The sequence below is a fragment of the Diplotaxodon limnothrissa genome, linkage group LG3 (genome assembly GCF_057381915.1).
Source record: "Diplotaxodon limnothrissa isolate DT_005_m linkage group LG3, D_limnothrissa_male_GT1.1, whole genome shotgun sequence".
NCBI lineage: Eukaryota > Metazoa > Chordata > Actinopteri > Cichliformes > Cichlidae > Diplotaxodon > Diplotaxodon limnothrissa.
In genome coordinates this window covers 54,289,880-54,412,036 of record NC_140598.1, presented here as the reverse complement: position 1 = coordinate 54,412,036, position 122,157 = coordinate 54,289,880, and the positions used below count along the sequence as shown (strand labels likewise).

Genomic DNA, 122,157 nt, shown 5'->3' with positions numbered 1-122,157 from the left:
ATGATAATTTAAAAATCTAGAAAGTAAAGCTTGACTTTTGTTTTACGTGTCCTGATTAGAAAGTAGGACCACATGCTAGGAGAGGACTCTTAGATATTTGACTATTTCTTGTTCATATTGTCTTCCTGTGTTGTACAGATGACACATAACAGTACCTCTATCGTCTGTACTTTCTGCTTCTGTGGTTGTGAGGTTGTCCTAATTGTTGAACAATTAAAAGGCTTCGATGGCTCTACTTTCAACCAACTGTGTGTCTTTGCTTTTGTGCTTTCATCGTGTAAACGAGGGGGGAATACTTCAAATGTTTCTTTGTTGTTGTATCTAATGCAAAGTCTTCATTTCATACTTGGTATATTTGACCAGCTCGATGTGTTTGCTAAGTTAGTTAGAGCTGTCAATAATTAACAACGTAGTCTTCAGGGCTGAACGGTTTCCCATCTGGAAAGTCCACCTTCACTTGCTACTTATGTGCTATTTAGAGGCCCAGCCTCCTCTTTGTATTTTTAGCCCAACATCTGGAGGAAGATTATTACAGCTGGTGAAAATTAGAGGTTGGATTGCATGACTGGGGACTTTGACTTGATACAGCATGTCACTGCTGGAATGCTGACAAGATATGAAACTCTTACTTAGTTGACTTCCATGCTTTACCTGATTTCAGAGGTATTTTCTTTAAGGAGTTCTTCTTAGGAACAACAATTCCTTTGAGGTCCCAAATTATCTTCCCGATGAGACATTTCCTTATCTTGAGATGTTATTGAGCATAACACCTGTGAAAGACACTACTTTTCATAGTCACACACACTTATTTCACTTGTATTTTGCAACCTTCAACTCCAGATTTAGAAAACTCATTGTGTACATTTCAGGACAGAAACCTTCTAGATGACAGATTACCTGAAGAGAACTGCAAACTGAATGAAGGGAGTGCTGACAGGAACAATAATGCTTGAAAATGCACATTAAAGGTAAATGCGCCTTACTTCTTTGTCCTTGTATCCCCTTGTATCCCCAAGGCTTGCTGAAGTTTAATCTGAGTATCAGAATGAAGAAGAAAATTGATTTAAGGACTTTCATGGTTGTTGATGTCAGATGAGTGGAGCTGAGTATTTCAGAAACGGCCGATGTGTTCCTGCACTCGCTATGGTTCATAGAGAACGGTCTGAAAAGAGAAAATATTTGTAAGTGACGGGTCTCTGGGTGGAAATGTCTGGAGAATAGCCAGACTGGTCCAGGTGGATACTAACCACTCATTACAACCAAGGTATGCAGAAGAGCATCTTCAACAACACTTCCAGCCTTGAAGCAGATGGCCTATAGCAGCAGAAGACCGCACTGTCAACTAAGGAACTGCCAACAGGAAAGTGATACTGCAAACAATATCTCACCACAACTATTGGGACAACAGAAGATTGGAAACATGTTGTCTCGTCTGATGAGTCTCCGTTTCTGCTGCGACATTCAGTTGGTAGGATCCGTATCTGGCGTAAACATGAAATCAATCCCGAATTGTATCAGCGGTACAGACTGCACCGCTTAGTGAGCACCATTGAGACACCACAGCCTACCTGAGTATTGTTGCTCTCTATGACCACAGTATGCCCATCTTCTATTGGCTGATAATGTGTCGTGTCACAAAGTTCAGATCATCTCAAACTGTTTTTTTAAACATGACGATGAGTTCACTAACTCAAATGGCCTCCACAGTCATCAGATCTCAATCCAATAGTGCATCTTTGTTCTCTATTGTGGTAGCACGGAAGATTGGCATCGCGGATGTGCAACCGAAAACCTGCAGGTACCGTGTGATGCTGTCATATCTCGCGTCGATATGAAGCAAAATCTCTGTTAAGTACAGAAACGACGCACACCTACACCACAGGTGAAAGAAAAGCTAAAATTGGGCGACTTTAGGAGAAAGCAGTGTTAAACCTAAAAGGGGTAAGGATTGAGCGGTATTACCTCTCTGCCTGCCTCTGCCTCAAGAAACTTCTTGTTTCTTTCGTGAGTCGATAAGTCGTAATGATAAACCGTGGGCGAGCGCAGAGGGGGAGCTGGGGGAACACCAGCCGGGATACAGGATGCCTCAGCGTCAGACAAGCCTAATGACGCAACGGGTTTACTCAATACAGCTTCAACTTGTGAGGGACAGGATAATACTTGCAGGATTTCCCACGTTTCCTATGACCAAAAACGGACTGAGGACTCTGACACTGACAGATATTACGTGACAGGCACACGGGAAATAAGCTTCTCGGGACACCAGGGAAACATCAGATGCAAACTTTCGCGATGGCACACGCCGTGATGCTTTTTCTCTCGTGCGTTTTCGCAGGAGTGGTAAGTTTTAGCCACACTTCTCTACTCAAGTGAGTCTGTGCTTATTGTTATTGCGTGTTTTTGAGAGCGTGAAAGGAGTGAAATAATGTCTCTCCCTTGATTTCAGCACACATTAGCACCTACATATGAAGCAGAGGCGGTGAGGGAGAGCCATACAGGCGAGTTTCTTTTTGTTATTGTTTGTTTGTTTGTTTTTACTCTGGTCTTAAAATCATTTTTCCTATATTATTATTATTATTATTATTATTATTATTATTATTATTATTATTATTATTATTTTATTTTACTTAGTTGGTGGTGCTGCACTCTTAAGTCCTGAGTGAGCTGATGTTTGCATAGGTGTTACCTGTAGGGGAGGGGGTGTAGCTTGCTTATGGATTTTTGTACATTCATTTGAAGTGAAAGGGGTCTTTGTGTGTGGAAACCAGCGAGAGAGTGGGTGGGTCGGGGTTTCCAAGACAGTTTCTGCTGCTAATGTTTTGTGTTTTCCCCTTTACGTCCTCTGCAGTTGTTACCACCACGGGCAAAGAATGTAAATTCCCTTTTCGTCAGGGTGGAAGGATTCATCATCACTGCATCACTGTCCTCTCCTCAAGACCATGGTGAGTCCTTATTAGCCAGCCTGTCTGTCTGGATCTACTGTTTTGGTTGCACAAACAGTCTGTAATGTGTGTGTAGTCAAGTCAAAACACACTTCTGACAGAAGTGTCAGTCCTCTGACACACACTGACAGATCTCTCTCTTCTCTCTCTCTCTCTCTCTCTCTCTCGCTCTTACACACACACACACACACACACACACACACACACACGCACACACACGTTGTTTGATACGCATGATTTGAAACTTTTATTCCACAAAATGTAAAAAAATCATCTTTGGATAATTTACAGATTATTTGATTGCATGGTTTGTATTGAACTTATTTTCTTAATACATCTTTTATTTTTTTGCTGTCTTGATGATGCGTGTTTATCATTGCCTTTGTTACTTCCCACTTAGTGTTGTCACTGTATATTTTATTCTACCACAGCGACTTGAAAGCAGCTCCCGCTGCTTTTAAATGTGCTAATTAAATAAAAGCAACTAGCCTTGACTTGACAATACCCTTAGCACGGTCAAGGCACATGTAGCAGAATAGCATCGTGACTGATGGAGCGGAGTCAGGCTGTGTGTTTTGATTGCTTGATAGTTAAGAAACAATGAGCCATAATCTTCCCTTTTCAATCTCAAACTTACTGTATACACACAGGTCAGACAGTTAGCTACACATTCATGATGCAAATCTCTGTGGTGCTTAAATGATTCTCATTTAGTACTAAAGGACCCAAAGAAAATATCCGGTCACAACATTACACCGCCACCACCATCAGCCTGAATCATGGACTCGAGGCACAGATTCATGCATTCATGTTTTCTACACCAAATTCTGAGCCTACTCATTAGACCAGACAGCATTTATCTTCTGTTGGCAGGCATTTGTAAATTGTAGCCCAAGTTCCCTGTTTTTAGCTGACAGGATCATGTGTTTTTTTTCTCTTGTTGTTTTCCATCTGCTTCAAGGTTTGACGTGTTATGCGTTCAAAGCAGTCTGGCCATTCTCCTCTGATCTCTGTTATCAACAACACATTTTCACACAGAGAACTGCCACTCAGTGGATATTTTCTGTTTTTCAGGCCATTCTTTGTAATCCCCAGAGATTGTTGTGCTGGGATATTCCCAGTAGATCAGCAGTTTCTGAAATACTCGAGCCAGCTGGTCTGGCATCAATACCATGCCACATTCAAAGTCACTTAAATCACCTTCTCCCGATGCTCGGTTTGAACATGTTTAAATGCATTGAGCTGCTACCATGTGAGGTGGGGCAAAATATCGATATTTTCATATATCGTATACCGTTTTCTTGTAGTACATTTATTGATGTACTGGTTTCAGATATCAATATATGTATTCATTATAGCAGACACTACTTCAGTCTTTGTGGTGGCAGTTATCAACTGAAGAGCTTAAAATGAGCTTAATGAGCTGACACTGAAGAAGAACAAACTCTTTACTTCTTTAAGTATAGTTCTTCTTGTTAAGTCACACAGATACGGTGTCATAGATGACTGTATCACTGGAATATATATATACAGAATATGTCTGTGTAAAAAATAAAAGGCAATATATTTATATCAGACTTTTGAATTTTATAACTTTAAAAGAAAGCACTGGAAACAGTCAACCTTTGTGGGGCTGGAAGATACAAAGTGCAGCTTTCTTCTCAAGGGAGAAATGTCGAGTTAGTGTTCTTATTTCTAATTGGTTGATAGTTCCTGGCTTTTTGCATGCCCTTAAAAGAACAAACACACTGGTGTTTTCCATCACTGCTGTAATAGCAATGATTTGTACACTGATGCAGTGTGTTTGGGGTGTGTAGTCACACCTAATTACAGCTCGCGGGGATGAGGGATTTATGCGACAGTGCCATCTGATCACAAATTTTAATGAGGTAATGAGCGAAAAAGCTTTAATAAAATGCTTATTGCTCAATTGCTGCTGGGGCCTGTGATGATTTTTATCATAATACAGTGTTATCATTAATAACTGTGAAGATAAAATGCAGAGGTACTCTGTGAAACTGCAACTATAGCTGAAGTTTAGCCGTTTCACAGCGTTTATCCCGAGGGTGCATAAACAGCTGCCTCAGTAAAACCATCATGGTGTAATTTGGTTTTTTTAAATCGCTCATCTTTTTATGATATTGGAAAAAAAACCCAAAACAACAGGAGAGACGCTGGCAGGGTTTCAGTCTTCACTACTTGGAAATGATGCAGAAAGGGTGGATGCCAGTAAGGTGGAGCAACGTTTATGCAATTATACATGGGCCAATATTTTCTGGTCCACCTACATGTAAAGTTGCGGCGGTTTGACCCTGCTTGTTTTTGTGATGTGCTCATCAGCTCACCGTCAGAATGGGTTTGTCATTGAGTGTTGTAGTTACAGTGAGTGGAGAAGAGGTATGTTAATGTTACGCAGGTTAGATTAGTGGATGATTGACAGAGTTAGTTAGTGTGTGTTGGCAGAAGATGCAGCGTTCTGGAGCAGGGTGTCAGTACTTGTGGGTTTGATTAAGGGTTGGGTAAAATCCTCTGCACATGGTTTACGCAATTTTATGTCACAATATCTATATGCCCAACTCCAACAGTATAGCATGACTAACCGTCAGCGGGCACGCTAACTTACACGCTTAGTCAGGATATGCTTACTAAGGTTGTAATCAGGGTGTGATTTGTGAAAAAGACGTTTGATGATTTATTTATTATTTATTTATTTATTTTTACATGAAAAAAAAGAGTGGTCCTATATACTCCTTTATACAAATTCAGAACAAAAACATCCAACCATACTTAAAGAAATTACAGAAACTTGCTTAAGAGAGTTCAGGTTATGTTGAAGAATAAAGGTGATCATACCAAATATTAACTTTCAAGCTTGTTAGAATTGTGCAGACTCTGTTTTTGGCATATTTGCTGCATTTGCTGACTTGCAGGTGACTCTCTTCCTGTTTCCTTTGTCCCAGGTGCTCTCTTACACACAATTTTGATCGGGACAGGAAGTGGGGTTTCTGCGCACCAGAGAGAAGCCATCCAAATGGTTAGCTCACCAAACCAGCTGCAGATTGAATTTCCACTGCTGTTTAATTAGAAACTACAGTGTTGCGGTTGTTCTCCTGCTGATTATGTTTTGATGTTTTGATTTCAGTTTTTGTCCACACTTCACGCAGAATCACAGATCCGTGTCAGGCGAACCCGTGTCAGAATGGAGGCGTCTGCACAGCGATCCCACACAGACGCACATTCGAATGCTCCTGCCCTGAGAGCTTCTCTGGGAGAATATGTGAACAAAGTAGGCACCTTTATTAATATTCTATGAATTAAAGGTATAGTGCTTGTCATCCATTCATATTTGGTTTTGTCAGACTGTCTTTTTTTTGTCTGTTCCCTGAACATATTCACATCAAAGTGCACATTAGGCAGCCCATTGTCATTCATCTGTTGTCCACAGATGTAAACCAAAATCAAAAGCATGCCAGCTAAAAACTCTGTAATCAAATTCATGCTTAGTGAAGGCAGTTGAGTGTGAAGAGTTAACTCCTTCTTCTCTGGGGACCAGTGAGCCACATAGAGAGGCTATATTTGTTAAAAATGCTCAACTGTTGACTTTTCAGAAAGGTTGCAGATTGTGGCTCATTATGCAAAGAGGCCACTCATCATACAATGACTAAATTGGTGTGGCATTTGACGTGCTTCATTTCTGCTACATCTGCTACATTCAATAACGTTGTAGTTTACTGGCTCACTGGTAAGTGCTGTTATTTACACTGATTTACAGCTTTGATTAGGAGGAAAATTGCTGTCAGTAATTGTTGGAGGTTTGAAAATTTCACTGGTGACAAGAATAAGGATACTTTTATCCACAGAGCCCAACGCTGTTCTTTGTGAGCTTACCTTTTCCCAGCTGTGAACAACTAAATTTGGAGATTTTTCATAGATAGAAAATTTACATTATAATCTGGACTCGCTGTGCTTGCACAAGGTTTTCTATGGGAGTCAAAGAACATGCTAGGTTATAAGGCTGCCTGTATGGTCCCAAAATACACTCGCAAAAGAGACTTTTGATCTTAATTTCCTGCATAAATAAAGGTTGATTAAAAAAAGGAAACAAACCGTGAAGACAAACAAAAGCATGACAGTCTAAGTTCACTCTTGATTATCACAGTAGTTAAGAGTCTGCGTGGCTTTCAACCCCACCTCATGTAACCCTGTTCTGCCGCTGCCAGTAGCACCACCCCATCTGTTAGTTCCAGAGATTTACACATTTACAATAAAAAAAGATTGTGGCCGATGCCAAAAAGCTGCCACTAGCAAAGCACCACAAAGTTGCCGTGCCCAAAGGTGGAATCACTGATGTCTGATGCAATAAATTCTCCAATGACTGGCAAGCTGTGATTATCAATTTTTGTAATTATTGGTTCCCAAACTTATCTGGGCAGGAGCTTCATATCCTGAAGGAGTTAAGGCAGAACTGGTTACAGACCAGCAGTGACACAGTGATTTCGCTCTTTTTTAGCAGCAAATGTAGTTTGTTTAATTGACTTTAAACTGGTTTAGCTGCATTCAGCTATAGCCTCACACGCCACTGACAGACGTGACCTGATGCTATTAAGATGACAACTGAGCAATCTCTATTTGCTGATATAGACACTGAGATGTGATTGAAAGATCTGAGTGGCAGTCTTATGTTCGCCACAGTCCTATAAATGCGGCATACGCTTCACAATAACGTGACGTGTATAACATTGAAATGACATGCCAGTTTCATTTAATCTGTGTTTTCCGTTAAAATGCTGCTGAAATTTCGCGTGCTTGCCTTCAGGCCAAAATAATGGCAAATCAGTTATGAGTTACCTGTAAACAGGTTTCACTTTTCAGCTGAAAGCAAAGCAGTGAAAGAAGATGGAAAAACACAGAAAAATGGATCCGTCGCAGCAGCTCAGCCATCGGAGATTTGCTCCGTACGCTCCATTGAGCTCTTCAATCTGCTCTCCCATTTCAGCCCCGACGCCTTTCATGTGTTGTGTCGGCTTTTTCAGAGAAGTGCTACGAAACCGTACACCTGCGCTATTATGACATCGGAGAGTCTTGGGGACGAATTCACCTCCGTAATGTGGAACAGTGCACATGTGTGGCAGGGGAAATCAAGTGTGAGAGAGTCCACTACACGAGTAAGACATGCTTTCTGCTTTTGTTGTTCTGCTCTGAATGTGTCCAGTTTTTTTTTTCTTGGCCATTTTTTGCTATTTTTGGGGTGATGAGAGCAAAACTCAATAGGCTGCAATGACTTCAGCGCTATTTGCTTTGACAGCTGCTTGAATTGATGCTCAAATCGGCGAATGACAAACGAAATATTGCTACATGTTGGAATGTTTTGGGGTTTGTTTGTTTTTACATTAAATAAACATAAAGATAAAAACCTAGCAACCTTAGCAACTCATATAATTTTAAAAAAATAGTATACAACTTGATCTCAGGCCTCCAAAAAAGTATCAGATCTCCTCCTAGCCTGAAGAAATGTTTTTTTTTTCACTCTCATAAGAGGGGGTTTGAAAGACGTGCCCTACCCTTTCTTTGATCACAGCTCCATAGTTACAAGAGTAACTTTGCATTGAAGAAAAGGCAGATTATATGACTCACTGTGACTCAGGAATGGTGTTTTAGGACACACCCCATGGGTCCATAGGGTGCTTTCATCTCAATGTTCACGGGCGTTTAGCAGATTCCCCTGGCATAAAGGAGATACAATCAGAGAGGTATTTTCATGCTTCTTCAGCTGAAACTGCTTTTGTCATGATGATAGGGGCTCAGCTTACAGGAGTCGCAAAACTAAAAAAAAAAAAAGTTTTCTAGCTTGAACCTGACCCTTAATGTGCTTTACATTGTTTTTCTTCAAAGCACATCAGGACTGCTCACTTTCAGTAAAACCCAATAAACTCATGGCATCTCTGATCCCCAGCATATTTTCTGTATGTTATATTATTTCACAAGAGGCTGCTCAGACCCAGATATATTACATGTACATAAGAACACAGATGCATGGGTGAGAGCGAACCAAAGCCAAAAAAATGAGACCGGAAGATGTTAGTAAGTCCACCTGAGCGGAACTGTAGAGTCAGGTTAAAATACTCAGAGGTTTCTTTTGCAGTTTTCTTTTGGTAATCTAAAAATATTAAAAATTACATTTAAAACCTGCGTGGGAAAAACCATGATGGTGTAGCAATGCTAATTATTGTTGAATTATTGTCTGTTATAAATGTACTATTACAGTGATTTCCAATGATTGATGCCACAATACAGAAGTTTTAAATAGCGAGGTCAGTGTATGTCAGACTAATCCCTGTGAGCCAAAAGCTCAGGCTTCATACTGCTGTAAATGCTCAGTTTCACACAGTTTTTCTTTTCAGACGTGGTCATGCATGATTTAATACATATAGTACATACATAATACATATATATTATATACATATATAATTCATACCTCATACACAAAACAGCAGCAACCACCTAAGTGCTGTTTAAGCTTTCTCGTTATGAGGGGCAGCCAATCAGCATAAAGTTCCCTTAACGCCCCAGTCGCACACGTCTTCAAAGTAAAAGTTGTACAACTTACGTTCTCTGTTTTACTAACACTTCGCAACTAGCTGGTGAGTGTTTGCAGATGAGTCTGTGGCTACCACACAAATTACTTGTGACAACAGCAAATTGCTAGTGTCCAAAAAGAATCACAAGGAAGCTTTAATGCATCAACAGCAAGCAACAGGTCAGTCAGGCAATACACTTTTTACCTTAGCAACTGGTGGTTTCCTTGGTTTAGTTCAGACCGGTTGTTCCAAAGTGTAAAAATTGCAAATGTCTGGCCATTTGCTACAATTTTGTTGGCATCTATAGGAATTCTACTTCAGGACTCTACATTAACTGCTTACATTCAGAATTCAGAATCTCATAGATTTGAAACAGAAATTCCTCCAAAGACAGTAATGTAGGAATGGCAATTTTAATAGTTGCAATTTCCCAGCAAAATGACCTAGGTGCTCGGCAACCATTTTATTTTATAGAAATATAACCAGAATACAATACTTTTAAACTGTGCATAGCGACTATCATAATGGGTCCGTTAAACAAGCTAAATGTTAATAAAGTTTTGCTGAAAAACAAGCATTTTAAAGAGAATGGCATTAGGATGTGACAGTGTGTGTCTTGATGTGTCCAGTGTGCCGTACAAACCCATGTCAGAACGACGGAACGTGTCGACTGATCGTATCCACCGGAAAGGAAGTGTGTAACTGCAGGCATGGCTACAGTGGACCTCACTGTAGTCTCGGTAAGTCATACGCTGAGTGCTACGTTCCCGTTTTCCTCATTCAAATGGAAATGCAAAATTTGCTCTGAGCAGAAAGCACAGTTGACATGAAATGATGTTTGTATTGGGCTAAAAATAGCAGAGGGCAGAATTTCTAGTCACTGCAGTCTGCATAGAGCCAGAGTCTTTGTCATATGCGAGAGCAGATGTATGGAATCCTCATTGTGTCACGTATGCACAGACGCATGCTCGTGCATGTGTGGATGACAATAGTTTGATTAATGGTCACAGGTGAGGGCGTGCTGGTGAGCTTGTAGCCAGCTGTCATTGACGCGTTCAGAGAGAGGTTTTAAAACGTGTTCTAACTCATTCTGAAGAGAAAAGAGCTGTCATCGCACACACATATCTGCTGCATCGGGAGTTTGTGTGATCGCTTTCATATTGTTTACATACCTGTGTTTTACTGTGGTCACGGCTGGGATTATTTCCATGTCTCTCTCTCTCTCTCTCTCTCTCTCTCTCTCTCTCTCTCTCTTTCTCTCTCTCTCTCTCTCTGTGGCTTGTGTGAGCAGAGCCAGAGACAGAGTGCTATAGCAGCAGGGGCACAGGTTACAGAGGCCTGGTGGGCACCACCGTGTCCGGCGCCCAGTGTCTGCCGTGGAACTCAGACCTGCTGTTTGATGAGCTCCATGTGGGCACAGTGATTGCATCACCTGTTAAAGGCCTTGGGGAGCATGCCTACTGCAGGTGTGTGTGCTAAATCAGCCTGCCTTAATAGCAGCTATGGTAGATTTTCTAGTAGTTGTTTCTCCAACAGTTAATCAAAATGAGATATTAAAGCCTTTGTCGCTTGCTGTGCTGCAAACAGTCTTATCTGGGAGGCCACATTTCTATACAGTTTGCACATAATTTCTGTTTTAAAGCTGCAGTATCCAACTTTTTTTTTACCCTGAGCTAGCAAAAGCCATATGCTCCTTATCTGTCAATTCCATGTGTCAACTCTTGTCATTCGTGTGACTTACGAGCACATAGCTACTGAGGGGGAAACCCTGAAACTAGGGCTGGGTATCGTCACTGATTTCTAGAATCGATTCAATTCCGATTCACAAGGTCCCAAATCGATTCGATCCACGATTCGATTTAATTTGATTCGATTCGATTTAAATCTGGGAAATTTTGAAAGTCAGAAGTATAATTCAGATCAGAACATTTACATATTTTTGTATCTATAAAAAGGAAGCTGACACTCGCAAGACTTTATCCAAGGTGTGAGCATCACAGCAGATGCCTTTGTGTCAAAGTAGCTGAAGATAAAACACAGAAAAACATGAAGGTTTTCCTGGCCTGGGATTTTATAAAAATATTCTGCAGTACATCAAAAACGAAAGAAAACCATTAATTAATGAACATTACCTCTGACGTTACAGCGGTTTTATTAGAGACATGGCTAAGCATTTTGCATTTTGAATAATATTAAAAAGTTTAAATTTGTTCAGTATTGAACAGCAGAAATGAGGTTTTCTTTTCGGAAGAATGTAAAAGGGAAAAAAACAGCGGCCGACAGCGCTGTAAGCAACAGTAGACTTGTGCATAACAAGCAAGCGAATAATGAAGAAAGCGAAACTGTTCGAGAGAGGGGGGGAGGGAGAGAGGGAGAGAGAGAGAGCTGCGCATGGCAATGGAAGCAAAACAGTAAAAGAATTCATGACGATGTTTATGTGAAGCGTTTGGATCTTCTTTTGCTGCTGGTTCGGTCAATATTGTTTGGAGAGAGATCAAACTAACAGCTTTAGAATCAGCGCATAAAGGGCGTGAACACAAAGCGCGGACCCGGATCAGCGAGCTGTCGGCTTTCAGCCCCGACTGTGAGAAAGGCTACATCTAACTGATTCTGATCCGCGGGTTGCGCTGTGTGTTTAAGTCTATGTGCAGAATCCCTGTACCTGCTCTCATTTACTGTTTGGTGGTTCTTGAAATTTTGTGAGATGTCACCAGAGATTCTGGCATTTCGGACAAAATAAATTTATATTAAAAAATCGATTCAGGATTTTAATGAATCGATTTTACGTTATCCAAGCCAGAATCGATTTTAATCGATGAATCGATGATAAAAACCCACCCCTACCTGAAACCATCATGCCAAAAGGCTTATCTCTGGCACATTCACCCTTCCTGCCTTCTTCCATCAGCTGATTTCTTACTATGACTTCTCATGAGCAGGAAGACATACTGACAGCAAATGGCACGTTTCCCAAATTTTCCCAGGCCAAAGCAAACAATGGGACTTAGACTTACACCCAGGCTCGGATAGATCATTAATTATTGGTAAGATTGCATATTGCAGCTTTAAAACTAAAACCTGAATCCTGGTTGTTAAAACGTGAAACGAATGTAGAAAGAAAGCGAATTATCTGCGTGTGAGTGTGTGGATTTGAATGGCAATGGAGCCCCTGTGAGACATTCAGCTAATGAAGCAATATATAAAGATAGGAAGCAGCGAGGCTACACGCACAGAAGCACGCACACACTCTGTCCGTTGTGTATCTCTGTGTGTAGGAACCCAGACGAGGACAAGAAGCCTTGGTGTTACACAATAAAAGACAACGCCATCTCCTGGGAGTACTGTGACGTCCCCTCCTGTGTGATGGCTGCGTGTGAGTAAGCAGGACGCAGGGAAGGAGTTTGTGTGCAGAATGTAATTATGTTGTAATTGAGGCGTTATATTGGAGTGTGGATATGCTTTAGCATAAGATTAAGGCATGCATCTGTTAGCTTGACCAGACACCTGAGCTGTTCTGCCGTTTAAATCTATATATGTACATATTCTAATACCCCTCGTTTGTAATAATGTTCATATCCAACTCTTGGCTTAATTTTGTTTCCTCGTTAAGAGTATCAGATTTATTTAGCTGCCACTCTCTGAACATTCATTCCATCATTACAACATGCAATAAGTAATGATCTTACACAAAGGTCACGCAGTGCAGCAGCGTCTTCTCTCTCTCTCGGCCTCGTTCATATGACATTGACACTGACGCTCCGTATTCGAGAAACATTTCTCGAATGTGGAGGCTTATTAAATGCCTTCACATTTAATTAAAATCCAGTTTTAGATTTAAAAACAAAAAAAAAGTGCAGAGAAGGCAGCTAATCTGTGCCGCTGAGTCACGCTGCTCTCGAAAGTTAAATTCAGCCAAGCTGACTGGTTTAGTGAAAGAGCTTTTTTTTTTTTAAAGGAAAAACATTGGCTAGGTTAGATATGGGGGAAATAATAAGACATTACTCACCCTGAATCAACACGTCACGTCAGGTGGAGCCAAATGTTGATGTGGTGAGTGGGGTTTGCAACAGCTGTCTATCTGTCTGTCATGATGCCAGGGGTATGCACCGAATTCATAATCCTCTTCCTGATCATCCTCAACACATGATTTGCAGCCAGAGGAAGCTTTGCCACACTGAACATCATCACCTTATAGAAATTACTATTTTTGTTTTTTGTGCTTCTTGCAGGGGGAAATCAACCAGCAGTAGATTCAAAATTATTCAGAAGAGGTATTTAGGAAGCTAGTTTAAAAAAAAAAGTCTAAATCTAAGCTAGTTGATTGATTTGTAGTTTCTTATCTGTTAGCGTCTTTTAGCTCTTTTTAGAAAGTGGCATTTTGCTGTGTCCAAGTTAAGCTGAAAATAATCCTCTGTTTGAACTTTTCTCAGCTTCTTCTCTGAGGTTTACTCCATTCAACGTCCTGCCCACCATTGAAAAACCCAAACCCTCCAAGCCGGCCAAAAAACCCTTATGCGGGAAAAAGCACAAGAAGAGGTTATCGACAGCCAGAGGGAGGATAATGGGTGGAACTTCGTCTCTGGAAGGTAGTCATCCATGGATGGCAGCCATTTACATCGGACAGTCAGACTTCTGCGGTGGCACTCTCATCTCCTCTTGCTGGGTCGTGTCTGCGGCCCACTGCTTCTTCAGCAAGTATGTATTGAATTCTACCGCTGCAGAGGATGTTACACACATTAGTGGAAAAAAGGCAACACTATGAGTTTTTCCAGCCATTTTTTCCCCTCTACACAGTGTTATCTCTTAACCTTGGAAAGTGTGAGTCTTTTAAGAAATCGTATCCCCTTTTGAGTCAGTCTATGAAAGACTATAGGAAGCTTGACAAAAAAAGTCACATTTCTTGAATTTTAAACAGTAATATATTCTCTCTGTATTATATAACAAACGTGTCTAAATATGCATGTTGTAATGTTTACATGCAAATGTTAGCACCTTCCTCTGATGTCAGTAAAACAGTAGGGGTGCAACGATATTCGTATCGATATTGAACCGTTCGATACAGTGCTTTCGGTTCGGTACGCATATGTATCGAACAATACAATTTTTTTCAAATTTTTTTTTTTTCAAATTTTTTTTTTTTTTTTTTTTGTGTCCCGTTTGGATCTATAGCCATCAGAATTGTTGTCTTGAGGCCAAGAAAGATGCCAAGAGGATTTATTTTAAGTGGATCATCATATTGGTCCATTTGATTGACCTTTATTATAATTATGAATTTATTTTATTTTCAGTTGCAAACGGGACAGACATGACTGTGGGATAGGACAGGGGGAAAGAATGAAAGAAAGAGGGGGAGAGAAAGAAAGAAAACCAAAGGGGAGAAAAAAAAAGAACAATACAAAATTTGTAATTTATTTTATCAACTTTCCTTCTGACGATGCTGTCTGTGTTGAGCGCTCAGTGAATCTGCATTTGACTACTCCGCCTAGGCTCGAGAGTGCAGCCTAGGCGGAGTAGTCGAACGCAGATTCACTGAGCACTCAACACAGACAGCATGGTCAGAAGGAAGAGCGCAGGGCAAGCTAGCGAGACAGAAGTGGACCTCCCCACCCTCATTCAGATCTGGCGTTTGGAATTATTTTGGTTTTCATGTGACATATGACCCTGAAGGTAAGCGAGTCATGGACTAAAGTAAAACAGTATGTTGGATGTGCCATGCAATGCTCAATTACATGGGTGGGAGCTAGTGTGTTAGCGCAGTTAGCTCGTTAACGTGTTGGCCGTCTAGCCCCTCTGTATAGGGTAGCTCGTTAACGGAGATTTGCCGTGTTGTGGCGTTAAGGTTATTTCAACGAGATTAACCTGAAAGCACTAGTGGGAACACAACGAATATGACTGCACATTTACACCGACATCATCCTAGTGCAAAGACAAAAACAAGCATGCATGCTACAAACTTTAGCCGAGTCATTTAGACAGCTGTTAGCACAGGATTCTCCTTATGGAGACCTGATATGTTTAATATGCTGCTGAGAATATAGCCCAGAAGAAACGGATAGTATAGCTTTTATTTTGGAAAGAGACATTTCTCTGTAATAAACTCTCTTTTCCAAAGATGAGTGATTCCTCAATCAGATACAGGGCTCGCAATATCGCTAGCCCGACGTCCCGGGGCTATCTCTCCCTGCCTGTCGGGCTATTGTAGGAAGGAAAAATATATGTCAATGCTTTTGCATTCTTTCAGAAATGTAGCTGGGTAATTATGTCATTGGGTGAGCCACTGTCAATATGTGACATATTGAAATCGTGTTTGAATTTGCGCTTGTTTTTTTGCTTTCACTTTGCAATCGCGCGAACTGTGTATAGAGAGCGACAGCACTGATCTGTGAGTGATGATAATTTGTGCACCAATTCCTCTGACATCGTCTTATTAATTGTTAGCTTACTATGCAAACATGACAAGTGAAATCTCCCGCAGCTTAAACATGTGAGAGGTTGATCGCGCAGAGAATCGCTGAGCTTATGTGAGTGCGGCAGGATATATATTTCACTACGATGACCTGGATGATTGAGAACCTTCACAGACAGATATATATTTTAGTTCTGCTGAGCCAAATAAGACAGGTCAGGGTGAAGAAGTGACAGCCAAAGAAAAGCTTACCACAAAACGGAGAAGTTATGACAAATCAGACTATAAGGCAAAAAGAAAGTGCAGCTTTATGGTTTCATGGACAAAAGAATTTCTGTGGCTGCAATATGACGAGCTAAAAAACAACACGCACAAGGGTTAGGGTTAAATTTAAAAACTGTACTTTTGTGTTAAAATATATATTTATAATTTTAATAAATGACAAATTAAAAAGGCATGAACATTTTTTTTTGTATCGAAAAAATATCGAACCGTGACACCAAAGTATCGAACCGAACCGAACCGTGAATTTTGTGTATTGTTGCACCCCTATAAAACAGATGTCTGTTTACTGACATCCACAAGTTTAAATCTTTAGCTAAAGCAACTGAATGTTGCACTGGACCTACACAGCAGAGTGCATATAGGAAAATACAATATATGGTATCTGCAAGGCTTTCTTTTTAAGCCCCATGTCTACTGCTACAACTGTGTTTTAGTACAGTTGGGGCATGATTGGATTTCTTATTAGAAAGTATTAATTAAAATTCATAATATAAAATAGTTAAACCCCTGCGATGTTGATAATGCTATCTTATAGATAGTTGGTGCTTTAGGAAGGAAAATTACAGAATTAAGTGGATTTTTTTTTACAGCACAAGTGACATTAAAATCATTAGATTTTAATTATTAGACTTTAAAGCAGTGTAATAAAAATTAGACTGATTTTTAGCCCAAGTGACGAAGTGGTAAGAATGCATGCCACATGGCTAAAAGATCGGTCAACCAGTCTGACTCCCTTTGTGTGTCATTGTTCTCTTCCTGTCTATTGTTGCTACTATGGTTCCTACAGGTGTAACAATCATGATAAGAATGGTCTTTTTGCCATCTTGAGTGACCACATTTGGATGGTAGGACGCTGTGCTAAATTATCAGCTAATGATTGGTTGGTAAGCTTGGTTAGCATCCTGTAGCTATTTACCGCTCCTGGAAAAGTAATGGCTAAAGCCCCAGACAAACAGGGCTAGAGACCAGTCACTGAATCCTTAGCAACTGCCAGTCACCAGCATAAAATGTGAATTAATTAGTGAAAACCTCTTTGTTATTACTTTGGTCGTGTTTTCAACTTGTCTGCAAACACTTTCCAACTACTTTGCAAACAGCAGTAAGATTTTACAAAGTGCGATGCCAGAAACGGAGACTGTTTCTGGTTTGCGTTGCACTTTCTCCAAGTTTAAGTACCGCTTTGCTAGCAGTTAGCAATTATACAAAATGCTGTCTTTCATGCAAACTGCAAAGAATCTGCTTGCAGCCAACACGTTTTTTGATACAGCATCGTCTTTGCAACTGAGTTTAGCTAATGAGGGCTAGCAGTCTCCAGCAACCACTCACCAAGTGGTCGCAAAATGGACAGTTTTCCTGAGTGACATGCAGTTATATCACATCCAAAAGGGCAGGCAACTCTCAAGCAATGTAAGCATAATGCCAAGCAAGGGCTGGTTTAAGGCACGTCTGCATTTGCTTCACCTTTTAGACCTGGAAGCTATATTCTCTTTAATAATGCATAACTTTAACTTTTGGTATTGTTTTGTTTGCTAGCAGATTCATGCGTTCGTCCATAGTTTGCACTTAATACTCGAACAAATACTCATCGACTACTTTCCAAATGGCAGGAAAAACACCCGTTTAATTGCAGCATTTGGAAGTTCTGCATTGGCTTCCTTTTTCACCCCCCTTAAAGGCCAAATGTGATTGACTGTGCTGCTAAAAGCTCAAACAAATGTTCTGTGAAGGTATTTTGGGTTCTCTAATTTTCCCACCAGATTTCACGAAAAACAAGGTGAAGTACTCCAGTTACCTCAAGTTTATTTTGACTTGATGAGCTTTGTGAGTGTGGACTTTGGTATACTGGTATACTATAATGAATTAATTAAGAATGTCTTTCTTCAGCCCCCTGAAATCTCAAATCCGTGTGGTCCTGGGCCAGCATAGCTTTAATACCACCAGTCCCAACACGAGGACATTTGGAGTGGAGGACTACATCTTTCCAAGGCACTTCTCAGTGTTTAACCCAACACTGCATGACATTGGTAATTATTTAACGCATACACACACACGCGCACACATATGCCAGTGACTCACATAAACTGGAAGACCTCTTGTCCCTGTTCAGAAACACACAAACCCACTTAAGAACCCAGTCTGTATGCACAGCTGTGCTTCACTGAACAGCTGTGTCCCTCTGCACCCCCGCAATAAAAACACGCACAAACACAGATGCACACATATATGTATATTGACAGTTGGGTGTGGCATTTTCCCAAGGCGAAGTCAGCCACTCGCTTCATACCTTTGCTTCATTTCTTTTCCTGTTTCATAACATTTCATTTCTGTTTGGCAGTTCTAATCAAACTGAAGAAGCAGGACGGGCGATGTGTGAAGAAAACCCCGTTCATCAGGCCCATCTGTCTCCCAGACAAAAGCATGACGTTCCCCGATTACTACTGCTGCACCATTAGTGGCTGGGGACATACACAAGAGAGTGAGTAATGAGGAGGTCATGGCAGAGCTGTGTCATTTCCGTTTTGTCACGATGACAACTATTTACATTCGTGCATTGATCACAGGGAGCACATTTGTCGTGCACCTCCAGTGAATTATTTATTTGTTTACACGCTTAAACCGTGAGGGTGGGGCCAAAATTGTTTGCGCTGCTATGTGTCTTTGAGAAAAGTTTCAGATTTATTTTTAACGCACATAAAAGAAACATTTTGTCACTTTGGAAAATAATAATTTGCTTTCATCTTGAGGGCTAAATCTGTCACAGCCGGGAGACGATTAGCCTAGCTTAGCTTAGCATAAGGACCGGGAAAAAATATGGGGTGACAGCTCGGTGTTACTGGGCTTTTATCTAACACGACTCATTTGTGTTTTATTTGACAGAGGGAATGGGATACTCCACTCTGCAGGAGGCTGGAGTAAGACTGACTCCTCACGATAACTGCAAGAAGCCAGAAGTGTATGGCAACCATGTCACCAGTGACATGATTTGTGCAGGGATTAACGGCTGCGTTGATGCGTGCCAGGTAGGGAAGCATTTTGAGGACTGTCGTGTTTTGATGTAATTCTGCCAAGGAAGTGCTGATGTCCTAAAACAGAGTCCCATGATAGAAACATCTTTTTTAATTTTAAATTAGCTCCTGGCTCAATGTTCTATTTGCAGTTAAGACACCAGATTCACCAGCACTATAGAGCTCAGCAGTGAGGTCCTGGAAATAAAACTCATAGTCACGTTCTGATTATGAGCCATAATACTAGAACTATACATAGTAGAGCTGCTATGACATTGTGAAATGATGATATGTGTCACAAGAAACCATAGGTCTATATGATAACAACTTTGTTTTTGGGGAAACAAGTTTTATTTACTATGTCATGAAGAAAATGCTGAATTTAAACAGCGGTATCTCTCGTGGTTGGATATGAAGGTTACCATGGACATATCTAAAGGAAGGTTAGAAGGTTAGAAGTCGTTTGCTGTAAATTCGATGAATTGCAAAACATTATGGGTTTTAACTAATCATTTTTTTCTTTTTATTTCCCTTTAATTTTTTTATCTGTATCTTTTCCTTTATAGTCATGATTCACCTCATAGCTGGTTGGCTGGGTTAAAAGCTTAAAACTCTATATAAGGCTTTTCGGAAACATCAGTGGAGTAGGTCCATCCATCCATCCATTCTCTTCCGCTTATCCTTATCAGGGTGGCAAATTCACTTGGGAAAGTGGGCGATTGAGCGCAATAGTGACAATATTATCTCTTATTATCAAGTTATTTATAAAGAATATCAATAGGACTTTAACTTCAGGAACTTTTTTGCGATTTAATCTCTTTTCTGTCATTACATTTTTTTTTTTTTCATTTCAGATTCTGCTTCACTTATTTTACTCTCAGCCAGAACCAAAAAGCTGAGCATACTTTTTACATTTTTTTATTTTATGGTATATTTTTGTTAGTTTTTTTTCTTTAATTATTTAACAGTATTTAAATTAAGAGTTAGATTGTATTAATAGTTCTAACTCACAGTGTTAATGCTCCTGCTCTCAACTACACTCTTACACGCTGCATCAAACAAACTTTGATGCACAGTCATGTGATCCCGCTGCAGGTCATTGCATTTATATGAAGCTGCTGGATGTTGGAGATATGAACTACTTTGCTTCATGAAGATCACATTTTAACCAAAAATCTATTTTACAATGACAGATTTTAGAGTTTAAAAAAAATCAACGTTACCTTTTCAACATCTCATTTAATGCGTGACTACACAAACTTAAATACACGTGAATTTAAGAAAGAAGAAAACAAATGTCTTTATTTCACTGTGGCTGGGACGGTACAGTACTTAACCCGCCGCCTTGGCTCTGTTGGGGATGACATCAGAGGCCAGGCTCGAGGTTTCACAGTAATGGAACAGCACTTAAGATGGCAGGAGGGATTCCCCTGAGTGAAATGTTGGGGGAAGGCAACGAGGGTCTCAGTGATATTCAGAGATGTCTGTGGTGTGACACTACCCCCTCATCCTGCTGTGTAAAATATTTGAACTCCTTCCTGTTAAATGAAATGAGACAACTGACTGTTTAGCTCATAGGTAGAGAGCAATTTTGAGCAATATATTCATTTTTAAGTGTGTGACTCAGCCGTTTGTGTGCCTTCACTGTGATCTGCGTGTATATTCATGTGTACATCCACTTGTGCGTTTCCTCAGGGCGACTCCGGGGGCCCGCTGGCTTGTGGGAGGAATGACGTCAGCTTCTTATACGGGATCGTCAGCTGGGGGGAGGGCTGCGGCCGCTCCAATAAACCCGGAGTTTACACAAAAGTAGTGAATTACATAGACTGGATCGATTCAGTGATCAAACGCAAACCCAAGCCTTCACCAAACGACATTACCTGGAAATAACCTTTCCTGCATGAGATGTTTAGAGATATTATATATGAACTTTTTTACAATTTTTATTATTATTGTAAAGCTTCTGGAAGTTTACAGGTTATTTGTTTAACTGTGAAATATTTTGAGACTGAATAAACCTTCAATGACTTTCAGTGACATCAAACTTTGAGTGTCTTTGTTAAAGAGCTGTGATATGTTGTGAATGTAATTAAAACAAGCCAGTCTCAAGGTTACCATGATGTTTTTCTCCAAGTGGACTTTTCTCTGTTATCATGAGGCTGGATTTTCTGAGATTTGATATGTATTGCTGTTCAGTTCATTCATCAGATATTTCTCTCTTTAGTTTTTTTTTTAAATTAAGTATATAAATGGGCTTTAGAAATAATAGATGGATTAAAAATAGCTCATCTCAAGGTCTTGAGTCCTTTTACTGTACTAGTTAAGCACATTAGCTTTGAAACAGTGAAACATCTCTAAGAAAATAACAGAAACTGGGTAAAAAACAATATATATTTATTGCTGATATATGTACAATTACATAAAAAGACTGTATAGACTTGATGTGGTACTTTTAATATGCACAGTTCAGTTTTAAGGTTGTTTTGTGGATAAACTTTCCAGATACCTAAAACTATGAAGCCAAATATAGAAAGTAGCTCCAAGAACAACTGAATGTAAAGATAATAAAGGGGTATTAAAAGCTTAAAATTACCTTAATAGGTCCAGAGACACTGAGTGTATGTGATTAGCTCCAGGGTCTGGGAGACCTTGGGTGGCACCAAACACACCCCTGAAGTTAGACTGCCCTGCTTTGGTTCTCAAATCAATGAAGTGCATGGATACAAATTACCTCGGGGTGTGGGTGACCTTTTTTCTGGAAATTCTAAATACACCTTCATGGTGTTTAGTTGTTTAATCCGTTTAAATTGAACTTCAGATTGCTTTCCGCCCTTGGTGTGGTTCTTTTGCACAGGTGTGCAGACTAAAACAACTGTACCAAGGCCTTTCAGAGGAGGCGGACCAAACAAACTGCAGAGCAGTTCGCTGGTGAGAATGCGATCTCACCTCGATGCAACCCAGTTACCAGGTATACACTAATCAGCAGAGTGCCACAGAGGTACACTGAACATTATTGGCTGAAATAATAATTAACAGAAAAATATGAATGTTAGGACTGAAGTCTCCATGTTACCACTCGTCCAGAATACACAGCTGTCTTCCTGTTTTTGCTCTTGCTGCTCCCACTGCAGATGTGTGGCCGACAATGAAAATGAAACTTTGCATTTTTGCAAACTCATCAGCTGATAAGTGGGCTAGAGTAAATGAAGTAGGTGTATCAATGAGTACCCCTTCACACGGTGAATCAGTGCCTCCTGCCTCTTTTACTGTGCAAAGGTTTTGTCCATTTTTTGGCCACATCTACTAATGTACATTTACACAGGCTGGTGATATGTCCACAGTTAAAATCCTTATAACTTGTTAATTGTCAAACCTTTTTCCAGTTGTTTTGTGTTTTGTTCTGGTTGCTTTCCATTGACTTAACCTTCAGTCCAGTTTACTTCCATTTGATGCAATTCAGAATCAGATTTATTTATTTAGTGCCAAAACACAGCAACACCTCAAAGTGCTTTATACTGTAAAGGACCTACAGTATTTTGAAGAAAACTCCAACAATCCATCACCACTTTGTGATGGTGGGAAGGAAGAACTCTCTTTTAACAGGAACAAACCTCCAGCAAAGGCAGGCTCAGGAAGGGGCAGCAGTCTGCTACAACCGGTTGGGTGGAATAAAGAAAAAGACAAAAACAGAGCACAGTGAGACAAAAACAGACAAACAAACAAACAAAAAAACAACCCACGAATCCTGGCAACTGCTTAGTTTAACTCGTTAACATTTTGACCCCACATGAACGCAAAAGGGTGGTGCTACATTCAATGGCCACTTTATTAGAAGATTAGTACACATATTGATCCATACTGATATGATAGCATTACACATTTGCTCCACATGCATCTCCACAAAGGTGCACTGCTGGATTGAGATCAGGTGACGGTGGAGGCCATGCCAGTACAGTGAGCCGGCTCATTGACATGGTGATGTTTTCCCGCTGGACCAATTTTTTTCAATCTTCTGTTGTCCAATGTTGGTGAGCCCATGACAATTATATAGCCTCAGTTTCCTGTTTCCTTAGTTCCCTCCCAGTGTGGTCTTCTGCTGCTATAGCCCATTTGCTCCCAGCATCACAATGTTCTTTTATGCTATTCAAGTTACTGTTTCCTTCCTCTAATCTCATCAACAAGGCGACCTCGCTGAGAACTGACGCTCACTGTACATTTCCTCCGTTTCATTCCGTGAATCCTAAAGATGGTTGCTGCCCTGTGATTGGTTGATTAACGAGCTGTTGAAAAGGTGTACCTAATAAAGTGTCCGGCGAGTGTATATGCCTAGTTTGATGTATTAACGTGCTCGGTTTTACTGTTAGAGTGGCGTGTGGCATGTTAAACACGCGGGAGCGTCTCACTGTACCAGCCCAGGTGGCAGCAGCAGCATGGCCGGCAGACGGACACACAGGCAGGCAGACAGACAGACACTGGTCATGCCATTTTCCATGTGCCTTCCTTGCTGGGGGGCGAGTTTGCGCCCCGCTAGAGGAGAGCGCAGCTATTTTGAAAGTGACCCCTCATTCAGGCAGCGACTCTGCAGCTGTCAGGAACCATGACTGAAGATGACGGATTCTGTTGTCGTGGAAGGATACGCCAGACTCAGAGACGGGAAAAAGGTTGCTTTTACTTTGTCTTAATATGCGGATATCTCCTATGCACACTTTGACCAGTGCTTTAAAACCCCCCAAAAAACTTTTCTTTTGTTTCACAGTGGAAAACTAGGTGGCTCGTGCTCCGCAAACCGTCGCCTGTAGCAGGTAAAAAAAAACTTAAAAACTAGCTAATTTTGTTTTTAGCATTTCTCGCTCGCATTGTTGTTTTGAAATTAAATCTGACAGCGGCTACACAAATCTGCCGCGACAAGCTGGAGGAGGACAGTGAGCTGGTGTTGCACTGCTTGTGTTTTCTGTTGCGTGAAAGCTCAACAAGCCTCGACTTCAAAGGGCCTGCGTTTGTGTTCAAATACACAGCTTTGACCCAGGAGGCTATGGCGTCCAAGGAGGGACAAAAAGACCTAAAACTTTTAAAATAAGGCTTGCATGACAAATTCAATACATTTGAATTTCAAAATCAACATGTGTGCAAACCACAGTTGGTATTAAAAGACGTGTGTGTGTGTGTGTGTGTGTGTGTATATGTATATGTGTGGGGTGATACTGCAACTTGTGTTGTAGATCCGATACCAAGTAAATACGGGACCAGTGTTGCCGATACTTTGAAACCTAACCTATAAAGGCACTTTATCTAGGGGAGATTTGGTGAATTGTTGTTAATTTGTAAATTCTGAACACTAAATCAATGATTTTAACTTTTCCCAATAAGTAATTACCAGAGCAAAACACAATTATTAGGTTTTTGTGCAGTTTCGTGCAGATAAACAGTTTTTTTCCCTTTTGCCTGTAATGTAAATGTGCCACTTTGGGGAAACTTCAGTTGTTTAAATGTGTTATGGGCTATAAATAAAATAGACGTGACTGTCAACACAAAAAAGTTCAGACGTAGTGGATTTTTGACATATGTATATTTTTTTTCGTTTCCAAAATAATAATAATTTATTTAATACAGTTCAGCAGGCTACATACTGAACCCAGTGGATAGAAACAAAGTATGGAGCCTATTATTGAGCTAGTATCAATCTGACACCAATACCAGAGATGATATTGATACTATCCACACTTGCCCATCTCTAGTAAAACCTATATTACACAATGGTTCTGAAAAAGAGCTGAAACATTAGCACAAGCTAAAAGAATTTCATTAAACGTTTTTAATGACTCAAACGTTTAACGTGGGATTGTGTTTTTAAAAAATGGGAAAACTGATGCCAAAGGTGCTTTTAATCCACACACTGTCTTTTTCCCCATGCTGTAAACTCACTCTTGAAAGCATTTCTGCACAGTTTACTTTTTCTTTTTACACAATTACATTTATAAATTATTTATTTTTACCACGTGTACTGCTTCTGCTGTACAACAGCAGGCTTTCAGATTATTTCTAAATCACAAGCTTCAAACCTGTGGTTCTTATTTGATCCCATCTTCAAAGCTAATGTGCTAAGGTCTGAGCCAGAGACTCGCTGTATTTTTAGATGTACCATGAATGTGAACAGTCACGCTTACCTGCGAGGCTTTGGCTCTGCGGAAATAAAATCTAGTAGTCATTATATTTGCACACATTTTCAAATATTTTATGGAAAAGTGAGTGGATTTAGCATGAACTTGTATTTGTACCGCATTCAGTTTTACCGCAGAAAGGTTTCTTGGGTATGTTGCGCTGCACAGCTCAACATGCTCCACAGTGAGGCTGAGTGCTGCTGCTCTTCAAATCTTTGATGTCATGTTATCCCAGCTGTCTGTGCTCATGCCTCAGTTATGCGAGTGTGTGTGAAGGAGAGGGATGATACACGGACACACACAGTGTTGTTTTGTCAGTTGACACTGATTGTTTGAAAGGTGGCAACAAACAGAGGACACTACAGTAGCTACTGTGGGTCAAAATACATCCTGTTAGTAACTGTCAGTGTCATTTGGGGATTCCAGTATTGATTTTACTTTTTTTTTGTTACATCTTAAAAAAAAGAGTAGAATTTAATAATGTTTTAATGCAGACTGTGTTCTTCTGTCTTTGTTTCGTCTCCTGCTCATTGTCTGTCCTGCAGACTGCCTCGTGTTGCTGGTTTTTAAAGACAAATCAGAGAAAGTTCACGGCAACAAGGAGAGGGCGAGCATCACCTTGGAGGAGATCTGCGGCTTGGAAGCTGGACAGTGGTATGAGGGTGTGGCTTTTACTCTGACCATCCTCTGCCTGAATCAGGCTGTTTTGCTGGGCTTTGACAGCAGGGAGGCCCTGCAGGCATGGGACGCCCGCCTGCGATATAGCCTAGGAGAAGGTGAGAAGAACCATGAGTGTTTGTTTTACTTGTGTTTAACATCCAGTGTTTCTTTTTCTTTCCCCTCAAAACCTTTCAAGGAATTTAAATGATGATATTTGATGTTCCTATCCAGCTGTTCAAAATTACCCCCGTGCAATCATCTACAAGCTTCTGAATCAATTTCCTAGATAAACAAATGATTTTTGTCTTTAATGAATCTCTGTTATCTACTATCATACTACGTTTGTTGTCTAAAGTGATATTTTAACTTTTTTTTTTTCCATGTCTGATTACTCTTAAGAATGTCATTTAGTCAAGCACTGACTCTCTTTAGTGTGCATATTGTTTACTGTGTGGACTTGTTATATAAGTTACATGCATCATGAAGCAATAGGAGCTATTAATAGCAACGAACTGTTCAGCAGGTGGCAGCTGAATTTTACATTTTACATTAATGACAGTGCTGGGGGACCTGATTGTGTGGAAGAGGCTTAAGACAAATTGCATTGCAGTTGTTCCTTCCAGTTTGTCGTCTGTTTTGTGTTAAAGTATACGTGTGCATGCTTGGACAGATGCACTTGTGTCTGTTCAGGCTTGCATTGAGAGTTAGATAAGTGTGTGTGTGTGTGTCCTAATGTCACTGAGTGGAGTGCATCCAAGCTGGCAGAAATGTCACCTGCCAGCTGCTGGGCTGAGGGCCACCATGCACAGAGCTTTTGTTGTCTTACGTGAGACTGTATGAATCCTTTTTAACCTGAGCGATGATGTGCCGCACCTGGCCAACATGCCCTCGTCGCCGCCTCCGTTAATCAATCTCCCTGGCCAAGTTTGTTCAAATCCACGAAAGTTTTTAGTTTAGTGTTGTTGAGGAAGATCCACAAGATCCACACTTGCTGTGTGTGAAATTTAGCAAAGTCAAAGGCAGAAACGCCAGTGAAGTGTTGTGATTCGCTCTAATTTTATACCCGACTTTCCCCTTTTTCTTATTGTCGAGACTCAGACTCATAAAACACAGATGTCTGTGACACGCTTTGATTGATTGCGCTGGGCTTTAGATCTGAGCCCGTTGTGCTCGGCTTGCTGATTTCATTCTGTCTGCAGCTGTTTCCCCTTTTTATTTGTGAATGAAATCAAATCCATGCTGAAGTAATCATCGTGTGAGGACACTGTGTTTTCTGCCCCTTGTGAAGCTTTTCTCCTGTTTTTGTCAGTATGCAAAATTACATTGACCATTGTCTTTCCATTACTCATTAGTTCTGCAATCCTGCTCACTTTAATCCCAGTGAATCCCAGTAGACTGTTTGGTGGTTTCTTTGATGGTTCATTAGGACATAGTTGTAGAGCCCTCAAAAAATCCCTATAGAGATAAAGTGCAGCCATTGACTGTATGTAAAAGATGGATGCAGCCAATGTTGCACCCTGTTTGTGAGCTTGCAAACGGAAGATTTAGCTAGCAGCCATCTTGTATTTTTTTTAACAGAAGTAAATATTTTGATAAGGATTTTGAGCCTGAAGTTATCATTTAATGCAAGGTTAGCAACTACATCCATAAACTGTATATACGGATGCATGTGCTCATTAGTCATAAGTAACAGATTAATAAAATAATGTGATTTCACTCACAAAAACAGGAGTACTGTCTTGACTTTTAAGTACAGTTAACCATCACAACAGTGTGTGTTATTTGTTAGATAATTGCAAAAAACATCCTACAAAGAAACAAAACCACTAACGAGGTTCAGTACAATGGTTTTAATCAGCCCAAATACTATTACTGACCTAGCTGCAACATTATGCTCCAAAACACAGCATCAAACATGGGCGTAGGTTCTAGGTTGGAAAAATAAAGCTAATATAAAAGTGTCTCAAACCTGCATTGTGTCTTAAAGACACCAGATGGTCAGCTTTAGTTTAGTTTACTGGTGTAATTGATTAATTAATTTAGTTAATTCCTTTTTAAATCTTTGTCTTACGTTCTGTATGCTCATTGGCTGATGACTTATGATTGACCAGTTGTTAGCCAATGAGCAAGTAGATTTTAAAAAGCAGGATGCATGTGGATGGGCAGATATGACTGTGAAACTTTTTTTTTTTTTTTTTTTTTTTTTTTTTTTTTTGTCAAATATTTTTATTGAAAAAAGAAAACAACACAGTACTTGCAGTTACCGAAATACAATTAACCTTTCTTCATTTTCCTAAGTAAATATATATATATATATATATATATATATATATATATATATATATATATATATATATATATATATATATATATATATATATATATATATATATATATATATATATATATATATATATTAGGGGTGCAACGATACACAAAATTCACGGTTCGGTTCGGTTCGATACTTTGGTGTCACGGTTCGATATTTTTTCGATACCAAAAAAATGTTCATGCCTTTTTAATTTGTCATTTATTAAAATTATAAATATATATTTTAACTCAAAAGTACAGTTTTTAAATTTAACCCTAACTCTTGTGCGTGTTTTTTATTTTGACAGCGAATACGCACCTGCGGACCACTTATGTGCAGCCCTGGTTATTTAGCTCGTCATATTGCAGCCACAAAAATTATTTTGTCCATGAAACCATAAAGCTGCACTTTCTTTTTGCCTTATAGTCTGATTTGTCATAACTTCTCCGTTTTGTGGTAAGCTTTTCTTTGGCTGTCACTTCTTCACCCTGACCTGTCTTATTTGGCTCAGCAGAACTAAAATATATATCCTGCTGCTTTTACACACGCACTCACATAAGCTCAGCGATTCTCTGCGCGATCAACCTCTCACATGTTTAAGCTTGCTGCGGGAGATTTCACTTGTCATGTTTGCATAGTAAGCTAACGATTAATAAGACGATGTCAGAGGAATTGGTGCGCAAATTATCATCACTCACAGATCAGTGCTGTCGCTCTCTATACACAGTTCGCGCGATTGCAAAGTGAAAGCAAAAAAACAAGCGCAAATTCAAACGCGATTTCAATATGTCACATATTGACAGTGGCTCACCCAATGACATAATTACCCAGCTACATTTCTGAAAGAATGCAAAAGCATTGACATATATTTTTCCTTCCTACAATAGCCCGACGGGCAGGGCAGAGATAGATTTTGGTACCCCGACTGAAAAAATCGCTAGCCCCAGGACGTCGGGCTAGCGATATTGCAAGCCCTGTATCTGATTGAGGAATCACTCATCTTTGGAAAAGAGTTTATTACAGAGGAATGTCTCTTTCCAAAATAAAAGCTATACTATCCGCTTCTTCTGGGCTATATTCTCAGCAGCATATTAAACAGCTGTCTAAATGACTCGGCTAAAGTTAGTAGCATGCTTGTTGTTTTTGTCTTTGCACTAGGATGATGTCGGCGTAAATGTGCAGTCATATTCGTTGTGTTCCCACTAGTGCTTTCAGGTTAATCTCGTTGAAATGACCTTAACGCCACAACACGGCAAATCTCCGTTAACGAGCTACCGCCGATCGGGGCGTCCATGGGGCTAGACGGCCAACACGTTAACGAGCTAACTGCGCTAACACACTAGTTCCCACTCATGTAATTGAGCATTGCATGGCACATCCAACATACTGTTTTACTTTAGTCCATGACTGCTTACCTTCAGGGTCATACGTCACATGAAAACCAAAATAATTCCAAACGCCAGATCTGAATGAGGGTGGGGGAGGTCCATGTTGCAAGGAGAGCTTAACTTCTGTCTCGCTAGCTTGCCCTGCGCTCTTCCTTCTGACGATGCTGTCTGTGTTGAGCGCTCAGTGAATCTGCATTCGACTACTCCGCCTAGGCTGCACTGTCGAGCCTAGGCGGAGTAGTCGAACGCAGATTCACTGAGCGCTCAACACAGACAGCATCGTCAGAAGGAAAGTTGATAAAATAAATTACAAATTTTGTATTGTTCGATACATATGCGTACCGAACCGAAAGCACTGTATCGAACGGTTCAATATCGATACGAATATCGTTGCACCCCTAATAAATAAATAAATAAATATATATATATATATATATATATATATATACATACATACATACATACATACATACATACATACATACATACATACATACATACATACTGGTAGGATTTCTGGATATCAGCCACCTCCTCTATCTGCCCCCTGCACGGTATGTACCACCGGCAGATAGAGGAGGTGGCTGATATCCAGAAATCCTACCAGTGGCTGGACAAAGCTGGACTGAAAGACAGCACAGAGGCACTAATCATGGCAGCACAAGAACAAGCTCTGAGCACAAGATCCATAGAGGCTGGGGTCTATCACACCAGGCAAGACCCCAGGTGCAGGCTGTGTAAAGATGCCCCAGAGACAATCCAGCACATAACAGCAGGGTGCAAGATGCTAGCAGGCAAGGCATACATGGAACGCCATAACCAAGTGGCCGGCATAGTGTACAGGAACATCTGTGCCGAGTATAACCTGGAAGTCCCGAGGTCAAAATGGGAGATGCCCCCAAGGGTGGTGGAGAATGACCGAGCTAAGATCCTGTGGGACTTCCAGATACAGACGGACAAAATGGTGGTGGCTAACCAACCGGACATAGTGGTGGTAGACAAACAGAAGAAGACGGCCGTAGTGATCGATGTAGCGGTTCCGAATGACAGCAATATCAGGAAGAAGGAACACGAGAAGCTGGAGAAATACCAAGGGCTCAGAGAAGAGCTCGAGAGGATGTGGAGGGTGAAGGTAACGGTGGTCCCCGTGGTAATCGGAGCACTAGGTGCGGTGACTCCCAAGCTAGGCGAGTGGCTCCAGCAGATCCCGGGAACAACATCGGAGATCTCTGTCCAGAAGAGCGCAGTCCTGGGAACAGCTAAGATACTGCGCAGGACCCTCAAGCTCCCAGGCCTCTGGTAGAGGACCCGAGCTTGAAGGATAAACCGCCCGCAGGGGCGTGCTGGGTGTTTTTTTTTTTTTTTTTTTTTTTTTATATATATATATATATATGCCCACACTCTAAAACAAAGACCCCCCCCCCCCCAAGTCCCACACAGATCAACACAGCCATCAAACATATTACAGCGATATAACAATAACAGAAGTACATTTAAACAGGCAATACCTCTAGACTCGTAAAATAAGAGATAAAGGGTTGCCACTTGTGGAAAAATGTGGCTGTGCAACCTCTCAACGTATATTTAATTTTTTCAAGTTCTAAAAAAACATGACATCTTTAGGCCACCGGGAAGTAGTAGGATACTTAATAGACTTCCAATGTAACAATATTAGACGTCTCGCTAACAGGGATGTGAAGGCTATAATATCCTTTTGTGTGGTATCAAGTGTAAGTGAGCGATCAGGAATCCCGAATACAGCAATCAGAGGACAAGGATGAAGAGTTACCCCAAGAACAGTTGACATAATACCAAAATACCCTGTTCAGAAACCTTCCAGCTCAGGACACAGAAAAAACATGTAGCTAAGGTGACAAGGAGAGCCATGGCATTTATCACATTTATTTTTCACTTCTGGATACAATTCAGAAAGTCTAGACTTAGAGAAATGCGCCCTGTGTATGACCTTAAATTGACGAGCACAGGAGGTGGAAGATCGTACCCTCGCTATTAGGGATGGGTATTGATAAGATTTTAACGATTCCGATTCCATTTTCGATTCTGTTTAACGATTCGATTCCTTATCGATTCTCTTATCGATTCTTTTTTTTTTTTAAAAAGGAGAACACTAAAGTCGATTAGCTTAGAACTGTGTTTTATATCTTCTCTTTGAACAAGATAGAAATTTAGGAGTAACATGACCTTACAAACCCAACAGTGAGATCTTAAGAGAGCCACAGCCTACGGCTCTTCAATGGGGTGTCACAGGGTCCCCAGGAAAAAAAATGTATATGTAAAATAATAAAATAAATATTCTCCTGTAGCAATAACAAAGTTTAACATAAATTATTCTGTAGCAATTACACAAGAATATCCAGTAATGTCCTGCCTACAATTAAACACATTCACTTACCAAAGTGAAATCGGGGGCATCTGCTGTGGCAAATGGGTGCAAGCCTTTGACCACAAACTTAGACACTGCTGGGTGACATTCGTCTATCCTGGCCTGAAAGGAGACGCTACCGGTAGACTGCAGCGAGAACTGCCAGCATCTGAGCCAGCCAGACTCTGTCTCTCTCATCATGGTTATCTAAATGCAACGCACAGTAATAGCAGGTTTTGTAATAAGGTAAATCGCGCTAACATAATATGCAATGCTAATTGATTAGTTACCTGCAGTATTAACGGGAGAGGACGTGGAAACGCTACCGCTGCTGCTGGGTTGAGCTTCGCTAGTCCGGAGCGGATCAAAAACACGACATTCGTTGAAAGCAATCGCGTGTTTTTTGAGCAAATGCTTTTGCATATTCGTAGTGTTTCCTCCCTTTGATGAAATCTCTACTTTGCAAGTATTGCACGTTGCCCTGTTGTCATCCTTTCTCATAAAGTGTAACCAAACTTTTGAGCGTTTGTGCCGCTCAGGCGCCGTGTTTCCTACTGGGTAAAAGACGCTACTCAACGTGATGACGTCATTCGGGGCGACTGGAATCGATAAGGGAATCGTTTTTAAAAGTGGCAAACGATTCCAAGGAATTGAAACAGTGGGAACCGGTTCTCAACAAGAACCGGTTTTCGATACCCATCCCTACTCGCTATAGCCTGTTCCCAAGACTCCTCATGTATTTGAATTCCTAGTTCTCCTTAAGCTTAACAATAGAGTGGTTACTAAAAGACAGGATAGTATCATAGAGTTTCGAAATGGTTGACTGTGAAACTCTTACTCATTGGCTAAAAACATCATAGTCATAGTTTGTTAGTTTGTTTTCCGTGAAACCGGTGTGCATTTTCACGGAAAAACTCCATGAAATTTAAATTTTTATTCATTATGACACAAAACGAATGACTGAGCCCATAAACCCATCAGAAAGCTTTTAAAGAGGTCAAGTCAGAAAGCCATTTTCCCGTAGACTTTTTGTTTGTTTGTTTCTTTGTTTCTTTACTTGCTTGCTTGCTTGCTTTTTTTAAATACCAAGATAGAGATCGTGAAAATGCTAATCCCTAGCCTTCAGAACAGGACTCTAGAAAACCAGTCAACGATGTTATATTAGCTAAGTTTTATACCATCTATGCCTGCCACTTAAAGTGGCGACACTTTAAACAATGGAAAATAGAATTGGAAAAATATATTCAGGGTATATCAGTTTATGAAAACAATTATCTCTACAGAAAAAGTGTTTATGCAACCTACCTGGCTCTGAACAGTTCTACTCTAAACTTGAATATTTTAACATGGTTGCTGTGTGGATTGAATTACCGTACTTCTGGACCAGCCCCAATGGACACTTAAGGTATTGCAGGGTTTCTGTGTTAGCTTTATTTTTCAGCCTCATACCAAAGTGAGGCTAAAACTCTTACAAAATACCTACACTTCATTATACCAGAGGATCTTTTTTCCAGCTCCCTCTTGCTAATTAGCTGCTAGAAGCTAATGTTAGCGATGTGTTAGCAAGCTACTATATTTAGGTAATGTACTTGCAAACATAATTACTCATAGCTTCCTAAATGGCACATATTTCACTGCAATGCAAGTCGAACGCTGATGCTTCAGATTTACTTACAAAAATATATTCACCCAGAACGGACATTTGGGTATTTGAGAGTGACAAAATAGGAGGTACTTCGCAGCTTATGAAGAAATGTGTTCAGGGTTATTTGCCTCATTTATGTTCCTCTTTACTCTTTCCACTCTTTCTACTTATTGTAAAACTCATTTGGAATATGCGTTAAATTTGAGGATCTGTGTGTTTCTCAGTTCACAGATTCAGTGTTGGAGTCTTACCAGGGACCAAGTTGGAGAGCGGGCCTGCAACTCTCCATTTGTGCAACAATTTGTTGGCTCTTGCTCGGGATGTCCCTCCTGTTATTATTGGCCACTGGAACCTTCCAGACCTGCGTAGATATGGACCTGTACCAAATGGATTCGTGTTTGAAGGAGGAACAAGATGTGGCTACTGTAAGTTTATAGCTGCTTAATTATTGTCTGTTTTGTGCAACATTTGAGTGTGTTAAGTTTATGTAAATGGGTATTAAAATAATATTTTGTGCTTGGCAGAGGGTTTAGGGGATAATTAGCTATTAGGCTGCACAGTGACAAAGAAAATGTAATGCAAAATTTAATCACCGATTGTAAAGTGAGGCATCTGAAACACATAAACAGTAAAAGACATTAAACAAAAATGTAATAATATTAAAATAACACAATTGGAAGAAGAAGAGCATGAATGTTAAACCCCAACAGTGAATTTCAAAGAAAATGTGCTTTTAAGAAAAGACAGAGACTCAAGTATGACTGCGTTAAACATCTCCATCCTTTCATAACATTAATATCTCTCCATCATTAGAGGCTAATGGCTCATTAAATCATGATACGTGCTGTGGTTTGTGTCTCTCTCTCTCTCAAAAACACAAAATAATCACCGGCTGTGATTTGCGGTGATTCATGCTTATCTTTCTGCCCGTGAAAGAGAAGCTCTTTCTCAGTACAATAAATCTGACTCAAAAAATATGCTTTCTAGCCTGAGGAAATATAGCTAGAGGAGGAGAGGAAGTTTGAGTCTTTGTTATTGATGATTAGTTTGTCCTTGCCTTACTTTTGCAAATGTGCCTTGTGCAAAATAGAGTGGACCTAAAACCTTTTTCCTGTGACAGGAACAGTAAATAGTCTGCCGGAATAATATTTTGGTCCAGCAGTCCAGAGAAAATTAATCTTTCAGGCTATGTTCTTTCAGGCTCCGTTGTTAAGCGTAGAACTTCTTGGATGAAAACTCATCCTGCAGCGAAATAATAACTCAACAGTTTTTAATGTTGACCATGCTTCTGTCCGTACGATTGGGCTGATGAATAATTTATCAAACGTGGGCATATGAAGACAGCAACACACAGTATCCTCTGCTGCGTCCTGCAAACAAATTTAACTTTTAGTACTTTGGTTTAGCGCTTTTAAAACCCCGTGGTCATCTGTTAAGCATCCGTGGACCTGATTTGGATTCCTGTGTGATGCTCAAACTTTGAATTTGCATGTTTGCATGGAGAAGATCGCTGTAAACATCAGGATTAGTGGGTTGAGGTCAGTCACTGGGTGTGTTTTTTGCTCTCTGGTGTACATCTGGCATCCCTCGGGCGGGCACGTTGAGGAAGATGCTCAGTGGAGTTTCATGAACCAAAAAAAGAGAGCGCCCTCAGCAACTACATGTGCTGTTATCGTCACGAAAGACTGTATGGTCCTTGTTTTTCTGCTTCCTTTTTGAAAGGCTTCTTATAGAAACTTTTATCAGGCAGCTGATGGTGTGAGTTGGTCATTCGTCTTTAGATGTTTTATTGTAATACAGAATTTTGGTTTTCTTTAGTATATATTTAGATTTTAGGAAGTGTTTTTCTGACTATGATGATTCCTGCCATGATTTCCCAATGTAGGAAGATCCTATAGTGACTGTTTTCAAATGACATCATGTCATTGGAGAAACTGCAAGCAAAGCATTAAGTATAATAAGAGTGTTACTATAGCAATGCAAATGAAACACAGTTCTAAAAACCCTTCCACCAATGGCAAATCCCACCAATCCATCAGTCTCTAAACCATGTTGTGTCAAACAAAAGGCCCAGGGGCCAGAAACGGCCTGGGAAACACAAAGGAGTACATAGATTTTGGAAGCTGTGTTTTCAAAGGTTTTACAGCCTTTCCTACTGATAAAGACTGGCACCATACCAAAGTTATTAAGTAATTTTAAAAGCTATCCACTATAGAAGTTTCAGTTCTTTACAATAGACCCACAGTAAAACAAACAAACAAACAAAAAAATAGAAATGAAATTTTTCTGTGAATTAATGAAATAATTCAGTTTTGTAATTACAGGAGAGTCTGAGCGATGAGCTACCAGAACCTTTTCTGTAATTTTACACATTTATTTATTCATTCTGGCAGATGTCTTCCTTTTCATTATCTTATTAGCAGCTTGTCATTATCGAGTCCTACTGTTAAAACTACACTTCTATTTTGAGGATTAGTTGTGATAGATTTGTAGTTAAGGGTCTTTACAGTGACACAAAAGAGAGTTTTTCTATTTTGGCCAAATTAAGATCAAAGTGTGCTGTATGACATGATGTGAAATGAATTTAACATCTCAGCTCAGTGGCTCTAAACTGACACTGGAAATATGTTTTGATTTGTCCATATAACCTACCAGAAATATTGTTGTCTGGTCATTACTGATGAATCAATATTAGCTATTAGATAGCTAAAAAGCAGCCACTATTGCTTTAACAAATTCATTCCCCTTTCCCTCCCCAATGGGAGCGTTACTGGCCAGTTTGGCTCAGCATTACACAGAACGTTATATATTTAGCACATTTAGCACTGGCGTTCTTGTTATGCACTTTAATCTTGACGGAAGTAGAAGGGATGTGTGTAAAACCATTGCTAAAATGTTTCAGTGGCAGATCTTTTCTGTTTTTTACTAGTTAAAGTGCTCCAGCAGATCGTCTCTGTGGGTCTCAACTGCTCAAAACTGTCAGTTTGTTATTTTTTATTTATTTTTGCAGGGTGCTTTGAATGTTCATGGATTAAAACAGATGATATATTGAAAGGCTAGTGCTGCATTTGTATGGAGTATCTAGTTTCTTGGAACGGTGCTTCACCCTGCAGGACTTCGAAAGCTATGAATCACACAGTTGTGTCATTAAGTAAATCACAGAGCTGTCCACACTTTGCTTTTCCAAACTGTGCTCATAGGAGCATTAAAGCAGCAGATGAGCAGATGTGAATCGTTACTTCTGATCAAAATTTCCAGAGTATAATCAGAGCAACAATATGATGCAGATATTTTAAGTTTTGTCGAAGCGTCTGGCTTTATAGTGACGTAACAAGACACGTACACAATCATCTGATCACACGTGCTTGGTTAAATCTGAGAGGAAATTGGATTTAGATTGTTTCCAAACCCCACAACCTTTTGTTTTTTTTGCCACATAACCCATTTTAACACTACACAGTAAAAAGCATGTGGAGTAACGATGTCACAGCAATGTGTCTGACATGCTAGGTATCAGCTTACCATAAAGACAACACTTGAATCCACACTGCTGTCTGCTCAGCTGTGAAAATGAGAAACTGAGTTGGAGTTGCTCTGCTGGTCAAACTATATATAAGTTGTCTGTTGTTCTCATTATGGTCTGTATGGTACATATGGTACACAGGCAGCTCCTTACCTTTGAGTCTGTCCATTTAGTCTGTAGGTTTAAAGTTAAAAGGGTTTTGTTCTTAAAATTGCAGTTTTATTGAGTGAAATTAGGTTTGACTTTATTATGTCTTAGTCAAGCCCTGCGACAGACTGGCGACCTGTCCAGGGTGTACCCTGCCTAAGGCCCTAAGACAACAAGGATAGGCCCCCACAACCCTGAAAAGGATAAGTGGAAGAGAATGGATGGATGGATGTTTTAGTCGCATGCTAGAAGAGCACATATTCAGAAACTTCAACATGTCACCTTAGAGATGTCGTGTCATACATGTATTTTGGCCTTGTGGTTCTTCTTTTTTTAAATGACCCCCTTCTTTGAAGCATTATGTAATCACCCCACTTGAAAGATGTTCATTCAACTCTTTGACTTTGAACCAAATAAACAAACCACCACAGATGTGACGCAAATGCACGTTTGTTTAAAAGCCGAACATTCTGGCTTCATGAAACATGCCCCAAACAAGTTAATTTAATTATTGATCTGTTTTTCCCAGATTAAGCACAGAGGAGGGAAAATATGGAATCACTTTGTGATTTGGATGTGTAAAACAGACACTTTTTAATATTAAAAATAGTCAGCAGTTAAAAGAGCGTTTGCAGACCTCAGCAAGCTGTTACACCTGATTAAGAGGAAGCAGCTCTCCAAGAAGAGAGGTGTCAGTCAAAAGGATTATACAGCTCCTTGTTTTTCCCCAGTCAGCTGTGTCTAAGAAAAGTGCAAAGTGTTAAGAATAAAAAAGGAAAACTTAAGGGTAGATGGAAGATGTCAAAGAGTCAGAAGAAAATTGAAAATGCTCAAAACTCCCCATAAATTGGCAGAAAGAAGAATCAGTGGTTTTGTGATAAAAGTGTAAAAACTGGGATTGCCAAAGGAAAGCCAGCATTAACGCCTAATGGGAAGAAAACAAGGTTAGAGCGGGCGAACACAATTGTGCGCTGTGGATGATTTGCTAAGAGTCACGTTCAGTGATGAATCTGCATTTGCCAAAGGGGATGATGCTGGGACTTTTTATTTGGTGCCATAAAAAAGATGAAGGCCTTGAGAAATCAAGCAAAAATGGAGCAGGAGAGATGAAAGTCTTTACCTCAACAGTAAATGCACAGGTGTAGACTGCTTTATGCTTTTCTTATTGCACTGAGAGCGTGGTTTTGGTTATGATTAGGATTAGTTTTCGACATCACGATGATGACGATGCGTCTTGTTGTCACAGAAGAAAGGAAATGCAGACAGACTCATTGACACAGTCAGCACATAGTCCAGATCTTAACCCAAACAGAAAATTTACAATGTCTGGAAAAAAATGTGCCATTACACAAAATTATTTAATTAGTTTGAAGTTTGTTTCATGAAGTCAGAGTTGTTCAGATAGTAAACAACAAAAGGAACAAAAAAACAACACTTTATCACATCTGTGGTTTGTTTATTGCTGCAAAGTAAAAGAGTTCAGTGAACATCTTTCAAGTGTGACGACTTCATGTTCTTTGCCAGAGGTTGTAAGTTTTTCCATGTAGTCTAAAATTCATATCCAGTGGCATACACTCCAATAAGGCCACATCGGCTAATAATATTGTATAGCCTTACGTATAGGTCGGGCTCTGAATACTACAGCGTATGATTACAAAGCAGTGATCACAAGAATGGAGACGCTGTGACTCGTGTAATATTTTGTACTTTGTTCAGATGTTCTTCTTGTACTTGCTTTTTCCTTTGAGATGCAAGATTGTTGAAATCCTGCTTTTGATTGCTCGTGCTTCCACAGACGTGTAGTACCAAAGACCCCAGGTAACTCAAAGTACTCTCTGAATGACTCACATTCAAAAGCTTCAACTCGACTCATTTAAAAAAACAACAACAAAAAAACAGGTCATGACGCTCTTTCTAAAGTGTTCCGGTGGCCTTTACTGCTTCATCAGTCTGATTTCTAAGCTTTGATTTTTGCTCTGTGCCTTTTTTCCTGTCCACACACTTTTGATCACGTGTAATATCAGTCAAAATTCAAAGAGTGGGCTTGCTGTGGCTGCTTTGAATTGCTTAGAAGTGTAATGGAGAGCACACAGCATGACAGGCAGCAAACTATGTTTCAGTCGTTCTTGTTTGTTCGTTGCGTTTTATTGACTCGGCAGATGAAGCATTAGAAAAACATCTGTTCAGAACAACAAGAAAGGAAATGATTCAGGCTGTGCATAATCACCCCTGCTGTGCCCAAAACTCAGCAACATGCATCACATCTGGAGTTTTCCTTAAGGTCTGTTTGAACACGTCGGGCCGCGTGCGTCCCTGTGATAAGATAACGTTTGAAAAATTCAACAGATGTGAAACTATTAAAGTGAAGAGGACCGTATGTGAACACCTGGAGGGGACAGACAGACATTGGAGCATTAAAGATACATGATGACCCTCCTGGAAACATGACATTTTATTTTATTTTTTTAAATTTAAGAGCCAATAAGCCTTCAGTAGTCTACTGGCTTATCTTAAAGAAGGTCAAAGCTGCTTTACTTTTATACAGAAAAGGGGAAAAAGTAAGGCTGCATCTCAGTGTTTGTGTGCGGCGAAGGCCGAGCATTCCTGTGACATGTAATCCCTCGGCACAGTTTATCCACAGCACGGCGAGAAGTGATTTAGCTGTGCTGGGTGTCTCACTTTTGGTTAGAGCAGCTGTAGAACTGCAAGCTGCATTTGTCCTGCCTTTTGTCCACGCCACGGGCGAATGGTCATTTAAGTAAAGTGTAGGTGTGCGTGTGAAATGCTTAGCGCTAAAGTGACTGTACACTTTAGCGCACTTTGCTGTACCAAAGTGTTCAGAAAAACGATTTTCTCTAAACGCAGTCAAAATGACCTCTCAGTAATTAGTGCTTTAATAGTTTTGTTACTTTATTTACTTTCTTTATTTGTTCCTGAATTTTATCGTCCTGGAATAGTTAAACTGGATAATGTTTACATGCATTTCTGAAGGTTGCAAACATGGTAGTGAAGGAAATCTGAATTTCACTTTAAAGTAATTAAAGTTTGCTAGACTTTCATCTTGAGCCGTTTGGATGACTCTGCTGCTTTCGAAATAAAAATGCCAACCTTGGCTCTCGGCGCTTGCTCATTTACACTTCCCACTTAACAAAGTTGGATTTTATAAGCTGTGTTACTTTGTATGGATGCTGTGTTTTTATCACCTCTTGGAGCAGAGACCAGAAGGGTCCATTTGAGTTGTTTTCATTCCTGCAGAGATTAATGTGAACTAAAAAGCTTTGCCACCTGTTCTTTGTTTTGTTTTGAATGTTTGTTTTTGGATTTTTTATTTTTTATTTTTTTGGTAATCGTGCATTTAGTAGTGTAACTAAAATGCAGTCACCTATCAAAACCAACGTGTATATAAATTTGTAACGTTGCAAGATGAACGTGTATGAGGTGAGACACCACTTAATCAGCTCCATCGTAAAAGCACAAAGGAGGCAATAAATCTTTAGTTTGAACAGGTTAAAACAGTTGAGCAGACTTTGGTGCTGACCTTTGACCCCTGCTCACAGCCACAGCAGTGTAAGGGCAGCTTTGACATGGGTGGCTTCAGCCGCAGAATGACACAACAACACTTTGTAAAGCGCAGGCCGTTGTGCTGTCAGAGGGAGGTCAAGAGACCTCAGGAGAACGTGACCTCTCTGACCTCTCCACTATATTAAATCCTCCTTTATTACACTCTAAATTGTTGAAATAGACAAACTGGGAACCATAAAGAAGGAACTTTTTTATTATGTAATACTCTATAACTGCAGCTTTGTGAAACGCATCATGCCTCAGTTTCTTTCTGAAAAGGTTCATGTAGTGCTCGTTTACATATACTACACACTATAAATAATCTATCTGTATCTATCTATATCCATCTCTATATATCTCTATCTCTATATCTGTCTACATCTACATCTATCTATTGTAACAAATTCTACTTTTAGGTGGTATTTTATTCAGGAAATTATTTTTATATTGATATGAAAAAAAAATAATTTGATGTCATAAAAAAACAATAACTAACAGATGCTCTTTGATTAATTGTTATTATTAGCAGCTGTGTTTTGTAAAATATCTGAGTGGTCCATGATTTTGGCGAGCTGTTGACTTTCCTTGTAGAACCATCGAGGAAAGTTGTGGCTTGGAGTAAAAACTTTATGTCCCACTTACGTAAAGATTACGGCCGCCATTTTTTTTTTTTTTTTTAACATCAGAATTAAAGCTGTTCTCACTGGTCCCGGGTGAAAATTGTGTTGCTGCAATATTAATTTTCTCATATAGTAAGCTACGAAAACAGAAAGGGTCAAAAACCTCAGCATGTTAGCGTGTTGAATGACTGTCCTGGTTTAAAAGTAAAAGACAAATAGTTTTTAATTTTAAATAGTAACCAAATATATCTCAGTTTAGGACATTTTGATGGTAGTTGAAAAGTAGAAATGTTTTTTGTAAAATTGAAAAGTTTGTCTCGTTTTACTGATTTATAGCAAGAAACAGCCTGTTCTTTTTTTATTATACTGGCATCACCAATGTTGCACTCTTTCTTGTTGATTATTAACCGTAAAATACACTTTCATAAATTAGCTTAAAACTAATGAAGTCTATTTTCAGGGGCTGGTGTTTTTCTGCTCGCATCTGCTGAGAGCGAGCAGATCAGCTTTCTATTCGACTGCATCGTCAGAGGCATCTCCCCCACCCGAGGCCCTTTTGGACTGCGGCCCATTTTGCCAGGTCAGTATCAGAGGTGTTTCATATTGCTTGGCTGAAAAGAACTGAAGTTATACGGAGGGGGAATGTCAAGATGAAGGAGTAATTGTTTTAAAGCCGTGCTTCTTGGGGAAAGCAAACGGCTCGCTGACTTGTTGCACTAAAATGTAACTTTTAGCCTTTTAGCGGAGGCTGGGGGGAGTGACTTCTGAGAATTCCTGCCTCAAAGACAAGACGTGGACTTCTAAGTATAAATACTAAAGTCAACATTTACCATTATAATTTTAGCTAACTCTGCTTGTGTTGCTTATAGAGATTCATCATGGCTGACATGCTCTAGCTTCCTGAAATCCACCCATTTTTGGCAGAATAAAGCCAGAGGATTTCTTTGATGATGGATACGCTTTGATCTGCCTAAATTATGTCTGGCAGCTGTGTTTTGGTTTTTTTGTTTGTTTTTAAATGCAATTACATAAATCCCCATGAACCAATTTATCAACGTCCTAACCCCTGACTTAAGTGATGAATGTAAAGCTTTAGGTCACCTTAAACTTCAGTAAGAGGATGACTATTATACTCACTCTGATTAGGTAACAAATTCAATTGTATTCTATGTATAGTCCAGGGTGAAGTGCTACTGGTGGGCACGTTAGAGGATGGATCTAGTTCCAGATTGTTGTCAGGTTTCAGTTTGTGAAAGATGCCAAGCACCAAAGTGTAAATGGTTCTTCTGTTCCTTTGCAATCTGCTGTGAAAATCTGACACGTGTCAGTTGTCTTCACTAATGGCAGATCTGCCTTTTGTGATATAATATCACTATTTATTTAAAACACTGTAGTGAAAGTAGATGAAAGGAATTCATCAAAAAATGTGAAGTGAAAAAATTCTATTTTTTTTCTGCATAATCCATCATATAAAATTGAATCAAATGGAAAAATCTCTTTATAAAACTTGTTTTATTAGTTTTAATCTTTTAACTTTATGCACATTGAATCAAGCAAGAATTTAATTATATGCAACAGTCTTTGACTTGAAGAAATTTATTTAACATTTAAACCTATTTTCTGCATATTCCAGCATATAAAATAAAATAATTTTTTTGTGTCTACACTCACTCTTTCAAATAAATGCAAATAAATAAAATCATAGATTCAACAGCACTAAGTCCTGTCGCCCTTAAATCTATTTTTACCTGTTTAGCAGGAGTGGGGCCTGTGAAGGTTTGCCCAGTACCGCGGCGTTCATGTCAGTGGGGGGATCTGAGTGTTTCTCTGTGAATTTCACATTCCCACCGCAGCGTGCTCGGTGCTTGCTTAGATTTGAAGTTTAATTTTTCGCTGTAGAAAGAACTTTTATTCCCACGCAGAGTGAACAGCGGACGCTAATGTTTTTGTCACTTTTTACTAAATCAAACGCAAAGTATCGTCACTACTTCTGAGCTTTAAACGCTGCATGGTCGTTCTCTCTCCTGCACTCCATATTATCAACTGTTGATCTAAACACGTCTGTTGCTGCCACGGATGTCGCACACTTGTACGTCATGGTCATGAGACACTCTCACAAACAAAATCAGGGTTTAGTACCGCAGTAACGCAGAGTGCTTACGTTAAGTAACAGTAATCTAATTACTGTTTTTTTTTTTTTTTTTTTTTTTAAATCCCTTACTTTACTCGTTACTTGAAAAAAGTAATCGGATTACGCGTTACTGCCCAGCTCTGTTGATGAGTGACCATTTTTGAGTGGGAGGGTTCTGTGCTAATTTATCTCGCAGTGCTTGCTAGCTTGTTGTAGAAAGGGCATCCATGAATTGCATGGGTGTATCATATAAACACCAATACTTGCTAACAAATTTTGACTGACTGTACAAAGTGGAGCACAGATCTCTTGTCTTTGGTACAGTTACTGTACAGCATAGCATATTATTTGTTTGTCCAAAGTGCGGCCCAGGGCCTCCTGGTGCCCACAAAGGTACTAGAGGTGGTTTGCAGCAAGAACAGAGACTTAGTTTGAAATTACTCATGGTTACAGTTCCATCCATCCAATCTCCCTTACTACTTTGATCTACATTTACTGCTTTTTCTTGAATTTTGAATAGAGTGAAGATTTAAGATTGGGTGGGCCTCGTGGGAATTTTCTGGTTTTTAAGTGGGCTGAAACATTCTCCACGTTGGGAATGGCTGTGTAAGATTATCTCAGTAAACACGCACACCAGGTCTAGTAAGATGGAAAATAAAATAGAAGTTGTAATTTGGTACGGCGTCATGATCCATGTTATATTTGTTCATACATTAGATACAAAACAGAAAAACCCTGTAGCCATTCTTGGATATATTTTGTATTTTACATTTCCCCATATTTGGTCACTTCCTTTAAACACTTTCAAATGTTAGATTACGTGTTACTGAAGTGGTTAAACATTATTTGGTTCCCCGCTGTTTCCAGCAACACTTTTGATTTTCCACACTAGCAGTTACAAAAAAAAAAAAAAAAACATTTCTCACCCAGCCGCCAACTTATTAGGAAATGTTGAGAGAGTAGCTGCAGGGCCTTGTGGATATTTTGGTTTTCACACATCTAACCGCCCAATCGCATGTTGAGCTCATATTCCTATTATTGTGATGCATAGTAGAATAAATAGTAGGGAGGATGTGGGTTGGGGTGGGGGTGGAGGGGTCAAAGTCATGGTAGCAGAGCAGCCAAAGCCTCCTAATCGCTTCGGGCATGTGTGTAACCTCATCCACAGCATTCCACTGCTGCCTCCCCCCATCATTCTTGGTCACAGTGCTCTTGGCTCTCCCCTCCCCTTTTTCCTCATCTTTCACTTTGTCTCATCCCCTTCGCAGTCCTTAACCGCGTCTCTCGTTCTCACTTACCTTTCACCTCTCAGTCCATGTCCGAGTCTGTCTGTGTCACATGATTAAATCTCTGTGCTAGCTGCTATTTTGATTAATTGCTGTTAATGTTCTTGGCTTATTTATCTGTCTTTCGTCCTTGGATGCTCCAGTGTGTCAACCTATAGTTTTCCTGCTTTGTGTTTAGTTCCCAGCATACAAATTGTTCCTGCAGTGCTTCTTTTTTGCATTTAGTCATGAGTACATTCGTGTGTAAATACGAAACATGTAAAAGCAGGTGGACACGTAACCTACATGCATTTTAAGCTGTCAGACAAGGAAAAAACACCTCAATTGATGAAAGATTATGTAAAACGCTGATGGCTGGTTAGATTCACCTTCATAAAGGGCTAAACTAAGATTGACATTTGATCATTTGTACTTATCACTGTAGATTTATTTCATGTAGATTCTTTATTCCACAACCGAAGACATTAGAAAAATGTAGTGAGGACATTTATGAAGCCTGTTTACAGCTCACTGCCATCTTTGCCAACTTCTGGAGCCATAAAATCCATAAGTGGCCAAAGGGGAGTAACCCTGAAGGCCTGAACAGAGCTCAGCCGGGATGTGCAAACCTGAAAAATATTGATGACCTTGATAGATTGGATACCTGTCAGTCAAGGAAGCATGACCTGAGGCTGGGTTACTGCTTGTTAGAAGTGCAAATGATTTTCACTTAGTTTAAATTTATTTATTTCTCTCTCTCTCTCTCTCTCTCTCTCTCTCTCTATATATATATATATATATATATATATATATATATATATATATATATATATATATATATATATATATATATATATATATATATATATATATATATATATATATATATATATATATATATATATAAAAATAAAAATATAAAAAACACCCAGCACGCCCCTGCGGGCGGTTTATCCTTCAAGCTCGGGTCCTCTACCAGAGGCCTGGGAGCTTGAGGGTCCTGCGCAGTATCTTAGCCGTTCCCAGGACTGCGCTCTTCTGGACAGAGATTTCCGATGTTGTTCCCGGGATCTGCTGGAGCCACTCGCCTAGCTTGGGAGTCACCGCACCTAGTGCTCCGATTACCACGGGGACCACCGTTACCTTCACCCTCCACATCCTCTCGAGCTCTTCTCTGAGCCCTTGGTATTTCTCCAGCTTCTCGTGTTCCTTCTTCCTGATATTGCTGTCATTCGGAACCGCTACATCGATCACTACGGCCGCCTTCTTCTGTTTGTCTACCACCACTATGTCCGGTTGGTTAGCCACCACCATTTTGTCCGTCTGTATCTGGAAGTCCCACAGGATCTTAGCTCGGTCATTCTCCACCACCCTTGGGGGCATCTCCCATTTTGACCTCGGGACTTCCAGGTTGTACTCGGCACAGATGTTCCTGTACACTATGCCGGCCACTTGGTTATGGCGTTCCATGTATGCCTTGCCTGCTAGCATCTTTCACCCTGCTGTTATGTGCTGGATTGTCTCTGGGGCATCTTTACACAGCCTGCACCTGGGGTCTTGCCTGGTGTGATAGACCCCAGCCTCTATGGATCTTGTGCTCAGAGCTTGTTCTTGTGCTGCCATGATTAGTGCCTCTGTGCTGTCTTTCAGTCCAGCTTTGTCCAGCCACTGGTAGGATTTCTGGATATCAGCCACCTCCTCTATCTGCCGGTGGTACATACCGTGCAGGGGCCTGTCCTTCCATGATGGTTCCTCGTCTCCCTCCTCTTTCTTGGGTTTCTGCTGCCTGAGGTATTCACTGAGCACTCGGTCAGTTGGGGCCATCTTCCCAATGTATTCTTGGATGTTCCTTGTCTCATCCTGGACTGTGGTGCTGACACTCACCAGTCCCCGGCCCCCTTCCTTCCGCTTAGCGTACAGCCTCAGGGTGCTGGACTTGGGGTGAAACCCTCCATGCATGGTAAGGAGCTTTCTTGTCTTGATGTCAGTGGCTTCTATCTCCTCCTTTGGCCAGCCTATTACCCCAGCAGGGTACCTGATCACGGGCAGGGCGTACGTGTTGATGGCCCGGATCTTGTTCTTACCATTCAGCTGACTCCTCAGGACTTGCCTGACCCTCTGCAGGTACTTGGTGGTTGCAGCTTTTCTAGCGGCCTCTTCATGGTTCCCATTCGCCTGTGGGATCCCCAGGTACTTGTAACTGTCCTCTATGTCTGCAATGTTGCCTTCTGGTAGTTCAATCCCCTCAGTTCTGACTACCTTCCCTCTCTTTGTTACCATCCGACTACACTTCTCCAGTCCGAACGACATTCCAATGTCATTGCTGTATAGCCTGGTAGTGTCATGGTCCTGGGTCGTTGACCCAGCGTTTTGTGTTTTGTGATTATTTCCCTCTGTTCTAGTTATTCTGTGTCCTCCCCCCTTGTGTCCGGTTCGGGTTCTAGATTTCCTGTTTTGTTCTGAAAGTCTGTGTCTGTTGTCATTGTGTTCAGCTTGTGTCCTCCAGTCATCATGTGTATTCAGATCAGCTGTTCTTCCCTCCTGTGTGCGATTACCCGATTACCTTGTGTGTGTGTGTGTATATATAGTGGGTGTCGGTCTGTGTTCGTTGTCGGCTCGTCTGTGTTTCTTGGTATCCTGGTCCTTGGTCTGCGTCTCTCTGCTCCGCTCTCCGTTTTGTAAGATTTCAGGTTTGCTCTTTAGTTTCTCCCAGTTTAGGTTTCCGTTTGTAATTACTCGTGCTTCATTGCCTGTTTTTGCCACTACCACCCTGTAAATAAAACGTCATTCGTATCATCAGTTTGCTGCATTTTGGGTCCTCCTTTTCCTCCACACCACACGGCTCCCTCCCCCAGCCGTGACAGTACGAGCCGACCAAACATGGACCCAGCGGCATCCGCACCTCCCGAGGAGCTTCGGGAGGAACTAATTGACTCTGTTTCCAGGTTGGTTAACCTATGGCTCGAGCATGAGGGGGAAGAGTGTCTCCGCGCTGTAGAAGCCAGGCTACAGCAGCTCATCTCTGCTCACTCCTGGCTGCTGGACTCTCTTCACCCGCTCGCACAGGACTTCATACTCAATGAACTGCACCTTCACCCACCAGCCGCTACCGCTTCCCAACTCAGCCCGGCGGCGAAGATTTTGCCCGGCCCGCCGGAGGTTTTGCCCGGCCCGCCGGAGGTTTTGCCCGGCCCGCCGGAGGTTTTGCCCGGGAGGAAGCGACGATCGCGCCGTCGGCGCATCACCCCACAGCCGAAGACTAGGACTTTGGAACTGCCAGCTGTGGTGAGTGAAAAGGACCCTTTTTCTGTTTTGGACTGTGTGTCTGTTTATTCCGGGGCTGTGTTTTTTGAGTCGGCTGCCCTGCCGGTATCTCAGCTAGCTGCCCAGCAGCCACTAGCTCAGTTAGCCACTCAACCGTCACCCCCATTACAGTCACAGCCAGACCTATTAGACACTTGGTTACAATCCATAGCTCAGTCAATAGCTCAGTTGACAAGAGACTCATCCGCCTTATTATCACCTATTCAGCCATCGTTGTCACCAACTCCTCCTGCACAACAAGTTAAGTCCATCCAACCCGGAAAGAACTATTTTTCACCTGTTCATGTCAAGCAGAGAGACACACCACATAATATTGTAATCAGTCCTCAAAAGCTGGCCAGCCCAGAGACTGTGACACACTCCAGGGCCTCCCCAGAGGCTGGGTCCCAGCCCCCGGCCGACTCTGGACCCCTGGAGATTAAGAAGCCAGCTGAGGACTGTATCCGGCTGTCGCTGCCCGAGCTGGGTCAATGCTCTGTGCAGCTGCAGTCTGCCTTGTGTTTGCCAGAGGCCCGTGTGCCTGCTGGTTCTGACCCGTACCTGCCAGAGGCCCGTGTGCCTGCTGGTTCTGACCCGTGCCTGCCAGAGGCCCGTGCGCCTGCTGGTTCTGAACTGTGCCTGCCAGAGGCCCGTGCGCCTACTGGTTCTGACCTGTGTGTTCCAGGGGCCCCGGTGCCCACTGGTCCAGAGACTGTTTTCGCTGGGGGGCCCGAGGAGCCCGTCCAGCCTCCTGCTTCGCCTGCTGGGGGGCCCGAGGAGCCCGTCCAGCCTCAAGACTCGTCAGCTGGAGGTTCAGGAGAACCTAGCCAGCCTCCTGCCTCGTCAGCTGGAGGGCCCGAGGAGCCCGTCCAGCTGCCAACTGCAGCCTCATCATCCTCGCCAGCTGCAGCTTCATCCACGCCACGGGCAGCAGCAGCTTCTTCCACGCCTGCAGCGCTACAGTCTCCGGCTTCCACGCCGTCGCCTGCTGCAGCCTCATCATCCTCGCCAGCTGCAGCCTCCGAGCCTTCATCCTCGCCCGGTGCAGCATCGTCATCTGCCTCGCCTGGCCCGGCTGCAGCATCGTCATCTGCCTCGCCTGGCCCGGCTGCAGCATCGTCATCTGCCTCGCCTGGTCCGGCCTCTGCTTCAGCCTCGTCATCTGCCTCGCCTGGTCCGGCCTCTGCTTCAGCCTCGTCTGGTCCGGCCTCTGCTTCAGCCTCGTCTGGTCCGGCCTCCGCTTCAGTCTCAGCCGCGCCTGGTCCGGCCTCCGCTTCAGCTTCAGCCGCGCCTGGACCAGCCGCTGCTTCGGTCTCGTCTGGTGCTGCGACGGCCACGCCACCTTCGGGTCCCGAACTGCCGCCTCGACATCGGCGGTCATCTACCAGGCCGCTGGTGGAGCGTCATCGTCAATATGGACGACCTCCTAGACGCCGCCGCTGCCTTCCGCGCGGTCGGCCTCCAGACTTGTGTCATCGTCGCCATTGCTGTCCGCACGGTCGGCCGCCTGAACGGTTTCCTCGTCGCCGCCGTTGCTGTCCGCACGGTCGGCCGCCTGAACGGTTTCCCCGTCGCCGCCGCTGCCGTGTGCACGGTCGGCCCCCTGAACTGCCTCCACTCCGCCACCGCTGCCTTCCGCTCGGTCGGCTTATGGATCTACGTCGCCGACGTGGCCGGCCTCAGAAGATGAACTGTCCTGGACTTCTGAGTTGTCAGCCTCCGGGCCGGCCTCCTGAACTGTGTTTTGTTCTCGTGCTCCAGCATGTGTGTTTTTGTTTTGGACAATTCTCTCGGTTCGCTGGAGCTTGTGTTGGTCCCTCCGTCCTGGGCCCCCGCCGCCCGCCCTGGGTTGGTCGTCTGTTTTTGTTTTGGGCTGTCTGGAGCCAGCCCTTGGAGGGGGGGTACTGTCATGGTCCTGGGTCGTTGACCCAGCGTTTTGTGTTTTGTGATTATTTCCCTCTGTTCTAGTTATTCTGTGTCCTCCCCCCTTGTGTCCGGTTCGGGTTCTAGATTTCCTGTTTTGTTCTGAAAGTCTGTGTCTGTTGTCATTGTGTTCAGCTTGTGTCCTCCAGTCATCATGTGTATTCAGATCAGCTGTTCTTCCCTCCTGTGTGCGATTACCCGATTACCTTGTGTGTGTGTGTATATATAGTGGGTGTCGGTCTGTGTTCGTTGTCGGCTCGTCTGTGTTTCTTGGTATCCTGGTCCTTGGTCTGCGTCTCTCTGCTCCGCTCTCCGTTTTGTAAGATTTCAGGTTTGCTCTTTAGTTTCTCCCAGTTTAGGTTTCCGTTTGTAATTACTCGTGCTTCATTGCCTGTTTTTGCCACTACCACCCTGTAAATAAAACGTCATTCGTATCATCAGTTTGCTGCATTTTGGGTCCTCCTTTTCCTCCACACCACACGGCTCCCTCCCCCAGCCGTGACAGGTAGTGTGGATCAGTGAATCGATGTCTCGTTCACTCTTGGCATACAGCTTGATGTCATCCATGTACAGGAGGTGGCTGACAACTGCTCCGTTCCGTAGTCGGTATCCGTAGCCGGTCTTGTTAATGATCTCACTGAGGGGGTTCAGGCCTATGCAGAACAGCAGTGGGGACAGAGCATCTCCTTGGTAGATCCCGCACTTGATGGTGACTTGTGCTATGGGCTTGGAGTTGGCCTCTAGTGTTGTACGCCACATCCCCATTGAGTTCCTGATGAAGGCTCTTAGGGTCCCATTGATCTTGTACAATTCTAGGCATTCCAGTATCCAGCTGTGGGGCATTGAGTCATAGGCCTTCTTGTAATCAATCCAGGCAGTGCACAGGTTGGTCAGTCTGGTCTTGCAGTCTCGGCTGATTGTTCTGTCTACCAGTAGCTGGTGTTTTGCGCCTCTGGTATTCTTGCCAATTCCTTTCTGTGTCCCGCTCATGTATTGACCCATGTGCCTGTTCATCTTAGCCGATATGATGCCTGACAGGAGCTTCCATGTAGTACTGAGGCAGGTTATTGGTCGGTAGTTGGAGGGGACCGGTCCCTTCTTGGGGTCCTTGGGGATCAGGACCGTCCGGCCTTCAGTTAGCCATTCTGGGTGTCTCTCGTTAACTAGCATCTGGTTCATTTGTGCTGCCAGACGCTCGTGGAGTGCAGTCAGCTTCTTCAGCCAGTAGGCGTGAACCATGTCGGGCCCTGGTGCTGTCCAACTCTTCATACTGGAGACCCTTTCTTGGATATCTGCCACTGTGATGGTTACTGGACCCTGTTCAGGGAGGTCGCTGTGGTCTGCCCTCAGATCACTAGCCACTGAGCATTGCCGTTATGGGTTGCATCCTTCTCCCATATGCTCTTCCAGTATTGCTCCGTCTCCAGCCTTGGTGGTACTGTTCTCTTATTGTTCCCTTGCCACTGAGAGTACACCTTTTCTGGTTCTGTGGAGAACAGCTGGTTTATTCTCCTGCCTTCTATCTCTCTGGTGTACCTCCTCAAGCGGCTGGCCAAGGCTGTGAGTCTTTGCTTGGCAGTTTCCAAGGCCTCAGGTATGGACAGCTTGCTGTATTTCTTAGGCACCTTATTTGTCGCACCTTTCTGCAACTCCCTTAGTTGGCTAACCTCCCTCCGTGCTACTTTGATCTTGCCCTCTAGCCTCCTTCTCCATGGAGGGTACTGCCCCTTGTGGCTGTTCAACTTGTAGCCAAGCATCTCACTGATCACTGCTGCCGTATTGTAGATCAGCTTGTTAGTGTCGGTAATCGTGGTTGTAGGTATTGTCCGTAGTGCTGCATTAACATCATCTAGCAGACCTTCTGAGGGTACTTCACGTAATCTTGGTAACCGGCTACGGGGGATCCAGGTTTCAAGCTTGGCCATGATCCTATTTTTCAGGTCAGTTCCTCTCGCACTCAACGATCCTTCTCCTATCGCACTTGGGGCTATGTACCCAATCTCGGGTGGGGGTGATGATATCGCCCCCCTGACCTGGCGTCCTGACTCCTCCTTGCCGTAGCATTTGTGTTGTACCTCGTCAATCTCTAGCTGTGAGAGCAGTCCCTTCTTTCGAATGTTGGAACACTGAGCTACTAGTTGTTTCGCCGTCATTGTGGATGTTGGGTATCGAAGAATCCATAGGTCCCTCATCCTATTCATGTAGCCCCTTCCGCTGGGGTTACTTGCGTAGTAGCATTCCAACAACGCCCTGTTTTCGTCTCTTGCCCACCGATGCCTTCTTGTTCCAGTAGCCCACTTTTCGTCAGGGTGCCCTGGTTCCTCAACACCTGACGCGGACCTTGTTGATCATGCAACGATACACAAAATTCACGGTTCGGTTCGATACTTTGGTGTCACGGTTCGATATTTTTTCGATACAAAAAAATGTTCATGCCTTTTTAATTTGTCATTTATTAAAATTATAAATATATATTTTAACTCAAAAGTACAGTTTTTAAATTTAACCCTAACCCTTGTGCGTGTTTTTTATTTTGACAGCGAATGCGCACCTGCGGACCACTTATGTGCAGCCCTGGTTATTTAGCTCGTCATATTGCAGCCACAGAAATTCTTTTGTCCATGAAACCATAAAGCTGCACTTTCTTTTTGCCTTATAGTCTGATTTGTCATAACTTCTCCGTTTTGTGGTAAGCTTTTCTTTGGCTGTCACTTCTTCACCCTGACCTGTCTTATTTGGCTCAGCAGAACTAAAATATATATCCTGCTGCTTTTACACACGTACTCACATAAGCTCAGCGATTCTCTGCGCGATCAACCTCTCACATGTTTAAGCTGCGGGAGATTTCACTTGTCATGTTTGCATAGTAAGCTAACGATTAATAAGACGATGTCAGAGGAATTGGTGCACAAATTATCATCACTCACAGATCAGTGCTGTCGCTCTCTATACACAGTTCGCACGATTGCAAAGTGAAAGCAAAAAAACAAGCGCAAATTCAAACGCGATTTCAATATGTCACATATTGACAGTGGCTCACCGATGCCAATGACATAATTACCCAGCTACATTTCTGAAAGAATGCAAAAGCATTGACATATATTTTTCCTTCCTACAATAGCCCGACGGGCAGGGCAGAGATAGATTTTGGTAGCCCGACTGAAAAAGATCGCTAGCCCCAGGACGTCGGGCTAGCGATATTGCAAGCCCTGTATCTGATTGAGGAATCACTCATCTTTGGAAAAGAGAGTTTATTACAGAGAAATGTCTCTTTCCAAAATAAAAGCTATACTATCCGCTTCTTCTGGGCTATATTCTCAGCAGCATATTAAACAGCTGTCTAAATGACTCGGCTAAAGTTAGTAGCATGCTTGCTTTTTTTTGTCTGCTTCCACTTGTCTTTGCACTAGGATGATGTCGGCGTAAATGTGCAGTCATATTCGTTGTGTTCCCACTAGTGCTTTCAGGTTAATCTCGTTGAAATGACCTTAACGCCACAACACGGCAAATCTCCGTTAACGACACACTAGTTCCCACCCATGTAATTGAGCATTGCATGGCACATCCAACATACTGTTTTACTTTAGTCCATGACTCGCTTACCTTCAGGGTCATACGTCACATGAAAACCAAAATAATTCCAAACGCCAGATCTGAATGAGGGTGGGGGAGGTCCATGTTGTAAGGAGAGCTTAACTTCTGTCTCGCTAGCTTGCCCTGCGCTCTTCCTTCTGACGATGCTGTCTGTGTTGAGCGCTCAGTGAATCTGCATTCGACTACTCCGCCTAGGCTGCACTGTCGAGCCTAGGCGGAGTAGTCGAACGCAGATTCACTGAGCGCTCAACACAGACAGCATCGTCAGAAGGAAAGTTGATAAAATAAATTACAAATTTTGTATTGTTCGATACATATGCGTACCGAACCGAAAGCACTGTATCGAACGGTTCAATATCGATACGAATATCGTTGCACCCCTAATAAATAAATATATATATATATATATATATATATATATATATATATATATATATATATATATATATATATATATATATATATATATATATGAGAGAATAAATTGATAAAAATACAAACTCCTCATTTTACACTATTTAACAATCTGAAATACAGCTGTTTCAGTAGCAAAAACCTTACAGCATTAACTTAGTGATCATTTACTGAGTGACTTTATCAGTCTCTCATGTTGTTATGGTTAGGCAGACCCTTTTTCAGTTTCAGCATTTGTGTATGCACAGCTCTCTTGCGGTCCTACCACAGCATTTTAGTCGGGTTGGACAAACACATTCTTTTCCTTTTCAGATATTCTGTTGTAGATTTGCTGCCGTGCTGGGGATCATTGTCCTGTTGCATGATTCAGTTTCAGCCAGGCTTGAGCTTTAGACAGATGGGCTCTAGAAAACTTTGCTACACAGAGGAGTTCATGGTGCCAAGATCCTGAGGTCTGCAAAACGAGCCCAAATCATCACCCCTACACCACTGTCATTGACAGTTGGTATGAGGTGTTTGTGCTGATGTGCTTTGTTTGGCTTTTGGCAGACGTGCACAGCCAAACATCTCCACTTTGGTCTCATCTGTGCAAAGGAAATTGTTCCAGAAGTCTTGTTCACATGCAGCTTTGCAAACCAAACCTCGCTGCCATTCTCCTGCAATCCTTCCAAACACATCACACTTGTTGAGCCCTTTTCTAACTGTACTGTTATGAACTTTGACATTTAACATACTGAGGCCTGTAGATTCTAAGATGTAGTTTTTTTGCAGTTTCTACAGTATTGCTTCAATATTCTGTTATACTGCCACAATAGGGGATGCTTATATTAAACATGGCCAGAATTTCAAGTAATGAGGTTAGTGTATGTGCCAGTAATCTCTGTGAGCCAAAAGCTCAGGCTTCAGACTGCTCTAAACACTGTGATGTCAGAGGATATCTCAAATATGGTCGTATGAGCACTGAAACTCCACCCACCTGCTGTCCAGACCTTCTGTTTCTGAGTGGCAGGCAATCAGAAGAAAGTCGGCTTAAAGGGAGAGGCTATAGCTGCTTGTTTCAGGCAGAGGATGATCTAAGGGGTTACAACAAGACCCTAACTTTGACTCATGCAAAGGTATGTTGTAGTCCAGTAATGTAAGCATGGAGTTCAATCAGAAACAGGAAAAATCCACAAAAATCTACAAAATACTTAAAGGAAAAATAATGGAGGAACCTCAGCCTATATGTATAAATATAAATATATGTATATGAGGAAGCCTGCTTTCTCAAGTGGCACCATTAAAGGAATGTGTGGTCAATATGTGGGGAAAAAAAGACACTTTTTATTTTTAATTTTTTCCCAGTGTGACCTTTTTCAAACACCTTTTTAGACACTCCTGTACACTGGAGGTCAGTACTCATCACCTGGGATTTCAGACTTATGGTATATTTACCACTTTACTGATGCAGGATTCAGATGGATATAAAAAAATATATCAGCCCAGTGTTAGAACTGACCTTGATGGTCCAAGGCACATTAGATTCATGCACTGCCGCCAGCAGCAGAACGCGTACCAGCAGAGCCACGTGGCAGCACTATTAATACACCCCTCAGTGTTGCACAAATACTGCTAGGTGTTCCCCTGTGTGACCCTTTTCTCTGCCTGTCCAACAGCACGCTACACTCAGGGATCAAATAATAGCACACGTCCGCAAAGTTGTTTACTCCTTTTCACTTACACCTTGTGGCTGACACTGTTTGCGCGTTCACAGACAGTTGAGTGAGACCGTTGCAGTTTAGAGTGTCCCCTCTCATGTCTTTAGAGTAGCTGGATGTGTTTTCGCAGCTGTGCCCGTGTCACCGCCGCGGTTCAGCTGCGTCACATTTGATCCCATATCTCATTGACAGTGTCGAGATTCATCACACTTAGCACTTACACTTCATTTTTCTCTGCCCGACTTTTCATGATTGAGATCATGCTGGCTGCTATTTATAATACAGCCCTTTGTTTTTTTTTTACAGATCCTAGTGGCAGCCAGACCACTTCAGAGGAAAAGCTGAACCTCGAGGCCCAGGAGCTAGAGAAACGACTGAGCATGCTCTCTCATGGGAGTGGCACAGGTAGAAAACACGACTAAAGTTTTTGGGTGCGCTGGCAGGTGCTTTGATTTATTGTTCCGTTAAGTGGAAGGAAAAAAAGACCGAGGCAAAGAGAGTGTGTCATGATTCCTTAATGTGCTTTGTTGATGAAAGCAGTGTTTTTGTTGATTAAATTCATTAAAGGTTTAATTATGTTCTGCTCGTCTTGGCAGTCTCTTTGACTTACTGCCCGTCTGCTGGGGGTGACGACCGCAGCATTTCCGGTTCTTCTGACACTTCAGACACCAGCCACTCAGACTGCAGCATTGGCAGCCGGCTGGGAATTTGGACTGAACCGGCTTCCAACCCACCTGAAAACGTCAGCCACACGGGCACTAAAGTGCCACTGCAGATCAGCGAGAAGCTTTCTGCCAACCAGGGAGGTGGACACCGGCCTGCGGCTAAGCCGCCCCGGCAACTTCAGGAAATCGGTCGTCAGAGCTCATCAGACAGTGGCATCGCCACTGGCAGCCATTCCTCGTACACTGGCAGTTTCTCCTCCTACACAGGCAGTCTGGATATGACCCCCGGAGAGGACTTTGGTTCTTTTTTAAGCTTGCCTCCACATTTGGCTCAAGATCTCAGCCCTTGCACTTGTCCTGCTGTTCCTGGACGTGACTACCAGGTGCCAACTTCACTTAGGTATGTCTATGACACTCCCAGGAGTGTTTTACAGGAAGCAGGTGGAGGTGCCAAAGACAATGAAGCCTCCGCCTCAACTAAAGACCCTCCAGCCCTTTTAGGGTTCACAGCAGAGGCAGCAAAACAGGACAAGAGCAGTGCCACAACCCCTGAGGCTCACTCAGAAGCTACTGAAAGTCAGTCAGTCAGTGAACTCTTTCAGGGCCTTTCAGTGACGAATAAGAAAACCAAGGTGGCACCCTCTAGTGACTCTTGTAATACCTGCACCTCCTTCACTTCTGTCTCCAAAACCATCGTGACCATCTGCTCTGTATGCGGTGGAGTTAAGGTAAGTGGAAACACAAGTATTCTGTTTGTTTTCTGGCAAAAGGGAATGTTGATCAGATCTGGGTTAAACAAGCGTAGCTGCTCTCATGAACCATCTGTTTTTCCATCAAACTTCAAAAAACGAAGGAAAAAAAGTCATCAGTCCTGTTCAAATGGTCTCGTGAACACGCTCCATTATATAACCTGCTGTCACGCAGTAGCAGCTTGTGTGCACAGGCTTTATCATCAGTGTATCATCTGTTCTGTAGCCCGCTTGTCAGTGTGACCTTTGTGGTATCGTGCGGGCTGACTGTGATGCCGCGCTGCGTTTGGTGTCAGAACAACTAACAGTCCCACGGCCCATCTGTCCAACACGTTAGTGTTTCTGCACTCGGTTCAGTTTTACACTGTCACTGAATATGGCAGATTCACACCTTGTAAGTTATGAGTGACTTGCAATTTTCTATCCTTATTACACCTCTGCATCTGTATATCTGTGTATGCATATCTAGGTCAAAACACACAATCTTTATTTAATGCCTTTAACGCCCTTCACTTCAAGCTGTTTAACTCCGTGCGTGCTTCACTCGCCTGTGAGCGCCGAACTATTTTGCTGTTTTATTTATTTTTTTTAAATACTCAAGTACAGACTTTGGTGGTATTCTTTGTTTGAGCTTTGGCTGACTTCTTCTGTGGTGTCAGAGTTGGTGTGAATTTTTCTTTTTCAGAGTGTAGTCTTTGTAAGGGGTACAGCTGATAATTATTTATCTTATTAATGAATCTGGGGACTATTTTGACAAAGATTTTGTGCATATTATGTGAATAAAGTACTATTATAATTCATTCAGGGCTAGAATTGGAGACAGTTTTTTGCTTTTTCAGAATTGCATGATACATGATACATGTTCTGATTGGCCAGCGATGGCTTAAGGATTAATCATTTGTTGACTTTTGGAGTAACAGGGAGTTATACACATATACAGTGCATTATCTGATGGCTTGCTGCTTTCAGGTACAAAAGTAGCTGAAGGTTTTTTCTGTTCCTTATTAGTCACTTTTACTCAATACAGAGAGCTCCACCTGCTGGCAGTGCATTTATTTAAGAGTGCAAGCTGCATTTGTTTGATTGGGTAGATTTAAAAAAAAAAAAAAAAAAAAAAAAATCAGCTCTGTATTTTCCGTTGGTCTACAGTGAAGTAGATGAATACTAGTTATTGGCCAGGTGGATCAGACATGAATGCCACGGGAGGGGATCCAACTCCTTCAGCCTGAACAACACCATCTACCCCTGTAGTGTTGACTGGCTCAGTGGAAAAGGGCTAGTTCACAGGACACATTAAACCGTGACTATTATAATTACAATCACATGGATGTAATAAGATTTAAGGAACCTGGTTGGTTTCTCACTTGGGGAGTTTGTGTAATTGTTTTATAAGAAAAAACAAAGCAGCGCTGGCCTGTGATCATGTGATGCCGAAGTCAGACAGCCCCCGATATAACACTCATTCACAGCCATGACGCCTGATTTACACTCAAAATCAGGCGAATCGTAATAATTTGGAAATCATAATCAGTCAAATCAACATAATTTTACTGCATTTCCTCAAATAATACAGTGCAGATGTTTAATGAAATGACTGGGCCTTTTTAAACTCAGTGCATAAATAAAAATATATAATTTTGAGTCATTTTATAGATTTTTGTTCTCAGAGGAAGTAGTGGGCTTGTGAGCCATAGCCAGGCTGTTGAAGCGTGAAGTCCCTGAGTCACTTTTGTTCTTTTTATCAGCTTTGTTGACAAAAAATAAACTAATATGTAGGTCATTGCGAGCCTTTCCCTCATATTTCAATACTAGAGTGGACTGTTAAAATAAAAGTCATTTTTTTCGTCAATATTTCACAGGGGACTCCATACAGCCCTTGTAGTTCTTCAGTGATACCTGCCACACCAGGTAAGGATACTCCTCTGAAGTCTTTCATGCACGCTGCGTGTGGTTTCTCTTGCATGCATAAACGGTTTTAAAGCACGCTGGGCAAAAAACATTGATGTAGCAGCCACAGCTTGCTGTTTTGATTTGGGACAGAAATCAAAGTTGTTGTAGGTTTTTGGTTTTTGTTTTTTTTTTTTAATTTTGCCTCCAGAACATCATATTTTTAATCCAGCAGATCAAAGTGGTGACAAATCACCATGCAGACCCAGTACCAGTGAACACACTGGTGCGGAGATGAAAATTCAGGAGACCTCTCCTGGCTCTGAAATCATCCACAGTGCGGGGATGCCAACTGTGAAGATGAGTGAGGAGTCACGGCTGCCAAAAAAAGGAAGAGAGAAATTAGCCTGTCTTTTAGCTGATCTGCTCAGCTTTCCAGGCACAGATAGCCAGCCAGAGGCAAAGACACACAGATTGAACCTGTATGAGTCAATGAGCCCTGCTTTTGGTAATGAGCTTAATTTGGCACCAGCAGTACCATTACAAGACTCACAGCAAGACAAAAGAGCTGTCATTTATGAAAACTGTTTGAAGTGTCAAGGAGAGCACTGCCAGCCTCCACCACGGGCCGTGCCCGCTCAAAAGTGGCGCAACAGGAACATTTCCCCTTTAAAAAGCTTTCCGACTTGGCTGCACCTGAAGAAAGGCCAAGAACATCCAGCTAATGAGGAGTTACTGTACCAAGCCCTAAACGATTCATCACAGAGCGCGGATGGGCAGTGTTGGTATGAAGAGATAAATGGATCGACAGTGACCAGTGAAGGTAAGAGGCCACCTTCGACAGTTTCCTCTTCAACTGATCGCAAACTTCAGATCCTTGGCTGGTTTCCTCTTTTTCCCCATTCTGTTCCTTTTGAGGATCTTTTTCTGTCCCGTTCCTTGTGTTTCTCTCAGTGAAACCACTCTTTCTTCCTGGCTTATTTTCTCTAATCAGTCACTTGTGTTGCTTTGTAGAGCTGAGCCTTGAGGTGAGCTTTGCCGCAAAGTTGCAAAATCAGGAATGATAGTTTATCCTGTGACTGTCACTGTGTACCAACTCAGTCATTTACAGTCAGTCTTTTACCTGCTAGAGCAGAGAGAGAGAGTCATGTGTCAAATCAAACACAGCAGATTGTGTCCTTTTTGGAAGTTTGCAGTAATTAACTGTGATCGTTAACTGTTGTTGTGGTACTTTTGCATTGAAGATGTTTACGTACAACACTGAACAAAACCACAAAAAGCCTTATGAGCATGTTACGATTGGATAGCAGCTACTGCTGTCAACAACGTCCATAATTTTAGCTTCAGCTTTAGCATTAGTAATACATCCTCTTCTCATGGTGGTCTCTTCACTGCCTCTACCTCTGTAGTTAAGATGGCAAAGGTGCACAGAAACCAACACTAAACACTTTGACCATTACGCTACATTGCCTGGGTATTTATAGTGCCATGCATGTAGTCTCGCAGAAGTGTAATAAAAAATGACACAGCTTTTAGAGGGTTTATACACTCACTGGCCACTTTATTAGGTCCACTTGGTAATACTGGGTTGGAGCCCCTCGTTTGCCTTCAGTGCGGTCTTAATTCTTCATGGCACAGATTCAACAAGGTGCTGGAAACATTCCTCAGAGATTTTGGTTCATGTTGAAATGATAGTATAACGCAGTAGATGCAGATTTGTTGGCTGCACATCCATGATGGGAAACTCCTGTTCCTCCACATCCTGAAGGTGCTCTGTTGGATTAAGCTCTGGTGACTATGGAGGTCATTTGAGTACAATGAACTTATTTTCATGGGAATGTTTGAGATGATTTGAGCTTTGTGACATGGTGTGTTATCCTCCCATCAGTGTACACTGGTCATAAAGGGATGGATATGTTCAGCAGCAACGGTCAGGTAGGCTGTGGTGTTTAGATGATGCTCAGTTTGTACTAAGGGGATCAGAGTGTGCCAAGAACATGTCCTCCATACCATTACACCACCGGCAGCCTGAACTGTTGATACAAGGGAGGACGGATACACGCTTTCATGTTATTTACACCAAAAATCTGACCCTTCAAAACTCTTCAGAGTAGACACCGTTTTTCTAATATTTTAGTATCCAGTTTTAGTGAGCTTGTGTGAAGTGTAGCCATGTCAAACGTCTCTTAAATCATCTTTCTTCCTCATTCTGATGCTCAGTTTGAACTCCAGCAGGTCGTCTTGACCATGTCTGAATGCACTGAGCTGCTGCCGTGTGATTGGCTGATTAGACATTTGCATCACTGATCAGTTGAACATTATACCTAATAAAGTGGCCAGTGGGTGTAAGTGGTCTCTCGTGAATTTAATCCTGTTTACAGAAAGATTAACTAAGACTTTTTAAATGAAATGTCATCTGTAAATTTTTACGTTTTTTGTGAGCACAGAAAGACCACTTTTTAGGAAAGGAGTAACCATTTATTAATCTATTGTCGGAATTATATATGTGTGTTATAAGTAAATTTTAGGATGGGGTCTGTTATTATTTGTTCCACAGATCAAATGATGACAACATGATAATTTTATTTATATCTATAAATATTGACAGTAAATGAAGCCAAAATGACACATCTTAAACATTTTAACAAAATTCAGGGTGCAATTTCTGTCCTTTGCTTGTTATCCATGATTCATACTGAGCAACAAAAGGATCCTATTTAACTATTTGTTCTTTAAAAGAAAAAAGGAAAAAAACTCTTAGTATTGTGTGATGATGAATCAAGCCTTTGTTGTTTGTTCTCACCACTCGATCTGCACGAATTCCTCCATTTGCATGGAGAAAATTGTGTCTGCTTTGGTTCACAAAGTGCATTTAAACAAAAAAAGAAAAGAAAGCAACACAATGTGGTATAATTTTTTTCCGATGAGTTACAATAATAAAATGTGTTTTTGTTTCTTATATGTAAAATGCACAATATCGTCTCTTTCACCAGACAAAAGGCTTAGTAGTAAAGAGGAAAGACGCAGAGCCGATCCTGCTTATGAGATCATGGAGAGTCGGATGCTGGAGAGGAACCCAGAGGTAGACACATCCAAAACACTGTAATCCGCTTTACACTATCAACAACTCACACATTTTTACTTTGCAACTCATTGTGCTCTTAGTTCAGCTAAGCATTTGGGGGAAATGTCTGATATCATGAGAATATTAACTGAATACACAGAATAAAGGGCAACCCATAGAGGTTTGTTATTAAGAGGCTTCAGTAGTAAATCTGAAATTAGACATGGAAAAATATGTCCAATAAGCATTTTGTAGTTTTGAGCCTATTGTCCTGATATTATTAAGCATTTGGATTAGAATAAGCGAGTTTAAGGGTTTGTATTTTCTCTATAATGAACTGAAGTTTTAGCATGAAAACAATGTATTTAATGCACTCGTTCACGTGTGCTTGCTCAGTTTTGTGACAGTATCTTGCATGATTACATCGCTATGTTTACAAATTCTCTCCAGGATATAGATTTTATATACAGTCATGTGCAAGAGAGTTTTTCACAGTTGTGTGAAAAACAAACACAAGAACTAAGAGGGTAAGCAGCAGCCGCAAATACACTTGATTACGTGATCATCATCAAGCATGAACAAAAAGCAGACATTTTGGCAGTTTCTTGGTCTGAGGCATAACACACAGGAAAAGACATCAGCAGTGATCTTAAACAAGCAGTTGTTGCTGCTCATCAGTCGGAGAAGAGTTATGGGGTATTTCAAAACATTTGAAGTCCATCATTCTGCAGCGAGACAGACTATTGACAACCAGAAAATACTCAGGATGGCTGGAATTCTTCCCAGGAGTGTGCTTCCCAGCAAACTCACCCCAAGGTCAGATTGTGCAGTGCTCAGAGAAACTGCAAAAAGCCCAAGAGCTACACCTTAGACCTTAACGGCCTCAGTTAGGATTTTAAATGTTAAAGACATGCAACAGGGCAGTGATCCCAAGCACAGCAGCAAATCTACAACAGTATGACTGAGAAACAAAAGAATCAAGGTGCTGCAATCATCCAGTCAAAGTCAAGACTCCACCCTTAAGGAAAGGGTGTGGTGACCTCAAAAGGACTGTGCATAAATGAATACCAGCAGATCTCAATGAGCTGAAGTGGCTTTGTAAAGAAGTGTGGGCCAGAATTCCTCCACAGCAATGTGAGACACTGATAAAGTCAGACACACACTTACTGCAAGCATATTACATGTTCATGTTTGTCCTGTGCTGTCGTTCTTTTTTATGTGACTGTAAAAGATGGCTACCATTATGTCACCTACTAGTGTCTGGACTCTGTATTTTTAAACTTTAATATTAGCATCTATAGCCCAGAGAGTAAAGTGCTAAATATCATCATCATTGTCATCATCATCATTGTCATCATTGTCGTCGTCTATTTATATAGCACTTTGGTCTGCCTGGTGCCTTTTTAAAGTGCTGAACAATACAAAAACAAAGAAAAGCATATCAGGTAATGTTAGCATTAAATGCTAACAGTTCATCATACAGACATGGGTAAGCTCACTAAAACTGGAGCACAATCTTATTTAATGCTCTGCACTGCAGTGGGCCTAAAGTTCATGGTTATCTGTCTGTAGCGATGCTGCACAGTGTTCGCACATGTAAGACATAGCCCTGAGTTCTGAGTAAATTCCAAATGTCTATAAATACTCCTCATGTGCCCACTGAACAGTCATCGTCACACTTATGTAATAAACTTATGTCACTCAATGCAAGTTATAATCAGCAGTGCTTACTTTAATGTGTGTTGCAGGCACAGGAAAAACACAAGTATGAACTAATGGGCAGCTACGGCCAGCAGAGGTTCCTTCAAGAGACTGAAGGTGAGTGAGACTGACGCCAGGCAATCAACATAACCAGGTTGTTTCAGCGATTTGGTTCATTATTTTTTTCAGCCAAGCTATTCAAACATATGCAGATTTTCAAGTCCGTAGCAGCACAAATGGATTTTTCTTTTTTCTGAATGGACCATTTTAGTTTTTTAAAGTGCTCTGAACACTTTTCAGCTGTGCATTACCCAGGCTTCTTACAATAACCGGGCCCACTTACGGAAAGTGAATTAAATTGAGTCATGCGCCTGAATCAACATCGCTGTAAACCATCACCTGTTGCTTGGTGTGCTTGGACTGAAATGAATAAATAAAACGAGGCTCATTCAGAGTCTGAAAAGCAGACTGGCACTAAGCATAACATCCACAAGGCTGAACATAGGAACATGTTATATCTCGGCGCGCTCGCCATACACCTGCTTGACTTCAGTCAGGGCAGTGAACTGTAATGCTGATGGGGACTTGCCTTCATGAAGTGGCTATTACTACATAGCACATGAAGCGCATTACAGAGACTCTCTGCAAGCACCAGCTGTCAGATTAGTGTAAACAAAGGGGTAATTAGCACTTTATTACATGTAAAATAGTTGTGCCATGCAAACTAGTTTGTATGGAGAAATTTTTTGCTGCTAAATTTTTAAGCCTTTTCATTGCAAATTTGCACTGTAGTAAAAGTCACTGTTTGGAAAAAAGCTGCTTAAGTGTAGCATCAATAGCTAAAATTGCTCAAAACTAAAGGGGAGCTCCTGGTCACTCAAGGAGAGAGGATTCTGGGAAATCTCCATAATAAGAAACACCCCTGGAGAAAGTATTACATTAGAAACAGTCATTCACCTAAACAATGAACTTATTAGAATTCGTTTACTAAATAATATTTTACACGAATACTAATATAATAAAATTATAGAAATGCTATTTTACAGTATGGTGCAAAACTCCCTGCACTTCTTTGCTTTTTGCAAGTAAAATAGGGAATAGGTGCAGCAATCATTTTTTAAATGTGTAAAGATCAATGTCAGTGTTTGGAATGAACACCTTTCTTGTAATTTCTTTAAGTAGTGTTCAGGAATAGTTCTCCAGGCTTCTTGAAGGACATTCAGAGTTCTTCTTTGGACCTTTTGTTCTGTTCTCTGTTATGATGATGCTACAATCGATGACTGATGGTTTCTGATTATGAGTTTTTCTATCCAGGTCTGTCTATCTTTTACTGCATTGGCAGTGTGCTTGAGATCATTGTTATACTAAAAAATGAAGCCTTTCCTGATGCTATTGCATGGATGATAAAAGTCATGAAGAGAGTATCTCATTGATATTAAAATGAATACCACCAAGTCTCAGGTGGGAATTAATACAAATACACCATTTTATGCTAAAGCTTTTAGCTTACAGGCAGGGGCTTCTTTCCAAGTTCAGCGGAAGAGGCATCGTAATCAAAAACCTGCCAACAGCATGACACCAAAGTAAGCAGTTTGAACCCTTGAATTACTTGAATCTTCTTTATAATGTTGCTTTAATTCATTGAGGTTTCCGGGCATTTGTTTAGGCACAGCTCCTTATGTACCTATCACAGTATTTCAGTTAGGTTCAGGTCTGGACTCATTGCTACACCTTGATTCTTTTCCTTTTCAGCCGTGCTGTTGTAGGTTTGTTGCTGTCCTTGGGCTCATTGCCCAGTTGTTGGAGTCAGTTCGAGACATGCTTTGGCTATCAGACAGATTGCTTCACTGGAATACTTTAGTACACAGAAGAGTTCATAATCAGGTCCCATGACTACCAAACAAGCAAAAATCATCATCCCTCCCCCTCCGTGCTTTACGCTTGATACAGCGCAGACATTATCGAAAGAAGATGGTTTTCCACCTGAAACTTTGCAAGGTCTAAACAGTATGTCATCTATAAATCTGTGTATTATTCAAATAATATTCTTTGACATGTTTTCAAGATTACGCAAAAACCCTCCAGCCCTCCAAGGGGCTGATTATAAGTTTTGATTTCTAAAAATCAGCCTTTACTAAAGACCACATAGACTACACTATCATAAATAGGATTTTGGTAGGACCGTCTTTGTGGCTCGTGCACATCTGTGATGTAGTCTTGCTCTCAAAAACTATTTTAATTTCACGCACCCGCCTCTTCAACTTTTTACACAAGTTTATCACATCAAAAAGTGGATGTTGTTGTCCTGGTGAAGGTCTCATTTAAAGCTGAAACTGGAGCGGGAGTGAAATGGTAAGGTGTTCTAGTCAAAGAAAAACAAACACCTACACTAGGGCATTTTGCTTTCCCATTCCCAAAGGTTTCCACATGCATACGTTGCCATAAATTGTACATTGTGGGAGGTTTACAGGTCTTTGTAATCCTTTTTGTGTACATACCACAGCTTAGTGTCCTTCTGCAACAATAATGTGGGAAAGGTGCAAAACCCACTCACCCTGAATACACAGTTATTATCTGAACTGTGTTTTCCATCCGAAAGCACTTGACTTTTTAAGCTGGGGGTCACTAAACTCTGTTAGGTATTGCCTCTAACTTCTCCCCTGGAGGTTTTGCAAAGTGTATTATCGAGACGTCCCCCAGCCTTAGAGCTGTGGGCAAATCCACTGTTGTAATGGAAGCCATTATAAAGCACCACACTCTCCTGCAAGAGCTGGTTGGTGTCTGATCAATTAGGTTAGACTTTGCCAAAGGCTGTACCCACTGAGACTTTGCTGGCGTCTAATGGCTTCTCACTGATTGTAAGAGTGTCCCCTGGGGTTGATGCTTCTGAGCTGCGGGTAATGGCCACTGCCTACTACCATTTAGGAAGAGTCAATAGCAGGTGAAATCTTTTTTCCCAAATGTTGTTCTATACAATCTGTATGCCAATGGTAACGCACTATCTGTGACAGGGTAATTGCAACAAGAGAAATATGAATCCATGTTGGCGCATATATAATCCTGTAGGTATTATATATGCGCCAACATCTATTGTTTTATTTACTATAAGACGGTTATAGACGTTCTACTACAGAGTCCACACTCTGATTAATGTTTCTGTTTGTAGTTGTGAAATGCCTCAACCAAGCTGCTTTGTGTTGCTTTGATTGACAAATAATGACGGAAGATAAAAAAAACAAAAAAAATAAATCTTTTCTGTGATCCAGATCTACTCTTTAATCTTTAAACATCAATGCACACACAGCAACGGACTCAAAGAAAGATAGATAAATGTTCACAGGCTCAGATCAGCAGTGTTTGCATTGTTAGGAACAGTGCGTTGTTTTGCTACGTCTGTAAGGGTCTGGGCTTTTTGAATTCTTTTTGTTTTCTTTTTAGTTAATGATGAAACATTTTTTGTTGACATTATACTTGAAAAAGATAACACAGGCTCTGTTTGTGTATTGTAGCTCAACTATGATCCTTGAGGGTAAATCAGGGAAAAATGTATTTGCATTGGTGCGTTTTTCAACAATTCACTCTTTTTTTGGGGGGTCAGATATTAATATAAAAACAGATATTGTTTTTCCCTAAAATAATTTCAAAGAAATTATATATGATTTACTGTTTGGACTCCACTTTGTACATAATGAATACAAGACTGTGTGTTTTTTCATATTTTTTTTAATAGTGCTGAAAATAAAGTGAAACTATAAAACTATAGTATTAAATAATTAGTTAATCATTTGATCAGTTTTGCATTGCATTTCAAAAATCAGCAGATAAAAAAAGATATTCATGAACAATAGGGATGGGAATTGTAAACTGGTTCCTGTTCCCAGTCTTCCAATTCCTTGGGATTGTTAGTCTGCCTGCCAGTTGATCCCACTTTCTTGCACTCTTGCAACGATGAACTGTTTTCAGTTCTCGTGTCAGAGGAAGGAAATGGCGACACAGTCTAGAACGTGGATATGAACAAAGACGAGATAAATGGTCTTTGTGTGCAACGTCGAAAACTGCATCCAGGACAGAAACAACCACATTATGCTGCTGACTTTTTTCTTTTTGGAAGCAGTAATGAGCCTGCAGGCCCTGTTCCAACTTTCACAAGTTGATGGAATTGCCTTATCATGATCCAACACCACTGGCAGAAATACAGCCTCGAACCATGACACAGTATTCGCCATGTTTTGTAAATGGCTATAGATACTCACTGTTGTCTCTATCTCCTGAACTTCTCCATGCACACGGATGGTTTGAACAAAAACATTTCAGCTTTAGTTTCATCACTCCATAAGGCCCACTCCACTTTCTTCCTGTTTCCCTTCTTTAAGAGTGGCTTCTTGACAGCAACGCTTCCACTTAAACCATTTCTGATGAAGCTTCAGTGAGCAGTCGATGGATAACCTGAAGGCCCAGATGCATCTCTCAGGTCCTGTGTCAGCTCTGTTGGGTTTATTAAAGACTTGAATTGCAGCTACTTGAACTGCACTCTAGTTATGTGGTCACTGCAGGCCATAGTGTACGACTTGCATCACTTGCATGCTCATCAAACATTCAGTGACCCCTCGTGCTCTGTGATTGAGGCTAGATTAGAGTCCTTCCTTCAGTTGGAAAACAGTCTTCGGGTCTCAAAATGTGAATTTTTTTTTTTCCTTTTCTTTTTTTAAATTATGGACCGCTAAAGATGAGAGGCAACATCTGGCTTGCTGTCAGCACGCAGTTAAAAAGCCAGCATCTGTGATGGTATAAAGGGTCATTAATGCACATAGCATGAGTAACATGTTTGGAGGCACCACTAACAATATGTTGAAAAATAGACACAGCTTTTGGAGCAACATATGCTGCCATGCAGATGATTTGATTATCAGGGAAAAGTCTTGCCTGCGATGCCAAACAACATTCTGCATGTTTACCAGAAAACATCAAAGTGAAGGTGTCTGAAAATTGGATGTATCCGAAGTCCAGACCTTTAGATCGGATTTGGTGCATTATGAAACAATGAATTTGACAAAGAAAGCATAGGTGAGTCTGTGAAAATGTTTATATTTCAGCATTATAGTAATTCTTTCCCTTAGTTCCCAGACACCGTGTTGCTAATCATGCCCCTGTCCCAACAAATTCAAATGGGCAAATGTGTTAAAAAGAACAAAAGAGATATTTATACATCGAAACTCTGATAGTGTGTGACTGCCATGGCTCATCTATTTTGTGCTGGTAGACAACTTTTTGTACCTGTCATGTAAGCCCATCAACCGGGTTAGATGATTCCTATGAACAGTACCGCAGTACTTGTTGTAGTAAAACCACAAAGCATGTAGATTCATTTGGCTTTCTTGACTCTCATTTGCACAAAATTAAAGTGACAGCAAACGTTTATATCACCGTTCAGGATAAGTGATTTTCACTGGTCTCTATTCACAGAGCAGTATTCAAGTTATGCTAATTTCAAGATATCCTTGAGCGTACTGTACTCTGGTTTTGAAGGTTGCAGCTATCACTGCATTAATGCATACCCAGGCACCACAAAAAAAATATGTGATGTGTGTCACAGAGCTGAAATATGCACATATTTTATGTAGTGGTTGTTCTGAAGCTGTATCACTGAGATGCTGAACTAATCATTTCTGCAGCCAGCAGAAAACTTGACTGCAAATCTGCCTTTCTCAGCTTTTAGGTTTATGAAGATAAAGCCGTGAGCTGTTTCTTGTGATTTGAAACAATTTTTCTGGCACAATTAATTAGATGTGCAATCCACTGTAGGCAAAAAATCTGGCAATAATGTGTGTTTGACAGGAAAATCAAAGAGGTTTGGGTGTTCCTATTCAAGTTTTAATGAACGTTTGCTAATAGAAAAATGAGATTTTGCTCCATAAACCCTCAGATATTTGATCTGGACACGTTCATACACTATACAGCCGCATGACAAAACAGCTTGATGATGATTAAAAGAACAATTGAGTTTTACTTCCTCAAAGCATTCTGTGCTTCGAGGACGTAATGTGTATCCCATAAATTATCTCTGGGGCATATCAGCTAATTTCACATAATTAGTCTCTGGGGCGGGGAGAGAACCAATTCATCGTGAAACGCTGTGTTCCTGTGCGACTGCCGATCCCATTATAGCTACCGTTGTTTTTACTGCTGGAAACCGTATTGATACTTGTGTTGTGGACGTCTGTATTTGAATATATCTAATTGACACTGGGCTGCAGCCTGGAGAGCTGCTCAGACTGGAGGGTAAGTTTAGCTTTTGATTAAGGTTATAATGACAAAAACAAATCCAGTTTCAAAGAAGTGTCAAAGTGTAAGTCTGGTTCAATTTAATCTTATAATTATTATCAGTTCTGAGAAAGACTTGATTGGTACTGTGTGCCGTCATAGCCCGTTTGAGCTTGTCTCTCTATGCCACGGGAATCCTCACGACAGGAAATCTAAACATGGGCTGTTGCACTCGGGCAGCATTTATCATGTTAAGAAACACAAACTGTCTAGAAAACACAAGTGAATCTAGAAATACGTGTAGTGTGTGTTCATTGTGCTGAACCCAGGTGGCATTGTTCTTTTATGTTTTTAATAGATTTTGGTTGACAGTGAAGGCTTGGAGGTGCAAAAAAAACAGCATATTATCAACAGGACAAATTGCTTGTTATTTTTAGTTTCTGTGGGGGATTTTTGTTAAAAACAAGTGTTCACACGTTAAAAAAAGAAAAAGCATGACAGAAACGAACCTAACACCGTCTGAGCTTAATTTACTCTCGCATTTTCAGGGGCCGTGTTTGTGTTCCCCCCAGAGGCTCCGCTTGCTGAAAGACCTCGCGGTGAAGGTGTGACGTATGTGAATATTCCTGTTAGCCCCACGTCCAAGAAGCAGCTCAACTACATGGAGCTGGAGCTGCAGGATCCTGTGCATGGCACTAAAGCGGCTGCCGCACATCTGCCAGCTCAAAGTAAGGAGGCATGAATATCTTCTGGTTAGTAAAGGAGATAAACGCCAGATAGTTGGTGTCTGAGGAATGAATGTTCTGCTTTCGATTTATACATACCGTATAACTGCAAACGGCAGCTGTGAGGACCAGTCAGGGTGGACACTTGGAAAATTGTCATGTTACAAGATTATAGTTTAAAGGATGTCACCAAGACTGTGTTTTATTTGTCCAATAAGAGCATTAATCTACAGAGAGCTTTTTGATTGGTGGTGCAGAATTGCTTATTGAAAGCAGGTTTAAAGGGAACTGCTCTAAGAAGAGACGGTGGCAATTCACTGCAACCACCACATGATGCTGTAAGCTTAAGTATAGAGCAAAAAAAGTTTGTCTCATTAATAAATCTTTGAATTTTAATAGGCTGGGTATTGAAGTGAGCTGTTGTCTTTTTTGGCACAAGGAAATGTCTTCAAGACCGGCTGTTAAACTGTCAAATATTACAAACTGAAACAAATTCTCAGACTTGTGTAGTTATTTTCAGTCGGTCTGCAGCGCACGTCTTCCATTAACCTTTGAACAAACTACTAAGAAATGTTGTAATCACATTCATGACCCACAGAAGATGAATCCTAATGACTCTGCTAATCCTGAATTTTTATGTCCACCTCAATGCACCTCTTTTTTTGGCTGCATGTTATAGCACCACCAGCCAGTAAGCAGTAACATTTGTCCAATGTTTTCATTTAGCACCAATTTCCTGTAAAACTTTCTTACTAACCTAAGCTATAGTTTGTCTTTAGTGCCTGTTACCACCATGGATTGCTGCCTGTGATAAAGCTTGTCGTGGGACACATTGCTGTGTAGCCACAGACAGAGTCAGAGTGCCAGAGTGCGCAGCACATCCTGCAGTCGATCCATTTTATTTATGCAGAGCAAATTCAAAACAATGTTCATCTAAAGCTCATCAAATGCCATTATGGACAGAAATCCAACAATGCAAAGTTCCCCTATGAACAAGCACGTGTTGGCGTAAGAGGAAGTAAAAGAAGCTGCGGGCGAACTATTAGAGTTGGTGTTAGTCAGGTCTGATGAACCACGTCCTGCGTTTTTGGAGAGTAAGCTGTAAAATCATTGTTTCCTTTTATTCTCTCTTCAGATTGTCTTTGTATATTTGTGAGATTTTCCCGGGACTGTCCAAAATGCAAATTGTTGAATTTTAGAGACCACCTCCTTGATTTAAGAAACAAAATGATCTCAGTAATGCCCTGATACTCATAGTGTGAGGTATTTTTTGCTTTTGCTCAATGTGCAAAAGTGTTCTGTGCAAGAGCCAACTTACAGTAAGCTGGTGTATCAGCGTTACGCAAGGATGAAAGCCATTGTAGTTACATATTTATGTGTAATTCTATTCGACCTACTCAGAGTTACTGGAATCGCTCGCAAACAATTGAGATGATTTCCTCTCATCTTGGTAAAAGACAGCTGAGTCCTTGTCATCGGAGCCGTAATTGACAGACACGTTGGCCGCTAGCGTCACTGCCCTCGAGAATACGAACAGCGTGGCTCGAGCTCTGACATGAGGTTAATGTCTAATGTCAGCAATACAGTTTATATCCCGGCATGCGGCCTCATTAATCTGTCACCTGGGAGGAGGAGTGTCCTATTTCGGCACTGAAAGGGGGTCGCAGGGCATTCAGATCACAGCTGTAAACTCAGTGGCCCTAATGGGACCCTCCTCCAGGGACTATTTATGTGTCGTGAGGAGCCGGTTTTGATGTCCTCAATTCTGGCACTGTAAGGCGACAGGACTCTAACAGGAGACACATATTGGTGCACGAGGACTGATGTTGTGGGTTTAAACTCTGACATTTTGCTTATATGATTTTCACACAAGGTATACAGTACATTATGGTAATGTGCATATGGAAGACAGTGCATGACAGGAATGTTAAATGCTTCAGCTAAATCATTTGCATATGATTTGTGTTGTGATGCGCTGTCTCATTCTTGAAGCACGCAGACTGGCAGCGAGGGCAGAGGTGTGTGTGTGTGTGTGTGTGTGTGTGTGTGTGTGTATATGTATGTATATACCGTATTTTCTGGACAATAGAGCGCACCTGTTTGTAAGCCGCATCTGCCGTATTAAAAAAAAAAAGATGTATAAGTCCAGGACATTTTCAAGTTCAGGCCACCTGCTTTTATGTCCTCTGAAAGCTTTTCTCGACTTTTGGCATTGCATGAGCTCTTCCCGCTGCCGCCTCCAACGTCTCACCATAGATTGATTGACGCTAAGCTTGCGTGCAGCAGCGCGGTTTCCTTCCTGAATAGCAAGATTGATGGCCTTCAACTTAAAACTCATACAAACTTCTTTGTGTGGTTTCCACGATGAAGGGGCGAGGATTTGAAAATAATTAATAATAATTACACCTTTGTATAAGCCTCATGGTTCAAAACCTAGGAAAAAAGTAGCGGCTTAGAGTCCAGAAAATACGGTGTGTATATATATGTATGTATTAATGTTTTAAGATGATCTAGGAGTGTTTTTTGTCACTTCCACAATTAATGATTCAAGTTCAAGAAATGATTATATCCTCTAACAATTCATTTCCATAATCTTGTTGACAAAAGAATGTTGGGATTAATGAAAAATGCCCAAAGACATCTGCAAATGTGTAAACCAAAGGGAAACAAAAGAAATATTATGGAGTAAATATGAAATCATCATTTAAAACTACATTTTATATTCACAGTTTATTTTTGTTTAATATAAAAATTTGATGATTTGTAACATTTAAGTGAGAGAAAAAGGCAAAAAAGCTAATTAATAAAGAAGGTGGGAAATGTTTTTTCACAGCACTGATATAAGAAAGTAAAGTTTATTTATGTAGTGCTTTTCAAGAATAGTATAAATTGCTTCACAATGTCAGACAGTAGAGCATTAAAACAGCATAAAAGGATAAAACCAAATAAAAGCACGTTTGCATAGGTGGGTCTTCACCTTCCCTTTAAAGGTATCAGCAGTGTCAACAGATCTTTAGTCTAGTGGAAGTGAGTTCCACAACATGGCAGCGAAAACCTCCTTTTATCCTCGACTTGGACTGAGGTACAACCAAGAAGCATTGATCAACTTGCATCAGAGACCTAGCAGTTATGTATGGATGTAGAAATTCACTAATATAGGGAGGCACCACAAAGAGCTTGGAAAGTGATAATCAGAATCTGAAATTGAACTTTGAACTTTGTGGTGAGCCAGTTTAAAGAGGGCAGAATCAGTGTCACAAGGGACCTTTCAGAGGAACTGGTGAGAAACCTTAGGGCAGCATTCTGGGCTATCCAAGGATGCGATCCAGAGATAATTTGGTCAGCGGAAGTAATAACAAATTACAATAATAACAATAAAGTGAGACAAAATACACAATTGGCTGCCATCCGGTTATTTATAAGACAAATAATTTGGTAACATTGAATGACATGTACAACTGGGCATCATCTCAAACAATGATATGAGATGTCTTCAAAGAAGACAGGCCCCAAAAATGAACCTTGGGGCGCACCACAAGATAAAATCGTAGAAGAGGACAGGAATTTAGCAAAGCGCATGAAAAGCTTCTGTGAGTGAGGTAAACGTACGATATGATATTGTATGATACTGATACACTCGTTGGAATATTTCTAAAATGACAAGCTAATTTTTAAAATTTCCATTGTCAGATTAATCATCTAATAGCTTCTGCTCTGTGCAGCTAGTTTTGTGTGCAGCACAACACTGATGAATAATTAAATGGTACACTGATTGAGTTAAAAGAAGTCCCACTTTTGTGTCCTGACAGGAAAGAGCTCCACCAAGTACGCCCAGATTGACATCACTGCCACAGAGATGGCCCACAAAGTCGGCACGTTGCACGCTCTGGGTCGGCAGGAGGGCCTGCACACTCTGGAGCTGAGAAGAAAGGGGACGCCACATTGAATTTTCCTTCACTCAAACGTTGATCTCAGCAGGATTTTTTTTTTTTCACAACAGCAGAACTACAACATCAGACTATAACGTTAGCAAGAAACGTGGCTCTGTGGGCCTTCCTGTGGGATTCCTTCTCTATTCTGTTCCATCTTTTGAATACAGATATCTTTGAAAGCAACCTCAGCCAGTTTACAAAACCCAGAATCCCAGAAAAATGTATTGCGTCCAATGTCTACTTTGTTAGATCGAGACTGTAGTCACAAAGGAGCTGGAATATGGAGCTGGCTTTAGAAAGGTTTGGCTCTTAGTCATGAGATTTCACAACGTTTTTTTGTGAACAACATCTCGTTAAATGGCATTACGCTGCTCCTCGAGCTCCAGGCTCTCTAGAAGTTGGATGAGCAAACCCTGGGCTGAGTCAGGGGCCTCACTAATACCCCAGAGCAAAGGCACTTTACAGCTCACTCAAGCCATCACTAATTGTGTGCTGTTTTTGTCCTTGTGTGGGTAAAAAAGAAAGGTAGGGTGTTTGCAGGAAAGGAAGTGGAAACAGTGTTTGTTCTCACAAGGAGTTCACACACATTTATTCCTCAGTGATCTGTAATTCCATATGTAGTTGCACATAACTCTTTCTGTGTTTCAAATTTAGGAAAGCTTACCAGCCGGTCTTACTCAGAGTGATGCAAAATTCAGAGTAGCTTGATGCGTAAAAAAAAAAGAAGATTTTTTGTGTAAAAGTAGCACAAGTACTGTATTTTCTGGATTATAGAGCGCACCAGTATATAAGCCGCAGATATCTATGTTGAAAAATTAGATATTTACTGCATGTACAGAACGATTTTGTACTGTAAATGTACATGTATGTACCTGAACAGATTCTTTCAGTGCCTTTTAACGGCAGCAACTTAGCTGATTAAAACGGAACAGAAACAAAAGAAAATAACCGGTATTAGGATCCACTGACAGACATCAGAAAAGGATGCTTCTCACCACTTGTCATCCAAGTCTCCCACTCAACCTGGAGTGCAGCTTTAAATGCCCGATTCACACTGATGTCAAGTGGCTGCAAATACTTTGTTGTACCTCCAGGTTTAGGGCCCGGATGGCTTGGGGATAGAAGCTCCTCTTGAGTCTCTCTGTCCTTGCCCAGATGATGCAGAACCTTCTACCGGATTTCAGAAGTAGGAACAGTTTGTTTCCAGGATGGGACGGGTCCTTCAGTGTCTGTGCTGTTCTAGTCTGGCATCTCCTGGTGTAGGTGTCCTGAAGTGGGTGAGAGCAATCCTGCAGCAGCGTTCAGCTGTACGGATCACTCTCTGAAGAGCTTTTTGGTCCTTAACACAGCTGTTCCCAAACCAGGATGTCATGTTCTGTGTGACGATGCTCTCCACAGCGCCTGTATAGAAAATCCCGAGGATCTCTGGAGAGACCCTGAACTTCCTCAGTTGTCGTAGGTGGTACAGGCGCTGCCTAGCCTTTTTGGTCTGGACCTGAATGCGGGCAGCCCATGTCAGGTCTGAGGAGATGTGGACACCGAGATATTTGAAGGACTGCACCCTTTCCACTGGAGCTCCATTGATGATAATGGGCTTGTAGTCTCTGTGCTGACTCCTTCTGAAGTCCACCACCAGCTCCTTGGTCTTGCCAACGTTCAGCTGGAGATGGTTATCCTGGCACCATGATGCATGATGGACAGGTTGTCCATCTGCCCTGATGGACAAGTTTTTACGTCTCATAAATCTGAAACACCACGACAGCCCAGCTTTGAAATCTTCAATATTCATTTCGCGGACGATTGTTTTGGCTTTCAGTCGGATCTGTACAGTGAGTACACCTCGGCCACCTGCTCTCTGTGTATTCACCCAGTCCTCCAGGACATATTCAAGTTCAGGCCACCTGCTTTTATGTCCTCTGAAAGCTTTTCTCTACTTTTGGCATTGCATGAGCTCTTCCCGCTGCCTCCTCCAACGTCTCACCATAGATTCATTGACGCTAAGCTTGCGTGCAGCAGCCCGGTTTCCTTCCTGGATAGCAAGATTGATGGCCTTCAACTTAAAACTCATATGAACTTCTTTGTGTGGTTTCCACGATGAAGGGGCGAGGATTTGAAAATAATTACCAGTTGGTAATTTGTTGTGCGTGTTCTGTCTGCTAAAGAAAAAGTATCGTATTCTTCTTTGCATTGATTTTTCGTCTGTCTTGTTTTTGATTCCAATTCCGGTGAGAGCGCCCCTAGCGGTGGAAGAAAAATCCACAGAATAGCCGCACCTTTGTATAAGCCTCATGGTTCAAAACCTAGGAAAAAAGTAGCGGCTTATAGTCCAGAAAATACGGTAATGGTTCTGCATAACACTTCCATTCTATGCGTGGTGACTCTTGTTAGCCTGGCTCTAACTAATGGGAAAAAGATCAGTTGCTGCCATACATTTTCCCTCCTGCTTCCCAGTTCATATACAATTGGGTTTAATTTGGGAAAGTCTTCATAAATAATGCAAAGCTTTGTTTTGTTTTGTTTTTAAATCAGTGGCCGTTTTTGTCAAAATTATATTATACAATGTTTTTTTTCTAATCACCTCCCTGAAGCTATTAGCATTTTTGTTATTCCATACTGTGTGTCTTTGTGTGGATATTGGCATTTTACTGCAGTATTGAAAATAGCTTGTATTTGTAGAGCTACTCCTCTTGATAAAGCCAGTATTGCTTTTTTTTTTTTTCATGTTCTGTTCACATACCACTGATTTGATTAGCTGTAAATATATTTTCTTTCTATTTGGGTGGATTGTCATAAAATGTGAAGGTGTTTCTGTACAGTAAGCATGTATGGAAAGGGTTCAAGGATGGCATCTGCTTCCTAAGGATCTACTTTTTTTCATGTAATACTCTTTTTCTTGTAAATTATTTACTGTCAGTGCGCCCCAGGGTGGCTGTGGTTACAATGTAGCTTGCCATCACCAGTGTGCGAATGTGTGTGTGAATGGGTGGATGACTGGATATGTAAAGCGCTTTGGGGTCCTTAGGGACTAGTAAAGCGCTATATAAATACAGGCCATTTACCATTTACCATTTATGTTAACACTGCTTTGATGTGTTCTTTCTTTTTCTTTTTCTAGAACAACAGTAGATCTCATATGGCTCTCCCTCCATGTACAGCTGTAAACCTGTTGGGTACCATATTATATAAATCAGCCTTACCATTGATGTGTTTGCTTCATTCAACTGTAACACCACTGGTTTATAATGCAGATAGCACAAATAATATTAATACTGATCATCTTATTACAAACTAGCTATACATATCTAACTTTTTTTATTATCATGCTGGAAATGTTTTTTTCTGTTAACACTGAAGACTTAGGCTTGAAAGCTGAGTCAGTAACACTGAGGGTGCAGCTTGCAGACACTCTGTAGCTCTAATTTTTACTCATTTATTACAGCAAGAAAGACGAGATGTTTTGATAATTTCTGGGCAAACTGGGAAAGTAAAACATAAGTAAACAGAAGTATTACATTGATAATACATTGAGCATAAATGTCCAGCTTTATGTGCAGAAAACGTGAACATGCACAAATTAATATATGGTATTATATGTCACACTGCATTGATGGACAGAGTTTCAATAATGTGAAGTGATTACAAAACACTCCTCCATGTACAAATTTGACTTAAAACCCTTAGTAGTCTTTGCCCAGATTTGAAGTCAGTCATTAAATAATTGAAAAAACAAAACAAAACTGCAAAGGTGCCTTTATTGATCTGATGCAGGAATATCAGCCAAAGACAGACAGCATGGATGATAATGGAGACTGCCTGTGTGACCTCATCATGTCAGTTGCATCATATGATTTAATATGGTGCTGCACATTCTGCTGGGTGTAGCAGAGGTGCTCAGAACATCATATATTTCTTGGTGTGTGTGAGTGTATTTCCACTTTCTGCTGTGCGAGGTAGCTTACCATGAAAATCCTTTGCTCGCAGCAGATATTTGTCCCCTTGTTGCACAGAGGATATCAACATATAAAGAACACCTGTGAGAAAATCATAGTGAGGTGGTTGTGTTGGTTTACACAATATCTGATGTGGTGTTCACATTTAAACACGGGATCCAGTAAGCTGTTCAAAGGTTGATTTTTTTTTTTTTTTTTAAACTAATGATAGTTAGGTAAGTTATTGTCCTGAAAGCTAGCATAACACAGTAATCTAATGTAACACAAGTAATATACAGTCACTGGTTACTTCATTAGTTACACATTGCCAGGACTGTTGACCTCCTGTTTGCTGCCTTCATTCTTCATTGCACAGATTCAACAAGGTGCTGGAAACATTCCTCAGAGATTTTTGTCCATGTTGACATGATACCATCACACAGATGCTGCAGATTTGTAGGCTGCACATCCATGATGTGATTTTCCCGTTCCATCACATTCCAAAGGGAGCTCATTGTCACCTTCAAGATCCAGTTTGAGATGATCTGAGCTTTCTGACATGGTGTGTTATCCTGCTGGAAGTAGCTAGCGGTAGATGGTTACACTGTGGTCACAATCAGATGGCTATGGTCAGAAAAGATACTATATCCCCCACCTCGTTTCACAACCACCTGTCTAAACTGTTGAAACAAGACAGGATAGATCCATGGTTTTATGTTCGTCTGACTCTATGCAATCCAAATCTTGCAGCAGAAATCAAGACTGATCAGACCAGACATTTTTTTTTTAAATCTTCTGTTGGACATTTTTGGTGAACCCCTGTGAATTGTCGTCTTCTGCATTAGCCCATCTGCTTAAAGGCTCAACATGTTGTGCATTCAGAGATGCTCTTGATTTTAACAAGTGGTTATTTGAGTTAGGGATCTTTTCCTATCAGCTCAAAGCAGTCTGTCCATTCTTCTATGGTGTGTCCAACTAATTGACAGAATGTAATGTAGTCAGCAAGGGTAAGGTTATTAAACGTTTAATTTTAAGAAACTGTCTTACCGAGACCAGATATTGATTAATCTGAGTTTCAAAGTGGCAATGCTCTAATGGATGCCAAACTTCATTTGTGCCTGAAATGCAGTGTATGCATGGACTGAGCCACAGGTCCAGTGTGGGAGCATACACTAATTGTCTCCAGTCCATCTATCCAGGAAAGGATCTGTGAGCTGCTTGCCGTTGCAGGAGCTCTGGGAGAGAAAGTTCCCATACAGTTGCCCATTATTCTCAATCTAAGCTGCACATCAGCCTTTACAAATTTCAAATTAAAAGCTCCCTTACAGAGAGATTATCAATGGGGATTGTTCCCGCTCCACGTATTTTTAAGGTAGTCGTATCTTATCCACCAACTCTTAGTGAAAAATGATTAACAGTGACTTGTCACAGACTTGCACCCTGGACATTAATGTCACTGAACTGGAACGGAACCATATGGTGCAGTGAAGTGTTTCATGAAAACTCATTTACCTTAATAAATTTAAATGGAGAGAGCTGTTAAATTCATAAAGCATAATGGACCGCCTCTGTGGACAAATATTGATATAAATAAATTAATGTTAATGTCATTGAGAAACTAGTGGCAACAGCTTAATGAACTATGCAAATCCACAGACAGCTTGTAATTGCAGGACCTGCTTTCAAAGAAGGAAAAGCGGTTTTAATCTCTCCCGCTGTGCCTACCAACAGCGACATACACCACAGGCCTAATTCAGGACTACCATCTGTCTGCAAGAGCTGGAGACCTGGGACTCACTTAAGTCATAAAAAATGAGGATTTGCAGGCTTAAATTACTTGAGACTTCTCTACCTGAAGATTTCCCTTGCAATATTATGTGTAGGTGTTGACCTGAGGAAAATCAAAACTAGTATTTACACCACATGAGGCCATGAATGCCTTACATGACTTCATGTGCTGTTAAACACTTGACTTCTTTACGTGGTCACACCACAGTGGTTTAAACCTTGGTAAGTCCACCCTGATTTTCTGAGTCTAGGAATGAGTTCATATAAAAAGGGGCTGTGCTGCCACTGGATGCTTAATCACACACGTGGGCAAGTTAGGAAGCAGACGTTTAAAACGGGCTAAAAGCAACACATTTGCAGCAGCCAAAACCTGGAAGGAAAGCTGGAAGAAAATGTTCAGCTGGGCTTATCTATATCACTGCCTCAACATTAAGCCACGGGTAGATCTAAATAGAATTGTCTTCCCATTAACTTAATGTGTTGCTTAGATACTGTTCTAAGCAACTATTCCTATGGCCTCCCAGGAACATTTAACACCATGATGGTGTTAAATGTTCCTGGGAGCAAGTAAAGAACAAAAACATAGTTTAAAACATGAAATAGTCGTACTTACAAATCGTATAAAAGGTGAACTAGTAGGCTGCAAGGCTTTTGTGCTCTTTTATGTGTTGTTGTACAGAGGCCAGGTGAACAGTGAAGTCGTTTTGGAATTACAGGAGCTGCAGCCATCTAGAATAAAATGAAGCAAGAATAAAGTTCTTTATCCTGACAATCTGTATTCCTCATCTATCCCGGACTTTAAACCCATTGTCAAGCCAAAAGGTTTCAAATTGTCTATAAAAAAAGAAAAAGGAGCAAAATGTCCAAATGACATTCTACTGAGAAAAGGCTGCATATTTTTCCTCTAAGATCTTTAGACTTGTTTGACATGCCCCGAAAGTCATCTTTTATCCTAGACTTGAGACTCAACTTAGGACTGTAAAATCTTGAGTGGCACTTAAGACTAGACTGAAAACTTGACAAAGGAATTCAAAAAATTACTTTTCAACTTACTTTAAGAAAACGTCAGGAAATATTTACTCGGAGTTCACTACAGTTCACTGACTCAAAACCATTAGTCAGAAGCCAGGTTTGACCTAAAACGTCCATTTTTACACATGCAGCCAGCTTCAAATGTAGTGGCTCTGTAGTGTAGTGGTTTACACATTTGCCTAGCAAGCAAAAGAACCCCAGTTTGTTTTAAGGAGGATATATAAAGGCTATATCATTAAAACTGAACAGAACATTGAATGGAGTAGAGCTATAGAAGTACTGATCAGTTAATCAAGTCTATTTGATAGCATCTGACTTGTACTTAAGCTCTTAATCCCTATGAAGCATCAGAGGAGCACATATTTTTTTCATATGTTTTGTTACTTAAAGCCTTAAACTGAAAGAGGGTTTACTTTCTTTTTCCTGGGGCGATTGTGGCTCAAGAGTTGGGAGTTCGCCTTGTAATCGGAAGGTTGCCGGTTCGAGCCCCCAGCTTGGACAGTCTCGGTCATTGTGTCCTTGGGCAAGACACTTCACCTGTTGCCTACTGGCGGTGGGCAGAGGGCCTGGTGCCGCCAGTGTCCGGTGGCACCAGTGTCCGGCAGCCTCACCTCTGTCAGTGCGCCCCAGGCTGGCTGTGGCTGCAATGTAGCTTACCATCACCAGTGTGTGAATGGGTGTGAAGCGCTTTGGGGTCCTTAGGGACTAGTAAAGTGCTATACAAATACAGGCCATTTACTATGACCGATGGCTGTGCCCAGGAAGTAAATTAATGTGGTCTTCACTCCAGAATATTTGCAATAACTGTAAATGCCACTGTTTTTAGATTTACATGGGCTACAGTGTGTTAAATACAGACAAAGGCTATGTATTAAAATCCAGGATCATTCAGCTGTGTTCCTTGTGCCTGTTCATTTATCTGAAATCTGTTTCTCCGCCTCTAACTAAATTACATCTACTGAATAAATAATTAGTCTAATTTGCGTCACCATTCTTATACTTGTCAGAAAACAAATTCAAACAACTCCGTCTGTTTATTTATTAATGTAAGGTCATTTTTCTCCCTCTGCTTTGTGATACTTTATCATTGATGTTGCTGTCTTCATAGGACACATAAAACCTAAATGTAATAAATTACGCAGAAACCATGCAAAGCTATTATGTTCATACGACAGCACTTAAAGGCCAAACAACAAATTATTGTGCAATGATGATTCTTCAGGAACATAAAGCCTTAAAGAGTCCACTCTCTGCAGTGGCTAATATGGCTGGAAAAGTCAGTGGATTACTGCAAACATTGATTAGGAAATTTTCTACATTATAGGGGTAAAAAAAAAAAAAAAAGCTACAATGCGACACCTTAATGAATCTGTAGCAGCACTGTGTAACTTGAAGCTGCATTGATCAATATTTTTCTCATAACCACGAATCAAATGAGTATGTGTGAAAAGCTAATGTTCTTGGTGATGAACCTCGCTGGAGTTTCTCCTTTCTTTGTCAAAATCTTTGTCAACGTTGACAGACAAGGTTAATATCTTGCTGGTGAATAAAATGGAATATTTTGCACTGGAGGAATAGATAGAAGTGGAGAGTGTAGACATGTGGTGAGAGCTTGGAGAAAGTTAATGTGTTTCAGACATCTGATTACGATGCTTCCCTCTGGGAGGAAAGTCTGTCCAACTGGGAGGAAACGATGGTTAAAAACTTACAGTATCTCTACAGATCTCTAGCTAAAGAGATGATCATGTCTGGCCTGGGAGCGCCTCGGGATCCCACAGGAGGAAGAGAAAAGCTTTGCGGTGGGGAAAAGGATGTCTGGAATACACTGCATAGCCTGAAGCCACCATGACCTGACTTTGCATAAGTGGATGAATTTAGCAGTGGAGGAGCAGAAAATAACAAATAAAATCAGTTTTTTAAAAAACAATTTAAGGACTAAAGATCCTGTACTCACTGCTGATATGCTTTTATCACTCCACCACTATTTAAAGCCTCGTCTATAAGTGGAACATGAAGCACAGAAGGCTTGAGGAGGTCCGATCTCTCAAAGACAGCTATATCTCAGCATGGAAAACCAGAAGGTGGTCATTTTAAGAAGAAACCCTCCGATATCCCATCCTGGTGTATCCTACTACTATCTCCCTTACAGCATCCTCTGGCAGCCCAACACCACTCCACAGCACCAGCCTCCAGCCATCTCTTGGCCTAATCTACCATCTATGTCACCCAAAAAAGAGCAGCATGCCAGAGGCAATGAGAAAAGTTGGATAACTAAGCAAAGGAAAAACAAGTCTCCTTAGAGGGCAAACCACCACTATAGGGGAGCACCACCTCCAGCTATGCCCTCATCCCAGCAGCTCATAGACGGTATTGTTGTCAAATAAAACATTGGTTACACACTGTAATCTCAGAGGAATTTAGCTATAGTTCAAAAAGTTTTGAGCCCCCACAGCTCAGTCTGTATTTGTCAAAGAACTAGGGTTTGTGGAGCAGGGAAATTATTTTACTGCTATTGTTAAATAATCATCATTATTACCATTGCATTAATAATATAATCTGGAGTTTATATTGCGTTTAGAGGTTTAAACAGTGTGTCTTTCAGAAAGGCTAAAAGTAACAGGACAGGAAACAGGCTTGGAGAGTTTTGCAGAAGTGAAAGTTATTTTGAGCAGCAGGCTAAGACGAGGCTTTAACAATGTAACAGATAGCTTTAAGAAGGCCTTAAGATGTTATGCATACAGTTATTATGTTGACCTTGTATTTCAGGTGCAGTTATGACTATTTTATACACAATGCATATCTGTGCTTATTAAAGAGTTGGAGCTCGGTCAATTAATTGGGGGTTGGAAGCTTTGTTTGGCGCGATGTCCGGACAATCTATTGTGCAAGTGACTTGGAGCCATAGAAGGAATTGCAGTACATGCTTACAAAACACTTATATATCAGATCATTTTATATTAAGCTTTTAAGTAGAGGTTCTTGGTTAAAACATTTATTTAGTAGAAGACATACATATAGTCTCAGTGAGCCTCTGGTCTGGTGAAAGGTCAGAAGTGCAACAGGTGAATTGAGAAAGAGCATGTGAGGTCAACATACACACACACATGAGTTAAATTTATTTAGAGGAGAGATTAGTCATGTCTGGTTGTAACTGCAAAAGTGTCTCGGTAAAAGAGGAACCGTCCTTGTTGTCTCGACAAGAAAGAGGAACAATTCACTTTAAGACAAGAACGGAAAGTACCGGCCATGAAAATAGAAGATGATCTTCTGGGTTAAAAGTCCTTGTGGTGTTGATCTGATCTATGTATAAAATGTATCTGTGACGCATGAAGGGGCGTCAGTAAATCAAACCCTGATGCTATAAAATATCTGTTCATGCTTTGATTAAGTTGAAGACTACTTGCTGTCGGCATACAGAGTTGTCTTCCCACACGTGTGTGTTCATTAAAATCATTGTTTGACCAAGACCTTCTGGACCAAGGGTGGTTTGTACTCCCCCTCCTCAATTTTGAACCTTAACATTTGGGGGCTTCGTCCGGTGATTGAGGAGGGAGGATTGGAGGTTTAGATGGAGAAATTTGGTGGTCTCTGAGGTGGTCTGACGGGCAGACATGAATTCCAGTGGTCGAAGTGAGTGGGCATAAGCCGGCTTATCCAAAAGGTAAGGCACTACCTGTTGAATTATTTCCAAAGTGTGCCAAATTGGATATGATAAAATTTAAGTCTACTCACTGAAGTTACTGGTGGATGTCTGTTTTGATTTTGATGAAAAATCTCATGAGTTGAAGCAGTTAGAGTTCTGCTAAGAAGAAATGAAAGCAGTTAAGAGTCTGATAAGAAAAGTTTAAATACTGGGTTGAAGTCCCAAAGAAATTGAGTTAGAGTCTCAAGTAGTTTGGCAGGGAATTGGTTATTTTGTTGGTTAGAGTCCAAATTTGGTCATAAGAGTGGACCTGAGCGGTCATTTTGTGAGTTGGAGTCTCCATTGACCACTAGGTTGCATCTGCCTCAGTTATACACTTGTTTTGGGTGTTGATTGTTGTTTCAAAGTATTATAAATTATTCTAGAACGGCAGTTCGAGTCTGCTAGGAAGCGCAGAGCCCGGAGGTTATGCTCCCTCCTTGTCGTGGACGCGCGACATTGACCTGTCGGCGAACAGGGTTAGTTCAGTTTGGCTTAACTGTGGGGTACAGGGCATCCTGGAATGAAGCTAGGAGTTAGAGTCTCCTTACCGTTTGGAACGGTACCTGCGCTTTTTTGGTCAGAAGAAGTTGGACTTCGGGCGTGTAACTTTAACTTAAAACTTCGGGGTAAGCCTTGGCCGTGTAATGCCAAAAATAGAGCTTCAGGCAAAGTTTGGGTTGGTTGACGCTTTTAAATTGAGTTAGGGATTTTAGAGATGAGGCCAGAAACAGTTAAAGTCTGAATACTGGTTAATTGGTCGCAAAAAACTCAGGGAGTTTATCCGCTGGGCGGTTATTTTAAATTTGTCGAAATTGTGTAGGCGCTAAAGCTGACAGATCTGACAGTGGTTGTAAATATAAGACGTCGTTGTAATATAGAATAAGAAAATTTGGTGTGAGAGATCTCTGTGTGTCGAGTCAGTAATGCACTGACTGCCTGCTGCTATTTTTAGATGTGTGTGTGTGAGTGTGAAAATGCAAATGAGTAAGCAGTGAACTGTTTAAGCCACAGTTGGTTTTACAAATACTGCTGCAAACATTGTAGAGTGTGTGTTTAAGATGCCATTTATGTTTACTAGAGGGTTATAAATAAAGTTTTGAGTTGCCGTAGTGGATGTATAGTAATTGACTGAGTTTGGATGCAGATATATAAATATATTGAGTGCACTGTATATACTTAAGACTAACACATTACTTTCAGTAGTAACTTTTCTCCAGCATTAGTTGCTGGTGTGGTTTATTTTTTCAATTTCTTGTGTGTGCGGTGAGAATTAATGGAGGTTTCAATTTTTCGTTTGTTTGTCTTTGACTTGCTCTTTCTGATTATGACAAGCATGTCTAAAATACTCTTAGGAAAGTGTGTTTTGAGTTATATTCCTCAACTCTGGTCACAGTTTAAGTGTGAATGCGGTGACTAGAAGGTTTTGAATGATGAATAAAGGTGTGAGAGGTATTTCTTTGGTGATGTAAAGTAGGATGTTTTAAAGTTTGAAAGTGTTTTTAATTTAAGAGATGCATGAGTGATGTTATAAGAGTTTGAGTTTCTTTTCTTTCAGTTTAAAAACACATAAGTACATACACTTGGTACACCCGTTTACTCTTTGACTTTATTAAAACAGACGGTGTATTTGAGTTTGAATTTCAGTAATTGTATGTTGATATGGTAATTTAGTTTATGTTAGGTAAAGGAGATGTCCATCTCCGCGTCTGGTACTGAGTGAAAGTGAGCACGTTGAAGATTGTGATGTGAATGCTGACAGGTGTGTGTGTGTGAGAGGATTATGAAATCATTGTGTGAATGATGCTACATTTTAGATCAAAAGTTAGCAGAATTACAGAGGGTTTGTAGATTGTGAATACAAAATGAGTTTGATTAGCCTGCAGAAACAGAAAAGCAGCTTGAGCTGCTCTGATAAGCTGCGTGCTGTGTGTGTGACAGGAAGTTACATGCCCATAAAAGGAAGTCTGAGAGAGAAGTGTGTGCGTAGGCAAAATGCAGAGTGTGTGCGTGAAATAAGGGAGTATTGTTTTTACATCAAGGTTTAGTAGAACTAAAGTAGAACGTCACAAACAAACAAAAGAAGGTAAAATGAAGAGAGAAAATAACTGACAATTACATTAATGAATAGAAAACACACATACACAAAGTGCCATATGTGAAATTATTCTAGGAAGGAATCAGAAGTGAGATAGTTTAATTTAAGATGCAATGAAGGAAGCAGCTCACACTCCTTTAATTTCCAGAGCCAGTGTGTTCCCTCCCCTGCCCACTTGGGCCCCGTATCAGGCGAGTATGGAAGGCTGGATAGCCCATGACGGGTAAGATCCCACCTCGAAACCCTGGGACAACCTAAGGCAGGCACAGTCACGATTACTCAGCCTCACTCAGTCCCGGTGAGCTCAGACTCACGGGTGAGATGAAGGGAAGAAGACGGGACCTTAAGGGTAAAGCCGCTGGGCTAAGGCGAAGGGGGTAAGTGGCAAGTGGAGCCCTACCTTCTGGCTGAGGACAAGGAATGCTGCTATTTAAGGTAGGAAATCAAAATTTGGATTAGCAAATTTGGGAAGGAGTAAATTGACTGTTTAAAGGCAAAATTGTGAAGGAGTCTGACACACTGCAAAAGCAACATATGCAAATTCACATACACAAACAGAAAATGCATTAACCTTATAAAGACAAGACAAGCTCATGATGATTATTTGTATAGATACTGATTAAACCTGGCTTAGAACACAAAGATACGCAATGAAGATCAGTTTGCTACTTGTATGAGTGGTAGAATGGTGTGAATGGTTAATGAAATACACTTGAGTTTGAAGCTGAGGAACTCAAAGAAGTTATATGAGGGAGTGAGTTATGAAAACAAAAAGTGTTTAAAGTAGTTTTAAAAAGAGTGACTTAGGAGTGCTCTCTCGTACTGAGTGATCAAGTAGTGATCACTGTAGAAAGAAATAAAATGATTTAATGAGTTGGTAATGTTTAATCATATGTTTCTGTTGTTACAGCAACTCATTGAGATATGACTCAGTATGCAAATTAGTTGGAGTGAGTGGTGACGAACGAACTTCCTGTGTGTGTGTGTGTGTGTGTGACTGAGGAAGTGACTTTCAGAAGAGGAAGCATGGCAGACAAGAGAAGTACAGATTTGGGTAGGAAATAGTTTATAGTTTAGTGATTATATGTTGTCGTAAGGGGGTGATTTTTGTGTGCAAATTGTGTGGTTTTAATGAGACTTTCGGTGTATTGAGGAGGTGAAATTATGTGGTGGCAAAACTTTTGTGTGTTTAAGGTTGTTGAGGTTGTTGTGGTGATGGGTTGATTCTGTCAGTTAGGTTTGGGTTGTTGTTTTTGTTTTTAATAGAGGGAGTTTTAGGAAACATGGACATGTCTAAAAAATTGGGCCCATTATTTTGTAACAGTGCACTTAAAGAAAACCTGTCAGGTGATTTTGTTTTGTGTTTTGTGAGCTAACAATCAGCTCTATTTTTACATTTCTGTTTTAAGCAGGCCTGCAACAGTGAATAACGGCGCTGAAAATTCTCGGGAAGAGCAAATATAAGGGGGCTTTCCAGATTACAATTGGCTGAGGAGAAAGCTACCTGTAAGTCCCTGTAAAAAGGATTTTATGCGAGTCAATCCAGTCCAAAAGCATAAAGAAATATTTTCCTATGGAAAATAAAAAATGACTGAGCTCATTTTGCTGAGGGTGGAGAATCTGACGCGGGAAGCTCCACTATTAGCAAAAATATGGAGTGAATGTGTGAGTGAATGTGAGGATGAATAAATGTGGACAAACAATTTGTTTTTACCAGAGAAAATTTCTGTTTTGTTTTATTAAGTGGGGTTAGATTATGGGATTATAGTATATTGTTGGGAGAATGCCAAATGCTAAAGGGGAAATATTTTTGATGTAACTCAGTTATCATTAATTGAAGAAACACATGACTGATAACTGTTCTGTTTTAAGTTTATTTTTATGACATAGATTGGATCATGAGTGGGAAAACTGAGCATTTTTAAGTTTTGTATAGTATCTTGACACATGAAATGTATCAAGATAAAGGGGGGTTTAGGGTTTAATAATTTAATTGTTTAATAATTTAGGATCATTTTAGGACCTTTTGGGGTTTTTGATCATTTGGATATGGTAAAACTGAAACTGTTATTTTTATGTTAAGGTTAAAGGATTAAAGTGAACTTGTCACGGTTTGCGGGGCAAGCCGTGTGGAGTTGTAGAAAAGGACCCAAAAGGCGGCAGCTCTGGTGCAGGTGAATATTTATTTACAACGGTGGGCACAAAACAGCACTGGTGGAAAAACAAGAAACCGGAAACCTAAACTGGGTAAGCTAATAACACAAACCAGAAACGAGGATGCAGGGAGGTCCGGGGAAATACACAAGAGACGCAGGGAGACCGAGGGGAAACAACACAGACGAACCAGCAACTATCATAACAGAAGACACAACTTAAATACACCCAGAGAACACAGGGAGATTACACACAGGTGGGGAACACAGGTGACACTGATAAACATAACGAGACAGGGCAGGAGTGAACACAACATTACGCATACTGACGAGAGACTGTCAAAGTAAAACAGGAAGTACACAGAGGTTCAGACAGGAGGAGAGAGAGCACGGGGAGAACACAGACATAACAGGCTGGGGGAAACATGGAATAAACACAAAGAGAGACGAGAGCTCATAAATACACAGAAGGGGCACAAGGGGGTAAGAGTCACAAAGGGAAAAAACACTTAGGGAACACCACAACAGGACACCTCAGAAAACCTGGCCTAAATAAGGAGCGAAAATACAAGGAACCAAGAATACTGGGCCAACATGGCCCAGGACCATGACAGAACTGAATCCTGTTTAGAAGATACAATGCCGGTTTTTCAAAGCTGTGAATAAATCTTAGAGGGAAATTGTGGGACACGTTGACAAAAAGATATCCTTTGGGGAAAATTAGTGAGGGTTGAAGGAGGAGAACAGGTTTGATTTCTTTTGATTTCTAGAAGTAGTGGTTATAATGTAGGCTTACACAGACAGATAAGGAAAGCATATATTTTGGTTAAGTCTGATAAACTAGAATTAGAAGGTATGGTTACATTAAAAGGAGCCAAATGAAATAAAAAGGCTATACCAAAAACAGGTGATAACATAGGAAATGGGAGGTTTTAAAATGAAGTTAGTGTTAACACATAGGAGTTGTTTTTAGGCAGCATTTAGCTATGATGAAATGTATACAGGAGTAGTTGCTTATATGCTTAAACTTAATTGATTAAAGTGGTTGTTTTCTTTTGGAGCTTTTAGTAGAATAGGCTGGTTCTAATGATTTTTTTGTTAAAAAGGTGGACAGTTTGTGCACAGGATGTTGATGATCAGATAAGGGAGAATAGAGCGAGCAACCGGACGTGAAACCAGCGCTTAAAGAATTTTAAAGTGATGAGGAACGTTGAAGAATATATATAAATACAAGTCAATAAGTTAAGAACATAATTAGGATCAGGCTTTTGATTACAGAGTCCCAAAAAGGATAAGTTAGGGAGATGCAGGAAAAGGTGTTTTGTTTCCTTTGCAGAAGATCGATCTCGGCGACCACAGGAGGGGCGAGGATCCTGGAGATCTCGAGGCCTGCTGAACCACCAGAGAGGGACCGAGAAAACCTAAGCTTACGCATGGAGTGTTCTCGAAAGGGAGCTGGTGTTTATTACCGGACCAATTAGATGACATGAGGTTGTCTGATTTGCTGAGCCAGGACGCAATGTATTGCGACCTCTGGTGTTCCAGAGGTCGAGAGAGGGAGTGTGGAGCAGGGAAATTATTTTACTGCTATTGTTAAATAATCATCATTATTACCATTGCATTAATAATATAATCTGGAGTTTATATTGCGTTTAGAGGTTTAAACAGTGTGTCTTTCAGAAAGGCTAAAAGTAACAGGACAGGAAACAGGCTTGGAGAGTTTTGCAGAAGTGAAAGTTATTTTGAGCAGCAGGCTAAGACGAGGCTTTAACAATGTAACAGATAGCTTTAAGAAGGCCTTAAGATGTTATGCATACAGTTATTATGTTGACCTTGTATTTCAGGTGCAGTTATGACTATTTTATACACAATGCATATCTGTGCTTATTAAAGAGTTGGAGCTCGGTCAATTAATTGGGGGTTGGAAGCTTTGTTCGGCGCGATGTCCGGACAATCTATTGTGCAAGTGACTTGGAGCCATAGAAGGAATTGCAGTACATGCTTACAAAACACTTATATATCAGATCATTTTATATTAAGCTTTTAAGTAGAGGTTCTTGGTTAAAACATTTATTTAGTAGAAGACATACATATAGTCTCAGTGAGCCTCTGGTCTGGTGAAAGGTCAGAAGTGCAACAGGTGAATTGAGAAAGAGCATGTGAGGTCAACACACACACACACATGAGTTAGATTTATTTAGAGGAGAGATTAGTCATGTCTGGTTGTAACTGCAAAAGTGTCTCGGTAAAAGAGGAACCGTCCTTGTTGTCTCGACAAGAAAGAGGAACAATTCACTTTAAGACAAGAACGGAAAGTACCGGCCATGAAAATAGAAGATGATCTTCTGGGTTAAAAGTCCTTGTGGTGTTGATCTGATCTATGTATAAAATGTATCTGTGACGCATGAAGGGGCGTCAGTAAATCAAACCCTGATGCTATAAAATATCTGTTCATGCTTTGATTAAGTTGAAGACTACTTGCTGTCGGCATACAGAGTTGTCTTCCCACACGTGTGTGTTCATTAAAATCATTGTTTGACCAAGACCTTCTGGACCAAGGGTGGTTTGTACTCTCCCTCCTCAATTTTGAACCTTAACAGGTTACAGTGTGTAACCAATGTTTCGTAAGCATCCAAACAATTTCCAACTAACTCAATATATTAATCTGACTACATGATACAGTTATTCACATACTTCTTTCTTCTTGTTTAAATCGATTTCTTTTTTCTGTACCACATATTTTCATCAGCTTTTATTTGGCAGAGCACAAAAGACACTGAAATGTGTTGACTTTTAGCTTAACTGACCTTGCCTTGCTGTACGTGGGATTGAAATAAAATCATCCAAAGAGAATATTTTACATCATATTAAACAGTTCACAAAGGTGAGGCTATGTCTCAATGAGACAGTTTGGCAAAACCCGAAAGTAATACATGGCAGAAGTGTTGAGTCCGCTAAGCAATGAGCTACAGTCTCTTAACTCATGATGCACTGATGCTTGATCCAACAACCTCAGAGCATCTAAGTAAATGTTATGCATCCACAAATAGCAGCTGATCGGTTTATCTGTCGGAAGTGATTTGTTGCAATGGTCAAAGCCTGCAGGGTTTGGTAGCATTTCCAAACGCCAACCCAATAAACTCGAGCCACTGACCTTTTTGCTCTGGTCATTGGGCCTGGTCATTGGCCTTGTTCAGCCCAACTCGATTATGACCCCTAATGTCTCACACAAACACATAAAGAGCCTCTTGCAGTCACTGCCCACAAGGCATCTCAGGAGGAAATGCCTAATTTTGTTTTTTTTTTCTCCTTATGCAGCCTTCATTCTCATTGCACTGCAGCTGCTCTATCGCCTGACACTTTCATTATTGCCTTCTTTGTGCTCACTTTCAAAATGTGCTCATATGCTGATAAGAGTGTATTATAATTTGCAATAATCACATTATAGCTTAATAAGAGTCTTCCAGGCATTAAGCATGGTGATTTATAGACAGCTAGGAATACAAACATCATCATTATCTCTGCAGGATCTTATTTTTGAAGGCTGAAAAAACACACTGACACACACATACACGCCAAACTGTGCATCAGCGCTGGTACAGTAGCTCTTTAATGTGTTCATTCACTCACCCTGAATATTTCTCAGTGTGCTGGGTGCCGAGTGTTCATTTCAGGGGTCACACTTTGCGTAACAGTGGGCCCATAAATAATACAGCTCCACTGAAGTTTCTGCAACAAACTTTCTTATAGCCAGTTGTTAAAAAGGTGGATTTGACTGAAAAGAAGATAGTGACAGTATTGTCTGCAGGCTTAATGTTCTCTGCTGGGTCTAATCACCCCAACATAAAACACATTAAGATGTGAACAAATTCGATCTTTCAATTCTCAATCTCACATATCATCAGCTATGCAGCTGCAGGCTGGACTTCTAAGTTTTTGGGTATGACTCACTCATTTATAGCTTTAGGACTGATGATTAAGGTCCCAAATATTGTTTGCCTAACACTACCTTGAGCTTCAAAACTTTGTGATATCGCTGCAGGAGAGGTGCGTGGAATGGACTAGCAGCTGCTACATTTTACTATGTGTAAAAAATTAGCCAAAGCTTTAGCAAAGTCAGTCAATTTGTGACCTCTCCTTGGCACATTCAGCTGAGCTGCGATGCTGTAGTAAGCTTTGTTTGGGTGTCATATGAGCAATGAGCATTCAGCCAAACATTTCAGCTTATAAATCGATGCTCATTTTATGGCTGTTCCCTATGAGGCAAAGACAACAAAATTGGTCAAATGGTTGACAAAAACAATAATCAGCTTAGTGGCACCACTTTAGCACAAAAGCCCATTTTTTCTCTGAAGCCAGCACCACTTTAGCCAAAGAAAATAATTTCCATATGCATAATTTATATGCATTTTGGAGACAAAGTTAGAGAGGCAAGGCTGAGATGGTTTGGGCATGTGCAGAGGATGGACAGACAAAGGATGGTGGAGCTACCAGGCAGAAGACCAAAGAGGAGGTTCGTGGATTTAGTGAAGGAGGACATGGAGAGGGCTGGTGACACAGAAGAGGATCTAAGAGATTGGATGAAATAGATACAAACAATCAGCTTGGTGGTGAAGAAAAGAGGAAGCAGTGATTATATCTTTGTTGTTGTGGACCTGTTTGGCAACCTACCAGGAGCCTACAGCAGACATCAGTAACAATAAATATGAGACTGAGCAAGTCAGACACAGCATGAAATAGAAGAGGTGGGTTGCACAGTGGCTTGCAGATTAAGCAGAAATAATATAAGCAAACTAAAGCAGCTTAAGTAACATTCTCTGTGTGAGATTGGTTGGATATGTGGAGAGATTTACATGCCCAAAGTAAGGCCGTGGTCATTTAGTCTTGCCTGTTGATTTCCATTAGTACTTGTAAAGGCTTTCACCATAATGTTGCTGCTGGCATGTTTGCAGAAAAAGGACGCTGTAGATACTTTTTTACTTTATAAATTAAAAAACCCCTCCTCTCTCCTGTTTTTTTAAACCAGCAAACATTCCCTTTATTCTCACTTGTCTTCAGCTTATCGTTAATCAGTTGAAATCTCTCTGTGTTTGCCTGGATGATAGAAATGTGTCAGAAAATTAGCTTTTACATGCAGACTAATTATCGCAGTCACAGCTGTGTGACACAGTGTGACTCATCCCAGCAGGATACAAACGATCTTTTAAATGGCTTGCTGATTTTTTGAAAAGTTATCACGTATTCAAAAAGAATGGGAAAAGGAAATCTGAAAAATGATGATGATTGTGAGCGACGTCTATTACCTTCTTGGTACTTCATCCTGCGGTTTTGCTTGTTTTGCTTTTTGACACTACTTGGGATGTATTTTCTTCAATTCAGCTGCTTCCCACCATTAAAGTAAACAGTCACTGTAAAGTGTTTTCACAGCAGCTGGGGGCGAGAATTAGCAGTCGAGTCCAAGGAAAACATGTATTTTTAAATAGTAAATTAAAAAGCTGAAAGTCTAATACGGTACATAAACATAGATTTTATTTTCGCGTCATTCTCTAATTTCTGTTTTTTTCCCCTCGTCATTATTCCCAACAAATACACCCATACCCAGAATATTCTCATGACTTTTGTCTGACGTGCTGCCAAAATGAATATTTTCACTGTATTGTGATTTAGTTTGGATTACTTTTCTTCTATTTATGGAAAGAATCTCAAGTATATTAAATGGGAAGTGATGATATCTTTATGCTGCAAAATAGGGCATGCAGCACTTAGTGCCCTATTGAGCTTAAAGGCCTTGACCCTGTGAAATGTGTCAGCTTTAGTAGGTCTGTCTGATCTTTGTAAACATCACATATGATGAGGTGAATGAAAATGGTATACAGCACCATCAGGAGTGAGATCAGAGCAGAGGCCTTGTTGTTGAGTTACATTATGTCTGGCATTACGTCTGGCGCTCTCTCAGTAAACACTCTGTCATCTGTCTTTCCAGGCAGATCTTGTGGACCTTTGCAGGCTTTAATGTTTAAAATATCTCTGCATAGTATTTGGTTTTATAGTCTCTGCTTTGTTGAGGCAAAGCCCCAGTTGCATTCAGACGTCTCTCTGCTCAGCTGATAATGAACTGTTATCAAAGATTACTAATGTTGCAGATGGGGTTAAAAAGTTGAGAAAATACTGTTACCTTTAGCAGGGGTGTTTCTTTCCTGCTGGGCTTTCAGTAATCTGAAGGGGATCCCGGCACATTTGTGTGAAGCAGAAGCATGACCTTTGATTAAACCTTCAAGGCAGATGAGACACTCATCACACTTTCAGAAAGACTTGGTATTTTAGAAATGAGTCACAAGGTTTCAGTTGAGTGGACTGGAAGGAGAAAAAAAGACAACCATTGCTCAGCAAAATGTTTGTAAGATTATCTTTGTTTAGCCAGTGAAGGTGACTTGTGTGCAGATACTGTCCAGCTGACGATGTTAAGATGACACTTCTAATCCAAGAGGGAAGCTTCAATTACTGATAATGTCTTTTGCACTACTGTGTTTTTAATTGCACAACAGGTTCATTCATCTCATTTGATGCTGTAGCTGTTTTGCTCTCCTGAGACTTCCAAAAATTAAACTATGTCATCGTCTCACACACTTTCTTAATCACTATATTTTCAAAATCTGGAGTTAATCTACAGACATTTTTCCCATCTATTGAAAATAATAGTTTGGAATTTGGAAAAGAAAAATACAAATTTGCTTTTTGGCCAAGAGTTACAATAAAGTTAAAACAGTCTGACAACTGGCATTTCAAGTGGTTGATCTGCAGATTGATCCACAGCTGAATACAGTTAAAGTTTGCTGTCTAAGATGTTATATATAGACTTGGGGAGTAATGAATAAATATCCTTCCTGGAGGCTGCAGGTGGATGCTGGGATAGTGGAGTGGTTAAAAATGAGAAGTGAGAAATAATTTTTTTTATCCCATAATTTTGAAAAAAGATAAATTGCATAAAAATTGTAATACAGATAAATTGTATTTCTGGAGCTGTCCTTGTGGCAGTGGGCCTGAACGAGTCTGTTAAAGAAGGTGCTCCGCTGCCTGCCCAATAGGTGGTGCAGAGGGTGGTCAGGTGGTCTGTGATGGACAACAGCTTGATCAGTGAACTCCTCTCCACCACAGCTTCAGTATCACAGCGCCAGCCTTCCTGATCAGTCTAGTCAGTCTGTTGGTGTGATCAACTCTAATGGTGCTCCCTCAGCAGACCACAGCAAAGTGCACAGCACTCACAACATCTTATGGCACACACTGAAAGGACTCAGGATTTGTCTTCCAGTTCGGCCTGTGATCGATGTAGACGTTCAGGTACCTTCAGGTAAATATAGAGATCCTCACCATCTCTCTGACCTTTTTCACATTCAGAGGCCGATAACTCTCCCTTCCAGACCACTTCACTCCACAAAATCATTCAATCCTACTCTCGCCCATTAGTTATACATCCAACCACTGCAGAATCATCAATATTTCTGTTGGAAAAGCGTGAGCTGGAGAGATTCAGAAAGACTTCAGAAAATCCATATAAAAATGTCTCTCTCACACCTACAACAAATGTAATTTACCCGAGCAAGTAACTGCTCCCATACACAAAATACCCTGCTTCAAAAAAAAGAAAAAAAGAAATCAATATAAACTGAAATTTCTAACTTGGCACCTTTGCAGTTTGGTTTTTATATGGAATTACTGAACAAAAGGTGCTTGTTTCTGAGCCTCCGGATGTGCTGGAAGGCATTTATTTATTTATTTATTTTAACTTTCAGACAGGCAAAGTACTTTTTCCCTCACTGCTTCCAGTGTTTATGCTAAACTAGTGTAATCATTTTGCGAGTGTAGATATTTGACCTTACTTTGAAAAACCTAATGTTTTGTCAGCTTAATTTATTGGCTGATATTTGGAGGACTTTTCCGTTTATTAAAGCAGGCTGATGCATTGGATTAATTTGGATTCACTTGCATGAAAGCAAATCATTTCGTTTCCGAAAATGTTAGATCAGCTGCGTCAGTTTAAGGAGGGGATGTCAAGCTCATTTTACATCATGGATCACTTACAACCCACATTGGTCTTCAGTGGGCCGGATGACTGAAACTCGCCTCTCTGTCAGTGTAAACTAGCATAACTACACATTTAATCCCTGAGCTATTGCAAGTGCAGTTTCAACAGTACATTTCAGTTTTTCTATGATGAAGTTGCTGTAATGAAAGAAGGAAATCTGTCAGCATATTATGTGTAAAATAACAGAAAATTCTGGCTTCATATTTCTCAGACTGCTAATTCACGTAAAATTCCTTATTTTTACTATTTTGTTTACTTACAGGAACTTCTCTGTTATTTAAATTACATTTAAAAATATATCCATGCTGTCCATCCATCATCTAAACGATCCTACTGACATAAACTCACTGCGCAACATTAGAAGTCACTTCTCTCCTGTTTATGCACTACTGTGTGTGAATCAGTGGAACAAGATGAATGGCTTTCCTCTGACAGTGAATCGGCTGTTTAAGGCGGTATTAACACATTTATAAAAATATTGGTGCTCGAGGTTAAGCAGATTTACTCATGCTGTTGCTTCAGTGTTACTTTGATTTTACTTTTGGTGTCTCAGTGAGAGACGGCATACTGTAGCGGTGCACGATTATCTGTCATCACAGCTGGACATAATGGGCAAGTTAATGGCAAGACAGATCGACATTTAACATGCTCTTTTAAGAACTGCAGGCCCCTTTTATGTCTTTGGTGCATGGCTGAGAATACTATATAGAAAACCTGATATTAACTGTGTCTGTAGCTGGAAACGAGGGGGCATAATGGAGGTAAAGTGTAAAATACAGTAGCACATTGATGAAACACAATCACAGGAACATTATTTAGAGTAGCCTGGTGCTGAAATCTCTCCACGTGTCTCCGTTTTCTCTTCACTTGAACAAGAGGATGAGTGGGAGTTGTCACAGCAGGCCTCCTCAAACAGATTTTGCACATGGACCTACGCAAAAAAAAGAAAGAAAAAAGATGGGACCTCTTTCAGCAATTAACACTCGTGAATAATTGGAACAAATAGATTTGGATGCAGGGTTTCAAAGAGTGCCATTGAAATAGCCTGTTCACTGAAGATAACGGGCTGGCTTACAGTAGCCACAGTAAAGCCTCGGACATATTCCACTTTGATGAGGTGTCACTGCAGACTCGCAGAGCTGATGATCAGCGAGAGACACAGTAAAAGGAAACCATACCAGTGGAGACGAGTATCAACTGCTAGGTTGTGGATCTGCAAATGATGATATGTTTTACTGGTAATATTTCAAAGCTCATAAGATAAGACATTTATTTGTGTGGGAGTTTTTCCAAAGCTGCAGTATGTAGTAGCAGAAGGTAGTGCTTCTGCTTGCTACCTTATTTCCCCAGGGGGTGTCCGGAGTGGATCCACATGTTGATTTAGCACAGATTTGACGGTGGGTGAGTTTCCAGTTCCAACCCTCCCATTTATACAGTGTGCTGACGCCCTGAGGCTGGGTCTCTGTCTTCCCCCAGGCTCAAACTAGTGATGTTTTGGAAGGCCCTGTTAACCAGGGCGATTATAAAAGACCAGCTCCATCCTAACCAGCACCTCTTCAAAATCCTGCCCTCTGGAAAACGGTTCAGATCCATCAGGTGCAAAACCAATAGACTAAAAAAAAACAGTTTCTTTTGGTGGGCTGTTTGAACTCTTAATGCAAATTAAGAGTGTGAACAGACTTCTTTTCACTCTGTCGCTGCTATTGACTATGTTGCTGCCATTCTCTGTGCAATATTCTGGCAGATGTGCAATTACCATACCCATCCTAAATGACCAGAGCCCTTTCACCCCCACAATGTTTCTGTGACTCATACACCATATATATAGTTTACTTATTGCTTTTCTTTGTTGTATATTAATTTCTTTACTTTTGCACCTTTGTGGTCTTGCTACCTAATTTCGCTTTTCAAGAAACTGTACAATGACAATAAAAGTTCTAACGAATACATCATAGGATGCTAGCACATATGATTAAATAACTAGTTTGGGCAATTTTCATTTTTCCTCAGCATTATTTGAGGAGACCATTGCCAGAAGCGCCCTGGGTGGAACAACTAAAGACTAACAGCAGCTCTAAAGCTCACTCATTATTAAACATGTGGTCCTACACAGATAGTTATATGAAAATTTTATTTGTGGCTGTAGGTGTTCAGTCAGCAGCTGTACAATTTCTTCATTAACAACAGTTTGTCCTTATCTTGACAGGCTAGCCTTCTCGCTTACTCAGCCGCTGTAGCCTGGAAACCATTCCTCCTCCTAGAGCCCGACCCTAGGATGGCTGCCACACCTGTTTCCCATTCCTCATCTCCACTGGATCACTCTCAGCTTGTCAGAAAGGAAAGCTTGCTCACCTGCCTGTCTGTAAACCTGTGGCTGCTGTCTGGGTCTGCTCCCATAGATGAGTCCACCTATTCTTGTTAAAAATTACACAGTGGTGTTCAGTGGCAGTTTTCTTGTTGCAGATCTAATTTCCTTTTCAAAACACCATGTTAGTAACTAGTAAGTGGAATAAGGGTGTGAGTATAAGCAGCTGAATTACGTTTTGTCTCTAGGGCGGCTGGGCTCAGCCTTTACTGATACCATGATGAGCTGATCTGGAGAAATCTTGGATTAGAACCTCTGCATCTCTGTCAGACTGAACCAGCTGAAGAGGTTCAGTTTCTGGTTTGGATGGCTTGCTTTTCATTAGACCAAGAATTTGCCGGAGAGTGTGCCTTGAGATCCTGTAGGAAGAGCTGGAAATTGTTGCAGAGAAAAATGATCCATTTTCTTCTGTTCATCCGTTTCAGTTCTCTGGATGGAGCGTTGGAGCCTCTGTCAGAGCAAGAGACAGGGTACAAACTGGACAGGTTGCCTGTCTCAGGGTTATTACATAGACAGACAATCATTCGGTCAATTATGACTCAATAATTTACCTAAAAACAATCTTCAGGATGTGGAAGGAAGCCAGAGTACCCAGAGAAAACCCTGGGAAAAAATACAAACTCCACACAGAACAGCCTCAGGTTGGATTTGAATCCTGTGGTAACTACCACACCCTGTACCAACCCAAATCCAAATGGCTTTCTAAGAAAGACCTGCAGCTACTGTTTAGAAACCCAGAAAAACTCAGGGAGACTTTTGATTTCTGTTTTGGTTACACTCCGGGGAATTACTCCAAGCTATGAAAAGTGCCACGTCAGAATAATATAACTACAAAGAGAGCAAAGGGAAAGCAAAGTCATTATAAAGTAATTATCAGACTTAGGAGTGTAATTAAGACACCAGGCTGCAGGCATATAGGAGTCACTTACTGCTTTGCACTGCAATCAACAATACTGGAACAGAAGTAGCAGGTGTGTGTGTCTGTGTGTGTTTCTCTTGTCTGGATTGCACAGTCCTCTCAGAAACCCCAATGAAAACGAATGCAAGCAATCTATCAACAGCAATCAGGAGCCATTTGCAACAGTGAGATTCAGTGGCGAGTCATTCTTTTTCCATTTCTGCAGAAATGCCACATGATGTCTGAGTGGGGGTTTCATCAGTGGTCTGCTCTCTTTTGTAACTGGAAACCAAAGTTTAGGATAGACTTGCAAAAAATGTTATAGTGTTCAAATAGTACGCTCTCTCTCCTAATACAGACTGGCTCAGCTTTCCACAGGAAGCAGACAAACAATGATCAGGTAAAGTAGGAAAGCTTGAAGCTAAAAAAAATGTTTTAAAAAAAATCTAATTGCACCGGAGGCTCAGGAGGTTGAGCGGGTCGCTACTAATTGGAGGATCAGTGGTTTTGAAAACCTGCTTCTGTAGTGTGCATGTCAAAGTATCCTTGAGCAAAACGCTGAACCTCAAATTGCCTCTGAAATAGTGTGTGACTGTTCGTGTGATCGCTATGAAACACTCTGTGAATGCTGCTTGGGGTGTCAGGACTCTGAGAGCTCAGTTAGAAGAGAAAAGCGCTGTATATGCTTAGATCCATAAATATGTGGACCTAAATCGTTTGGGGTAATTTGTTATGGTATAGTAAGTGAACAGGCCACACTTAGCCATAAAACTGTTGGTGAGTCACCTGTGAAAATGGGGGATTGTGTATAAAAAAGGCAGTAATTCTTAAAAGGTCAAAGCAATGCTCTTGTTAAACCACCTGAATTAAGAAAGCCTGAAAAGGCTGAAACTTTGCACGTCAATGCCACCAAAAAAAGATCACAAATAATGTGTACTGTAGCAACTCTAATTATCAGTCCATTTGCTAAAAGACACTCTTTTTTTTTTACCCATCTATGACAATTTATTGAGTATAAACTTAAATTTGCTGGGGAAGTTCATGACATTCTTCCCCAAATCACATGACTGTCACATGACTTCAGACTCATCTTTTAGATTTTTATTTTCACTGTTGCCTGTTGATGTTCACTCACTGTTTAGTTAGTTTCACTGGCTTATTTGGTGGTTTGTGTAAAAATGTCATCCATGAGTAGACCTGGCTTTTGTCTCTTTCTCTCTCATGTGTGCATGAGTGTGTAGGTGGAACGAACCACCGTCATCCAGGAGCAGGCAGTCCTGGGAGGAGCCCGGCCGGCGCACCTGTTTCCCATCTCCAGTCACTGCAGTATTTAAAGCTACTTGTTGGCAGATAGTTTACTTACTTCAAGCTGTTGTACAGCATGTGTACTCACCCCCTTGTCTCCTTCTTCTCCTCTGAGAGAATCCTGTTTGGTGTGCTTGCTGGAGCAATCACTGCTGTTCTTCCCGGACTGCATCAGAAAATCACTCAATCTTGGGATTTTAACAGAGAGCAGCAAAAGTTAAAAAAAAAAGTTAATATATTTATTTTAATACTGAGTGCACTCTCTGTGTTTCTGTTTATTTCTGACATGATTACAGCTCTGAAAATGCCTTCCAACACTAAAAGCATTAAAGATTACTATTCTATAACCTAATAAAGGAAATGTGAAAATCAATTTAATCTGTCCGCAGAGCAATGTGAAATTAATTTCATTGATTGAATAGATGATTGATGATAAATTTGATGATAACTTTCTACTCTGTGCTCTAGTAGAAGCAATTTGAGCAGCAGATTAGAATCAAGAATAAGTATATTTCCTGTATAACCAGCTGTGTGTGTCATATGGAAAATCCAGTGTTGCACAGTTTGCATTGCTGTAACTTTACAGCTGTGTGACACTTTATTCTTTAGTCTGAGCCATGAAATAATTGCCAGAAAAATCTATTTTTTAAATGGAGAGTTTATTGAACCATCTGACAAATTTGTTAAAAACAATTCCCATATGTGACTTTTCATTTGCACTGTATTTGATAGATCTGTGATACACTGGGCATTAAAGGGTTAAAACATGCTTTAAATAAAAGAAAATGTTGCAACACTGAACATAAACTGCTCCTGACCAGGTTATCTTTTTAGCACAAGTTGCCATAGTGATTTATCCAGGTAAAAAGAGAGTCATTGTGACACATAAGTCAGACATTAAGCTTGACATAACCATTAATTACACGTATATATCTTAGGATTTGACCTGAGGATTTGAAGTGCCGATGTTAAACTCATACGGTACAAATGCAACAACAAATGCTGTTACGGTTTAGCAGCAAGTGGTATTCAACACCGGCGTTTAGACTCCGGGCGTCCTGTCCTAATTCCTGTCATCGTTGGCTTTCTGCTCTGCCATGTTGGGTCATCTGAGTCTAATGAAGGAGGATCTTTCTTCACAGATGATCCTTGGCAAGTTTTCAGTGATATTTAATCCAAGTCTTTTCTAAGATAAAAGTAAATTGAAATATGAAATATCTGATTGCTTTTTTGTTTACGAATGAATAAAATGAATGATTACGCATCTTCTGCACTACCAGTAGTTAAAAGAGGGCGTCTACTGGACATACGGGAGTGATCACAACTGATAACAGCCACTCGGTGGGCTTGTAACATTCAAAGCAGGTGCTTAATTATAAGAACCAAAGCATAGCTGTGGCTATAGACACAATCACAGCAGCAGCTTCATCTGATGGTCATAATCACAGCTATTTCCAGCTTCAAAAGGCTTTGACAGCTGTCAGGGCTAGGTTAACAAGGGCTTATAATGAGCTAACTGCAGAGGCACAGACTGGTGGATTACTGGTGAAATATCAAAGTGCAGCTCAGGCACCTTCTTGTTAAATGAGAATGCAAAATTTATGGTGGAGTAACACGAAAGTATGGCAAGAAATTGGGACTGGGAACTACAAGGTAACAGTTAAAATACAGTCGTGGTAATAAGAGAGTACACTCTCTTTTGATTCTGAGGTTTTACATATCAGGACATAATTTAAAAACAAACAAACATCTGATCCTTACCAGGCTGAAAAATGAACATATTTGAACAAATCTAACCTCATATGAACAACAACACATAAGATATTACACCATATATTTAATGAATATATTTATTAAACATTAATTATGCCATAATGCAGAAGCAGTGTACTGCCTCCAGTAACGTTCTGATAATTAAATCCACGTGATTATTTGATCAACAGCAAATACGAGCACCTCTGTGAAAGGGAAATCTTGGCAGTTTGCTGGTCTGGAGCATTCAAGTTAGTATTAGGACCAACAACACAAAGGAGGAAAGCCATCAGTGATCTTAAAGAAGCAATGTTGTCAAGGTGAAGACAGATAGGTGGGCATTTCTGTCGTGATAAAGGAAATTTACAAGACAGTTGACAGTCTTACTAGAAGGGTGCTTACCAGCAAATTCACCTCAGGTCAGACTAAACGTACCTCAGAGAAACTACAAATACCCAAGAGCTACATCTCATACTCTACAGTTAGCATGTTAAATGTTAAAATTCAAGTCGGTGCAATTAGAAAAATACTGAACAAGTATGGTTTGTTTTAAGGGTGGATGGAGGATGTCCCTTTTCTCTAAAAAAACCCCAAATATGGCAGCACAGCTTAGATTTGCACAACAGCATCTGAATAAACCACAAGGTTGATACAGTCATCCAGAAAACAATGGCTTTGAGTTCTTGATGCTATAGGTGGTTCTACATGCTGTATTTGTTTTATACACATTATACTTCTACACTTGTAATATGTTACATGATGATCATCTCAGGTTGTATTTGCCTCATTTCATGACCTGAGAAGAGCTACACAATTTTTTAAATCTGCAAATCCTTTGACCTGAAAGAAGCTGTGTTTTCTTTTTGGCACAGCTGCACAACATTTTCCCGTGGATACGTGGATTTAGTGTTATTTCATTCCACTGCTATGTACACTCTCTGGTGTTTCTTTTTCCTTGCCTTTGAACAGTTTTGAATTTAATTTCATCTCAAGAATGAAATGATTACACCCTTAATCTGAAATGATGATGATTTTTAATTAGCGTGGAATAAATGTGCACAGTTTCATTAAATTAGAGGAGATGCTTTGTTTTAGTTTTCCCCAGACTTCATCTGAACGCTGCTTTTCCACTTCACAAAAACACAACTATTATGCAAAACCTATTTTGTGCTCGTTATCCTTTTGCGCCACAGTTCAAGGTGAGCATTGTTTGAGGCAGAGGTTATTAATATATGCAAATTAACAATATGGAAAGTGTTTCAATGTAACATCAAACATCCACATGTCAAGGCGCCATAGTCACACGCTACCTGATCTGAGGCTAAGCTGGTACATTTTGCCATTGAAGAAGGAGAGTCAGCATTCACAAAACCATCCCTCATAATGCTACAGTAACCACCCTAACACTACCATGTACCTCAATAATGGTATGATTATAAATGTCAGGTGGCTTGAGGCTGGTCAAATATAGAAGGCTTTGGAAGATCACATTGGTGGATATAAGCAGTATTTTTGACATCAAATGCTTAAAATCTGATATTTTGTTGCCATTGGGTCCTTCTGTTGGTGGTGTGAGACATTGTTCACACAAGAGGTCACTTTTCAAGAAAATGTAATGTTTCATGAAGATAGACTGTATAAAAAAAATGACATATTTTAATGCGAACCTTGAGGCTATTGGTTTCAAAGTCTCAAGCATTTTGACCACTTGAAGTTACAAGTCGTGCTAGTCCAGTGCACAGAAACAAATTAATAGTGTTCAGTTAAAGACTAAAACCAATTTCTCTCACCAAAAGTTAAACACAAACAGACTGTGACATGTTCCAAAACGACACCAACAACTCAAAGAAGGTAGAGAGATACGACTGGGTGACTCCAGCTAGTCGAGGTGAGCCCTGGCAGCGCCACCTGCACCTGCCCAGTCAAAGCAGCCATGCACCTAACTCCAGTATCCAGATGGATGACTTATAAAAAATTCAGCCACTGTAAACATGTTATGAAGAGGGGAACTATCCATCAACAGCAAACCTCTTTGTTTTTTTAACCAGCCTGTAAAAATGCTTTTAATCCCGTAACGTTGGGCCTTTGAAGACAGACTCAATTTTAAAGCATAAATTCTCTCCGAGGGCCACCAGATTGCGATAGCTGGTTGCAAAACATTTTCCAGTTCTAAGTTTAAGGGAAAGTTCAGATCACTGGTTAAGAGCCTATCGACCAATCACCAGTGAGCATGCAGTCTCACAGTCGAGCTCGCCCTTCCTCATCACATCTAATTTTTTGGATGGCAATAACAGAAATGCTCTTGAGACTTCAAAATTATGGGCTGACATCATTGTAGCTGCGTCCATCTTCTATACTATGTTTTGTCAAGTTGTTAAAACAGCACTGCCCTTAGATAAAAAATGCCTGCCTTCAATACGATGAACAAAGAAGGAAGAGGCATCAAAAGATGCCAAAAATAAATTACATTCCCTTCTTGCGGGAGTTAATATTACTTTTAAATGAAAATTCACATGTGTGCAGGATGCAAATTCGGTATCCTTCCCTCGTCCTTTGTTCATCAGGTAGTGAAACCCATGAAGCAGCAGGCGAGTATTCAAGCGTGGCAGGTTGGAGGAGTGTTGGGGGACAGGCGCAGATGTACCAGCTCTTCAAAGAATGACCTCTGACCCCCTTTTAACCTGACTCCTCTCTCAAAAGTCCTTCAGGCAAACATAAAAGCGGCAGAGTTGAGACAAGGGACATGGGGGGAAATACTGAAAATGCTTGAAAGGATTTGTTTATGCACTGGAAGGCAAAGCAGCTGACACTTATGAGCAGTCAGATTGTGGTAATGTTGGAAAAATAGGCTTTTTTGACTTCACTGTAACATTAGGACAAGTTCATTTGCATGCAAAATAGAGATGTTCTTCTCGAAGCCTAAATGCACGGGAATAAATATTTCATGATTGTGGAAACTGTTGTAATCTTTAAACATGTCAGCCAAAAACTTGGTGTTTTTAATCTTTGGAGAGAGAGTGGCAACTCCAATTCCAGCCAGCAAAGAGCAGATGGACACTTGTCTCTTCTGCAAGCGAGCAAGAAAAGCTCTTTACTGTTGATGCTTAGGCTTAGTGGTGTAACTTATCTTTGCCCAGACATGGTTTAGCACTTAAAGGGAACTGCTGTTTGTACCATAGAGGATTTAGGGCATCTTGAAGGGAAAACACGCAGGAATGTAAACCTGCAACGTCGCTGGGTGATGTAACCTCGTTCAAAGGCGCGATAGGTCACTGAGTAGTTTGATGGCACCGAAAAGATATGCAGTAACCTATGCAGTCCATAGATCCTGATCCAGCGAAACACCTGTGAGATGTCATGGATTGGAATTTTAAACACAGCTCAACAAACATTGTTAAAATGTTTCGTGAGCAACACCAAATATCTTTTGAAAGAAGTAAGTAGATATTTAGTAGATTTAGTAGAGTTCAGAGACTCACAGCTGAGGAGCGTTGAAGCTCTCCTGGTGACACCTATTGGCTCAGCACTTTACAGAGACACCTGTACAGTTAATTTCTGCCTCCCTCTGTCAGAATCACGCAAGTTAAAGTTATTGTGAGGTTTAAAGTATCTCTTTACATTGACATAGTTTGTGTTTTCTGCTAGTGACCGGGTTGGCTGTTAGATCCCAAGATCCTCCACATACTGAAGTGATCTGGGGAAACTGAAATCCAGGTGGTTCCCATAGTCAGGCTGTTGCCACGAACAGGTACAGTGCACCGTCTGTAAAAGATCAGACCATTTGTAATTTTCAAAAAATAAAACCATTTCTGTTTGCTTGACATTTAGCCCCATTCACAAACATGCATCCATGTTTTGCCACTGCATGTATATTTCCTGCTGCATAGAAGCAGTGAGCAGGTGCTTTTTCCATTCGAAGCAGGAAACAGAGTTTAGATTCACATGAAAAATTAATCCACAAAGTGGTCTTTTCTTCAGCAATTAATCATTTTTAAATATTACATGGAGACGCACTGAGCTGTTAGCTAAAAAGCTGCAGGCACCAACTTCTCAGTAACATAATTAAGTTTTACATGAGTCATATGCAACATTAGAGTGAGCTAGTTATCATGTACTCCAGCTCCATATTTTTATTTTTGAACTCTAGCAATGCATAATTCACAGATATTAAGTTCTTTATATACCGAGGCTCGGTGCGGCCTCTCAGCTCATCTGCCTGAACTCTCTTCTGATTCGTCGCCCCTCATAAATATAAGGTTTGAACAGCAGGCAGGTGGGTGGGGCTGTGTTTAATGCAGTCTGAAGCCTGCATAGCTGGTCATAGTTATTTAGAACTTTGGCAATGTTTAACATGACAATATATGTGACAGAAAATAAGGAAAAACATAATAGATTCCTCTCAACATCAGTCACGCAATTTGTACAAGCTGCACTTTTTGAAACTGTGACATGCATGCATTATTCTCTTGCTGCATGTGTGACGAAGTGGCAGAAACACTCAAAGGGCTCGTGTTTGGTGAGGTTAAATAGTGGCGAGATGTCATTTTCTTTTACCCTCATTTACAAGTGCAGTTCCACCCCCACCCTATCTAGGAACATTTGATCGAATTTGGCAAGAAAAGGCACTAAGAAATGTTCTGCACATAAAAATGTGATTACTGATACGAAGTGAAAGCAACATCTCTTTATTAAAGGGCACAGAGGGGCAGAGGAACAGGCTCGGGATCCCACTGTAATCCATTTTTACTAATATATGTAAAAGATTTAGAAAACCCTTCAATTAATTTGTGAGGCAGTCCTGTACTAAGCACTTGGCAAAAAAAAAAAGAAAAAAAAAAGATTAAGAACGAAAACACAACATAATGGCGTTGATTGTGTGTGGTGTTAGTTATTAACTCGCCTTTGAGTTTTCCTCATGTGCACACATTTTTTCTCCCAATCAAACAAATATTAGCTGACATTTCAAGGATTCAACTGCGATCTTCTTTTCTGAGCCTGGCCTTTCCATGGCTTGACATTTATCCCACACTTGATTGGTTGAAGGAGAAGTGCTCTAGCCTCTTATACGCTACCTATTCCTAGTTCTCCTTGTCTCTTTCAATTAGGGACTCTGCCCTTAGGGCTGCCCAGAAAACGCTCTAAGGCTTCAAAGCATCTTGCTTGGCCTCATAAAGGGCACAAAATTTGAAATTCATGGCATTTCTGCCTGCACGAAAAGCCTTTGGCACGCAGTTACAAGTCGTTATGGCAAATCAAGCGATGTGTGCGGCACTGCTGACACGGACTCGCTAACAGTTGTGTGCGACACAAAATGAAAACTTCTGAGGCTCATCAACGGGTTTGATTTTAATTAAATTCGGGGGAGAAGAAATGCATTCTGTGCACAATGTGTGATGATTCATAAGAAGCCTAATCAACTAATAATCAACCAAGTGTGTCCCTTTTATCAGTCCTGAGGCATTGCGAATACTTTTGTAACCAAGCAGCAAGATTGAGAAAAACAGAAGAGCCCATTTCTCTTATCTAACGGTGACACACTTAAAATTCAGAGCCCTGCTTTGTAAAAAAAACCACTCATGTTCAGTCTTATTTAATTCGATGCAGCGTAAGATAATTTTTTGTTATTGTACAGCAGATTCATTAAGGATACAGGCGACCTGGTGGTATAGGTAAAATGTCAGTTACATGTCAAACAGATCGTCGCTCCTGGAGGTGCTTTGTGAATGAAAAGCGATTGCCCTTGAGAGGACAATGTTCACCATCTCCTGGTTGCCTGACGCCTTTCACTGTGGGGTTTGGATCCTCTTCCTGTGCCTGCATATGTCCTCTCATGGAGCTCCAGCTCCATCCAACAGGACATACATGTTAGGCTATGTGATCATTCTGAAATGGTTGTGGACAACCAGTGGAATAAGAGATGTATGATTGTAGTCTAAAGCACTTTTAGTGGTAAAGAAAACAAGAAAAGCTTTAGTCCAATTCTATCTTGAAGTACAAGACACTGGCTGTACATCACAGCTTCATTTTTATTAAGTATGTACGCACAGCTGTACTAAATTAATACAGCTGATGAAAGGAGCAGATAAAAGTCTTTAAAAGATACTTGAATGTCAAATATATAAACTGAACCATAAATGTCCCAGTATTTACTGACATGACTCTATTTTTTGTGGTATTATCTAATATTCATGTGTGAAAGGAAGTCTTTCTAATCCTAATGATGATCATAATGTAGCTGCAAGATGCTATTAAACTGTTACATGGCGATAACCATCAGCTGTCACTGCCACGTTGGAGAGTTGGCTCCAGGGACTGTAGCATTAGCTGGGCTAGACTGAACAAACTCAATCTATTGTGCAGATTACCATGAAACTTCGTACAAACACTCACTACATGGTTGACTGGCGCACACTCATGATGTCTCCTGAGGAGGAAATGTTAAAATCTGATAATCTCCATCAATAAGTCTTTTTTTTTCCAGCACCAACCTCTAGTTGGTGTAGTTGGAATATTTCTCCAGGCTTCTTAAAGGATTCAGCTTCTAACTGCTTCTAACCCTAACGGCTATTATGTGTAACTTATGATGCTGTTATAATATCCAACACCTGCTACCTGGTGAAGCTTTAAAAAATTTGCCTCTAGATTAAGAAAACTGATCCTGAAAGTCTCAAATACCGATGTCAATGTAGAGAGTTTGTGCTTTAAGCCTAACTAATGTCTGAGGTGAAAAACATTTGCTGTGGGATGTTGATTTCTCATCCTATAATTGTTGTTGATGCGATTACTAATAAATGTGATTCATGGCAGGTCTCGATGGCCTTAATGATTAATCTATTTACTTTCTGGAGTCAATTAACGGACTTTTTAACCCAGTCTCCACTGGTAAAATTTCTGTGATGCAACAGCAATCAAATTCTAATTTGGTCGCAGCCTTCCACTGCAAAGGAGCAGCATCACTAATGCAGGCGCCAGGCAGCTGAGTTAAAGATCTATTAGTCTTGGCTTTCTGAGTGTTATGATCAGAATGAGCTATTGTTGTTAAGGGAATTCAATTTGTGCAGCGACTCTGTTGCCTTTCAGGAACGACGATGGGGAGAACGCTGGCACGCACGTGCTTTTCCTCGCTTCGCCGGAGTGATTCAAACAAGTGGCTTATTGCGGGTGAGCAGATAGAGTTGTGAGACAGAGGGATGGCAGTGATTCATTATTTCATTTTCATGCAGCGTCAGACATTATTTAGACAGATGGTTCAGAAGACCCACTGATGTATAGCACGGCTGAGCCGCTCACAGCTCAGTGAACTGATAAATCAGCCTTGTTTGGATTATCCTCCTCTTTTTTGCCCAAATCTGGAAGAATGTCAGGGTGTGACGTTGTCAGCCACTCCCTTGATCAAATTTTCAATTATTTTAGGTAAATTCAAAAATAATTCATCTTCAGAAAAGATAACTCAAAACAGAAGGGCAACTCGGATGGATAAAAATGTTGTAATAGCTCAATATTCAGAATGTTCAATAACCTGTGTGTGATTTTTGTGAGGTCCCTGAAATTCTCCAAATCTAAATGCGTTTCATTAGAAGTGAAAAATATTCTTGGAAGTCATAGTCAGCATGTTCTGTGAGCAGTCTATTTCAAATTAGATTGTTTACACTTCCCTACAACGGTTTCTTTAATCAGTTTAAACGAATTCAGGTTTGTTTTATCTCTTCCGGTATTCGATAAGAGCAACATCCACTTAGAGATAAAGTGCCAGCTATCAAAAATGATCAGTGTCTGTTTTCGCAGATACAGAACAAAACTCCTAAACTGCTGACAAAACTCATCCTCTGAAGCTTGCAGCAGAGTGTTTCAAGCCAGCACACACAGCCCATTACCACAGACAAGTGCATTAATATTAATCTGCTATCTGCGGCGGGCCGAGGGAAAACCCAGCGTATTGTCAGTGCAGTCGCCTCCTCTTCAGTGTGCATCTCTAATGCTGGCATATGTTCAATTAAAAGAGCTGTGATTAAAAATAATCCCATGCACGAATGTTCCATCGAAACGGTCAACAGATGTACTGATGTGAAACTCTACAGCTCTATTTCCTTCATCCTGTGAACAGATCACAAAATGTTTTATTAAGGTGTCAATGCATTCTAAAAGTTTTGCCCACATTACAGAACTGCCTGCAAGGCGCTGTCCCCTGAGAGCTCCTGCACTTGCCGAGTGTCACGCAGCACTTATTCGAGGTAGCCATAATACAGTCGAGAGAGATGAGTTTGCAGGCCATATGGTAACACAATCTGTCCACAGACGCACATATAAACACCTGCCAAAGCACTCATGAGCGCCTCTGTTTCCCCAGGACCTCATTTCTACCGTGATGAAACATACAGACACACTGACCAACTCATAAAGCCGCAGCTAGTACTGATCCATAAAGAAATAAAGAAACAGCATTCTCATTGCATTCAGCATGTGACAGAATAATATAGTAGTCGACATTGTTACTTTGCATTTTCAAGCAGGACATCTGAAGAAATGTGATTTCTTAGGATGAGGAGTACGATTTACAAGCATTGCTCCACTCCACGCAAATTTGGCCGGGATTTTTTGGACGGTGTACATAAATCTAATCAAGAGCAAAACAAGCTCCCACTCTAATAGGATCCAGGACCTGCTCCCTCTCAGGGCCTGCTCTCACAATAAGAGTGAGAGCAGCAGAGCAGAGTGGATGTGGACGTGACATGGCATTTTCAAAACTTGCAATTTGTAAACCCACAAACTAAGCCCGTTGGAGAATGCTGGAACTGCTAACAACCCTTGGTCCCTAGTGGAGGTACTAAATTAGTAAGTTGGACTAACTACTAATGAGCAAATTTTAGCTACATTAGAAGCTTGTCTAAAACATATCTACCGCTTTTGCTCCTGTTGGTTGGAGTTTGCAAATGCAATAAACACCACATCACTTCAAATTCTCTTAAAAAGAATTCTTAACAAGCTAAAGCTTTACAGGCGTGCTGTTACCACACTTTAGCCTATGTCGGCTAAAAAAATAAGAATACTGCTGACTGACAGAACAACTTCAGTCAGATTATGTACAATTATACCGCAGATAAAAAAAAGTATCTTGTTCTACATCTGTCTCCAAATTGTACCACTTAACGGTGCATTTATTGAAATGTAGCTCAAGTATCACTGTTACCACCTGTTGCTCCTTTTAGTGGATGTCATTTGCTGAGGCAAGTGAAATTCATTTGACCATGCGCTGAATTGCACTCACATCACCTGGCTCACTTGTAGATAGTTTAAGGATGTTGATATGTGCTTCTGATTTTATTTAGCTCCCATTTCCTCCCCACTGGATTCAAATGATGAGCTAATCTGATGCTGAAGCTGCTGCTAAAGTCCGAAAGTCCTGTCTCGGTTTACACTTAGTGATGTAAGATGCACTGGTTGAACTTGACAGTGAATGGTTTGTTATAATTGTAAATGTCTGTCTAACCAGAGTGTCTACGGAGCTCACTCTCTCTGGCACTTTTACATGTCTGGATACATCCTAGATTTCATTCTCAGTTACCTCAATTACATTTTAGCTCGTCAGTGGGATATGAGTGAATGAGGGGAGGCTGACATAATAATATAGTTCAGGGGTTAACTGATGGCACGACCATAGCTGGACTGGCCATCGGGCATACAGGTGTCGTGCCAAAGTAGGTATCCCCGACAGAATTTGTTTCCCCTGTGCTGGGAGCATGCAGGAAGTACTGATGTTTTCATTTTGTGAAAAAGTGAAAAATTAGTATTGTTACATTACCCTTCATTTTGAGGGTTACAACAGAAAATTATATATTTATTGGTCACGGGCAGTGTTGGGACTAACGCGTTATTAAGTAACGCGTTACAGTAACTACGTTATTATTGTGGTAACGAGCACGGTAAATAGTTATTATGCCAAAACCAGGAACGCGCTACTCGTTACTGGGATTTAAATATCCTCGTTACTTCGTGTGGTGGCTATCACGGAGCTTCCACAGATTCAATAACATTAGCAAGTGGTGGATGCCAGGTGGATGAAGGAAAAGGGAGGCAAGAGGAGAGACCCGAAGCGGCCGCTGGTCCGAGAGTGTCAGGTGAACTGAACTTCAGGTAAGAAGTTATAACCTGCAGTCCATCTGGGTCAGATATGAACCAAGTTTAGGTGGAGTTTATTTTCGTACTGCGTGCTAGCTAGCATGACAGAGTTTCTATACAGCTGGGTGGTGCTATGTTACTGATGTTGAACTTTATTTTGTTCATCAGGTTAATTATTAGAGTTGCCAACCGTCCAATAAAAAACAGAATCGTCTCATATTCAGAGAAAATATTACGCGTTTCGTATTGAGGTGAAAAGGAACATTTTGTCCCGGACTTCAGCTACAATGAAAAAGACACAAAGCACAAGTTATTCTGTGTTTACGCTGCACAGCTGCCTCTTCTTCTCTCATTCTCTCCTCTCCTGTTTCTACTTCAATCATAAAACTGATCAGTGATCAGCATATCGGCTTTTCTCTCTTGTTTGTTTATCGCCCACTTTGCGCCAGAAAGAGGAAACCAGCGGATGTCGCGCTAAACAACAGCAGCACTTTTAAGCTTGATCAGCTGTTGTTAGAATTTATTTAATATTAATTTCTAGTATCAGCTGATGTTTGCTGGAGCCACAGCTGTAAACCTGCTGGTCATGATATCGGTTTGTATATCTGGTGAGAGGGAAACATGAAGATGAAACCAGGAGATGTCCTTACTGAATCATCAGAGCTGAACAGGTGATGGAGAAACAGGTTTACCTTTTAGGTGACATGGATGAGTTGAAGGGAAGTTGTGAACTGTTTCTGAGAGACAAATAACACCAGGACCCTTTTTTATGTAGCTGACAGCTGGTAACTGTGCAGGGGCGGGTCTAGCAAAGTTTTGCGAGGGGGCCAGGTAGGGCATTAACAGGGAGAGGTGGGCACAAGGAAATACTTTTCTTTCTAATTCTCGTTTAAAATGTCTAGCCTTTATTAAATAATTATCTGAATCTTACAACCAAAGTTTTTATCTGATGTACAACGTATAGAAATCATACATATACCAACAAGACTGTACATCACTGTCACAACAGCGTTTGTTTTCATTCAAAGGCTTTATGGCTTTAATACCTGGTGGGCCGGTCTGTAGTCAAACTGCCCGGGCCGATTTTTTGTCCTAGTCCAGCCCTGGGCATGACACGCAGTGAGTTAATCTGAGAGGGCGCATTAAAAAAATAAATGGCCGGGCCAGCGGTGCACATTGCAAATTAGCTCGCATAGACATAGTTGTGCCGCTTCTTAATGACGATATCTTAGCTAACAACCCCAACTATCAGATTCAGCTTGTAATTGGCTAAAAATCACTTAGCCTACTGGTGAGAGAGACGTTGCTAGCTGTCAGTTTTTTCAAGCGATGTTGAAATTTCCACATTCTAGCAGCTACTGAATTGTGGAATGTACTTAATTTTTCAAGAACTCTCTTCTTCACAGCACTGTATGATGTAGTAATGTTTATGGTGCACTTTTTTGAACATGCAATTCTTCACTGAGGGTAACAGTCATTGTTGTCTTTGTTGGTGGAAAAACGATCTTTATTGCCATTGACAAATGAAATGATGAATGTATTTTGTGACGATTTGATGTCGCTATGCATTTTTCTTATTCTTTCATAAAGGCAGCTATTCTACAAGCACTTCTCACCCCTGGCTGTCACACTGTGCACGGCTTAGGCTGAGTGCCATGAATGCCTCACAAGGTCATGAAATCAGACAGAGCATATGGTAAGTGTCCCTCTACAAAGAAGTCGAAGAATAAAACAGAACATGGCCCTGATACTTTTTTTAAATTAAGATTTAAAAAGACTTCATAGGTTCATGGGAAAATAGTGGATGGAAAAACACAATTTTCACTAAGTTTGCATTAGCTTGCATGCTAGGGATACTAGTAAGTATATTTTATTTGACTAAAAAACTAAATAAAACACAAGGACTTTTTAATTAGTGAGACAAAAGAAGTTATTTTATTTTTATATAATTTTTATGATGATTTATTTGATTAATGTAATCACAATTTATTCATCTCTGCTGACATCACTGCTGGTAGTGATGTCAGTAGCAATGAAAAATATTCTAAATGTTGCTTATTCTTACTGTCAGTGAGATATCAGAGAGGTTTAAAACAGGGAACAGGGAAAAAATACATAAAGAGTGCATGCCCTTCTCTCTTTTTTGCACATTATGACTCACACTGTAAAAGGACAGTTTGTATGTGTTTGACTGAAATGGAAAGACATGCATTATCCTCAGATCTGCAGATCATGGCCGGCTTGAGCTTTTGAATAAAAACCACATAAAAAAATAGAAAAGGAGAAAAAAAGAAAAAGAAAATCGCTGAATAAATTTATCAAAACTCAACCCACTAGTCTACTTCAAAACAATGGGAGGCAATAGACAGCGTAAACAACCATTAGCTAATGTGCAGCCAAACAAGAAACCTCTTGACATTTCATTTGCATGCTAGTCCTTGAACAAATATGGAGAAATTTATCATAACGAAGCAAAGAGCTGTCACACACAGTCAAGCTGAGGTTGCATTCAAGGGGATGTCATTTAATCAGGCATGTCCACCGCCTGATTGGATGTTTTGTTTATATGATTTAGAAAAAAAAACTACACTGACTCACTCAAAAATATTATGTAAACCTCATTGTGCAAACACATGTCTACGATTTGCACGTTGCTGTAAGGCTCAAAGATTCAGGCAAATATTGATTTTTATGCGAAAAATATTTTCCATGGTAAGAAAATTGACCAAAACTAGCTTTTTGTGTTCTTGTCTTACACAGCTATCAGGTGTTCTGCTAATTCTAGATTATGGCCAGAACAATTACACTCCCAATCCCAACTGAGTTTGCAAATCCCATAATCCTGCCTTTTACGGAACACAAAACATATTTAAAATGTTTACACTGAGAAATTTTACATTTATTTTTAATTGGATGGCAGCAACATGTCTCAAAAGAGCTGGAACACCACCTTGTTTACCACTGTGAAGAATGCCCGCTTCTTTTAACAAGCTTCTGAAAACATCTGGAAACCGAGGAGAGCAGCTGCCGGAGTTTTGGGAGAGGCGTGTTGTCCCTTTCTCGTCTGATACGAGATTCTAGCAGCTCTAGATGCTCCAAATGTTTCCAGTTGGTAAAAGGTCTGGACTGCCAGCTGGCTAGTTCAGGACCCAGACTCTTCTATGAAGCCCTGCTGTTGTAATGGATACAGTGTGTGGTTTAGCATGGTGTTCCTTACTTTAAAAAGATGTTTTAGATGAGCACTTATGTTGATCTACAATCTGATGGTGTTAGATTGGCAAATGCTGTTGATATGACAGTTCAGCTCCTATAGGTATCTCCACAGCATTAGAGATGCAGGCTTTTGGATTGAGTCTTCTGCTTTTTAATCCAAAATGAATATCAAATATTGGTGAAACTTTTGCTTGATCACAGAATAAAAGCCAAAAATAAATGTACGTCTACCCTGATATTTTCAAAAGGTCTAGGCATTAAGAGGAAAAGAGATAAGCAAAAGATTTAAGTCATAAAACCATATTTTGATGTGGTGCAAAAATTATCAAGAAAACACTTGTCAAAAACAGTTGGGCTGGAAACCCCCTGTTGAAATACAGGGAGTGCAGAATTATTAGGCAAATGAGTATTTTGTCCACATCATCCTCTTCATGCATGTTGTCTTACTCCAAGCTGTATAGGCTTGAAAGCCTACTACCAATTAAGCATATTAGGTGATGTGCATCTCTGTAATGAGAAGGGGTGTGGTCTAATGACATCAACACCCTATATCAGGTGTGCATAATTATTAGGCAACGTCCTTTCCTTTGGCAAAATGGGTCAAAAGAAGGACTTGACAGGCTCAGAAAAGTCAAAAATAGTGAGATATCTTGCAGAGGGATGCAGCAGTCTCAAAATTGCAAAGCTTCTGAAGCGTGATCATCGAACAATCAAGCGTTTCATTCAAAATAGTCAACAGGGTCGCAAGAAGCGTGTGGAAAAACCAAGGCGCAAAATAACTGCCCATGAACTGAGAAAAGTCAAGCGTGCAGCTGCCAAGATGCCACTTGCCACCAGTTTGGCCATATTTCAGAGCTGCAACATCACTGGAGTGCCCAAAAGCACAAGGTGTGCAATACTCAGAGACATGGCCAAGGTAAGAAAGGCTGAAAGACGACCACCACTGAACAAGACACACAAGCTGAAACGTCAAGACTGGACCAAGAAATATCTCAAGACTGGTTTTTCTAAGGTTTTATGGACTGATGAAATGAGAGTGAGTCTTGATGGGCCAGATGGATGGGCCCGTGGCTGGATTGGTAAAGGGCAGAGAGCTCCAGTCCGACTCAGACGCCAGCAAGGTGGAGGTGGAGTACTGGTTTGGGCTGGTATCATCAAAGATGAGCTTGTGGGGCCTTTTCGGGTTGAGGATGGAGTCAAGCTCAACTCCCAGTCCTACTGCCAGTTTCTGGAAGACACCTTCTTCAAGCAGTGGTACAGGAAGAAGTCTGCATCCTTCAAGAAAAACATGATTTTCATGCAGGACAATGCTCCATCACACGCGTCCAAGTACTCCACAGCGTGGCTGGCAAGAAAGGGTATAAAAGAAGAAAAACTAATGACATGGCCACCTTGTTCACCTGATCTGAACCCCATTGAGAACCTGTGGTCCATCATCAAATGTGAGATTTACAAGGAGGGAAAACAGTACACCTCTCTGAACAGTGTCTGGGAGGCTGTGGTTGCTGCTGCACGCAATGTTGATGGTGAACAGATCAAAACATGGACAGAATCCATGGATGGCAGGCTTTTGAGTGTCCTTGCAAAGAAAGGTGGCTATATTGGTCGCTGATTTCAAAGTCAAAGTCAAAGTCAAAGTCAACTTTATTTGTCGATTCTTCCACATGTACAGGACATACGGAGAATAGAAATTGCGTTACTCTTCAATCCCTAGATAAATAGCAAATGAACATTTAAATATATTTAAATATAAAAGTGATTTAAAAAAATGCAAGTAAAATAATTAAAAAGTAAAAATTTAAATAAATACAATTTTACATATAACAAGGAAGCTATACAATATACAATATAATGGGTAAGTGACATTGAGTGTAAACCAGGCAGAGTAGTGCAAATAGGCAAATAGTGCAAATGGAGATTTAGTAGTGTACGGTAAGAGAAAGTGTAACAACAAAGTCTTATGAGGTAATGGCAGTCCAATGCTCCACAAAGTGACTGGTAACTGGTGCAGGCCAGTGAGTGAGTCAGAGAGTGTGTGTGTTTGTGTGTGTGTGACAGAGTTCAGTGAGACCGTGGAGGAGAGAGGGGAGAGGGGGCAGAATCGGGAGGGAGTTAAGCTTCCTGACAGCCTGATGGATGAAGCTGTCCTTCAGCCTGCTGGTCCTGGCCTGGAGACTCCGCAGTCTCCTCCCCGACGGCAGCAGCTTGAAGAAGCTTTGCATTGGGTGTGTGGGATCAGCCGCTATGCAAAGGGCTTTTTTAGTGAGACGGGTGCTGTAAATGTCCTGGAGGGAGGGGAGAGAGACACCAATGATCCTCTCTGCAGCTCTCACTATGCGTTGGAGGGTCCTATGACAGGACGCATTGCAGGCTCCAAACCACACAGTGATGCAGCTCGACAGGATGCTCTCGATGGTGCCTCTGTAGAAAGTGTACATGATGGGGGCTGGTGCTCCTGCTCTTCTTAGTTTGCGGAGAAAGAAGAGACGCTGCTGTGATTTCTTGGCCAGTGCTGTGGTGTTGTACGTCCAGGAGAGATCCTCTGTGATGTGCACACCCAAGAACTTGGTGCTGCTCACTCTCTCCACAGACGCTCCGTCAATGGTCAGAGGAGCATGTTGGGTGTGCATTCTCCTGAAGTCCACAACAATCTCCTTCGTCTTCTCCACATTCAGAGAGAGATTGTTGTCAGCACACCACGTGGCCAGGCGTCTCACCTCACTTCTGTAGTCGGTCTCATCCCTGTTGCTAATGAGACCCACCACCGTTGTGTCGTCCGCAAACTTGATGAAGAGGTTGGAGCTGTATGATGGAGTGCAGTCATGGGTCAGCAGAGTGAAGAGGAGGGGGCTCAGCACACATCCCTGCGGGGCCCCCGTGTTTAAAATGATGGTGCTGGATGTATTACTGCCAACCCGTACTGCTTGAGGTCTTCCGGTGAGGAAATCCAACAGCCAGTTGCACAGTGAGGTGTTGAGCCCCAGCTGGACCAGTTTTTGAATGAGCTGTTGGGGGATTATGGTGTTGAATGCTGAACTGAAATCTATGAACAGCATTCGAACATATGAGTCATTTTTGTCCAGGTGTGTGAGTGCCGAGTGGAGTGCAGTGGAGATGGCATCATCGGTTGAGCGGTTGGGCCGATAGGCAAACTGGAAGGGATCCAGGGAGGGGGGCAGGACAGTCTTGATGTGTTGCATGACTAGTCGTTCGAAGCACTTCATCAGGATGGGAGTAAGTGCAACAGGACGGTAGTCATTAAAGCAGGAGGGAGAGGACTTTTTTGGAACCGGAATGATTGTGGTGGCTTTAAAACATGTGGGGACGACAGCCTGGATGAGTGATATGTTGAAGATGTCTGTGAAGACATCAGTGAGTTCCACTGCACAGTCTCTCAGTACACGACCAGGAATGTTGTCAGGACCCGGAGCTTTACGTGCATTGATCCTGCTGAGGGATCTCCTCACGCTGTCCGGTGACAGAGTCATCACCTGGTCACCAGGAGGGGGTGGGGTCTTCTGTGCAGTGGTGCTGTTTTGGACTTCAAAGCGAGCAAAGAAAGTGTTCAGCTCGTTCAGCAGGGGGATAGTGCTATCACAGGTCTGTGGTGGGGGCTTGTAATCTGTGATGGTCTGAATGCCTCGCCACAGGCTCCGTGAGTCTCTGCTGTCTTTGAAGTGATGAGATATTTTCCTGGAGTACTGTCTCTTAGCCTCTCTGATGCCACGGGAAAGGTTGGCCCTAGCTGTCCTCAGGCTTGCCTCGTCTCCAACTCTGAAGGCAACATTCCGAGCTTTCAGCAGCCTGTAGACCTCTCCTGTCATCCATGGTTTTTGATTGGCCCGGACAGTTATGGTTTTCGTGACTGTTACATCCTCGATACACTTGTTGATGTAGGCAGTAACAGTCTCTGCGTACTCCTGGAGGTCAGTGGTGTTGTTATAGGTGGCAGCCTGCTTAAACATGTTCCAGTCTGTAGTATTAAAGCAGTCCTGTAGAGCCTCTGAAGACCCCTCTGGCCACACTTGTATCCGCTTACGAACCGGTTTGGTCACTTTAACGAGCGGTCTGTAAGCAGGCATTAGCATGACAGTGATATGGTCTGAGGCGCCGAGGTGGGGGAGGGGAAAAGCTTTGTAAGCTCCTCTCTGGGTGGTGTAAACAAAGTCCAGTGTGTTATTTCCCCTTGTTGGAAAGTCTATGTGTTGTTGCATTTTTGGAAACACGCACTTTAAGTCTGCATGATTGAAATCCCCAGCCAGGATGAGAAAAGCATCAGGATGGGCTGTCTGCTGCTCACTGATGTGCTGGTACAGTTCATTCAGTGCCTCATTCCTGTTGTTGACATTGGAGGAGGGAGGGATGTACACAGCGCACAGGAGTATGGCTGTATATTCCCTCGGTAGATAGAATGGCCGGCACTTAATAACCATTAGCTCCAGCACTGGTGAGCAGTGTTTGCAGACCGCAACAGCATCGCGACACCAGGCATCATTGATGTAAACACAAAGTCCTCCCCCGCGGGTCTTACCTCCCGCGACGATGACTCTGTCAGCACGGTAGCATGTTAGCTGGTCGAGCTGAATGGCGCGGTCCGGGACACTGTCGCTGAGCCATGTTTCCGTGAACACAAAAGCACAGCAGTCCTTTACATTCCTTTGAGATGAACGTAGCAGTCGGATGTCGTCCAGTTTATTTTCTAGCGAGCGTACGTTGGCCAGAACGATAGAGGGGATGGCGGGTTTGTGTGGGCTAGCCGCTAGCCTAGCTCGGATGCCACCGCGCTTACCCCTCTTCTGCTTCCTCTCACACCGCTTGAG

The 122,157-nt window shown here is 41.1% G+C and overlaps 3 protein-coding genes across 4 annotated transcripts; all 3 read left to right on the top strand.

Moving 5' to 3' along the window:
* The first annotated feature begins 2,277 nt into the window (after positions 1-2,277).
* hgfac (HGF activator) lies at positions 2,278-21,106 on the top strand. The gene is made up of 14 exons (XM_085350930.1): positions 2,278-2,340; positions 2,447-2,498; positions 2,849-2,942; positions 5,903-5,976; positions 6,085-6,228; positions 7,976-8,107; positions 10,150-10,260; positions 10,812-10,986; positions 12,796-12,893; positions 13,951-14,215; positions 18,096-18,235; positions 18,547-18,687; positions 19,089-19,231; positions 20,912-21,106. The coding sequence occupies exons 1-14, from the start codon at positions 2,278-2,280 to the stop codon at positions 21,104-21,106; spliced, it is 1,827 nt and encodes a 608-aa protein (XP_085207056.1).
* A 2,690-nt stretch (positions 21,107-23,796) lies between these two features.
* On the top strand, positions 23,797-77,500 carry LOC146636603 (protein Dok-7-like). Of its 2 annotated transcripts, XM_085349604.1 has the most exons (13): positions 23,797-23,877; positions 23,973-24,018; positions 25,920-26,150; positions 33,986-34,186; positions 42,073-42,192; positions 56,246-56,344; positions 56,536-57,332; positions 59,213-59,261; positions 59,452-60,063; positions 62,234-62,322; positions 64,053-64,122; positions 70,815-70,994; positions 74,801-77,500. In XM_085349604.1, exons 1-13 carry the CDS (start codon positions 23,824-23,826, stop codon positions 74,935-74,937), a joined length of 2,685 nt encoding a protein of 894 aa, XP_085205730.1. In that variant the 5' UTR covers positions 23,797-23,823; the 3' UTR covers positions 74,938-77,500. The 2 variants fall into 2 exon arrangements, with proteins under 2 accessions (XP_085205730.1, XP_085205729.1); XM_085349603.1 differs by lacking the exon at positions 59,452-60,063.
* Positions 47,507-50,543, top strand: LOC146636604 (uncharacterized). Its single transcript, XM_085350929.1, has 3 exons — positions 47,507-48,293; positions 48,540-48,881; positions 48,960-50,543. The coding sequence occupies exons 1-3, from the start codon at positions 47,889-47,891 to the stop codon at positions 50,277-50,279; spliced, it is 2,067 nt and encodes a 688-aa protein (XP_085207055.1). The 5' UTR covers positions 47,507-47,888; the 3' UTR covers positions 50,280-50,543.
* Positions 77,501-122,157: the final 44,657 nt, after the last annotated feature.

Excerpts from the sequence above, each read along its gene's own strand:
- LOC146636604 (XM_085350929.1), top strand. The coding sequence starts at position 47,889 with ATGGACCCAGCGGCATCCGCACCTCCCGAGGAGCTTCGGGAGGAACTA. Across the intron at positions 48,294-48,539 it reads CTTTGGAACTGCCAGCTGTG|CCATCGTTGTCACCAACTCC; the intron begins GTGAGTGAAAAG and ends TCACCTATTCAG. Across the intron at positions 48,882-48,959 it reads CTGACCCGTACCTGCCAGAG|GCCCGTGCGCCTACTGGTTC; the intron begins GCCCGTGTGCCT and ends TGCCTGCCAGAG.
- LOC146636603 (XM_085349604.1), top strand. The coding sequence starts at position 23,824 with ATGACGGATTCTGTTGTCGTGGAAGGATACGCCAGACTCAGAGACGGG. Across the intron at positions 24,019-25,919 it reads CAAACCGTCGCCTGTAGCAG|ACTGCCTCGTGTTGCTGGTT; the intron begins GTAAAAAAAAAC and ends TCTGTCCTGCAG. Across the intron at positions 59,262-59,451 it reads AGTGATACCTGCCACACCAG|AACATCATATTTTTAATCCA; the intron begins GTAAGGATACTC and ends TTTTGCCTCCAG.
- hgfac (XM_085350930.1), top strand. The coding sequence starts at position 2,278 with ATGCAAACTTTCGCGATGGCACACGCCGTGATGCTTTTTCTCTCGTGC. Across the intron at positions 5,977-6,084 it reads AGAGAGAAGCCATCCAAATG|TTTTTGTCCACACTTCACGC; the intron begins GTTAGCTCACCA and ends TTTTGATTTCAG. Across the intron at positions 10,987-12,795 it reads GGGGAGCATGCCTACTGCAG|GAACCCAGACGAGGACAAGA; the intron begins GTGTGTGTGCTA and ends CTCTGTGTGTAG.